The 118490-nt window shown below is 44.3% G+C and overlaps 2 protein-coding genes across 2 annotated transcripts; one reads left to right on the forward strand and one right to left on the reverse strand.

Moving 5' to 3' along the window:
- Positions 1–15809: 15809 nt before the first annotated feature.
- ERBB2 (erb-b2 receptor tyrosine kinase 2) lies at positions 15810–94974 on the forward strand. Its single transcript, XM_033918092.1, has 27 exons — positions 15810–15990; positions 53279–53430; positions 56928–57114; positions 62472–62612; positions 63885–63971; positions 64085–64200; positions 64429–64570; positions 65821–65937; positions 67959–68085; positions 72934–73007; positions 73591–73681; positions 75950–76152; positions 77389–77521; positions 79993–80083; positions 81373–81530; positions 81669–81716; positions 83276–83414; positions 84483–84605; positions 84695–84793; positions 85083–85268; positions 85714–85869; positions 86495–86570; positions 86683–86829; positions 87085–87182; positions 90025–90183; positions 90497–90776; positions 93509–94974. The coding sequence occupies exons 1-27, from the start codon at positions 15918–15920 to the stop codon at positions 93949–93951; spliced, it is 3846 nt and encodes a 1281-aa protein (XP_033773983.1). The 5' UTR covers positions 15810–15917; the 3' UTR covers positions 93952–94974.
- Positions 94975–99773: 4799 nt separating this feature from the next.
- On the reverse strand, positions 99774–105804 carry MIEN1 (migration and invasion enhancer 1). Its single transcript, XM_033917311.1, has 4 exons — positions 105656–105804; positions 104081–104178; positions 101106–101182; positions 99774–100729 (listed from the first exon to the last, which is right to left on the reverse strand). The coding sequence occupies exons 1-4, from the start codon at positions 105694–105696 to the stop codon at positions 100646–100648; spliced, it is 300 nt and encodes a 99-aa protein (XP_033773202.1). The 5' UTR covers positions 105697–105804; the 3' UTR covers positions 99774–100645.
- Between the last annotated feature and the right edge of the window lie 12686 nt (positions 105805–118490).

The following is a 118490-nucleotide window of genomic DNA, read 5'->3' on the forward strand; positions in this document are numbered from 1 at the left end:
TGCAAGAAAAAAGAAAGTGATGAGTCAAAGATGACCCCGAGGTTGCGAGCTGAGACAGGGCACATGAGACTAATGAACCACTGGTATAGAGAATGGGGGAAGGAGAGAGGCAGGTTTAGAAGGAAAGATAAGGAGTTCAGTCATGGCCATGTTTATTTTTAGATGGTGGCGAGACATCCAGATAGCAATGTAAGGCAGACTGTGGCTCAAGCCTAGATTCCCATAGAAATTTTAGGGGTAGAGAGGTTGATTTGTGAATCATCAGCACAGAGATGGTACTGGAACCCATGGGATGAAATTAGAGCACTGAGAAAAGAAGAGTTCCCAGGACAGATCCCTGAGGTATGAGCACGTCATAATACAGGTACGCCGAGTGATAGTGGATCCTCCAGATTTAACGCTAAAGGTGCAACAGGAAAGATAGGAAGAAAACCATGAAATAACAGAGCCCTGAAACCCAAGCAAAGACAGCATATCAATGAGTAGGTAGTGATCTACGGTATCAAATGCCACAGGTAGATCAAGGAGGATGAGGATGGAGTAGAATCCCTTGGATTTGGCCAGGAACAGGTCATTGGAGACTTTAGCAAGGGCAGTTTCCTTAGAGTGAAGGGGCAGAAGCCCGATTGAAGAGGGTCAAGGATAGCTCAAGCTGAAAGGAAATCAAGACAATGGCTATGGACAGCTCATTCTAATAGTTTGGATAAGAAGGGGAGAAGGGAGACAGGGCGATAATTGGAGGGGGGCATGTAGGGTCCAGTGATGTTTTTTTTTAGGAGCGGTGTAACTATGGCATGTTTGAAGGTGTCGGATACAGTCATGGTGGAGAGCGATAAGTTGAGGATAGAGGGGATGACAGTTGGGGAGATAGTGATCAGTAGATGGGTGGGAATGGGATCAGAGGAACAGGTAGTGACTTTGGAGGAGGAACGAAGATGTGCAGTTTCCTTTTCAGTAATTTCTAGGAAGGATGAAAGGGTGGCAGGGGATGACAGAGGGGCGCAGGGAAGGCTGAAGAAGGGAGAGGCAGAGGTGGGTTGGTTGAGAACTCAAGGTTAATTTTGTGGACCCTGTCATGGAGTACTCAACCATGGTCTGGGAAGAAAGCGAAGGAGGTGTCAGAGGTACCTTTAGTAAGAAGTTGAGTGTGGCAAAGAGACGGTGAGGGTTGGATCCGAAGGAATCATTCAAATGGGTATAATAGTCTTCTTTTGCAAGCCAGAGGGCAGCTTGGAAAGAGGTCAGCATGAATTTGAAGTTAAGAAGTCAGCATGAGCATGGGATTTCAGCCAATGGCATTCCGCAGGTATCTTCTTATAATTTTGTAGTTTTTATTTATAAACTGATATTTTTGTGCATTTAGGTGGACTAATGCAATCAAAATACTTTAGCCAAGAGTATAGAAGGATATTAACAAAACAAATCCTTGGATCTGATGCTGCCCCTTAGTTTCTCTGATTTGACCAGTGGATCATACAGATTCATGTCTTCCCCTTTATCTAAGTGTTCCCTTTCCCCTTTGTGTTGATAAGCACCAGTTTCAATACAAGCTTCAGCACAAGGAGGTTTTAGGTATTTAATATAACACATTCTGTTTTGTTTGGTTTTATTAAAGTGATAGTTTTTAAATATTTCACATAAACCATAAATGTCTGTCTATGGTTTTGGTTTACTAAATTGTACAGACAGAGGTTAAAGAAAAATCCTTAGTAAATCTTGTATCAAGATAGAGAATTATAGAGAGGAATCTGTATATGAGTACGAGTATATTTATGTTTTGGAAAGTAAGAAGATTGACTCATTTGAGCTTTGGTGCGGGAGAAGGATTTTAGGTTCGCCGTGGATTGCCAGAAGAACTATCAAATCGATTCTGGAAGAGATCAAACCAGCTATGTCACTCAAAATCCAAATGATGAAGTTACGATTACCTTATTGTACTCATACCGTCAGAAAAGAGAGATCACTGGAGAAGGACATCCTGTTTGGGAAGATCAAAGGAACCAGGCGGAGAGGGCAACCTGCCACCTTGAAAACACTGGAGAATCTTACCAGACTAGCACAAAATACAATTCATCAAGTTGCTAGGACTCGAACATGAGTCAATGGCACCTAACATACACAAGTGAAAAGAAGACATTCTTCTCTTTCTGTTACTACGAGTTAGCTCTAAAAACTCATTATTCAGTCTTTGGTGACTGACTGAAACTGATTGTTCACTGCTGGCTTTCCACTCCTTTCACAGACATGAAACCTTGCCACATGCAGAGAGTCTTATTGCCCAAGGGTAAAGACATTTGGGATCCTGAAAACTTACATTTGTAAGCATTTGTTAGCCTTCTAAATGAATCACTTCTACCCAACTTTTTTGGTTTTCTTATAATTCTGTTTTGGCAGGACAATCCAACACTTTCATTCCATTCCTCTGAGATCCTCTTCAGCTCCACGTATGTATAAAGTGCTTCTCACTCCAATCCTTGAGGAACACCTAGTCCTCTCAGGTTTTCAAGATATCCACAATAAGTATGCATGAATAAGATTTACATATAGTGGCATAGTAACGCGGATGAAAGGAGGGCGGTCCATCCCTGGCGCCATGTTGGTGGGGGCACTGGCACCCCTCCTCCTCTTCACCCCTACCTCTTCCCATTTCTCCTCTCCATGTGCGCGCACCCCCTTCCTTTCCCCCCCACCCCATACCTCTAGTTGAAGTTGTTTGCAGCGGTCAATAACATGCTCTTTGCAACCCCTTCAGCTCTCCCGCTGATGTCACTTCCAGGTGCTGCGCATAGGAAGTGACATCAGAGGGAGAGCTGATGGGATCACGAGGAGCAGTTGTTGACTGCTGCGAGCAACAACTTCTACTAGAGGTACGGGGGAAGGGAAGGGGCGTGCGTGGCAGGCAAGAGCGGAGAAGGAGCGGGGGAGGACGTACATGGCAGGAAGGAGCAGGAGGCGGAGAAGAGGTCGTGGGAGGGACGCCACCATTCCGGGCGCCTCTCACCCTCACTATGCCACTGTTTACATATCAAGAGACAGTGCATGCAAACCTACCTCATGCTTTTTTATTGTGGAAACCTGATGGGTTTCCTGATGAGGTGTGCCTCATGGACTGGGTTGAGAAGCACTGTATTAGAAGCATAAAAGGATCTGTCTCAGGGCTATGCAACCTCAGTCCTCGAGGGCCATAACCCAGTCAGGTTTTCACTTTTAAAAAGGATGGGATGACTTCCATATAAAGATAGATTAAAGCAACTAGGGCTCTTCAGCCTGCAGAAGAGATGCTCGGGGAAAAATGATAGAGGTCTATAAAATTACTGAGTGGAGTGGAACAAGTAGATGTGAATCACTTGTTTACTCTTTTCAAAAAGACTAGGACTAGGCAGCATGCAATGAAGCTACTAAGTGGTAGATTTCAAACAAACCAGAAAAAATATTTCTTCACACAATGTAAAATTAAACTCTGGAATTCATTGTCAGAGAATGTGGTGAAAGCAGTTAGCTTAGCAGGGTTTAAAAAAGGTTTGGATAATTTCCGAAAACAAAAGTCCATAAGCAATTATTAAGATGAACTTGGGAAAATCCACTGCTTATTCTTAGACTAAGCAGCATAAAATCTGTTTTACTCATTGAGATCTTGCCAAGTACTTGTGATCTGGATTGGCCACTGTTGGAAAAAGGATACTGAGCTTGATGGACCCTCGGTCTGTCCCAGTATGACAACTCTTATGTTATGTTCTTATGTTCAAGATTTCTCCAATGAATATGCATGAGATCCATTTGCATAAAATGAAAGCAGTGCATGCAAATAGATCTCATGCATATTCATAGAAGAAATCCTGAAAACCTGACTGGGTTGCAGCCCCTGAGGACCAAGGCTACCCACCCCTGGCCTATCTGCTCTATCAAATGTTACAAGTTTCCAAGTTTAATAAATTTTTACTACGTTCAAGAGGCTTCTGAGTGGTCTACAATTATAACTATATTATAACAAGAAAGAAGAGAAAAAGGAGCTCCATTTAGTGGTGTACCTGATGGGGCGGGAATCTGGGGTGGAGCACCCCCTCTTCCAGGAAAGCCTCCTCTCCCCCCCTGCAACTGTGCAAAACTTTGCTGCACAATTCATCTTCTGCCAACCTCACTACAGTCACGTTATCCTTCTCCTCAAATCACTTCACTGGCTCCCTATCAGCCTTCACCTACAGTTCAAACTCCTATTACTAACATACAAGAATGTTCATTCTGCAGCCCTTCAGTACTTCTCTTCTCTTGTCTCTCCTTATATGCCTCCCCAAGAACTCCATTCCTCAGATAAGTTACTTTTATCTGAAACCTTCTCCTCCACTGCAAATTCCAGACTTCATTCCTTTCACCTCGCTGTCCCCTTTGCCTGGAATAGACTACCTGAGGCCATGCATCTTGCCCCTTCCCTTGTTCAAAAATAGACTGAAAGCTCACATTTTCAAGACTACCTTCAACATTTAACCCTCTCTCTCTATTTACCAGCTTAGCCATCAGTTTAACCATCCCCCTACCCTAGCATTCTCCCAACCTGGCTAACCATCCCTACCCTACCTTACCACAGTTTAACCATCCCCCCTACCCTGGCATCATTTATCTGTCTTGATTGATTAGATTTTGAGCTCTTTTGAGCTTGGACTGTCTCCTTTGTGGCTATGTACAGTACTGCGTACATCTGGAAGCGCTCCAGAAATAATGGTAGTCGTAGTAGGGTGGAACAGTCACATGGCCACAGTCTGCCTAGGCACGGCTGTCAGATATGCCAATGCCCCGCCCCCAGAACTGGAGGTTGACATCAGAGGGGGCAGGGCTGGTATAGCCAACTGATGTGCATAGACAGACAGCAGTCCTAGCACCCCAGGTACCATCTTTGCAGGGGTACTACTCAGTAGCAGCACAGCAGCGATATAGCTCACAGGGATCCCCAAGCCCTGCCAGCTGAGGACTCCTGCCATCTCTTTTCTTCTCTCCCTCTACCCCCTCAGCAATGGAGGTTCTCTTAACTGAACTCCTCCCTCCCAATACATCTTAAATCCTTCTATATTAACAGTGAGACTCCTACATGCTGCTCACGCTGGCTCCAAGCCCTTCCTGTTCATGGGACAAAGAAGATACATCAAAGAGAAGGCTCTCCTCATCAGTCTTAAGCAGGTCTGGATTCTGTCCCTGCTCTGGTTCAGACAATCTCAGAGATACTGTGTATTTCTCTCTAGCTCTCAATAAAAAGGCATTTTCGTACATTTCCTGAAACTGCTTTTTGCTTCAGCCTCTTTGCCTCTGAAGGATTCCACCCTCTCTTCTACTTTATGGAAGCTTGGCAGATTCTTGAATGCTTCCTTCACCTTGCATTTTGAACTCCTTAAGCTTCTCTGTGAAGGACTGGTTTGCAGGTCCTGTGGCACCACACTCTCCCCTTTGATGTTCTCCCACTCCTATACTGTAATACCACCTTCCGTTTCCCCTGCTAGGTTGACATCTCTCAGAAGGAGCAGATCGATGGGGCATTGAAGGATGGCTGCTTCTGCTTCTAGCCTACATAGACTAACAGACTGAGCACAATCCATTCCCGCATAAATCTCCTGCTGTCACACAGTGACCTGATCAAAGATAGATGTCCAACAGTTCAAGATAGATGAGAGTGCTGGAACCTGAGGGCAAAGGTTAAAACTGACCAAAGGGAAACATACATTTAGGAAAAGACTTTTGACAGTTTGGGATACAAGTCTGTGACAATCTACCTCAGGAACCTAGTGAGGCAACTCCCATACAGAAAGAGTGAAATAGACTCAAACACATACTTTATTCATAGTAGATACAGAGCCATAATAAGCTGAAATAGAAAGGCTTGTCTATAATACTCAAAAAAGAAAGGTTGGACATGAAGAATATAGTGTACATCTTTACTCTATTGAGATGGGTTGAGATGAGGGACAAGCAGAGACAAGCTTACCTTAAACCACTATCCTCCGCTCTTTGGGAGAAACCGTATAGGACAGTGGTCCCAACCCTGTCCTGGAGGACCACCAGCCAGTCGGGTTTTCGGGATAGCCCTAATGAATATGCATGGGGCAGATCTGCATTCCTATCACCTTCATTACATGCAAATCTTTTTCATGCATATTCATTAGGGCTATCCTGCAAACCTGACTGGCTGGTGGTCCTCCAGGACAGGGTTGGGGACCACTGGTATAGGATACACATACATGCAATACCATACCCATATCACAGAAAAGCTAGGAAGAAAGGTTAACCCACTGCAAAGGCCCACCTTTCATTATTTTCTATATCAAAAATTGACAAATCTTGGCAGCTGACTGTTTTCTATTCAGGGTGGCTCTGGTTTGGCAGCTCATTTGGAAACTGAAAGAATAAATGATGGAAGGGAGAGAATCTCCCATGAAAATCATTTGTTTAATCCAATGGTAAAAAAAAAAGAAAAGCGTACAAATGTTATTCCTGTCCTGGGGGAATCTGATGCAACTGCAATACAGAATTTGCACAGTATTTCCTATCTGCATAAAATTCAACACAGGCAACCCAGTGATGTAGCCTCCTTCCCTCACTGCCGTGATCAAGAGAAGGTGCAGAGCTGTACATTGGTCTTCTTGATCCCAACTGTGTCTTTAAACCATACAGAAGAATGGAGGCCAGGGAGACTCAAAGGAATAGTTGACCCAGGACAGCAAAAGAGGAGGACATGGCCCAGTGTACAGCCATGCACCTCTTCCTCTTGCTGTGCCATTGGAAGGGAGGGGGGGGGGGTAAGTGACTAAAGAAAAGTATATGAGGTATGTGTGCCATGAGCAGAGAGGAGAGTGATGCTGGAGAACGAACCTTGTGATAAAAGGGATAGTGCGACTTCCCTATGGAGAAAAGATGGCTAAGAGGTGATACGATAAAGGTCTATAGAATACTGAGTGGAATGGAAAGAGTAGATATGAATTGCTTGTTTACTGTTCCCAAAAATGCTAGGACTAAGAGGCATGCAATAAAGCTACTAAGTAGTAAATTTAAAACAAACCAAAGAAAATATTTCTTCACACAATGTGTAATTAAAGTCTGGTATTTGTTGCAGGAGAATGTGGTAAATCAGTTAGCTTAGTAGGGTCTAAAAGAGAAGTTCATAGGCCTTTATTTGGATGGCTTGGGGAAATCCACTGCTAATTCCTAGAATAAGCAGCTTAAAATCTGTTTTACTACTTAGGATCTAGCTAGATACTTGGGACCTAGGTTGGACACTGTTGGAAACAGGATACTGGACTTGATGGACCTTTGGCCTGTCCCAGTATGGCAGTTCTTATGGATGGGTGTGCCATAAGATGGGCTAGAGAAGTGGTTCCCAACCCTGTCCTGGAGGACCACCAGGCAATTCGGGGTTTCAGGCTAGCCCTAATGAATTTGCATGAGAGAGATTTGCATATAATGGAAGTGGCAGGCATGCAAATGTGCTCCATGCATATTCATTAAGGCTATCCTGAAAACCCGATTGGCCTGGTGGTCCTCCAGGCAGGGTTGGGAACCACTGGGCTAGGGAAAGGTGGATGGTGTATGTGCCACAAGGGAGGGGGCTGGAAAAAGATGGATGAGGGGGTGTGCCATAGGGGTTGGAGAAAGGTAAATGAGATGTGTCAAGGGAAGGGGGACTGGAGAGAGGTGGGTTGGTGGTTAGCAGAGAGAAAGGTGATATGGCAGTAGTGCCTGGAGGAGAGAGACCTTGAGAATGGACAGAATTTAGTCTTGCTGGGAATTAGGGAGAAAGAACATAAGAACATAAGCATTGCCCCTGCCGGGTCAGACCAGGGGTCCATCGTGCCCAGCAGTCCGCTCCTGCGGCGGCCCTCCAGGTCCATGACCTGTAAGTGCTCCTTATCTAAGATGTTTATACCCTATTTATTTAATATCCTGTAAGTAACCCTCTATCTGTACCCTGCTATCCCCCTTCTCTTTCAGTAAATGATCCAGTCCCTTTTTGAACCCCAATAATGTACTCTGTCCTATCACCTCTCCTGGAAGTGCATTCCAGGTATCTACCACCCTCTGAGTGAAGAAGAACTTCCTAGAATTCGTTTTTAATCTGTCTCCTCTTAATTTTTCTGGATGACCTCTTGTTTTTGTTGTCCCCGCTAGTGTGAAGAATCTGTCCTTCTCCACCTTCTCTATGCCTTTCATGATTTTATAAGTCTCTATCATGTCCCCTCTAAGTCTCTGCTTTTCCAGGGTAAAGAGCCCCAGCTTGTCCAACCTTTCGGCAAATGAAAGGTTCTCCATTCCCTTTAGCATCCTTGTTGCTCTCCTCTGGACCTTCTCGAGTATCGCCATATCCTTCTTAAAGGTACAGCGACCAGTATTGGACGCATTACTCCAGGTGCAGGCGCACCATCGCTCGATACAGCGGCAGGATAACTTCCTTCATTCTGGTAGTGATACTCTTTTTGATAAATGCCCAACATTTCTTTGAGGCCGCTGTACATTGTGCCGCCGGCTTCACTGTTTTATCCACCAATACCCCCAGGTCTTTTTCTAGGTTGCCTTCCCCCAGTACCCTTCCTCTCATCGTACATGGGGTTTCCTTTCCCTATGTGCAAGACCTTACATTTCTCCACATTGAAGCTCATCTGCCATCTATTTGCCCACTCACTCAGTTTGTTCAGGTCTCTCTGCAGTTCTTTGCATTCCTCAACAGTTCTGACCCTGCTGGAGAGTTTTGTGTCATCTGCGAATTTGATAACTTCGCACTTCGTTCCCGTTTCCAGGTCATTGATGAATATATTGAACAGCAGTGGTCCCAGCACTGACCCCTGTGGGATACCACTCGTGACCCCTTTCCAGTCTGAGTAGTGTCCCTTTACTCCTACCCTCTGCTTCCTGTCTGCCAGCCAATTTTTGATCCATCTGTGTACATCCCCTTCCACCCCATGGCTCCACAGTTTCTTCAGTAGGCGCTCACGGAGTACCTTGTCGAAGGCTTTCTGGAAATCCACATATACGATGTCTATGGGGTCACCTTTGTCCAATTGTTCGCTTATCCTCTCAAAGAAGTGCAGTAGGTTCATTAGGCATGATCTTCCTTTACTGAAACCATGCTGGCTTTTTCTCATCAGGTCATTTTTTTCTATATGCTCATTGATACTTTCCTTGATCAGTGATTCGGCCATCTTCCCCGGAACTGAGGTCAAGCTCACCGGTCTGTAGTTCCCCGGGTCGTCTCTCATTCCTTTTTTGAAGATAGGTGTAACATTTGCTATCTTCCCTGTTCTCAAGGATAGGTTGCAAATATGCCGCAGTAACTCCGTTGTTTCGTCTCTGAGTTCTTTCAGTATTCTCGGGTGGATTCCATCTGGGCCCGGAGATTTGTCAGTTTTTAATCTATCTATCTGCCTGAGTACGTCTTCGAGGCTTACCCCCCTGCATGATAATTTTCCCTCTTGACCCCCTTTGAAGATTCTTTCCGGTTCCGGCACGTTGGATGTGTCTTCTTTTGTAAAGACCGACAAGAAGAACATGTTTAGTCTATCAGCCACCTCTTTTTCCTCCTTCACCACTCCCTTCCTGTCCCCCTCATCCAGAGATCCCACCTCCTCCCTTGCCGGCTGCTTTCCTTACACATATCGGAAGAATGGTTTAAAATTTTGTGCTTCCTTGGCTAGTCTCTCTTTGTATTCTTTCTTGGCTTTTCTGACCACTCGGTGACCTTCTTTTTCCTGTGCTCTTTCCAATTTTCTTCGGTTTTGTCCTTTTTCCACTTTCGAAATTATTTTTTCTTGTCTCCTATCACTTTCTTAACTTCCTTGGTTATCCATGCCGGGTCTTTTGTTTGATTCTTTTTGCATCCTTTCCTAAATCTGGATATATACAGGTTTTGCGCCTCATTTACTGTGTCTTTGAATAAGGACCAGGCTTGCTCCACAGTCTGAGCTTTCTTGGAGCTGTTTCTGAGCTTCTTTCTCACCATTTGTCTCATGGCATCATAGTTCCCTTTGGTAATCCTACTTCCACTTTGAACTGAATCATGTTGTGGTCACTGTTCCCTAACGGTCCCACTACTTCCACTCCCTTTACAGGTCCCTTCAGCCCATTGAGGATTAGATCCAGAATCGCTGACCCTCTTGTTTGTTCCTTGACAAGTTGTTCTATGAAGCAGTCCTGAATGGCCTCCAGGAACTCCATTTCCTTTGTACATTTTGAATTTCCAAGACACCAGTATATCCCGGTATAGTTGAAATCTCCCATAACTATGGTGTTAGTGTTCTTGTATTCCCGCCTCAGCTCGGTTACCATTTCTGTATCATCTGCTTCAGTTTGCCCAGGTGGACGGTAGTATAGTCCCATCTTTATCTCGGATCCATTTCTTCCTGGTATTTTAACCCACAATGATTCCAGTTGCTGTTGCGTCCATACTGGTCGAGTGAATAGTGTCCTTTATGTATAGTGCTATTCCTCCTCCTTTCTGATATGTCCTGTCTTTTCGGTAGAGTTTGTACCCTGAGAGTACTATATCCCATTTGTTTTCCTCGTTCCACCATGTTTCCGTGTTCACTTTAATGTCTAGGCTCTCATTTTTGGCCAAGACTTCTAATTCCCCCATTTTGTTCTTTAGGCTCCTCGCATTAGTGTACATGCAGTTCAAGTCCTGGTATTTGCCCTTCCTCGCTATTCTCCCTTGCATTTCATTCTTCTTACTGTCCCCTTCCTGACCTGCCAACTCCTGATTATTATCTCTTTTGTCTTCCCCTTGTGGTACGTTCCTATTTCCTTCTTGTGGTGTGCTCCTATTGTCCTCTCTTGTTCCTTCCCATTGTCCAGTTCCATTTTGACTCCCCCTTGTAGTACGTTCTTCATGTCCTCCTCTCGCTTCATCTGTCTCCCTTGTTTTTCCAGATCCTGTTGTTTGCCATATGTGTCTTCCCAGCATTTTTTTCTCCCCTCAGTACCTTCACTAGATACTGTGACCCGAACCGTCGATACTAGGCGCAGGACCCCGAAGTGACGTCAGAGAGAGCCGATAGCAATGAAGGCAGCGAGTTCATGTTACACCAGAGGATGTGGTAAGAGCGGATAGCGTAGCTGGCCTTAAGAAAGGTTTGGACAAGTTCCTGGAGGAAAAGTCCACAGTCTGTTATTGAGAAAGACACGGGGAAGCCACTGCTTGCCCTGGATCGGTAGCATGGTATATTGGGTTTTGGCCAGGTACTAGTGACCTGGATTGGCCACCATGAGAACGGGCTACTGGGCTTGATGGACCATTGGTCTGACCCAGTAAGGCTATTCTTATGTTCTTATGATGCTGCTCACGCAGGGAGAATTGAAGAGGTTTGAAGGAAGGGAAGGGAGCGCACGCATGTGATGGGGGGGGGAGGGGTCAGGAAGGAGGGTTTATACAGGGGGTGCTGAAAAGTTCTCAGCCCAGCCACGAAGAGAATGGTGTGGGTACGGTTCAATCAATGATCTGAAACAATGCCAAAAACCATAGAATTTTGTTTCTGCAAAGTGGCACGTAACTAACCCCTCTTTTTACAGAACCGTGCGAGAAATTTTTAGCACCAGCCGGCATGCTGAATGCTCTGTGCTGCTCCGATGGTCATAGAGTTTCTACGGCCAACCGGCGCTATAAGCCTCTTGCGCAGTTTTGTATAAAGGGGAGGGGGGAGTAAATAAGATATCACTCTTTTCAGCAAAATAATGCTCAGAATTTAGGAAATTGGTTGGTTGGGCTGAGAACTTTTCAGCACCCCCTCCTATGAATGTGCAGATGCTGTTTTTACGTTCTGTGCTTTGTTATATTTGTGGTTTCATGATTTAAATGTAATAAAGAATTTATGTCTGGTCAGTTGCTTTTAGTGTTCATCATTTTATATTATAATGTGCATTTATATGCTGTTTATTATTTTTATTTATTATTCACTGTAACACCCTATGATGTGCTGTTTGGGGATAATAGAACTGTAAAAATAACATAAAGAAAACAGTGAAAACAATTTAAGGATGTTTGGGAGCCATTAACAAAATTTTGTAAGGAACGATTAGCATTTTTTCCCTTTGAATATACACGTTGATCTATTTAGGGTTGAGGGCAATTGTTGGGTGTATAATGGGGGGTTGATATATATCATTGATATGAAATATAATTTGATAGAATATTAAGTGCTGTATAAAGTGTAAAATGTTTCTATATTATGTTGCACTTATTGTTAGTTTTAAACTGAATAAAGAATTTAAAAAAAAAGAAAATATCTATATTCAGATTTCAGTATAATATTGATATTTCTCAACATTAGTTTTCTGATCTGAAGAAGGGTTACCTTCCAAAGCTAATAATAAAAGTTAGTCCTTATTTCCTTTATGGGTTGTTGTTGTTCTGTAATTTTTCTATATACAGTGGAACCTTGGTTTACGAGCATAATTCATTCCAGAAGCATGCTCGTAAACCAAAATACTCATATATCAAAGCGAGTTTCCCCATAGGAAATAATGGAAACTCACTTGATACGTTCCCCCCGAGGCCAGCGGAGCTGCTCCCCCTCCCCACTCGCAAAGGCCCCCTCCCCGCACGAACCGGCACCCCTGCCCGAACAACTTGAAACTTACCCCCATCTGGCACAGGCACGCAGGCCACAGGACATGTCGCTGCCGCTTGAAGAAGTTCCTGCCTCTGCTGGGCCTTGAACATGCGTCTGCACATGCTCAAGGCCTTCTATTTTCCCTCTCGCCGAGATTCTCGGAGATCTCCGAGAATTTCGGTGAGAGGGAGAATTAGAAGGCCTTGAGCATGCGCAGATGCTCAAGGCCCAGCAAGAGGCAGGAATTTCTTCAAGTGGCACCGGCACGTCCTGTGGCCTGCGTGCCTGTGCCAGACGGGAGTAAGTTTCAAGTTGTTCAGGCGGGGGTGCCGGTTCGTGCGCGGGGGGGGGCCTTTGCGAGCGGGGGGGATCGATGCCAGTTCTCGGGGGGGGGGGGGGTGTTCACAAATTGAGTCAACACTCGGTTTGCAAGACAAGTTTTGTGAGAATGTTTTGCTCGTCTTGCAAAATACTCGCAAACCGAGGTTTGACTGTATTATCTAACACGGCCACCACACCATTTTACTGAAGATGTATTATCAAGACTATGAAAGTTAAAAACACAAAATCTGAAGAGACTCAGTGGCGTACCTAGGGTGGGCAGGGGGGGGGCAGTCCGCCCCGGGTGCACGCCCCAAGGGGGTGCACAGGAGAGAGCTGAACGGGGACGACGGGGGATCCCGCTGGGTTAAATACATCTCGAGCCACGAGGCTCGTCTGTTCCTACCTGCCCTGCCGCTCACACATAGCCAACCGGAAGTCTTCCCCAATGTCAGCGCTGACATCGGAGGGAGGGCTTAAGCAAAGCCTGCCCTCCGACGTCAGCGCTGACATCAGGGAAGACTTTCGGTCAGCTATGTGTGCACTGCAGGGCAGGCAGGAAATGGAAGACGAGCTCCATTTGGCTGAGAAAGTTGCACTGTGTTGCTCCCGAGCCAATACATCTATTAGTCCCCCTCCCTGCTCTGTTTTTTGCAGGTCATAGCTTAGTTCGGCAGAGATTGATGTCCATTGGTGGCAAAGCAGAGAATCCGAATGGTCAGGGAGTAGTACAGCAAGTACATCAGCGGGGTAAAGTGGCCAAGACTTTGTAGAATGCAGGAGGAGGAGATGTCTGCAGTGGGTCCATAGTTGTTAGTGCTCTTCATCATTGCCTGTGTTTCAGTACATTGGATATAAAACAGAAATCCAAAGATTCTTATCGCTGGGGTAAATGGAGTAGAAGATTGATTAATACTGTGGAACTTGGAGACAAGACTGGAATCTGGAGTTGTCTCCATTGGATGGGAGTGGCATGCCATCAATAATTAAAGATAAGATGTGCTTCGGAAGAGGGTGATGAATACAGATTTCCTCTTCTGGGTTGTAGTGATATATTATTCTTCACCGCAGTGGCATACCAAGGGGGAGGCGGTCCGCCCCGGGTGCAGCCTTAGGGGGGGTGCACAGCCGGCCAGGTCCGGAAAATGGTCCATCGCCAAGGCAAAGTGAGTCGATCGCGGAGCCCATCCCGGGCTCCGTGATAGACTCACTTTTCCTTGGTGATCGACCATTTTCCAGACCTGGCCGGCTGTGCACCCTCCCCTAAGGCTGCCGTCGGAGAGGAAGTTCGGGCCAGCCAATCGCTGCCTGGCTGGGTGGAAATTCCTCTCCGTCAGCCCGACGCTGGGAAGCAGAGAGAGCTTGGGGCAGCCGCGGTGGCGACTTTGGGGCCTGTTTCCTGATGGTGGCAGCAGCGGCTTGATGGAGGGCAGGGAAAAAGAAAGAAAGGGGGCATGAAGAGAGAAAAAAGAAAGGGAGGCAGGGAGAGAGGAAGAAAAAGTTGGAGGAGGGAATGAGGTTTGGGGGAGAGAATGAGTTTTGGAGGAGAGGAAGCAAATAGGCTGAAAGAAGGGAAGAAAGATTGGATGCACAGTCAGAAGAAGAAAGTGCAACCAGAGACTCATGAAATCACCAGACAAGGTAGGAAAAATGATTTTATTTTTAATTTAGTGATCAAAATGTGTCTGAATTTATATCTGCTGTCTATAGTTTGCACTATGACCCCCTTTTACTAAACCCCAATAGCGGTTTTTAGCACAGGGAGCCTATGAGTGTCCAGAGCAGCTGCAAAGGGAAAAAGCAAACACTCAGTATGCCAAGCAAAAAGGGAGGATCTCTTTGAAGATATCAGCATTCTCATTGGTGGAATTTCGTCAGTTTCCTCAACTTTCCAAAGCCATTCTTTCAAGTGAGAGGCAATACGGTTACTCACAATTCCAGAATTTAATGTGATAAGAAGGGAAAAAAATGATTGTTTAATTAATGTAATAATTGTATAGTTAATAGTGTGTTTTTATGATTTACCATTTGTATTGCATTATCAAAGTTTAAAAATCAATAAAGATTAAAAAAAGAAAACTGAGCTCAGCAGTGAATTCGCACACTTTGCCAGAACTCAGGACATCTTCCATTCATGACTCCCCCTTTCTCCAAACCTCAACATTAGAAGTGTCTCCAGCCCTCCTGAGGCCTTCTTGGGTGACAGCCAGGAGAATTAGACGTCACACCCTAATAAGGAACTACCACAAACCTTTGCACCCTGAATTTCACTGGAGATATTGCTATGAAAAGCCCTTGGGGTCAGTCAGGGACACTGCAGTTTGTCCAGTGCCTTGATGCATATGTACTATTAGTGCTACAAAGACAAGCACAGGGGGGAAGGGGTAAAACGCGGATCTAAAGCCGCCCCACTTTAGGTAACTGTCCAAGCTCAGACACTGATATACACTCACAAGCATTTCATTGATAAGTGATCATTTGGCAAGGCGATTATGGGCTCCTTTTATCAAGCCGCGCAAGCGGGGGTTAACGCGCGCGACTTTTCATCACGCGGTAACCCTTGCTTCTGGCCCAAAACGACGGTAGCGGCTACCGCGGCCGGCGGTTTAGCGCGCGCTATTACGCGCGCGTTAAACCGCTAGCGCGCCTTGATAAAAGGAGCCCTATAGGTTGAAGTTATGTATGGCATCACCTTAGTCTAACAGAGTGGAACAAGGATTTCTACTCTCCTCATTGACTTGTATTTTGCTGATTTTACTGACATAGGCTCCGAATGCCTTTTGCGGTGCACTATGCACTGCCCTTTCCTGCCATATGGCCTGAGCGTTGCAAGCTCAGGCAGCAGCCTCGCTTTTCCTGCCTTTCCTGCCTCGCCACTCCCAGGGGAGTGGACCGCTCCCGTGCCCGCCCAGCGCTGCCCCTTCGGCACCGCCTCGTCGGTTTCAGGAAGTTGCGACCGAAAAAGCGAAGCCGCTGCAGATCGCGACTCGGGAGGTTCGCCTGAGCCCCGCAGGATGGACCATGGCCTTCCCCCGCCGTCCGCTCTGGCTCTTGGGACTCCTCGCCCTGGTCGGGGGCTCCGGCAGCACAGAAGGTAGGTGGGGATCGGGGGCTGGGGAGACCTTGATGGCCAAGGGTGACTTTGGCAAACTTTCTGCAACTTTTCTCCCCCCCCCCCGGACAGAAAGGGGGAGTTGGGCGTAGCTGCGAAGCATCCTGATCCAGCGCCTTGTGTCCTGGGGCCTGATCGTGGGCCCCCAGGGCTGACCGGCTCCATGCTCCGATCAGACGGGCTTGGTCTACTCTGAGCTCCCGAAGCAGCCAGTCCCGGGTGACTTTTCCCAGCTTCTGGCACTCCACTTTCTCTGCACTGAGTGGGCCCGACCGCTGCAGGAATGTCTTCATGCATTGAGGCCATTTACACTGTCCTCGATTTTTTTTTTAGTGGGGGGGTGGGGGGGGTATAGTATGAAAATCTGGCGCTTGCAGCCAGCTCTACAGAATCTTACCACAGTGAGCATTTGGGGGGTTTGACACCGACTTTCTTCGCGTCTCTTATTTTGGTCTTTCCGTCAAATGGACTTGATTTAGGCCCCCTTTTATCAAGCCGCGTTAGGGTCGTTCTCTGTTTGTTTGTTGTTTTTTTTTATCGCTGGCTACTGCGGTAACAAATCCGGTATTGCCAGTTGAAAGTCAGAGGTTTGGGATTAGACGTGTGACATCGTTTATATCTGGTAGGGTTTAACTTAAATTTCTATGAACCTTTGAAAGATTACCAATTGCTAAATGTCACCAAGCCTTACGCATTGGTACCTACCTTGAAGAGCTTATCTAGCGCTCTCCATAGAATCTTGCTCAGTAAACGTTCGAATTCTTCTCTTGTTGAATCCCTTGGTTGTGTGGAGTTGTTTGAGAAACCTAAGCGTGACCCTTCTACAAGATTGGGGCTACAGGTACCCTTGTCACTAGCAATAGTACCCCACTCCACTGCTAGGGGGTTCCGAGTCAGCTTTTACCGTAGCCACTGGTGATAAGAAAACCTTAATGTGGCTTGATAAAAGAGGACCTTATTGAGGAAAGGGAAGGGGTAAAACGTGGACCTCGCGGATCTAAAACCGCACGTCCTTAAAAATCCGAGGTCCATGCATTGACAAGTCCGCCTTCGCGTTCCCTGCAGCTCAGCTCAGGCCCCCGGCTCCCTCGCGGACCTCACAGATCTGAACTGCACGTCACATCCTTAAAAATCCAAGGTCCGCGCCACTTTTAGTCTCTGGTTCTGACAGAGCTCTATGACAATTTAACTCTACAGATCCTAATGCTTTTCCCTCCCTATGTTAGGATCCGTCAGAGTTAAATTGTCATAGCCGGAGACTAAAAGTGGCACAGACCTCAAAACTGGCGCGGACCTCGGATTTTTAAGGATGTGACGGTGCAGTTCAGATCCGTGAGGTCTGCGAGGGAGCCGGGGGCCTGAGCTGAGCTGCAGGGAACGCGAAGGCGGACTTGTCAATGCACGGACCTCGGATTTTTAAGGACGTGCGGTTTTAGATCCGCGAGGTCCGCGTTTTACCCCTTCCCTTGAGGAAAGAGAAAGCATTTGATTTTTGGAATTTATAATAACTCAGAAACTCCAGAGGCTGAAGTGGGCACTATTCTTTTCAAGAGAGAACTCCATTAAGGCATATTGGGGCACCCGGACTCTGGTCTTCTTTCCTTAATCTATTATCAAGTAGTCAGTAGATAAATCAAGTCTCAAGTTTATTAAAATTTTTGATTAATCGCTTTGTCATTTTTCAAAGCGATGAACATACATATATATAAATAGAATTATTTAAAATTACAATCTTAAAAACAAAAATTAAAACATTAATTATACATAATAGTAAAAATAAATGTAAAAGAGACAAAAAACATGACATGACATGAATTTAGGGAAAAAAAGGGATAAGAACTACAAAATATAATTAAAAGGAGGTTGGGCAAAAACATAAGGTAGGAATTTATTTTCTTTAAATATTGAATCATTGTGTTCCAGATTAAAAGTTATTAATCAAAAGCGTCTTTGAAAAGGAACGTTTTTAAATTAATCTTAAATTTATCAATATCGTGCTCTTTTCTTAGGAAGATTGGCAAGGAGTTCCACATTTGTGGAGCAGTAACAGAAAAGATGAATTGTCTTCTAGTATTTATAATTTTAAGAGATGGAATTGTCAGTAAATGCTGTTCAGAAAAATTTGATCAGAAGGGCTGCATGGTCCAGGTTAGCTTGTTCTTCAGCGGTCAGCATTTGTGAGGATTTATTTGCCTGTAAACATTTTTCTGGGTTCTATAAAGAGCACAGGTAAATCAACGAGCCCAAAGGGGAGATGTCCTGCAACAAAGTGCAAAGTGTGACTGTTAATTTTTTGTGTGTGCATCAATTCTTATCTCCTTCTTTTATTAAGCTAGCTAAATGCCAATCTGCCCATTCTGTTCCTTTGGGTGGCTGGGCAATTAGCTTGCCCTGTTCAGCAGGGCAGCCTGATAAAAGGGAGAGGGGGGGGGGTTATATTCTTAGCGATGGCCCCGATGTAGAGGAACTCCCCTCCGAAGGAATTAAAACAAGAAAGGGACACCAAAAAGTTCAAGAAAGGAATAGAGATGCTACTCTTCACGGAACACACTATCAAATAAAGAAACATTTGATGGCAACATGGAAGAAACAGCAGGTTAGCCCCCACTTGGAATGCAAAAGGGTGAACCCACAAATAATACAAAGAAAGATGAGTATACGACAATCCAGAAACAATAGTATATGTATACAGGTGGAATACATAGGTAAGATTCACATATGGTGTTTAGCTCATGTATTGTAACACCTTTACGGAAGCTCATGCAAACCACTCAGAATTGACTCCCCCAGTCATTAATTGCTGTATAAAAGCTAACGGCAAATAATATATTGGCCCCCTAGAATTGCATGTGTACATCTGTGCTTGTGCTGGAACATTGCATAAATATTGGTATTGCAAAATTGTATTCACAGCTTAGTATTTAACACTCAACCCCAAAAGTCAACCCCATACAATGCTTTTCCCATGCATCCAGCCCCAAACCTCACAGACATTCAGCACTAGAGCTGTTCGTAGGCCCATATTTCCTACTTTGTGATCATTTAGATAAGCATCTCTTCTTACAAACCCTTGTAATGTTCACTCTTTGTGTTTCAAAATAGATACAAAAAAGTGAAAGTAATTTATCTTAAACCAGCTGTTAGACACCTTTGGAATGACTACCTGAATGAATTACAGCGGGTTATGGAAACCATTCACCGATGCAGCATTCAAAACATGATCATTTTGGGAGATTGCCTTAAAAAAAAGAAATGAGTCCTGAAGCTGCTTAGGGGTGAGAAGAAAAGCATTGTTCTGCATAAAGTATAAAACAAGGACATTTTTAAAAAATTATTTGTCCCAGTCCAAACCAGAATTAAAGATTTTAAGACCAATTAAGTCCCTTCTTCTGAGTTGGGTCCAAAATAGGACTGAAGAACACTTCCATCAACAGATCTCTCACATGTCCAACGCATAATTCCAAATGATAGCAAAGCTAAACAAGGTTGGAATATTCAAAGGTAAATGGTTTTTCTAAAATACCTCAGCCCCACCACTCCACCGCTATGTTAGCTTCAAAACAGCGGGAGATTTACGTGGCAACTCATCATAGGTATTAAATTTATCTAAATGCTGTGATAGTTTTACTAAATCATTATCATTTTTATAAACTGATATATTTTTATTGGTGTGTATACTTAGCTTTTAAGCACACAGCTGGACCTGGGAGTCAGACCCGACATGTTTCGCACAAACAGTGCTGTTTCAAGGGTCTCCCGAGGCCGCCGTTGTCATCCGACTCACAAGTGCAACTTCTGTGAAAAGCTAAGTATACACACCAATAAAAATATATCAGTTTATAAAAATGATAATGATTTAGTAAAACTATCACAGCATTTAGATAAATTTAATACCTATGATGAGTTGCCACGTAAATCTCCCGCTGTTTTGAAGCTAACATAGCGGTGGAGTGGTGGGGCTGAGGTATTTTAGAAAAACCATTTACCTTTGAATATTCCAACCTTGTTTAACTTTGCTATCATTTAAGAAGGGTTGGTGTTAGAACTAACAACTAACATACTGGTATTGCACCAACGCATAATTCCAGCATCATAATCCAATGAGGTTCCAGCAGCAAGGTTAGCAATAAAGATCTTAATTTCACAAACTCCATGGAATTCTTTAGAAGAACCATCAAATCCAAAGAGTCACTTTAAGGTGAATGTTTTCCAGGCGTAAACACTCACCCAGACTGAGATTGGCAATAATACCATCATTAAGAAGAGGATAATTAAAAGATGCCACCTGTACAGAAGAATTCATTATCTGAAAGATGTTTCATTGTTGGTCTAAAATGACATCAGATCTTTCTGCATCTAGACCACAGGTGTCAAAGTCCCTCCTCGAGGGCCGCAATCCAGTCAGAATTTCAGGATTTCCCCAGTGAATATGCATGAGATCTATTTGCATGCACTGCTTTCATTGTATGCTAATAGATCTCATGCATATTCATTGGGGAAATCCTAAAAACCCGACTGGATTGCGGCCCTCGAGGAGGGACTTTGATACCCCTGATCTAGACTCAGCTTACCAGCAGAGGGAATAAGGTGACCCCCCCAGGTCATAAGAACCTAAGAGTTGCCATATTGGGACAGACCAAAGGTCTGTTTCCTACAGTAGCCAACTCAGGTCACAAGTATTTGGTAAAATCCCAAAGAGTAAGACAGATTTTGTTCTGCTTATCCAAGTCCATCTTAATAATAGCTTATGGACTTTTGTTAATAGGAAATTATCCAAGTCCTTTTTAAGCCCTGCTAAGCAAACTGCTTTCACCACATTCTCTGGCAATGAATTCCATAATTTAATTACACATTGAGTGAAGAAATATTTTCTCTGGTTTGTTTTAAATTTATTATTTAGTAGTTTCATCACATGCCCCCTAGTCCTAGTATTTTTAGAAAGAGTAAACAAGTGATTCACACCTACCCGTTCCACTCAGTATTTTATAGACTGTTTATCATATCTCCCTTGAGCCGTCTCTTCTCCCGTTTATCATTTTGTCGCCCTTCTCTGTACCTTTTCTAATTCTGCTGTATCTTTTTTGAGATGCAGTGACCAGAATTGCACAAAGGTGAAAACTGAAACAAAGAGTTAATTTAATCTCTCTTTGCTATGGCCGTGTCTTCCCTGAGCATCCCTTTTACCTCTCAGTCATCTAGCAGTTCAGCTGATTCTTTTCCTAGCTTCTTGCTTTTGCAATATACCTAAAAATATTTTTACTATATGTTTTTGCCTACGACGTAGTCTTCTTTTCAAGGTCTCTCTTTGCTTTCCTTATTAGCGCCTTTCCATATGCTGTTTCCTATTATATTTAGTTGAATTCTTCTTCCACTTTCTGAAGGATTTTCTTTTAGCTCTAATAGCTTCCTTCACCTAACTTGTTAACTACCCTGGCAGCCATTTAGTCTTCCTTTGTCTTTTTTTTAATACATGGAATATATCTAGTCTGGGCTTCCAGGATGGTTTTTTGAATAACATTCATGCCTGATGTGAATTTTTGACCTTTGCAGCTGCTCCTCTAAATTTCTTTTTTACCATTCCCCTCATGTTATCATAGTCTTCTTTTTTTAAATGCTATTGTATTAGATTTCCAGAGTGTACTTATTCCGGAGATTACAATATTTATTCCACTCAAGCAGTCCTCCGATTCCCCTAAACTGGGGAAAAGGCCAACAGGATGTACCCTCCACAGCAGCAGCAAACCACACTACTTCTTAGACAGTGAGGCCCCCCGAACTCCTAGCCGGAATGATTCTAGGTTACAGAAGTGTGCTTCACATGTCATTCTAACCAGTATATAATCCAAGCTTTGCCCCAACCCCATGGACCTGCCCACAGCCAAACATCCCTCCATTACTGGATGGATACCGTGATTCTCAAAAGGCTCGACAATATGTGGAAGGTCCTCGGGCATGGAAGAGTAAGTCCTGAGTTTTTTCTTCCCCGCCTTAGTACCAGAAGAACTTTGATAATCACTGAGCTCCATCCAGCACAACCTCTTCTGGCACCATCTTGGTCCTCCAGCAGTTTTGGGCCACACTTCACCTGGTTTCTTCTCAGAGGCATGTCTGATATGGGTGACCCTACAACATAGCCCACTGAGTCATGATGAAATGTCCGACGCACTAACCCCAACTCAAGAAAGTTTGCAGGACGTTGCTTTATAAGAATGAAAAGATGAAAATTCTGTGTTATCATGCTTTAAATAGGTAAATTGCAAAATTTGACTATTCTGGTCACAAAAGCAAAGTTTTATGGAAATAACCAACATTTTCTATACTTTTTAGGCATGAGCAATTAGGAAATTACACTTACCGGTACTTCCCAGGAACAAAACTTGTTACATAGTGATATCAAAGAAAACAGACAGAGTCTGAAGTTGGATCTATTTAACTCACTGAGAAGACTGTGGCTGGAGTACTTGAGGAACTAAACTAAACTAAAACTTGAGTTTATAGACCGGGTCATCTCCCCCAAAAAACAGAGCTCGACTTGGTTAACAGTCATATAATTAAGAAATGATAATAGTGAAAATGATGAAGTAAAAAAAGGAGGGAAAAGAGAAATAGCCCAAGGTCATAGAGATGGCATGAGAAAAATTAAGAGGCATGGGGGTCATTACATTTTTTGAAAATAATTATGTTTTCAATGTTCTACAAAATAATTGAAAATAATTTAGATCTCTTATTGTAAGTGGAATTGAATTCCAAATCTTTGATAATTTAAATGTATATGAATGCGCCAATTTTCCTACAGATCTAATTCCCTTAAAAGAAGAGAAGGAAAATTTTAATCTTTTGAGTATTTGTGTGAAGCTGGATCTTTGGGTATTCCAAATTAACGGAAGTAAAGGTATAAAAATGCCAAACAAGATTTTAAAGACCATGCATGCACATTTAAATTGAATCCTGAAATAAATAGGGAGCTGCTACCTTGCCGGAAATAAAATTAACCCTCCCCCTCCATTTACAAATCCACAAAAGCAGTTTTTAGCGCCTGTTGGCGCACTGAATGCTCTGTGCTGCTCCCGACACTCATAGAGTTCCTATGAGCGTCGGGAGCGGCGCAGAGCATTCAGCACACCGGCCTGCGCTAAAAACTGCTTTCACGGTTTTGTATAAGGGGGAGTTAGTTATGAAGATTCAAAGAAAACGGTTCATAGACAAAATTGCGCGAGACAACGGCGCGCCGACAACTGAGCGCCGACAACTGAGCGCAAGGTTGACGGCGCGCCGAAGAAAAGCACTATTTTAAAGGGTTCCGACGGGGGGTGTTGGTGGGGAACCCCCCTATTTTACTTAACAGACGTCACGCTGGCTTTGTGGAGGGGTTTGGGGGGTTGTAACCCCCTCATTATACTTGAAACCGAACTTTTTTGCCTGTTTTTTAGGGAAAAAGTTCAGTTTTAAGTGTAATGTGGGGGGGTTACAACCCCCCAAACCCCCCACACAACGCCCCACACCCCCCATCGGAGCCCTTTAAAATAGTGCTTTTCTTCGGTGCGCCGTCAACCTTGCGCTCAGTTGTTGGCGCGCCGTTGTCTCGCGCGATTTAGTCCCGTCACCCAGAAAACATATCTAACTCCTTGAAGAGTACTCGCACATTTTACAAGAATATCTAAGCACAAATGTTGTACCTGTCTGCTACATCTGCTGTCTCAAAAGTAACAATTGCCTTCTCTTCTTCTGGGTGGACCTTGTTTCATCCGGATACAATTGAATTTTATAAGTCCTAAGAACATAACATAAGAACATAAGAAATGCCATCTCCGGATCAGACCTTCGGACACGCGGAGGCCCTGCCAGGTGTACACCTGTCGTAATTTATAGTCCACCATATCCTTACATGCCTCTCTTAAGGAGATATGCATCTAGTTTGCTCTTGAAGCCTAGGACGGTCGATTCCGCCATAATCTCATCTGGGAGGGCATTCCAGGTGTCAACAAAAACATCTTGGTACTTAACAAAATAATGTTAGCAACCATTCTCTGTCCAGAGTCCAATGTCATTTGAACTAGCCATGTGGCCTCCGTGTCCGATCTCTCTAGGAAATTAGTTGTCCAAACTGTTTACAGAAAGATCTTGCTGGTTAGAAACTGTTTTCTTTTTCCCTTGAGGTAGGTAATAAATTTTGGAAAGCGAAGGATAGGAGGATTCTGGAACTTTATTATTACTACTATTGCTATCCATTCAGTCATGTCCAAGCCTTGGATATTCTGTAGGCCAGTCCTTGCCATGCTTCCCTGTTTTCCATGGCTTCTTTCAATTGCTTGATATTCATTCCCGTGTCATTCTTGATGGTATCAGAACGCTTATTACTTCAGTTCAATACCTTTTAAAAATATCAATAGCAGGAACAGGAAAAGCTTTAGGAAAGTTTCAAGTTTATTAGGATTTTATATACCGCCTATCAAGGTTATCTAAGCGGTTTTTACAATCAGGTACTCAAGCATTTTCCCTCTCTGTCCCGGTGGGCTCACAATCTATCTAACGTACCTGGGGCTATGGAGGATTAAGTGACTTGCCCAGGGTCACAAGGAGCAGAGCGGGGTTTTGAACCCACAACCCCAGGGTGCTGAGGCTGTAGATCCAACCACTGCGCCACACACAGTTGATGAATCTGAGGTTCTGATGTCTGATTGCTTCCATGGGATGCCTTGGGGGGTGGCGGCAGGAGAAATTGGGCACTCCTCCTGCCACAGACATTCAGGGGGGCGGCCTACATTTCAGGCACTTATCGCGGACCTAGGGAGATGCCTAAGGCCACTTCCTGGTGAAGCCACGCTCACACCTAGCCTTGGGCAAGCTTAAGTGGCCCTATGTGTCTCCCTAGGCTTGCAGAAACACCTATAGTGTAGGCAACCAGCTTCGGAGTGCTTTTTTTGGGTTTTTTTTAAAAATTGTGCGTCCCATTTGGCTGGTTAGACGGTGGTAGTACTGCCACCTACAATCGGGACACCATTTATAGAATTTGGCCCTTAGTCTCCATTTTATTTTTTAAAGTTATCGAATCAGAGAGTATTGCATTAAAGTGGGGAGACAAAGTTTGTATTTGGGTTTCCAGAGAGACTTGCAAAATAGAAATAGCTTCCCAAATGGTCTCCAAATTAAAAACTGAAGGGCTTAACAGTTTACGGTTTATTAAAATTTGATATACCGCTGGCCGAGGCCACAGATTTACACAGTTAAAGTACCTGTAATCCCTTTTCCAGGAAAGACGAATCAGAAGTATGCATTTACGAACAGCTTGGTTTTCAGCATCTTCTTAAAGATACAATGATCTGTACATAATCTCAGTTGGCCAGTAAGCTTATTCCAATATGACATCCCAGCAATAGAAAACATTTGAAGAAGGTTTAGATAGGTTCCTAGAGGATAAAGGGATTGAGGGGTACAATAGGAGTTGAGCTAGGTTATAGGGATAGTCAGGGACCCACTGCACAGGTGATAGGCCTGAGGGGCTGCCGCGGGAGCCGACCGCTGGGCAGGATGGACCTCTGGTCTGACCCAGCGGAGGCAAATTCTTATGTTCTTATGAGTTGCCGTATACCTTAGATCTCATGCATATTCATTGGGGAAATCCTGAAAACCCAACTGGATGGCGGCCCTCAAGGAGGGACTTTGAGATCCCTGGTTGACGGACACGTTAGCATTTAGCACGCGCTAAAACGGCTATCTCGCCTTAGTAAAAGGACCTCCTTGTCAACTGTCAGTGCTACCAGTTTCATGCTCCCCTGGGAGTCACTGACTCCTTCCGTGTGTGAGCATAGTGCTTTTGGAAGTCACCGACTATTGTACTTGGTGAATTTAGGGCAGGGGCGTCCAATGTCGGTCCTCGAGGGCCGCAATCCAGTCGGGTTTTCAGGATTTCCCCAATGAATATGCATGAGATCTATTAGCATACAATGAAAGCAGTGCATGCAAATAGACCTCATGAATATTCATTGGGGAAATCCTGAAAATCCGACTGGACTGCGGCCCTCGAGGACCGACATTGGACACCCCTGATTTAGGGTTACCATATGACTCCAGAAAAAGGAGGATGGATTGAGACATCCGGACTTTACTTATACTGAATGCAATGGAAGTAAAACCTAGGCTCCTTTTTCTGGAGCCATATGGTAACCCTATAATTATTCCAAATCTGGCCTTGATTTCACATCCAATTTATGAGTGATAAACGCAGAGACTTTATACTTCAGCTGGGCTGCTAACATCTCAGCTGCCTAGAATTCTGCTTCCAGGCTGCATCGCAGAACACTTTCCAACAAAGGACTTTTTCCGCTTGCTGTAGCTCAGGGGGGTGGGTTGGTTGCCCTTAATTTAATACTATAAAGAGATCTTTGTGGTTTGTTTACAAGGATTTGTTCAGCACTTCTATCCAGGCAGCTTTTGCTGTTCCTCCAATCCAGACTGCTCAAAATATCTCTAGCCTCAAAAAGTTAAAAAAAAAAGTAAATATGGAGAGTTTAAGGAATTTTGCTGTATATTCAGAGCATACACAACTATTAAATGTTGTTATTGTATGACAGACATTAGCTGGGAGCTGAGGGGCTGAGACTCGGATCACAGCTGTTTCCATGCACTGAGTCCAGTCATGAAACGTAGCGTTTCTGCTGTGGTTTTCTGCTACTGTAAATTAAGGATGGGGCAGTCATCTTTTCAGATCATTTCACAGATGAGAGACTGCTTTAATGTTAGAACCACATCAATACCACTGCAATCAGATGAGCTCATTGTGCTTTGAGGTGATGTGAAGTAGGGGGCTGTGAAACATGACAGGTCCCTGAGGCCTAATCACAGCTCTGCCACTGACTCTGTGTTTTTGGCCTAGTCACTTAATCTCTCGGTGCCAGAGTTTACTCAGCTGTGATTGGATAATGATATTTTGGTTGCTGAATTGTAAAGTATTTTGAGATAGTTGTTATGAGCACTGTTGCACAGGCATTGTAGTTATGGGCAATCCACGGATACCCATCCTCTGGCTGCACTAAATGAAGCCTTCTGCATCAGCCTCAACCTTTCTAGGCTATACTGGCAGGCATCCTGTAGAGGGCACTGATGAGCAGGGGCTGAATTTAGACTTTGACCAGCTGGTGTTGATAGGCGTTATCAGTATTTCATTCTGCCTGTCCTTTTGTGATCTATGCACAAGAGAGAAGAAATTGAAATATTGGTATAGCATTGTTAATTCTAAGAGCATGCTTAGCTCTTTGAGCAACTCTTAAATTGCAGGGGATGCCACAGTACAGGAGTGAGGTAGGAGATCTCATGATGCACTACAGCATAGGAGTGAAGTGTGTTGATTATGCTGTGTGTAAGGGGTGCTATAGGACAGGAATGAGGTGCCTGGCAAAGCTGTGAGTGAGAGTCTCAGTACTGGAATAGTGAAAGTACTGTAGGGCAGGAAGGAGGTGCACTGGCAGAGCAGGAACAAGGTGTATTAATAGCAGGCTCAGTACTGGAATAATAAAGAGTGCTGTAGGGCAGGAATTAGATGCATTTCTGGCGGGGGGGTCTCAGTGCTGGAATAGTAAGGAGTGCTGCAGGGTAGGAATGAGGTGCATGTGGATGTCTCATAACACTCTGGCTCCATGCACACTTAAGTCTCATGGTCTGTACTGTTAAGGACACATTTACAAAAGAAGGCAGCATAAGACCCTAAATGTCAATCATGCTAGTAGGTGGCAACAGCTGGAGCTTTATTTTGGGCTCTGCTGCATTTCTATCACTGGTGCTACTCCCTTGTATTGAGATTCCAGATGTGGCTCGTGCAGTGGTGCATGGGCGCACATTACCAGTGAAAAGGCAGAGCTGCACATGATACACGTACTCAGGGGCAGATGCAGAAAAGCTTGCAGTACAACCGCAACTCTTTATCGGTAAATACTACAATGGCAATGCAAATTACTGTTCATTGATAAATCTTCTCACAGGCACACTTCAGATTAAACTTAATAATGAGGAAAAATAGAAAACTAAGATGAGTGCTGAAATGTGCATGCAAACTATGAAACTGATAAGTTATTGAGCATATTTAAAATACTATTACAAATACTTTAGAAAAAGATTTCACAGACTTATGAAGATTTGGCTAGATTATCCTCAGTAATGATGGTTGTTGTCATCTGAGGTTAGCCGCTGAAGTCCATTCATTTAAAATTAAGGATAGGCTGTGTAGTGAGAGGAGCTTTGCTCAGTGCTCAGGCATTGACAGGAGGGGTGACATTAAAAAAAACAACACAAAACTGCAGGCAAGCATTTCTCCTTTCCTAACCCTCAAATAACCCTGGCATCTAGTGGCACTCCTTCACCTGACTTGACCCCAGTGGCATAGTAAGAAGGGGGGGCGAGAAGAGTGATCCGCCCCAGGCGCCATATTGGTAGTGTTGCCAGCACCCCTCCACTCCGCCCCTGCCTCTTCCCACTCCTCCCCTCATCATGCACGCACCCCCTTTCCTTCCCCCATACCTCTAGTTGAAGTTGTTGCTTGTGGTGGTCAACCACATGCTCTTCGTGACCCCATTGGCTCTCCCGCTGATGTCACTCGGAGTGCTGCATATAGGAAGTGACTCCAGAGAGAGAGCTGATGGGTCACGAAGAGCACGTGGTTGACTGCTATGCAAAACAACTTTAACTAGAGGTACGGGGGAAGGAGTGGGGGGGGGGCAGAGATGAGTGGGGGACTGGTGCCATTGCTTGACCCCTCCCCCACCGAACAATCCTTGATGTCTAGGGCTGTTAACCCTTGATATCATTTTAACTGTTCCTTTTTATTTTCTTCGTTGTGTCTCAGTTATATCTTGGTCTGTTATTGTTTTGTCTGAAATTTTTATTAGTTTGTTTTTCTGTCCTACAGTACTTACTTTTTATTGTAAACTGCTTAGATTTTAACTGTGTTTTATATTAGTGATATATCAAATCAAATAAACTGAACTGAGCCCCTTCATCCCCTGATTAAAAAATAAAAATTTCCACCTTCACCCCCACTCCCACCCTCATCTGACCTGTCTTCAAAGCTGAGGAAAAAAGTCCCTGGTGTCCCTCACCCAAGGTCCCCAGTCCCCTTACATCGTAGTGAGGCAGGAGTGATGCCCACTCACTCCTGTCTCTGGTGCTGTCATTCTCAAAAATGGCAGCACTCTGCCTTATCTAGTGCATTCTGGGATGCACTGAGCAGGGTCACTCTGCCATATAAAGGATGCAACGGGTGGGGGCAGGGGGACACTATTTTAGAAATGATAGCCTTGAAGCAGGAATGAGTGGGCATTGCTCCTCTTTCATTCATGGTATGTGGGTGGGGGGAGGGTACGGCTTGGAAAGGGGCAGGGTGGGTGCCACTAGACACCAAGGACTTTTTGTTTTTTTGTAATTCTGATTAGGTAGGGAGCTGCTAGACACATGAGGGAAGGAGGAAGGGTGCCGCAGGGAGATTTTTTTTGTATCACAGAGGTATGGGGTATGTAGCGGGAACTGAACCGGGTGATTGCAGGGGATGAGACACTGCCAGAATGGAGCAGAAGGGAAAAATATGGGGCTGATGCTGATCAAGGCGATTCTGTGCTAGCCATGGGTCTGGATTTTACAATAGTAAAATCTGGTAACCCTATCTGGCATTGAGTTAGAGTGTTTTCTGGGGGGCGAGGCTCCAGAGTAGTGATCGTCACTTCTAGCTCTTGAGGACTTTCAATGGACTGTTTTCAGGCTATCCTTAATATATAATGCATAAGAGAGAGGTCTGCATAAAAAGTATGCAACTCTTTTATGCATATCATTAAGGGTATCCTAAAATCATGGCCCATTGATGGACCTCAAGGACTGATAGGCCGATGCTCAATATCTAACGCTGGTGCTAAAGACAATTAGCATCGGAATACCATCGGCGTTAGGGTGTGTAAAAATGCTCTAATAGTTTCAGTGCGGCCTGAATTTGGTGCTTCTCCTGAACCTTTTGAGCATAGGCCTGTGAGAGCAGAGGAGTAGCCACTGTAGTTAGAGTGCAAGGGGAGCCGCTGCTCCCCCAAACGGATTTCTAATAAAGTAGCGCCTATGCGATTCAGTCCTTTAGCTTCACACTGGCACCTATTTTTACAAGAGGTCTGCTCCCCTTGTCTTAAAAACTGCCTACACTTCTGACTGAGAGTGAGTTCCCAGGGTCCTGTTCTGCAGCTGTGGGGATGGGCCTTAGTTCATCACCTGGTGCAGGTAGTGGCCAATGTTCAATGCTCAACATCTGTTCTTTAGGTATTCATTTGGGTTTATTTTTTTTTTTTTTAAATTTGTTTTGATTTGTATATGTATATTCTGTTAACCCACCTAGATCTTTAGATATTGAGGGCTATAAGCAGTGGCAGAGCGAGGGTGAGAGGCGCCCCTCCCCTGCCTTCTTCACCCCCTCCCACCTCCATACACTCCTTCTCAGCCCCCCTCCTGCAGCGTGTGTGCCGCTTCCCTTCCCCCATACTTCTGTAACGTTCCTGGCGCGAGCAGCAACCTCCGAGCTGCTGTCGCACGGGTGTCAGCTCTTCCACCGAAGTCACTTTCTAGGCGCAGGTCTAGGAAACGACATCAGAGGAAGAGCCAATGCTGGTGCGACAGCAGCTTGGGGAGAGGGATTGCTGCTTGAACGTTACAGAGGTACGGGGAAGGGAAGCGGCGCACACACACGGCAGTGGGAGGGGGCAGGGAAGGAGCAGGGGGGCAGAGAGGAGGACGGGTGCCTGAATCTTTACCATGACGGCGCCTGGGTGGACCGCCCCCCCCCCTGTCCCCCCTTACTAAACCACTGGCTATAAGTAGTATAAATTAATTAAGGCTTGCGGTATATTCTACACTCATCTTCAAAATTGTTGCAAAAAATTGCCTTGGAATGTTTAAATATGCAGCTCGGCACTAAGGGCCTCTTCTATCAAACTGCACTAACAGTTTGTAGCACGGTGAGCCGCACTGAATGGCCTGCGCTGCTCCCGACGTTCATAGAGTTCCTATGAGCGTCAGGAGCAGCGCGGGCCATTCAGTGCGGCTCTCTGCGCTAAAAACTGCTAGCGCAGTTTGATAGAAGAGGCCCTAAATGTCAACTTTCCTCTCAGTGCCTGGGCGGTGATTGACTGAAAGCCCTTGACAGGAAAAACTGACACTTAAAAACCAAACCAAAACACATGCCAAGGCATCATACCCCTAATCTGTGCCTTGAAAACCCATTCTCCCATCCCCACCCCCCTCTTCTTACCCAGCCCCCCCTCTAGCTCTGACTAGACCACAAGAGGCAGCCTGGAGGGGACTAAACAAATTTTTATTAGTTTGTTTTCCTGTCCTACAGTACTTACTTTTTATTGTAAACCACTTAGATTTTAACTGTGTTTTATATTATCGGTATATCAAATAAACTGAACTGAACCCCTTCATCCAGCAGGTTAATCTTTAACTCCAACTTGTTTAGGAAAGTAAAAGTTACCTTTTGGACAACAAAGTTTAACTACAAAGACAGTTGAGATATGTAGTTTGGGTGGGGAGAGTTTGTGAACACATGGAACTATATAAGCAAGAATGAATCCATGTGCAAGAACCTGTGTGTATTTCCGTGGGAAAGTGATATAGCCATGCTGGGATTTGTGTGCACAGGTGTAAGTCATGTACCTAATTGGTCATGTTTAGACCCAGGGCTGGCCCAACTGTTAGCAAGCTAGGTAGCAGCTAGGTAGCCACACAAACTCAAAAATCATCAATGCCTACTTTCACTTACCGGAAGAATGATTAGCTTTCAAAGAGCCCATTTTCTAAAAGTTTTTTTGTAGGATTGTTCTTTGAATCATAGTGTTCAGATGATCATGATTCCTGGGGGAGGGGGGTTGCTAGGAAAACCACAGTCAATCGGGGGGTGGGGGGGGAAGCATCAGACTAAAGTTTGGGTGTGACGCCGGTATGGTATTGCGCGGCGTCGAAGAAGTAGGTGCCGACTGTGAAGATGCCGGTGTCGATGGTACGGGATCGGACATATCGGCACCGAAAAGTAATCGCTGTTGTATCTGGCGATTTTTCAAAGTACGTTTTTTCAACGTGGCACAGCGGGTGCAGGTGGAGGCCTGATGCTCAGGACCCAAACACTGTAGGTACCAGTTGTGCGGGTCCGTGAGAGATATAGGCCGAGCACACCGCTGGCACTTTTTAAAACCTGGCTGAGGGGGCATGAAAGTAAAAACGGCTTCCGCCAAATCGAAGGCCGAGGCCTCAATGGTGGCAGTAGGCCCCGCCAGGGAAAAACCAAATTGAAGAAAAAATTAAGGTTTTTTTTTTTTTTTTTTTAACAAAAAGAAAATAAAAGAAAAAAAGGCAATAGAGCCAAAAGGGTTTACGCGAGCGGGAAGGCGTAGAGAAATTTTTTTTTCAACGGCTGTTGAAAAACGCGTCTTCTTAGCTCCGCGGAAACTAAGAAACTGGAGACCGCGCGCCTCTGTCGGGCGGGAAGGCACTCGCGCGTGCGCGGTGCGGCCTACTAGAACTTTCCAAGTTCTTAGAGTGCAATCACTCTAAAATTGTCCGTACCGGGGCTCCGTCGGTGCCGTCACCCATCAGTCAAGAATATCTGCCTGCTGTCCCTGGATAACACCTGTTACGGTAAGTAACTGTGCTTTATCTATTCTAGAGCACCTAATACCCCTGCAGAGGCCCTGCTTGGACCAGCTATAAAAGAGTGTAACTGTCCAGGAAAGAGAGGATCAGTCTGTATATGAGAGGCCCAGCAAGACCCAGTAGGAAGATGATACATCCCACCCCTGGATAATGCTCTAGAACGGATCTGCACAATGTTGTTCCCATGATCCATCAAGGCCCGGTCTGCTGCGTCTTAGTTACAAGGTTTTATTTTTTAACACCCCCAGCCATTTATATAAACGTTGCCCTATCAGCTGGGTTTAGCACAGGGATTCTTTAGCTGATAAGGTCTATGCCTTTGGGTTATGCAAGTATTCAGGACTATAGAGGGTTGGTAAGAGGGAGTAGATGGGTCTCCTGCCATTGGTGGAAGAGGGAAGCTTAGGTGCAGTCCACACACAAATGGAGGGACTGTACGGTTTTGATTTTGGAAGTCACCACAGGAGGGCTTTTCATTACAGTTGCAGTTCAGACTGTGTTGCTCATGACCTTGACTGTCTTTGCTACTTGTTGTAAATTAATATTCTTATGTACCAACAGCCAAGCCTGTTCAAGGAACATGAGTAGACTACTGGATTTTTCAAAATCTCTACCTTTCTCACATTTTGTGGATATCTTGGTAAAGTTAGCAGTTCCCCCCAACTGTGGGTGAAAGGGCACACCTCTTTGACACTTAGGGGGAATTCTGTAAATGGAAATGGCTGGGAGGGTGTAGATGGGCTGGAGGAGGTTTTGATGGAGATTTCGGCAGCTGGAACCCAAGCACAGTACCGGGTAGAGCTTTGGATTCTTGCCCAGAAATAGCTAAGAAAATTTTTTTAAATTGAATCAGGTTGGGCAGACTGGATGGACCATTCGGGTCTTTATCTGCCATCATATACTATGTTACTATGTGTCTAAAAAGATAGGTGCCTATCTCTTGTCAGTCATACTTAAGCACAATTCTGTAATAGCTACCTAACTTAAAATGTAGGCAGTTAGGCACCTCTAATGTAGTCCTTTATTTATTTATTCAGTTTTCTATACTGTTCTCCCATAGTTTACATTAATTTATTTAATTACTCCAGCATTTTTCCCTGTCTGTCCTGGTGGGCTCACAATCTGTCTAATGTACCTGGGGGGGGGGGGGATTGATTGACTTGCTCAAGGTCACAGGGAGCAGCATGGGTTTGAACCCACAACCTCAGGGTGCTGAGGCTATGGTTTTAACCGCAGCATCACACTCTCCCCCCTTTAGAGAATTATTCCTGGTGGTATATAAGTCCTTCTCTGCCCCTAAGCATGCCTACATTGGAGTTAGGTGACTATATTTTTGTAGCATCACACTTAAGAAGATAGGTGTCCATCGCCCAATTTTTATTTTTTTTCAATTATGAGCTTGTTAAAAGTCACAATTGAAGCCAATTTACTAATTAAGGGCTTTTACTAAGGTGCGCTAGTGTTTTTAGTGCACGCAGGAAATTACCGCGCGCTACGCGGCTAGAACTAACACCAGATCAATGCTGGTGTTAAGGTCTAGCGCATGTGGCAACGTAGCGCACGCTATTCCACACGTTAAAGCCCTAAATGGGTTAGTGCACCTTAGTAAAAAGACCCCTAAGTCACGCACCTAATTTTAGGTGCATATTTATTTAGGAGCACATCTTTAGGTGCTTCTTATAGAATTTCCCCCTTAGAGGCTGAAGTTCTTTTTTTTTTTTTAATACATACCTGTGTAGCTAAATGCACAAAATAATTATATTTAATTAAATGTAAATATGGTTTCTGGAGTCCAGTAGCTTTGTTTACCCTTCATGGGAATGCAAACATGCCTAGAGGCTTCACATCTTCATAAAATTGACGAATCACAACATGAGATTTAGAGAAATGTGATGTCAACCTTTTCAGAGGGGAAGATAGAAATAAATTATTATTTACAACTGGAGTCTATTTCTAATTTCAAGCCATATCTGCTCAGAGCACACCAGTTGTAGTTCCTTCCTATTTCTCCTACTGTAAACCGCGTCGAGCTCTATGAACGTGGAGATGATGCGGTATACAAACCTAAGGATTAGATTAGATTAGTAGCATTTGGTGCCATTTCACTGGCTGTAGAGAAAAAATGGGCAATGATGTACAAGCAGTGTTCTGTCACTTATGTGTTGGTTCTAGCTTGAGCTTGATCTTCACCAGTCATATCCCCTGTGTAGTGAAGGAGACAGGAAAATGCAGAGATGGGCAAATTGACCTCAAAACAAAGTTCTTCTCACCCCTAAGGCTACAAGGTTGTAAGATCTTATTTTTGCGGGTAGTGGGAGGTTCTAGGATCTTGTATTATGGATTGATCTTCTTGGTTTAAGATGTCATTCAACAAAGCCTCTGAGCAGGACAGCTGGGAGTCTGGAAAGGCTGTTGACCTCTTGTCTTCTGATCTCGGCTAGCAAATCTGCCCTGTATTCTGCTGACTATTTTTCAGAGCCCTTCACAAAGAGAGATGGTTCAAGAATTAGAGCTGTGCAGCTGCTCAGGCTGTGAATGTGTGACAGGGCAAGATCTCAGATTCCTTCATCAAATCTTGTATCAGGTGGCCATTTCCTGAATGCCAGTGACTGGGCTAAATAGACAAGACTTGTCATCTCTTCTTTCAGTAACATCATCAGATGCCACAGAAACATGATTCTGTTTCTTCGTTCTTTAGGAATGTGTTATCTTCCTATACCTAGTGAGAATAAAACACATTTCTAAAGATTATATTTTCACTAGGTGACAAGTCTGTGTGGATCATGATAAACTATGGTGAACTCTAGCACAAATGGGAATACCCAAACATATAACTCAGCTGATAAAGAGCCTCTATGAAAATCAAGAAGCTGCAGTGAGAACTAAACATGGCAACATTGATTGGTTTCCAATAAAACGTGGCGTCTGGCAAGGATGCATCTTGTCAACTTACCTATTCAGCCTTTATTTTGAAGCTATCTTCAGAATAGCAAATTTTGAAGAGAGTTGGTTTCAAAGTTGGTGGCCGAAATATAAACAACCTGCGCTATGCAGATGACACAATGCTCATCACCAGCAGCAAAGAAGACCTGTGTCTGAGAGAAGTCAAAACATGGGATTAGAACTGAACACAAACGTGACAAAGATCATGAACACAGAAAATGATGAATATTTTGAGCTTGAAGGTGATAGAATAGAAGCTGTAAAGCAGGGGTGCCCAATCGACTTGTGTTGCCTTTATGTTCTGTTCTTCCTGTTTCCCCGACGCCAGGCCAGACATGTAAAAGCGCCGGGCCCACATCCTTCCCCCCCATCCCTCTCCCGACGTCAATTCTGACGTCGGAGAGGAAGTTTGTTGCCTGGCTGGCCCGGAACTTCCTCTCCGACATCAGAATTGACTTCGGGGGGGGGGGGGGGGAAAGGTTTGTGGACCCGGCGCTTGTACGCGCCAGGCATCGGGGAAGCAGGGAGGAATCGGTGGCGGTGGCTTGGGGGAGGCAGGGAGAGAGAAAAAAAGACAGACAAAGAAAGAAAGGGGGGGCCAGGGAGAGAGAAAGAGGGGCCAGGGAGAGAGGAAGAAAAAGTTGGACCCATGGAGGGACAGAGAGAGATGTTGGTTGGGGAATGGAATGAGGTCTGGAGGAGAGGAAGCATGCAGGAGACAGGAAGAAATATTGGATTTACCGTCAGAAGAAGGAAGTGCAACCAGAGACACATGAAATCACCAGAGAGCAAAGGTAGGAAAAATGATTTTATTTTAAATTTAGTGATCAAAATGTGTCCGCATTTATATCTGCTGTCTATATTTTGCACTGTGGCCCCCTTTTACTAAACAGCAATATCGGTTTATAGTGCAGGGAGCCTATGAGTGTCGGGAGGAGCGCAGGGCATCCAGCGCAGCTCCCTATGCTAAAAACCACTATCGCGGTTTAGTAAAAGGGGTGGGGGAATTTTTGTCTATTTTTGTATAGTTGTTACTGAGGTGACATTGCATATTTTAAAGTCATCTGCCTTGACCTCTTTGAAAAAAAACCCTGAATATAAATGATAATTAACATTTTCTCTTAGTACAGTGTGTTTTTAAAATTTTTTTATTGTTGATAGATTATTTTGACTTGGTCATTTTAAAAGTAGCTCGCAAGCCAAAAAAGTGTGGGCACCCCTGCTGTACAGGATTTAAATCTCTTGGGCTATTTCATAAAGAAAGAAGCAACTAACAGCGAAGAAATAACTCTACAGAATGGCACTTGGTTGCTCTTCAATGAAGGTTCTCGACAAAGTATTCAGAGGCAAGGAAATAACACACGAAGAAATAACTCTACAGAATGGCACTTGGTTGCTCTTCAATGAAGGTTCTCGACAAAGTATTCAGAGGCAAGGAAATAACACTCCAAATGAAGATCAGATTTGTTCATGCACTCGTTTTCTCAGTGGTCAATTATGAATGCAAAAGCTGGACACTACAGAAAACAAGACAGAAAGAAGATTGACTCATTTGAACTTTGGTTCTGGAGAAGAATTTTATGCGTGCTGTGGACCGCCAGAACTAACACATCGATTCTGGTAAAGATCAAACAGGCTATGTCACTTGAAGCCCAAATGGTGAAGTTACAACTGTCTTATTTTGGTCACACTGTCAGATCATTGGAGAAAGACATCATGTTTGGGAAGATCGAAGGAACCAGGCAAAGAGGGTGACTTGCAATCAGATGATTGGACACATTGAAAACAACCATGGGGATGACACTGGAGGACCTTACTGGACTAGCATAAAACCGATTTCTTTTTATATCTGTAATTCATTAAGTCGCTAGAACTCGAACACAAGCTCAACCCTGCTTTGTCATCCCATTTACCAAGTGCCTCCTTTCCCATAGGTCAGCATTTATCAGGCAGTCTGTGGCCATAGTCCCCTAAAGTAATGGGCCAGTGACATCTTTTTGGGAAGGCCCTCCCAGGTCATAACTTCAAATTTGGGTCAGCTCAAGACCAACAGTTTGGAAAGCTCTGCTCTAGGTTTTTCCCTATCCTTGCCAAAAGTTGAAGAGACACACGGTGCTAAGTTACTCAGTTTTAAGGAAGTCTTTTTGACCAGCCCTGGTTTTGAGTATGTTCTCAATGCCATGTGAGATTTGTAGTCAATGATTCTACCCATTGACATCAGTGCTGCTGGTCTCATAATGCACCAGGATGGGACTGCCAGAAATCTAAGACTGGCCTAAAATCTCTTTCTGGAACTGAGTAATTTGGCCGCTGTGATATTGGTGGGAAGCTGGGAACAGGGACAGTATATTCTCCCTTGAAAGCAGTATGTGTCACCCACTATTCCTGCTCTATTTTTCACTTCTGTTTCTGGTGTCATCCACCCAAAATACCTTTTTCCACAATCATTAAAGCTTTTCTTTTGGGAGTTGTAGAGCAAAATCAGGAGCAGGAGAGAATCCACATTAACACTGAAACGAGTTTTCCTAGCATTTGCCAAGGTCTCTGGAGGGCAGTTAGTCATCTCTTTACCTTCCAGAGATGAACCCACTTGAGAAGTTCAAGAGATGGAAAAACTTGTTCGTAATATGTACATTTTTTAGTGTATATATCCATTTACAATGTTCCTAACATTAGATTTTTTTGTTTTGTTTTAGCAAGTAAAATAAAGTTCAGATATAATTAATGTACTGAGCTTTTTTATTTGGGGGTGGGGGAGGATTCCCAGAGAGGAATTGGCAACCTTTTTTCATGGCCTTACAGGCCTGAGGCTTACTAGAATTGGTTACTAGGATACAGTGTAAAGTCATGCAGAGAATCAATCTGTCTGAGTGGAGCCAGCTCTCTTACTGGGCTTTTCACAGTACTGTAACCCTGAGAGTCATGCCAGTCATTTAACAGGCAAGTAGACATACTTTTAGAGGTTACTCGTGCAAAATAGGAAGGAAATTGAAAACGTCTTATTTCATTAATTTGAGTTTCTATAGGACTTGACTACATTCTAAGAGATAGGAAAGATAGGGAACCAAAGTGTTTTGCATCTACAAAGAAACAGATAAATATTAGCAGTTAAAGACCGCAGAGTTCCCCCCCACTTAACCTCACATTCTATGCTTGTCTCAAGCCTTTTTGAATTCTTTAGCCATTTTTTCTTTACTGCCTCAGTTGGGAGGGCTCTTCCATGCATTGAGCAGACAGGGGAAGCCAGGCTAAGCCACAGTAAGGTTCATCGAGCCCACCAACTTGGCTCTGACAGTGGCTGGTCCGGAACTCAAGTACCCAGCAGATTCCAAAACTCAGGGGGTAATTCATAAATCAAAGTTAATCCTAAGCTAAGTTTTAGCTTAGTTAAGTTTGTAGATTAGTTTCTTATTTGCAGTCACTGTATATCAATCTCTTGCCATTTGGTCTTACTATTACGTAGGTGTCCTTCCCTTTTTTTTTTTCTTAAACGTGCGTCCCGATTGGCGGAGAGACGGTGTTAGGATGCCTACCGCCGCCTACCATCATTTCTGTTTGCTCTTTTTAAAATTCCTATCACTGATGGGCTGCTCAGATGCCACTAGAGATCCTCGCTCACCCCAGGGAACGGATGGACATCTCTGAGATGATCCATTCAGGTTACTTAAAACCACCACAGTGCTGGCAATTGCCAACCCTAGGACCAAAGGATCCTGTTGCCCTCCATGGTGCACCTGTCCTCAGCTGGCTCTGACAAGCAGCAGATTGCAACACACCATGGACAAAGCTAGGGGGGACCAACTTGGAAAGGGGATTCAAACTTAGTACATGGAGCGGAGAGAGTAAAGGAGAAGTACTTGGAGGTCCTAGTTTTTCTGGGAGCTGGAACTCTCAATTTTGATTGTACAAGAGACAACAGATGTGAGTGAGTACGTGTGTGTGTGTGTTTTATGTGTTCCCAGAGTGAGCAATGCAAAGAGCAGGAAAACAAGACAGTCATAAAGAGCTCTTGCCTCGGTACAACAAGCTGGGCACACATTAACCCTGTCTGTGATTGCTTCAGCAGAGCAAATAAAGCATTAACCCCTTCCAAGACAGCTACTACTCCAGCACAGTGAACAGGACACACACTAACCTTGTCCTGAGAACCATCACTGCCGTGCAACAAACAGGGTACACCATAACCCCTTAAATGACATATGCTGCTGTATAGTGTCACGCTAGGGAATGAATAATCCTAAAAGTGCTGATGCATCCAAATTCCTGGAGGAATGCTTCCATTGGTCATGATACCCTTCTATCCTCCTATCTGCCAAAGAGGACCTCGTCAGAGCTGAGCAGTTTGAGAGGCTGCACTTCTGAAGACACTGTGACCCCCATACAATAGCTTTACAATCACCAATGGGTTGAAAGACACTATAGTGTCTCCCTTTTTGCAAGTAGGACTTTTAAGAGTTAACAGATGACTGTTGGGGACAGGTTACGCCAGCTTTCTTCCAGTTTATTTATTTTTGTAGTTAGTTAGTTATTTTTTAAAACTTATACCCTACTAATAAAAACTAAGCACCGTACAAAAGAAAACGTCTATAAAAATTAATTTACAGAAAATAAACTAGACAAAACATCCTAATATGAGGAAGTGATAGGCCAGAACTCTGTACAGGGTTTCAAGAAGGGTTTGGATAGGTTCCTGGAGGATAAAGGGATAGAGGGGTACAGATAGAACTTGAGGTAGGTTATAAAAGTGGTCAGAAACCACTTCACAGGTCGCAGACCTGACGGGCCGCCGCGGGAGCGGACCGCTGGGCGAGATGGACCTCGGTCTGACCCAGTGGAGGCAACTTCTTATGTTCTTATGACAACAATCTATACATAAAATGCAGTCAAACCTTTGATAGCGAGTATCGTGGTTTGTGAGTGTTTTGCAAGACGAGCAAAACATTTTATTAAATTTGAACTCGATAAACGAACATTGTCGTGCAGTACGAGCACATATCGCATGTCATGTCATCAGAACCCACAGTTGAAGCATATGTACATCTTACGCCGAGCGCGGCTGAACGTAATAGAAGTGCCACCCCCAATTTACCCCTAGCTCAGGCACTCACAGTATTTTGTATTAAAGTTTTGGGGTTGTGGAACGAATTGTCTGAGTTTCCATTATTTCCTATGGGGAAATTCGCTTTGATATACGAGTGCTTTGGATTACGAGCATGCTTCCAGAATGAATTATACTCACAAACCAAGGTTTTACTGTTAACAATTTTTTTTTTAAAAAACCATAAAACTACATTATCCCAGGACAAGCAGGCAGCATATTCTTTACTCATGGGTGACGTCACCGACGGAGCCCCGGTACGGACATTTCTTAAGTAGAAAGTTCTAGTTGTCCGCACCGCGCATGCGCGAGTGCCTTCCCGCCCGACGGAGGAGTGCGTGGTCTCCAGTTTCTTCGTTTCCGCGGAGCGAAGAAGAAGCATGTCCTTTCAACGGCCGTTGAAAACTCTCTTTTTGCCTTCCCGCTCGCGCTTTTTTGATCCTTTTTTGATCCTTTTTTTCTAATTTCCTTTCGATTTTAATTTCTCAAAAAAAAAAAAACAACAACCTCGTGTTTTTTTTTCCTTTGTTTTTTTCCAACCGGCCCCGGCGGGGCCTGTTGTAATCATACAAGCCTCCGGGTTTGATTTCGCGGAGGCCGTGTTTCCCTTCATGCCCCCCCAAACGGGCTTCAAGAAGTGCCAGCGGTGTGCACGCCCGATCTCTCTAACTGACCCACACAATTGGTGCCTCCTACTCATAAAATCCTGCAGAAAAAAAATGTGAACTTTTAATGCCTTTTTATACTATGGTACCTCTTCATACAAGACTGTGATAAAAATGTGTTTTGTTGCCCTTTTAAATCCGCAAAAGAGATGAGCACCTTGCCCAGTTTGCCTACAGTCAGCCCTGGTTTCGATGGAGCATAACCACGGCTGACTGAACCAGACCCCCAATTGGCTGGGACTATCTAATAATGCTAGGGTTCAACATAATATAAGGCCTACCATTACTGTACTGGGTCCTGCCCAGGGTCACAAAATCCACCAGTGGGACTCTCACAGCAGTGCTGCAATCACCAACCATCTTGTAAATTATAGATTAAAAAAAAATCCTAATGTATGGGTTATTGTGCTCATTTTACTGCCTTAACTGTTCAAAGTCAAAGCAGTTTACAACAATGCAAACTGAAAGAATGCCAGTAATAAAACAGTCAAAGGACTTTAACCCCAAACACCAGAGGAGAGAATTAACCATATGCACCTGGGACATACTGACCATACACTCCCGGGGAGAGTAAAATCCATACACTCTAAAGCAGTGGTTCCCAACCCTGTCCTGGAGGACCACCAGGCCAATTGGGTTTTCAGGCTAGCCCTCATGAATATGCATGGAGCAGATTTGCATGCCTCTCACTTCCATTATATGCAAATCTCTCTCATGCATATTCATGAGGGCTAGCCTGAAAACCCAGTTGGCCTGGTGGTCCTCCAGGACAGGGTTGGGAACCACTGCACTAAAGCAATGTTTCTGAAGTCAGTCCTGGAGTCACCCCTTGCCAGACAGGTTTTCAGGTTATCCACAATGAATAGGCACGAGATTGGTTTGCATACATTGCCTCCATTGTATGCAAATCTTTTCCTTGCGTATTCGTTGTGGATAACCTGAAAACCTGCCTGGCAAGGGGTGACTCCAGGACTGACTTGAGAAACACTGCTCTAAAGGAGAATACTAACCATACACACCACAGAAGAGTACTAACCATGTACTTCAGAGCAGAGGATTAACCGTGTGCATCAGAGAACAGTACTGAGAGTACCCACTTCAGAGTAGAGAATGACACGGGGACAAATTTTTCCCAGTCCCCGCAGGAACTCAATTTCCCCGTTCTGTACCCGTGAGTTTTGTTCCTGTCCCATTCCTGTAAGCTCTGCCTTAACCGCACAAGCCTCAAACACTTATGATTTTAAAGAAGCTACGTAAGCTAATGTATCATAACACCTTTGCAGAGGCTCATGTAGACTGCTCTGAATTGACTTCCCAGTCATTAGTAGCGGTATAGATCAGGAGTGTCAAAGTCCGTCCTGGAAGGCCGCAATCCAGTCGGGTTTACAGGATTTCCCCAATGAATATGCATGAGATCTATTTGCATGCACTGCTTTCATTGTATGCTAATAGATCTCATGCATATTCATTGGGGAAATCCTGGAAACCTGACTGGATTGCGGTCCTCCAGAAGGGACTTTGACACCCCTGGTATAGATGCTCACAATAAACAAAGTGAGGCTTGTGCAGATGAGGACTGAGCTTGCAGGAATGGGGCAGGGGCAGGAAAATAACTCACCGGGACGGGACGGGAAAATGAGTTCCCGCGGGGACAGGGAAAAATTTGTCCCCATGTCATTCTCTACTTGGGAGAACAGTATAAAAAATTGAATAAATAAACAGTGTGAAAAGTTTCAGTCTCTGATAACCAGAGCTGGTATTGTGACATCATAATGCTTCATTCTACCACTGCCTAAGAGCCAACCTCATCAGTGATGTCACAATGACTGGATTGTCCTATATTTGACTCACTTTTACTACATTTTGATTTCTAGAGTAGTGTAGTGTAGAGAATGACACGGGGACAAATTTGATTGAGCTGGAGAGTGGTCCTGGTTTGGATTTCTCGTTCCTGTTTGCTGCCAGGAAAAAGAATATAATGAAGTGTCAGTGATTATGAAGAAGTGGAGTCTGCTTCAGTCTTAAGCTCCTGATGACGTCTTAGGGTGAAACACAGAACTGCGTGGAGCTTACCTGTCTCCAATGCTCAGGCTGGACTGATGTGACAAGACTAGAGCAGATATTATGAACAATTGATTGAAGAGTAAAGCAAGTGAAAATTGGCACAGTAAGAAGACTGCGTATTTAAAATAGCACTTTATTGATAGAATGAACATTTCATGAATTTTAAGTGATTCTATGTATATATGTATTACACAAAATGATGATATTGAAAAAAAAAATTTAATATGTGATGGTGCAATATATAAGTATAATAAATGATTAAATATTTATGAAATTATGACTAGTTTGTAGGTATAGCTCTTTTTATGTTGAGTTTATACAAAGAATATGCATGAGATCTATTAGCATACAATGAAAGCAGTGCATGCAAATAGATCTCATGCATATTCATTGGGGAAATCCTGAAAACCCGACTGGATTGCGGCCCTCGAGGACCGACATTGGACACCCCTGGTTTAAAGTTTGGAATTGCTTTAAGATAGGGGTGTCAAAAGTCCCTCCTCAAGGGCCGCAATCCAGTCAGGTTTTCAGGATTTCCCCAATGAATGTACATGAGATCTATTAGCATACAATGAAAGCAGTGCATGCAAATAGATCTCATGCATATTCATTGGGGAAATCCTGAAAACCCGACTGGATTGCAGCCCTTGAGGAGTGACTTTGACACCCCTGCTTTAAGACAATACTCATTCAGAGGCACACATTTCTGTGGATCTGATTGCTGATTTCTATTTCCTTCAGGGCTTGTTCTCTCTATTCCTCTTCTCATTTCAACCTCAACAGTTATATATTTTTTTATGTATTTACCTTTATCTCCATGAAACCTACAGACAGAAAACAAAAAAAAAGGGGAAGAAAAGAAAGATACATTTTATTTTGATTAACCTAAATGGAAGTCCTGAGAGAAACGGGGGAGGGGTAACTCCACAAATGATTTACCAATAATATTTCTTCTATACTAATTGCCTGTCTATCTCCATCTTTTACTAAGGCACACTAGCTGATTTAGCGCACACTAAATGCTAACGCGGCCATCGAATATAATGGTTAGCATTTAGCGCGTGCTAATCATTAGCACGCCTTAGTTAAAGGACCCCTATATGCATTGCAATTAATGGACTTTAACTTTTAAAAAAGATGCTTTTCAATTCAAAATGAGCAAAGCTTGCTGCAATTATCAGGAAGTTCTCTCCACCTCACAGATTTCATCACTGCGTTCCTGCCCACTCATGTAATGTTTGGCAGCCTGGGAGGGTGACTGGGGTGGGGTGTGGAAGGGTTTACACAGCTGAAATCCCAGAGGAAAGCTGAATAGAGGGCGTCATGCCCTGCAGTGGGGAAAAGGGGAATGGGACGGGGCAGTGAGAGTGGGGCACAGGGAATGCGAAAGAACAGTATGGGGGTGGGGGTGGGAGTGAGGGGGCAGCAGAAGAATGAATAAGGAAGGAGAGAAAACTGGATAATCGTAGCTTGGCTGATGAGCGTTCCAAAACTTCCTTGCCCAACTGGAAAAAGCAGTTTGGTTACAAATTGAAGCACCACAAGTGATTCAGTACTAATATGCACACGCATGCAAGCACACGGATATGTAGAAAGAACACACTCGGAGCACGCATAGGAGTTTCCAAGTTTATTTTATATTTGATATACCGCAATGGCAGACCGTCTAGGCGGTTTACATCTCAAATTAATTCAAATTTAAAATGAATAAGAAATAGAGAAAAAGAACTATAATATCAATAATAAAGTAAGTAAAAAGCTAAAAACAATTTAAAATTGTGTGTGCCTAATTTTCAGATTGACCCCCTAATAGACCAGCACTGTCCGAAGCCATTAATTCGTCAACCACAAATGATTGGGGTGCTTGTGCAGTACTGGGGGTACTGAAGCCCCAGCAACAACTACAGAGCTGGCACCTACGCAGGGACACTCATAACCCATGGAACCCTATTTATTCAATTTTCTATACCGTTCTTCCAGGCAGGGCTGGATTTTCCTATAGGCTAACTAGGCTTCAGCCTAGGGCCTCAAGATCAAGAGGGCCCTACATTCAAATTGTTAGCAAAATTAAAATTACACTATTCTAAAAACAGTGAACACTAAAACACTGAACCTCGAAAATAAGGAGAAATTCTACGCTTCGGGATCGGAACCTGCAACGGCCGCAACGGGGCGCCGACTCGACTTCTCCCTTTCTTTTTCTTGCCCTGGGAGGGGGATCGGGGAGGGAAAGACGTCAGTCCGGAAACAGCTGGGCAAAGCCCAGCCCCGCAGGGAGAGAGGCAAAACGTGGATCCGTCAGGACAGGGCGGCCCAGGCTGGCATCGGGGGTGGGGGGGTGGGGTGGGGTGGAGGGTTTCAGTGGAAGGGGGATGGGAGGCAGTCAGGTTGGCATCGGAGGGGGGGTGGGGGGGTTAATGGAAGGCAGGCAGGCAGGATGGCATGGGGGGTGTTCAATGGAAGGGGGATGGGACTGGGAGGCAGGTGGGCATCGGAGGGGGGGGGGTGAGGTGAGGAAGGACGCACTGGGGGCACTATGGACATAGGAAGGGGCAATGTTGTGTGTTATGTTTGATTAGTTATTGTTACAAGTACTATATATGGTGCTGAGAATAAATGTCCAAATAAGTGTTCTCGACTTTTTTTTTTTATTATCCGTGTCACATTTTTTATAAAGGTTAGTACCAATAACAACATGTTTCATTTAACACAGTGGTTCCCAAACCTGTCCTGGGGGACCCCCAGCCAGTCAGGTTTTCAAGATATCCCTAATGAATATGCATGAGAGAGATTTGCATATAATGGAAGTGACAGGTATGCAAATCTCACTCATGCATATTCATTAGGGATATCTTGAAAACCTGACTGGCTGGGGGTCCCCCAGGACAGGTTTGGGAACCACTGATAGCACATTGATATATATCACAGTAATGATGTATTTTATTATCTCTCATGTAATTTACAAACTTAAAAATGGGAGGTGAAAGGGCCTCATAAGTGGAATAGCCTAGGGCCTCTTTTCATCTAAATCCGGCCCTGCTCCCATGAGAGCTCAAAATGGTTTACGTGAGTTTATTCAGGTATTCAAGCATTTTTCCTTGTCTGTCCTGGTGGGCTCACAATTTATCTAATGTATCTGGCCACTGCACCACTCTAGAAATCAAAATGTAGTAAAAGTGATCCAAGTGTAGGACAGTCCAGCCATTGTGACATCACTGATGAGGTTGGCTCTTAGGCATTGGTGGAATGAGGCATTATGATGTCACAATACCAGCTCTGCTTATCAAAGGCTGAAACTTTTCACATTATTTATTTATTCATTCAATTTTCTATACCATTCTCCCAGCAGAGCTCAGAATGGTTTACATGAGTTTATTCAGGTACTCAAGCATTTTTCCCTGTCTGTCCCAGTGGGCTTACAATCTATCTAATATACTTGGGGCAATGGGGGGATTAAGTGACTTACCCAGGGTCACAAGGAGCAGTGTGGGTTTGAACTCGCAACCCTAGGATGCTGAGGTAGCTTTAACCACTGCGCCACACTCTCCCCTCCAGACCAGTGCCCGGTTAACTCGATACATAAAGTCAGGGCAGCTTTTTTGATGTTCTAACTTTATGCACTTATTTAGCCGGTTATTGGGGTGTGAGGTGGGTGGTCCACTCCGGGCATGGTCTTCCTAAGGGCGCGGCACCCCTCCTCCTCCCTGCCCTCCCCTGCTCCTCTCCTTGCCGCGTGCGCCTTGCCTTCCCAAATACCTTTTTTACTTCCCCAGTGTGAGGTTGCTGCCCGCGTCAGCGCTCTCTCTTACGTCACTTCCGGTACCTGCGCCTATTAAGCGACATCAAAGGGCGAGCCGATACTGACGTGAGCATGCTGCTCACGCCGGAGAAGTTGCAAAGATATGGGGAAAGGGAAGGGGGCAGGCGCACGGCAGGGGGCGGGGGAGGTGCCACTCACCCTTACTATGCCACTACCTACCACTACTCTTCCAAAGTTGCGCTCTGCTGGGCACGGTGATCTTTTAATACCAACAAGAAAGTGGTTAAGGTTACAGACCAACAGATCAGGTGTATTTTCCTGTGCAGGTCCAGCAGAATGGAGCAGTCTTCCATTATCCAAGTTTATCCAAGTTTATTAAATATTTTGATTTTTCGCCTATTCAAAATTCAAGGCGATGTACAAGTAAATAAAAGTTTTTGGTAACGTACATACAATAATTAAATTAAAAAATAATAAACTTATGTATACAAATTACAATACATTTTAGAGGTAATTACTACAAACTATAATGAAACAGAAGGAAAATTATTTAATGGTTACAATCGCTATTAAAAACATTAAATTCAAGGGAAAAACATTAGGAAGGGGGAACAAGGCAGCAAGGAAATTTGACCAAATTTAAGCGATTGTTAAAAATGTCATTTATTTTGTCAAATGAAATATGGGGGGTGAGTTGTGTATATATTGAACTGCCTTTAAAGCCTATGGGGCTCATAATCAAAAGCTTTAAAACGTCCAACCAGTCTAAGTTAGCACTTGGACATCCTAATAACAGGGATGTCCAAATGCCGATAATCAAAAACAACTTTCTGGACATGCAGCAGTACTTCTAAGCTGCTGTGCGTCCAGAGAGCAAATGGGCACATTTGGAGATGTGTTAACCCTTTTTATCAGAAAGGATAGAGATATTATCTCTTTTAAAAAACTTTTAAAAACTTTTTTATTTAATGATGCCTTTAATGAATAATAATTTTCTTCTCCTTTTTTTTTTTTTTTTTTATTCCCCAATTTATGTTTTTTCCTAATATATGTTTTTTTCCTTCACCATTAGAAAAACTTGTAACTTTTCCCCCCTTTCCCCCATTTTCATGTTTGTTTTTAATGTATTATTTAATTATCTAACAAATATTTGTTTTGTTGTTTTTAATGTTTTACTAATATGATTGTATGTTCTCTTATAATCTGTTTTTAAATGTACATCGCTTAGAATGTTTTAAATAGGCGATTCATCAAAAATAAAGTGAACTTGAACTTGAACTTATGGGTGGGAATCGTTTGGGCTTCAACCTAGACGTAATCAAAGCTTTCCTAGAGGGAACTTAGATGCCGGAAGTTATACCTGTTTGAGCTGCATTAGAGAATGACACGGTGGCGGTAACCCGCCAAAACGGTGACCAAAAAAAATGGTCACCGCAAGTTCGGGGACAAGGCCATTCACTGCCCCATGGAGCAGTGAATGGTAGCACGGGGCGGTGAACAATCTTGAACGCGCGGTGACCGAGCGTTCCATCCGGCAGCCCACTCTCACCCGCCGTCCGTCCATGTATCTCCCTCCCTCCTTTTCCCTTACCTTTTCTTCTTAAAATGGCGATTTCTATAAGGCTATGAGCTGTATTACAGCCGGAGCCTTGAAGTCGCGTTGCGTTGCCTGCTGGTAAAAGTCTCCTCTGACGCAACTTCCTGTTTCCTGTTGCATTGGAGGAGACTTCTAGCAAGCAACACGACACGACTTCAAGGCTCCGGCTGTAATACAGCTCGTAGCCTTATAGAAATCGCCATTTTAAGAAGAAAAGGTAAGAGAAAAGGAGGGAAATGCACGGCTGGCCGGCGGGAGGGAGCTGCTGGACCACGTGAAGGGTGCTGGGGGTGGGGGGATGGAGAGGAGAAGACGCTGGGGACGGGGGCGGGGCGGTGAAAGAGACAGCGGGGCGGTGAAGGGGACGGCAGAGACGGGGACGGGGCGGTGAAAGGGACAGCGGGGACGGGGCGGTGACGGGCACAGAATTTTTCCCCGTGTCATTCTCTAAGCTGCATCTAAGTTCCACAAAGATACCCAAACTGACAAGAAGACCACTGGAGGATTTAAGGCATGACCCCCCCTTACTCTCCTAGTGGTCATGACCCTCTCCCACCACCCAAAGAGTGAAAAAAAAAGCAAAAACCCATAGGTTTCCCATCAGCTGATCACGGCAGAGGAATCCCCATCAGCTGAGCCATTCTTTTTGGGGGGAGGGGTCTGGGGATGTGGGAGGGGGGCCTAGGAATGTTGGGGGGATGGGGGCAGAGATGTCGGTGAAGGTCCAGGATATCAGGGGGATGTTGAAGATATCAGGAGGAGGAGTGTAGGGCTCCACAGCTTAGCTGATCCTGGCAGGGGCAATCCTCATCAGCTGAGCCGTCAGGAATCCCCAAACTGGCTCAGCTGATGGATTCCTTTGTCACAATCAGACAAGGTAGTTGGTGGGTACATCTACAAAACTCGCTTTTGTGCATTTTTCACGTGGATGTTTTTTATTTTTGAAAATGGGCAAAAAAGATGGCAGACATCTTAAGGACCAAAATTTATACTTAGCTCATTTTCAAAAATAAGATGTTTGGAAGCTTTGAAAATGGATATTTTTCCTACTGGGTTTGTGGACATCTTTCACAAAACATGCAATCTCAGACTTGGGCACATCACTGATTATGCCCCTCCAACGTGTATTGATTTGGTTTTAGTATTATGAATTTTTTGGTGCAGTATGTGTCTGTATTTTTGTGTTTTATTGTGCATGTATTTTATAATTCACTTTGTATAAAGCAGACTATAAATAAAAAAAACTATAAACTACTACTAATCATTTCTATAGTGCTATCAGATGCCTCTATATAGGCACAAGACAGCCCTGCTGTGGCAGAGCAGCATGCACGCCCACTGCTGTGTGGACACACACTGCCAGTCTGCCACCCTCTGATGCTAAAGCATGTGTCTGTCTGTCTTTGTGCCTATGTGTACAGATAGTCAGACAGACAAATGGATGGAGCCTCCCCGGTAGACACTATCACTTGAGCAAAACTTTGCATAACAATGGATATCAGGGAAAGCTTATATGGTGTTGAAAATATTAATTGCTTATTCATCAACAAACTGTATCTATCATTTAATTCAGCAAGCTGTCGAAAATGCAGGGGCTGAAACTATTGGACTGAGACTCCAGTAGAGATCATGGGGTATAAAAAAAATCAGGGGGGTGGGGACGGAGGTGCAAGTTAAGGTATGAAGTGTGTTCCTGTGGGCAGAGGCCCAGCTATACAGTATATCTAATTATCTGTAGCAGTGAAGCCATTCTTTCAGAGGTAATCAACTAGTATTGAGAAGCTGCATGTGTGCTGAGGAAAGTAATCCAGGAAACCCATAGGAAGCTGTGGAAAGCCACAGGGAGATGGATAGAGGTTTATATTTAACCATTGGCATTTCCTGAGGAAACTGACACTTCCTGAGTGTGGGTGCATGGGGCGGGAGCAGTCACTGCCTCAGTACTTTGTTAAGATGGCAACCCTTTTATAGTTGGGACCCCTCTGGCAGGAGCCTTAGAATTTATATGTCACACCAGCTCATTCAGAAGAGGATGATCCAGGCCTGGTTTGGCCCCATTGCATGCAGGGAGATGGAGTTCTGTTACTGTCTCAGAGCTCCTAGAACAATGACTGGTAGAACGGAGTGAAGTGGAGCTCTCAGGAGAGTGTGGCTCCAAGCTCCTGTGACGGCCTTGAGCTGCAACAAACTCTGAGGACCAGATTCTCTAGTCATCGTGCATTTAACAATGACGCTAAACCATCATTAAATGCATGTATTTTATCTCCCGATTCTCAAAACAGCTCAACATGGTCTTTTCCATGCTTTCTAACAGCCTCTGATTGTACTATACAAATGTAGTACAATGAGGTCATTAATATTAAAATGAGCTCTCCTTGTGATTCTCAAAAGGGAAAGCCCCTCCATTTACAAGGAATAGGGGCGACATTTACCGGCAGGATCTGAGCTGCCGTAGCTTTACTTTCATGGCAGAAGGGGTGCCATTGTGAAACTGATTAACCCAAAAGATAAGTTAACTTATTTGATAACTAAAAGTCTTGAGAAAAAAAATGAGAATTTGAGCAGAAGAATATTATATATAAAAAATATGAAAAAAAATTTAACAGGATCAGTGAAGAGGTGAGCAGAATTTTTTTAGAGTCGTGCACTCTTAATAACCATCTGAAGATCATGCAAACTGCAACAGTATGAAATGTTTTTGAGTTTCTCTTTGATTAATGTGGGCATATGGGGATGAGCATTACGGGACTGCTTTGAGGGGTGTTCAATAATTTATCTGAATATAAAGGAAAGTAGCAAGAATGTTGAAACAAGTCTGCATGTGTGACATGTCTCAAGATTACTCATGCACAGTTGCGGTTCAGTGCGTGTCTAACATTCCAAGAGACAGGATGTCAGGAGAGTCCTCATGCGAATCAAGTAAGAAACTGCTAGATTTGGAGCACCATTACAGTGATAAAACTTCTCACAAAAAAAGGAAAAAGCCAAAGGAGATCCATGTCTACAGTTTATTGTGAGTCTGCTCCATCATCCTACAAAGTAAAATTTTGGAGTAAGCAGTTTAAATGGGGTAGAGAGTCAATGGAAGATGATCCTTACAACTTCCACAGAAATATGCAAGAAAGTTAAAGATTTAAATTTTTCAGACAGACAAATTAATAGTTGAATAGCTATTCAGCTGAATAGCTGAAGAAATGGGCATCTTGGCAGGTACAGTTTGGAAAATAATTCATGAATAATGAATAGTTGGGCATGTCCAAGGCTAGTGCAAGATGGGGTCCATGAACGTTGACGCCATGTCAGAAGACCACGAGGCTTCAGTACTGTGAGGAGAATTTGGAGATGCTTCATGAAGACCAAATGAATTTTTTTCATCATTTGGTGACTGGAGATAAGACTTGGGTCTATCACAGAGATCCTGAGTCCAAAATGGAGTCAATGCAGTGGGAGCACAAGTCATCCCCCACTCTGAAAAAGTTCAAGACAGAAAAATCTTCAGGCCAATCATGGCAACTGTCTTCAGGGATGATGAAGGACTTTTGCTTCTAGAGTTCATGCCACACAAGACAACCATAACTGGGGAGAGTTACACCAACACAAAGATCGCTTTGCAGGAGTCAATCAAGGAGAAAAGATGAGGAAAACTCACAGGAGGCATGCTGCTGCTTCACAACAATGTGCCAGTGCACATGTCATGACAATCACGGGCTGCATCCGAGAATGTGAGTTTCAGCAGCTGAACCATCCATTCAGCCGTCTTGACCTGGCTCCCTCAGATTATTTCCTAATCCGAGTTTTGAAGAAATCTCTCTGTGGACAGCGGTTTTCAAGTGATGAAGACATCAAGGAAGCTGTGATGTCCTGGTTTGAAGATCAAACAGAAGAATACTTTTCAAAGGGGTTAAAAGTCATTGCGTCATTGCAGGAAAAGTGGATGGAGCTATCAGGGGACTATGTTGAAAATTAAAGCAACAATTTTTTGAAAACTCTTTTCTTTCCTATTAAGGTAGATAAATTAGTGAACGCCCTTTGCACATACAGAAAATGAAGGAAAACCAATACAAAAGAGTATGCTGTATACAAAGGGGAGGGCGTGCAGTGGGTAGGGCATGCTACAGCATACAGGAGGTAAGGGTGCACACAGAAATGGAGTGGGGAGGAGAAGGGTACCTGCTTCATAGGGACCCTGGTATATATGGTATCTGTGGCATATTTCTATATTTAGAAACAATTATAAACCACTTATAAGCAGGGCACAGGGAAACACTGATTTCATTTATATAATGCATTTTATTGTAAACCATTTAGATATATTTGATAGACGAAATATCAAGAAACCAATAAACTTGATAATACAATACATAGGGAAGGGAGGAGTGCATGTTGGAGGACTTTGCTGCATTTAAGGGGGAGGGGTGCATGCAACTCCCTGCTATGAGCACAATGTGAGATTAAATGCCTTATCTTCTCTCCAGTATGCACAGGGACGGATATGAAGTTACAGCGCCCCTTCAACCTGGATAATCATTATCTGACTCTGCGCAGTCTCTATCGGGACTGCCAGGTGGTGCAGGGCAACCTGGAGCTCACCTACCTCCGACAGCAGGATGATCTATCATTCCTACAGGTGAGAGAACTTAGGGAGGGCGAAGGGGCAAAGCTGACCTTTCTACAGGAGAGCAAGCCCGGGGAGAGAAAAGATGGCCGACCTGGCATAGAGGTATATCCATGGGGGGCCTGAGGGGGCCCATGCCCCGCCAATTTCCCCAGCGTAATGACAGTCTACATTAATTACTTTGGCTGCTGGGGATCCCGAAGTCCTGCCAGCAGAAAAGATCCACAAGCCGTAGCCTTCTCCAATTTTCATACAGCCCAGTACATGGTAAAAAGACTCTAATTTATCCTGAGTCTAGCTAAACGCTTTGACAGGGTCTCTCCACTACTGAAAGAAGTGCATTTGGGTACTGTATAAATTTCACCTGCAATTTAAATGGTTAATGTTAACTCACAAGGATTTCTTTTTTTTTAAATTAAGGACAACCACAATATTTGGTCAATTTCCTCATTCCCTGTTGCCCTCTAAGGTCATTAAGGGTCTCAGAATCAAAACCGCTTGGTCATTCCATCACTTTCTAGAACAAAACTGAACTCCATTTGAGGGTCTGCCTTTCTTAACTTGGCTTCTGCTTTATGGAACCCCCTTCCATCTCATCTCCGTTTGGAGACTAATAAAAAATAAAAAAAAGTAAGAAGGATTTAGGACCCCTTTTACAAAGCCGCGGTAAACACACCATAGCCCAGTGGTTCCCAACCCTGTCCTGGAGGACCACCAGGCCAATCGGGTTTTCAGGATAGCCCTAATGAATATGCATGGGGCAGATTTGCATGCCTGTCACTTCCATTATATGCAAAACTCTCTCATGCATATTCATTAGGGCTAGCCTGAAAACCCGATTGGCCTGGTGGTCCTCCGACAAGGTTGGGAACCACTGCCATAGCCCTTTTGGTTCCTATGGGTTTTGATGCCACAGCATTGCTACCACAGCTCTGTAAAAAGGGCCTTTAATGACATATTATTGTCAAGTCAATAAGTCTTTTGATTGCACCTCCATTCCCCTAGTTTTTGGAAGCTAATCTGTTTTATTTATTTTAATTTGTATAGATTGCATGTTTATTATGGAGGACCAGAAATTGTAAACCGTTTTGTTAAATATTTCTTGAGAGACAGCATATCAAGAGATTCATTTTCAAAGCATGTAGACTTACAAAGTTACATGTAAAAAAAAAAAAATAAGGCATCCAAAAAAACAGCATAAAGTGGCACTTGAACATCTTACTAGACAAGATGTCTAAGTAGTCATTTTCGAAACTGACTTTCAACCAGTGGCGCAGCAAGAGTAAGTGGTGCCCCTCCCCTGCCCTCTTCCCCGCCCTCCTCCGTTCCTTCTTGACACCCCCTCCTCCCTCCGCCGCTCACATACCTCCCTTCCCTCGCACCTTTTTAATTTTCCAGGCGAGAGCAAAAGCATGAACTTGCTGCCCGTGTTGTGTCAGCTATCCCTCTGACATCACTTCCTAGGTGCGGGGCCCGGAAGTGACGTCAGAGAGAGATGACACCGACGCAGGCAATAAGTTCGTAATGCTGCTCGCGCAGAGAAAATAAAAGAGGTATGAAGGAAGGGTCGGAGGGGGGGTGTTGGGAAGGAGGGGGAGTGGAGATGAGGACAGGTGCTTGCACCCTTTACAAAGACTGTGCCCGGGGTGGACTGCACCCCTTCTTACAACGCCAGTGTTTTCTAGACATCTTGTTAGGCTTTTTGTCTGCAGTGCATCCAAAGTTCCAGCAAGCAGGTGTCTGGAGTAGCCTGGTGGGCAGAGTAGTGAACCATAGAGAGGGGGACCCAGGCCCATACTTTTATGGTAGAAAGTGTGAGCCTACCAAAACCAACTAAAATCCTACTGTACTGCCATATAAGTGATACTTTCATACGTACGGGCTATTGGGGTGGTAGACAGGTGAATATAGTAGGTTTTGGTTGAGTTTAGGAGGGCTCACCATACATTACAAGGGGATTATGCTGTGATATATACTTGGCATCCTTTGGGTGAAGTTCACAGCAGTGCCTTCTAAAGTGCTCCATTGCTTTGCTGACATGTTTGTGTGGCCACTCCATTATAAATGACTTGTTTTGGACATGTTTCATCTGGACACCTTTTTTTTATTTAAATGGCCAAAAAATATAGATGTCTTGCTAGGGTAAGATGGTCTAGCTGGTCATTTTTGAAAATGGCTATTTCTTCCGCCCAATATTTGGACATCTTACAGAAAACATCCAAAGTCAGACTTAGACGTTTTATCGAAAATGCCCCTCTGTGTAACTTTGCAAGTCTTTGTGCTTTGAAAATGAGTACCTAAATGTCATAAATAAATAAAATGTCAGAATCTTATAGACAGCACATCCCATTTGTGATCTCGCTAGGTCACAAATGGAACATTCCACCTGTTAGATTTCAGTGTGCACACAGTGATGCCTGCGCTTCAGGGAAGGGATGTAGAGCAGTGAGGAGTGGCATGACAGACCTCACTGCACCATTGGTTAATGGCATATGTCGAGGGGGGGTGTGTGGAAATATCAATAATGTCCTATGGACTTCTCTTTTAGAAAATTATCCAAACCTTTTTTAAACCCTGCTAAGCTCACCACATTCTCCAGCAACGAATTCCAGAGTTTAATTTCACATTGTGTGAAAAAATATTTTCTCTGGTTTGTTTTAAATCTACTATACATCCCCCTCCTTATTCGCGGGGGTTAGGAGCAAAGCCGGCTCATGAATACAAAAAAAATTGGGAATAACTTTAGGGCCGACTCTGACCCACCCTCGCTTCCCAGACCTCTCCCCTGTACTTACTTTATAAAGCCTGGTGGTCTAGCGGTGAAGCAGGGCAGGAGTGATCTTCCTACGCTCCTGTTCTGTTCAGAGCCGGAACAAAAATGGCTACCGTGAGCTCCTGTGAGACCACAGGAGTTCACAGCAGCCATTTTTGTTCCCAGTTCTTCACTGCTAGACCACTAGGTTTTAAAAAGTAAGTAAGTGGAGAGGTCCAGGTGGCGGGGGGTGGATAACCCAGATGAAAACTGCGAATAACTGAAGTTGCAAGTTCCAAACTCGCGAATATGGAGGGGGATGTGGACTTAGTAGCTTCATCGCATGCCCCCTAGTTCTAGTATATCTGTTATGCTTTATGTAAATCCTGTTATGTTTTATTATGTATGTTAACTTGTAACCCATTTTGAGCTCTTCTGGGAGAACGGGATATAAATCAAAATAAATGCCTGTTGATTTCCCCCCATATGTTAACCCTGAGCCCTCCCAAATATTGTTTTCTGTGGATATCCCTTCCTAGAGTTGAGAGATGTGGGATGGGAACCTGTCCAACCTGCAAGTGAGAGAGCTGGGGAAAGGGGTAGACCTGTTCTTCCCGCAGAAGTCAGGAAATGCATTTTTAAAGATAGGTAATTAGTATAGAAGAGATACCTGGCCACCTGCAGATCTTTCTCTCATGCAGATGAGATTTCAGCAGAACACCAGAAGCCTCATTCATCCCTTCGTGCTTTCTTGCAGGACATTAAGGAAGTGCAAGGCTATGTCCTGATTGCTGAGAGTCTGGTGAGGTTCTTGCAGCTGGATAACCTGAGAATCATTCGGGGGACGCAGCTCTATCAGGACAAGTTTGCCCTTGCTGTCCTTTCCAATGCTGAAGCCAGCGGCACAGCTGGCCTTCAGGAGTTGCGCATGAGGAGTCTGACAGGTGAGGGAGAGGAGTCAAAGGATAAGGGGCAGGTGGCAAACAGGTGAGGAGTCAGAATCAGGGGAGGAAGCAAGTAAGTGGAGTTGTTCTGGTCAGAAGTGAGACGCCAATAATCTCCATTCTGTTTTATTTTTAATCAGCTGCTAACTATTAAACTGTCATGCCAATAAAGTAATCTAAATCTTAGACAAGAGAAGTGGGTAGAGGATGGCAGGAAGGAGGGGGAAAGTCAATGGGGTATGGGATGTGGAATAAAGAATCAGTGTTAGGTGGGAGCAGGTGAGAAGGAGTTGATAGACAAGAGGAAGTCAGTGGGAAATGGGAGCTAGGTGAGTGGGAGGAGTTAGTCAAGAGGGTCAGTAGAGGATAGGAGACATGAGTGGGAGGAATTAGACCAAAGGATGTGAGGTGGGGAGGGATACAGGTGAGTGGGAGATAGGAGACAGCTGAGCATTGGACCAGAGGGAGGCAGTGAGTGCGAAGAGTTAAACATAAGGAAGTCAAGGGGAATAGAAGACAGGTGAGTGGGAAGAACTAGAAGTTGCTTACCTGTAATGGTACTTCTCCATTGACAGTAATCTTTCGGCCCCACAACATGGTGATGTCACACGGACGATGCTGATCTCGGTCAATCTGTGCATGTGTCAACCTTCTCGCCCACTGTATATACTCTTACTACTGTATGTTAGAGAATGACACGGGGGAAAAAAAATCTGTCCCCGTCACTGCCCCGTCCCCGGCCCACCATCCCCTTCACCGCCCCGTCACCGTCACTGCCATCCCATTCACTTCCCCGTCACCGTCCTCGCAGCATCCATATAAACCTTAGTACTGCAATATTTAGCTTATTCCTTTCTTATAAATCAAAGTTTTGGCTGCTGAACTAGAGAAAGAGATTTTAAGCTGGCAGGGCTTTGTTTATAAATTTTTATCAACCCAACTAATATACTACTTTATCCTAAAGCAAAAAATAAATAGAATTTTTTTTTCTACCTTTGTTGTCTGGTTTCTGCTTTCCACATCTCATTCAATTCCTTCCATCCACTGTGTGTCTTCTCTCTGCGTCTTCCATTTGCTGTTACTGTGCCTCTCCCTTCAACCTCCCCCCCCAATTTGTCTAGCACCCATCTTCTTCCCTCCGCTCCCCCATAGTCTGGCATCTGTCTTCTTCCCTTCCAGCGTCTTCTCCCCACTCTGTCTTCCACATTTCCCTTCAGGGTCTGTTCCTCTCTACCCTCTTTCGATGTCTGTTCTATTCCTTTCTACCACCACCCTTCCCTCCCTCTTTCACCATCTGTTCCTTTCTACCACCCTTCAGCTCCTCTCGCGTGGCTTATCTATCTACCTCCCTCCCTCTTATTTTCGTGGCACGTTACAATGTAATTTGTGCAAGCCGCTGGAGCCTGCGAGCTCGGTCCCTGTCCCATCCCCATAAATCATCTCACTTCTGTGTTCCTATTTTCCCCATTTCTAATATCTCCCCTAAGTATCTGGCATTGCCCCCCCCTGTGTCCATATACCATCCCCATGGCATATCCCCTTTATGTCTCTGTTCCTATGCCCCATGCACATAATTTCCCCTCTTTCTGTTACCTTCCTGTGTCCAGATTTCCCCTATCTTCCTCTTCCATACCAGTGTGTCTCTTCTTTTCAACCCCATCTAGCTTCTCTCCCTCTTTCTTCCCCCTACCCCTGCTTCCAGCATCTGGCTCACCTTTCTTTCCTGCTGTGGGTTTCTTTCTTTCCCTTGGCCCAGAATCTTTTTCCCTTTCACTCCCTCCTTCCTAGTGTGAGCCTTATATGCCAAGTTTGCCGGCTTTCTTTTTCCCGAGCCGCACGCGTTCAAAAAGCCGCGCACGCGCGGCTGCGCGGGTTGATCATCTTCTCCTCTCATAGAAACATAGATACAGACGGCAGATAAGGGCCACGGCCCATCCAATCTACCCACCCCAATAACCCTCCCCTACCTTTCTCTGTGAAGAGATCCCACGTGACGATCCCATTTTGTCTTAAAATCAGGCACATTGTTGGCCTCAATTACCTGTAGTGGAAGACTATTCCAGCGATCAACCACCCTTTCGGTGAAGAAGTATTTCCTGGTGTCACCGTGCAGTTTCCCGCCCCTGATTTTCCACGGATGCCCTCTTGTTGCCATGGGACCTTTGAAAAAGAAGATATCCTCTTCCACCTCGATACGGCCCGTGAGATATTTGAACGTCTCAATCATGTCTCCCCTCTCTCTGCATTCCTCGAGTGAGTATAGCTGCAATTTATCCAGCCGTTCCTCATACGGGAGATCCTGCAACTTCCTGTTTCCTGTTTCCGGTTGCGTCAGAGGAGAAGATTGATCAACTCGTACAGCCGCCCGTGTGCGGCTTTTTGAACGCGTGCGGCTCGGGAAAAAGAAAGCCGGCAAACTCGGCATATAAGGTGAGGTGGAGGGAGGGAGCTGGCTAAACGCTGCGATCAGGCGGGTGGGTTGCTGCTGGACCGCACGATCCTTGATGCCTCACTGCGGAAACAAGACCATTCACCGCTCCACGGGGCGGTGAATGGCCTTGTCCCCGTCCCCACAGCGACTACTATTTTTCTTTCCCCGTTTTGACGGGTTACCCGCAGCTACTCGCGGCTAGCTGCGGGTAACAACCACTGTGTCATTCTCTAGTCCAGTACTTGGTAACTGAATTTTAATGCCAAGAAATGTAAGGTGATGCACCTTGGTAGTGGAAATCCATGCAGAACATACACCCTGAATGGTGAAAACCTAACAAGAACTGTATCAGAACGGGACTTGGGAGTAATCATCCGAGAAGATATGAAAGCTGCCAGTCAGGTGGAGAAAGCTTCAGCAAAGGCTAGACAAATGCTGGGTTGCATCAGAAGGAGCTTTATCAGCCGAAAGCCTGAAGTTATACTGCCGTTATACAGATCCATGGTAAGACCTTACCTGGAGTACTGTGTTCAGTTCTGGAGGCCACATTATCTGAAGGACATGAAGAGAATGGAGTCGATTCAGCGAATGGCCACTAGGATGGTCTCTGGACTTATGGATCTCCCATATGAAGAACGTCTGAGCAGGCTACGCCTGTATTCTCTCGAAGAGCGCAGAGAAAGGGGGGACATGATAGAAACATTCAAATACATCACAGGTCACATTGAGGTGGAGGAAGAAATCTTTTTTTTTTTTTACCGGTCCCACGGTGACAAGAGGGCTTCCGCTAAAGCTCAGAGGGGGAAGATTTTATGGGGACACCAGGAAATACTTCTTCACCGAAAGGGTAATTGATCGATGGAATGGTCTTCCACATCAGGTAATCAAGGCCAGTAACACGCTTGACTTCAAGGGACGATGGGACAGACAGGTGGGGTCATTCAAGAGGAATGCTTAATAGACAGATTCTCGGGGAGGGAGGGAGGGTTCTTGAGTGGGCAGACTTGTTGGGGCGTCGGCCCTTTTCTACCGTCATACTCTGTGTTTCTATGTTTCTAGTGAAAAATTATCAAGAAATAATCACAAGAATAATAAGAATTAGTTCTACTGTCTCTGACCCCGTCCGAGGGTACAGAATGTCCAAATTCAGCCGAGCTGGCACAATCACGAGCAAATCAAAAAGTTGTAAAGTACTTAGCTTCTCTGTAGAAGTCAGGAATGAAAATAACCAGCATGGAATGAACCCGTCCAACGGGGATCCGTTTCGAGGGGAAAAAAACCCTTCCTCAGGAACCAAGTGTGTAATCGAAATGAGTTCCCAAGTAACCAGCCAAAGAGTAGAAAGTCCGGATTGAAAATGGATGTACAGACATTAGAGAAGCAAGAGTCTTCAGAAGATGAAAGTAGATCCAAGTTTATTGTTATACCGCTTATCATAATTTTAAGCGGTGTACAGACCTAATAAAAGAATAGGGTCATACATATAATTGTAATTAATTGGACATACATAGATGCCTATAGTGAGCCTCAGGGGTGAATCTGGGGGAGTGTATAGAAGATCGAGATGATCTACAGGAACTCCGATGGTGGTGTCTAGCTGTGGACTTACCCAAAGAGTGTGGACGCCTATCTTGTCAGCGTTGAGGACTTGGGGAGTCCAAATCACAGTGTCTCTTCTTCAATGGTGTCAGAGAATGAGGAGGTGAGTTACCAATCTGCTGCTCTGTCGGTATTTGCAAAGCAGCATTATTTGAAACCTCTGACTTTCCCAGAGCTTGTAGAGCTCCAGGAGTGGCTTGGAGGACAGTCAACCTGACCTGGATGCTGATGCTGACATCAAGTTCTGTTTCAACGTTGGAGAATAAAGTTTCTTCCTTTCCTTGTGCTGGCTAACAAGAGAGTGTCGGGGAAAGCCAAATCCACTAGCAGGTTTCAAATGCTTGGATTTTTTTATGTACTTTAGAAGGCTTGGGGGTTGTAAGGTCAGCCGAAGAGTGCAAAGGTGATGACTGCTGATTTCAGGGGAAGTCCTTCAACTTGAGTTCTCTAATTTTAAGAGCTTTCTAGTTCATCTTAAGGAAGCTTGAGCAAGATTGAAACATATAATAGGAGCCCAAACAACAAATGTAGGATGAGTGAGGGTCGGTGAGTGAGATTTTACTAGTGCATTTATCACAGCACTTAAGTACCGGTTTATTTTCTGACATCCTGAAAATAATGGAGGCAAAGTCAAATTTGAGAAATTTTTGAATTGTGGCGGTTTGAGAGAAAAAAATGAATGCTGACGAAAGGGACTGATTCGACAGTTCTGAACGTGACCGCAGAAAATTTAAAACTGAGGAGGAGGGCGGAAAGATGTACAGTATTTACAGTACATACAGTGGGAGAGAAGGTTGACACATGCAGAAAAATCATTCTGGAGTTTTCTCAGCTTTAGATTGACCAAGATTGGCTTCATCCGTGTGACATCACCTTGTTGTGGAGCTGAATAGATCAGCTGTCAAGAGAGAACTAGGCAAGAGAAAGTCATGGGGGGATAGGAGACAGGTGAGAGAAGGAGCTAGACAAGGGAAAGTCAGTGGGAGATAGGAGTCAAGTGAGTGGGCGGAGCTAATCAAGAGGAAGTCAGGAGATAGGAGATATGAATGGGAGGAGCTAGACCAGAGGAAGTCAAGGAGGAAAGACAAGTGAGTGGGAGGAGCTAGACAAGTGGAAATCAGGGGGGGATAGGAGACAGGTGAATGGGAGGAACCAAACAAAAGAAGTTAGAGGTGGGTAGGAGACAGGTGAGTGGGAAGAGGAAAACAGATGAGCTAATATGACTTTTTAAGCAGAGGGACAGGAAATGGTGGCTTCAGGGATTGGTTCGTATATACCAGCAGTGCCTGTCATATACAGACCCTCTGACTGCTTTTCTTTCTCCCAGAAATTCTGAAGGGTGGGGTAATCATCACCGGGAATTCCCAACTGTGCTTCCAGGAAACGTTGAAGTGGGATGACATTGTCAGAGAATATGATAAAGTCCCCCAGGACTGGATTACTATCATGATTAATCGAAGAAGAGAGTGTAAGTATGCAGGGGCAGCATGAGAGGGAGGCGGGGAAATGTGGGGCCATGTGCAGAGACTCATTCTAAGGCCTTATTTACATAAGTCAGTAGTCATGTGCAAAAAAACAGTCACTCAATGGTAGGACCATCCCAGTAAGAATGAATGGGGTGGGGGTGGGGAGGGGGTACAAAGACACACAAGAATAGCCATATTGTGCCGGACCGATAGTCCATCTAGCCTAGTATCCCATTTCCAACAGTGTCCAATCCAGGTCACAAGTACCTGGCAGAAACCCAAATAGTAGCAACATTCCATGTTATCAATTCCAGGGCAAGAAGTGGCTTTCCCCCTCCCCCTCATCGGTCTCAATAGCAGACTATGACCTTGTCATAGATCTTGTCTAAACCTTTTTTAAACCCAGATTGGCTAATCGCTGTTAGCACATCCTCTAGCAATGAGTTCCAAAGCTTAACTATTCATTGAGTGAAAAAATATACTATGAATTCTTTTCCATTAGCGTATATACAGGGCTACAGTATGTCTTCAGTGAAGAACTTACAGTTCAAGTATGAACAGAGAAAGGATAAGTGATGCACTTGAAGTTGGATAGTGAGTAAGGATGGCTTCAAGTTTCCATCATGGCTATTTGTTGTTCAAGGTCAAAGTTAAATGTTAATGCCCTTGAGAGTCAGGGCGGTCACCCTGGAGTTTGGCGGGAGGGATGTGAAGGGGCAGAATACCATGTAGACACCCTTTTGAAGTTAGGCCGAGCCTTGGCCTAAAGCAAATGGGAGCAGCTGCTCTTTGGCCAGTGTGCTTGATGCCTTCAAAATGTTGCTGCCCTTGTTCCTTCTCTCATGCCTGGATATATCTGACTAGCTCTCTGCCCTCTTTTGCCTACAGATGTTCAGGCACTGTGGGCTGCCACTGCTGCTTAAGAGTCATACACAGAACCTGCAGGGGTACAGATGGGAGAAGGTAAAAGGTGTGACACATGAAGTGGTAGGGGTTCCAGGGATCTCAAAGTCCCTCCTTGAGGGCCACAATCCAGTTGGGTTTTCAGGATTTCCCCAATGAATATGCATTGAAAGCAGTGCATGCACATAGATCTCATGCATATTCATTGGGGAAATCCTGAAAACCCAACTGGATTGCGGCCCTCAAGGAGAGACTTTGAGACTCCTGGGTTAGGCCCTCTGCAGTGACGAGGAGGAACAAATGGCCTCTATCTGCCATGATTGCAATTGTTTCTATATTAATGCAGTCAAAATTGCTTGGTTCCTTTGCAGGTGGTAATTGCTCCAACAGCTGTAGTCTCTTGCCCTTGGGGTCACCTGAGGCATGCTGGGGACAAGGGGATCAATACTGCCAGATCTGTGAGTATCCCCTGCCTTAAATGCTGTAGGAGCACCATCGGGGGTGGGGGAGGAGTTTCTAGAGGATCTGACAACTGCACTGAGTTTTTCTTTCTCACCTTATCTATTGGCAGTGACCAGAAGGATCTGCTCCAGTGGATGCCTGCGCTGTAAGGGGCAGCATTCCTCCCACTGCTGCCATGAACAGTGTGCAGCTGGCTGTACTGGCCCAAAGAACTCTGACTGTTTGGTAAGGGACAGAGAATGCGCCGAAAGCTTCCAGCAGCTGATCTCTAGCAGAACTTCTGCTAGCCCGAGTTCTGCTCTTGCTTTTGGGTTTCAGATGAAAATGGCTTTATGCAGCAGGTTCTGGATTTGGTCAATTTTGTAAATAACCCATGTGCTTGTTTTTGTCAGTTTCTGAAGAGGAGCAGTGTGTCTGAAGATAGGCTTGACTGGTCTGTTTCCTTTGTTCTAGGCCTGTCTATACTTTAACCACAGTGGGGTGTGTGAGCAGCTTTGTCCTTCGCTTACAATCTATAATCCGGATACGTTTGAATCCACACCCAACAAAGAAGGACGTTACAGTTTCGGAGCCAGTTGTGTCCGTTCATGCCCATGTAAGAGACCCTGCCCACCTATTGAGCTTCCATTCTGATTTAAGAGCACAGCTGGAGGAGATGGAGGAAGAGGGAGAGGGAATGGGATGATTCAGCACAGCCCTTTCAGAGCAGGCCTATCAGCATGGAACAGTTCATCGCAGCTGTTTCATCTCTTAATATTAAGACACCCTCTCAAAGTCAACCTTTTACCATGAAAGTTTTCCCTCTGGACAACTTTCTGTTCCAGTATAAAGGGAAACCCCTACCCTGGCATCCTGTTTGTCTGTCATGATTGTTTAGATTCAAGCAGGGACTGTCTCCTTTGTGACTCTGTACAGCTCTGCATACGTCTGATAGCGCTCTAGAAATAATTAATAGTAGTAGTAGTAGACTCTAGGACAGTGCTTCTCAATCGCAACCAAATAGAATTGTGTACCTCCCCCACCCCCCCAGAAGTGCAGAGCGGATTAATGGTGCACCTACCCAAGTCATTAACCCAAACAATTTTGTGACCTTATTTGGGGTTATGATCCATGGACTGGGAAGCTTTGCTGTAGGAGGTGGTTGAGCATGAAGGAGAGGATCCTGGAGGTGGCCAAAACAGAAAAGAATAAGGGGAGGGGGTGATGTCAAGAGGAACCAGAAAGCAGTTCAGATATCAAGAGCAAAGCAGAGAACCCATAGATAGGACATCATCATTCACTAAAGGGCTTCAGATATCAAGATGGCATGAGGAACCAGAAAGCAGTTCAGATATCCAGAGTAAAGCGTAGAACCCATAGATAGGACACCATTATTCACAAGATGCAATTGGGCTAGGGTTACCATATGGCTCCAAAAAAAGGAGGACATATTGAGACATCTGGGTTTTACTTCCCTTGAAAGCGATGGAAGTAAAATCCGGATGTCTCAATCCATCTTCCTTTTTCTGGAGCCATATGGTAACCCTACACTGGGCTAAACCCAGCTCGGCTGACAGCAAGGAGGTGCCATCTGTCCAGAAGGGAAGGATGAGGAATGTTTCTGTTGGTAGAAGTGTGGCATTCAGGGTCAGACCCTCATCTCTGAACTGCTGGTGCTCATGTGAAGGGACAGCACTGAAAGGAGAATTACAGGCGCAGAAGGCAGGGGGTGCTCTTCTACACCAGACTGATGTTTGACACCCATACTGCTTTCTATGTAGATTTCTCTGTGCCAGAGCCTGAGAGAGGGAGAGCATAAGTTGCAACTTGGGCCTTTCTGCTACTTCCTATGTGTCTCTCCCTTAGATAATTACTTGGCTACGGAGGTGGGCTCCTGCACCCTGGTTTGTCCTCCAAACAGTCAGGAAGTGACTATGAATGGAGTGCAGAAGTGTGAAAAGTGTAACAAGCCCTGCCAGAGTGGTAAGTGATGGTGCAGGAAAGAGGGTGAAATGAGAAGCCATTGAGATACTGGCAGTTAATACATTAAGGCAGTGGTTCTCAACTCAGTCCTTGAGATGCACCTACCCCAGGGGTGTCAAATGTTGGTTCTCGAGGGCCGTAATCCAGTTGGGTTTCCAGGATTTCCCCAATGAATATGCATGAGATCTATTTGCATGCACTGCTTTCATTGTATGCTAATAGATCTCATGCATGTTCATTAAGGAAATCCTGAAAACCTGACTGGATTGTGGCCATCGAGGACTGACATTTGACACCCCTGACCTAGCCAGTCAGGTTTTCAGGATAGCCTCAATGAATATGCCTGAGATCTATTAGCATTCAATGAAAGCAGTGCATGCAAATAGATCTCATGCATATTCATTGGGGAAATCCTGAAAATCTGACTGGCTAGGTGTGTCCTGAGGATTGGGTTGAGAATCCCTGCACTGAGGGAGTGCCACTAGTAGGGCAATTACAGCAGAAAATTTCCAGTCAGTTGTAACAAACCCAGGATCATTTTCAGCACTGATATCAACTGTTGTATGTCACCAGTTGGTTGTATGCCCCTGACGCAGCCTTGTTGTCGAAATGCAGCCACTTCGGGCACTATCTCCTGGGAGCATTAATAGTTAAAAAACCCCACTTCATATGATCTTCTTCTTGTCTTATGTAACTAGTATATAGGAAACTGCACAAAAAACAGCACTTAGTAGTAATAAATCAATGTCTATCATTTTATAAAAATAAATAAGTGTTCCTAGTCTCCACCCCTCATTATCACCCTATAAATACCTTCACTTAAGGACATGAGGATCTGGGTTCCTACAGTCTCCCTTATAATGCCTCCCTCATTCAGTAAATTCCTTCTTCAAATCTAAAGTGATTATATCAGGAGTGTCAAGTCCCTCCTCAAGAGTCGCAATCCAGTCAGGTTTTCAGGATTTCCCCAATGAATATGCATGAGATCTATTAGCATACAATGAAAGCAGTGCATGCAAATAGATCTCATGCATATTCATTGGGGAAATCCTGAAAGCCCGACTGGATTGCGGCCCTCGAGGAGGGACTTTGACACCCCTGGATTATATTGTATAATCTGCCTTAGGTCTAGGGCAGGGGTAGGCAATTCTGGTCCTCGAGAGCCAGAGCCAGGTCAGGTTTTCAGGATAGCAACAATAAATATGCATGAGATAGATTTGCATATCAAGGAGGCAGTGCATGCAAATCCATCTCATACCTATTCATGATGGATATCCTGAAAACCTGACCTGGCTTTGGCTCTCGAGGACCGGAATTGCCTACCCCTGGTCTAGGATAACCATATGGCTCCAGAAAAAGGAGGAGGACTGACACATCTGGGTTTTGCTTCCATAGCTTTCAATGGAAGTAAAACCCAGATGTCTCAATCCATCCTCCTTTTTCTGGAGCCATATGGTAACCCTAGCCTTGATTGTTCCACCAAGATAGGGTTGCCAGATTTTCCATTTGAAAAATCCATACCCCTAGACCCGCCCTGTAATGCCCTAATCCCACCCCCCGCTGCCTGCTCTTGTCAGATAGGAAGGAAGTTTGCGCATGTGCGGATGCCACGCAATGTATTGTGCGCGCAACATCATCATGTGGCATCCGTGCATGTACGGACTTCCTCTCTGCTCATCGTAATTTGAGGAGGCTTTTCAAAATCTGTACAAAGTTCCGAGTTTTGAAAAGCTCCCCGGACCACCCGAACATATCCTCAAAAGGAGGACATATCTGGGGACATCCAGATGTCTGGTAACCCTACACCAAGATCTGGAGAGGGAGTGTCTAAATAAAAAGAATCAGTTGAGGTTGATAGTTTTTCTTCCATTCTTGTGTTTGGATGATCTGTTCTAGCAGGAGCCAACTCTGCCCACTGAGAGTCTGATGAGGTTCATGCTCAGCCTTTCTTAAAACAAAATAATGCTGAAATGCTGCTAGGTGCTTCACATTCACGATTTCCATTTTCCATTTCTTCTCAGTCTGTTATGGCCTAGGTGTGGACTTTCTGAAAGGGGTCAGGGCGATCAATTCTTCCAATATCCAGCACTTTGCTGGCTGTACCAAGATCTTCGGAAGCCTGGTGTTCCTGGCTGAGACGTTCCAGGGGTGAGTAAGAAATGACTGCAGGCTGCATTACCCAATAGTGTTTCATACTAAGAACGGTCCAGAAATGAAAACCAGCTTTGGAAGCTCTTGTACAAGGTTTAAGAACCAAGAGCAAATCTAGTTTCCCCAGGATTGATATGGATGAAAACCAGACTTGGATCTGAGGGCTCTCTTCTCCATACAGATGCTTAAGGTACTGGGAAAATGTCCTGAGAGGGTACACGTTCCTTTCCCCTCTACTTCTGGTACATGCTGTTTGTCTGATGACCTGTTACACACCTCGCTCTCACCATTTCCTTGTTAATGATTGATCAACCCTAAAGTCCCCTCTTTGAAACAGAAAGTCAATTTATGTAAATGAGGCTTGGGGAGGGGGGGGGGGGAGAGCAGTGGAGTGTCAAGGTCACATTTTCTAGATTCTCTGGTGAGACTTACATAACACAGTAACTAGTAAATGATGGCAGAATAAGACCATCATGCTCCATCCAGCCTGCTCAAAAAGGTAGCCAGAGCTGCACCTACCACAAGGCCCTTCTAAGCAAGCCTTGATTGGGATTTGTGTACCACCTTTTTGTAGATTTTACAACCACACTCAAAGCAGTTTACATACAGGCACTTCAAGCATTCCCCCTATCTGTCCCAATGGGCTCGCAATCTATCCAATGTACCTGGGGCAGTGGAGGATTAAGAGACTTGCCCAGAGTCACAAGGAGCAATGTGGGGGTTTGATCCCACAACCTCAGGGTGCTGTGGCTGTAGCTCTAACCACTACGCCACAGTCTCCTTCAAGAAATGTGTGAAGGACAGAAGTTGGATATTGTTTGTTTTTGTTCCACCCTCTTTTGTCCATCCAGCCAGGTGGCCAGAGTTCTATATCCCTAAGCCCTGATTAAAGTATGAAAGTTTTATTTTAATTTAACAGTTTTTATTATAGATTCAATGCACTACAAGGCTGAAGAACATTAAAAGGATGAACAGAAAAATAGAAACACAGCTTAAGAAGCCAACCTCTGCAAACGGAAATCCCCAGTGTTCACCTCCAGCCCCATAGCCCCAACCGAAAAGGGTAGTATAGTGCCCAAAATACAGTAGCTTCTGTCTTTGCCAGTAAAAATAATTTTAGTCCTGGAGAGTTTCTGTTTCAGTACAAAAGGAAGTGGGAAGGGACAATGAACACTCCACTGAAGAACACTTGATGTAAAACCAATCAGGATTCAGATCCAACCACAGCACAGAGTCACTGCTAGCAACCCTACTAGACACAGCCCGACAGCACCTTAGCAAAGGCAGAAGGATGCTGATAATTCAACTTGATCTCTCTGCTGCTTCGACCTGGTTGACCACTCTATACTACTACAAATACTTGAAACCATAGGGATCTCAGACAGGGTATACAACTAGTTCCAAGGATTTCTTAAATCAAGAACTTACAGAGTAAAATCAAACGATCTTAAATTTGAACCATGGTCCAACCCCTGTGGAGTTCCTAAAGAGTCACCACTGTCACCCACACTATTCAACCTCTTTATATCCTCCCTTGGGACCACTCTAGATAACCTAAATGTAACATCTTTCAGCTATGCAGACGATATTACCATACTCCTCCCCTTTGATTCTCCAGATCCCACCTTAACAGAAAAACTGAAAAAAACACTAGAAGCAGTGGAAAAACGGATGATAGATCACAAACTGAAACTAAACTCTGACAAAACAAAATTTATTTTGCTCGAAAAGGCCAAAACCCCTTCCATTTCAGAATTAGACATTAATGCCACCAAATACCCTATACAGTCCGAACTTAAACTCCTAGGAGTGCTGATAGATAGATGCTGCACAATGCAGGCCCAAATTAACCCAGAAAGCATTTTTAACCATGAGAAATCTACGAAAAATAAGAAAATTCTTCAACATAGAGCAATATAGGCTCATAGTCCAATCCCTAGTCCTGGGTCTAGTGGACTATTGCAATATCCTCTACCTACCATGCCCTGCATTCATGATAAAACAACTACAGACTCTACAGAACACAGCTCTCAGATTAATCTACTCTCTGAGTAAATATGACCACATCACCGCTGCCTACCTGGACTTACACTGGTTACCAATACAAGCACAAATTCAATTCAAACTATACTGTCTATTATTCAAAGCTATAAATGATACTGCTCCCATTTACCTAAACAACCGCCTAAATCAAAATCTTACTTCTGGGCAAAGAAGAACTCAAGCCCCATTTACTTACCCCCCTTTCAAAGGTACTTGGTACTTGGTACAGCGAAACTTGACCTCCCCATCTCCAACTTACTGACAAAGTATCAACCATGTATTCCACTACCTAACTTGCAAATCTTTTGGAAATATCCAGTTAGCTTCATTGTAATCCTAATACCTAAACTGTAATGTTCCTGGAAATGTCCAGTTAGCTTCTTTGTAATCCGCCTAGAACTGCAAGGTACGAGCGGAATAGAAGTCACTAATGTAATGTAATAAAAGGACACTGAAGATCACTGATGTAAAACCAACTTGTTTATTTCATAAAAGGACACAGCATTGTGTTTCGGCATCTGAGGAACGCCTGTATCAAGGGTCACTAAACATAAAAACATAACACAGCATATTAAAACACATCATATAAAAATTTTAAAAAAATTTCCTAAGCCATACAAGTAAATGAATACCAGAGGCCAATCAAGTAAATAAATAAATTCATATAATGAATGATACATATATCAAAGATATATATATATATATATATATATATATATATATATTTATATAAATAAATAAATATATATATATATATATATATATATAAAACAAACAAAACATATGATAATGTTTATGCAAATACCTAAAAATTGAACAAACCTGTGGTGTATATGTTCACAGATGACAGGTCTGGGATAAAACAAAGCTCGGTCCAACTAACATGCCAGAGTAACCATAGCTTTTCAGTGATTTTGGTTACTCTGGCATGTTAGTTGGGCCGAGCTTTCTTTTATCCCAGACCTGTCATCTGTGAACATATACACCACAGTGACCCCTGATGCAGGCGTTCCTCAGACGCCGAAACACAGTGCTGTGTCCTTTTATGAAATAAACAAGTTGGTTTTACATCAGTGATCTTCAGTGGATTGTTCATTGTTCGTTCCCACTTCCTTTTGTTCCAGTCTTCTGCCACTCTCTGGGTGAAGAAGAACTTTATTACATTTGTACGGAATCTATCCCCTTTCAACTTTAGAGAGCGCCCTCTTGTTCTCTTAACCTTGGAGAGGGTGAACAACCTGTCCTTATCTACTAAGTCTTTCCCCTTTAGTACCTTGAATGTTTCAATCATGTCCCCTCTATTCGAGGGAGAAGAGGCCCAGTTTCTGTAATCTTTCGCTGTACGGCAGCTCTTCCAACCCCTTGACCATCTTCGTCGCTCTTCTCTAGACCCTTTCGAGTAGTACCGTGTCCTTCTTCATGTACAGTGACCAGTGCTGTATACAGTACTCCAGGTGAGGGCGCACCATGGCCCGCTACAGCAGCATGATAACCTTCTCCGATCTGTTCGGATCCCCTTCTTTATCATTCCTAGCATTCTGTTTGCCCTTTTCGCCGCCGCCACATATTGCGCGGACGGCTTCCTCAACTTGTCGATCAGAACTCCCAAGTCTCTTTCCTGGGAGTTTCTCCAAGTACCGCCCCGGACATCCTGTATTCATGCATGAGATTTTTGTTACCAACATGCATCACTTTACACTTGTCCACGTTGAACCTCATCTGCCATGTCGATGCCCATTCCTCAAGCCTGATTATGTCACGTTACAGATCTTCGCAATCTCCCTGCGTCTTCACTACTCTGAATAACTTCGTATCGTCCGCAAATTTAATCACCTCGCTCGTCGTACCTATGTCCAGATCGTTTATAAAGATGTTGAAGAGCACGGGTCCAAGCACCGAGCCCTGCGGCACCCCACTGGGGACGCTCTTCCAGTCCAAGTATTGTCCATTTATTCCCACTCTCTATTTCCTATGCTCAAGCCAGTTTTTAATCCACGTGAGTATTTCACTCTCGATTCCATGGCTTGCAATTTTCCGAAGAAGTCATTCATGCGGAACCTTGTCGAACGCCTTCTGAAAATCCAGATATACAATGTCGACCGGGTCGCCCTTGTCTATCTGCCTGTTTACTCCCTCGAAGAAGTGCATCAAGTTTGTCAAACAAGATCTTCCTTTGCTGAAACCGTGTTGGCTGGTCCTCATTAGACTGTGTCCGTCAAGGTGTTCAATGATGCGATCCTTTATCAGCGCCTCTACCATCTTTCCCGGTACCGAGGTCAGACTCACCTGTCTGTAGTTTCCCGGGTCTCCCCTCAAATCTTTTTTGAAGATCGGTGTAACATTCGCCACTTTCCAGTCCTCCGGGATCTTTCTCGTTTTGATCAACAGATTGGCTATTAGTTGAAGCAGTTCAGCTATGGTCCCTTTTAGTTCCTTGATGCCATCCAGTCCAGGGGATTTATCGCTCTTAAGCCTATCAGTCTGCCTGCATACCTCTTTTAGACTGACCGTTAACCCTGTCAGTTTCCCGTTTTCACTTCCAGCATATAGCATATGAAGTAACAAATTAACTGAAAAGTGTTGAGTTTTAAGAAAGCTTGAGACAAGTAGAGAGGATCTCTGGGAATGGGGATAAAGGTAGAAATACTAAGGAAATGTCATGTGTTGTATGTCTCAGAGCAGCTAATGTAGGGGTTGATTTACGTCCGTAAGGATTTTTCTCCTCCTTTACGTGGGGTTGTGGTTTTTACCAGGACTTCTGCCCTACCTTCCCAGTAATAATTGTCTTGCATTATCCAACAGCGACCCTGAAACTGGCACTGTACCACTCATCCTAGAGGATCTCCAAGTCTTCAAGACACTGAAGGAGATAACAGGTACGTTCTTAAACACCACCCCACAGTAGTGGGAGCGATATTTCTCAATCTACTGAATCTGATTTTGATAACTTTAGAATGGTATGTCATTAAGATAAATTATATAGTTAGGAGGGGATGCCACTGAAGTACATGAGATGAATGATGGGATTAGGAGGAGGAGGCCTTCCTAGGAGGATGTTGCCCACATAGATGGCACAGTTGAAGTTGCTGCTCCTGGGTTTTGGCCAAGTACTAGGGACCTAGATTGGCCACTGTAAGAACGGGCTACTGGGCTTGATGACCATTGGTCTGACCCAGTAAGGCTATTCCTATGTTCTTAAGATACAACTCTGTTCTGTTATTTTATAGAACTTATTAACATGGGGGGGGGGAAGTCAGTAGCATGTTCAAAGTCCAATTGAAAGGTTGAATCTCTTTTCTTAGATTTAGCTTATCCATTTTTCAGTAGTAGCTCATATTGTTAGCACAAAGAACAAACATGCTAAATGTTAAATTAAATATATAAACAGACCCTTCTATCTCCATCAGGAGTGTCGTAGTAGCGCTCTTAACTTCACTGCTTGGCTCTGCTCTTTTCCAGGTTACTTATACATCGAATTCTGGCCAGAGAACTTGACAGACTTAAATGTGTTTGAGAACCTCCAGGTCATCCGGGGCAGAGTGCTTCACAAGTATGTACCTTCTCCAAGTCATCCACTGGGCACGAAAAAGGAGGGTCACTAAACACTATTCAGTTACCGTACACCCATAGGGGCCAACATATCCATATTTGAGAATGTGAGATCCAGGGCTTAATTTCTGGAGGAATGGCAGTTCCACCAGAACCTATTTCTTTTCAGACTCCAAAGCAGCAGAGGTATTCTGCTCCCTAATTCAGCCCCTCTTTTTTGCTGCTGCCCCATCCCCTCCCTTCCCCCAATTCCACAGTTGTACTTTCTTTTTTGTCTGTCACATACTGAACCCAGTCACATAAACACATTTCAACTCTTTCACACACAAATGGCCCCAAGTCTCTGGAATGTTTCATTTTAGGCTAATCATAGAACTCCACATCAGACCTAACAAGCTGACATAGTTCTAGTTTTGCCACCTCTACAGATTCCTTCTTGAAAACCTGTAACTGCAAGTCTAGGGTTACCATATGGCTCCAGAAAAAGGAGGACGGATTGAGACATCTTAGTTTTACTTCCATTGAAAGCAATAGAAGTATGGAGGACAGATTAAGACATGTAGATTTTATGTCCATTGAAAGCAATGGAAGTAAAACCCAGATGTCTCAATCCAGCCTTCTTTTTCTGGAGCCATATTATAACCCTATGCAAGTCTAAAGATGCAATGAGGCACAACCCAGACTGGTTCAACTTATCAGGGTTGACCTGGGTTCAGGGTTTCACCCTGTTTTTGTCCCATTGCATGCACCAAGATATATTCCAGTTTTTCTTAAGGAATTTAGAACTGCTGTACCACGCAAACCTAGGACTGGCTGAGTCTGTTTCTTTTGATATGTGATTTCCTTTTTCCACTCAAATCCATTATTTATAGTATTACAAGCGTTCCTTCATTAGTAGAGAGTTGCAGAGAGACAGAAATTTCACACATCCTCATTTGAATTTAATCCATACCTGCTAAGATCCATTCCATTCCCACTATCCCTGCAATTAATCTTTTGCATCTCTACCCGTACCTGCAAGAGTAGACCTTATTGCTTAACTTGCTCCCAGCTCTCCATTTCTTCCTCACCCCAAAAGCCTCCCATGCTTTTTTGGATGGTGTTCACATTCAACCAATGAGCCTCAGCCTCATCTGATGTTCTGATCGCCACTCTGGATATTCCAAGCCTCATTCTGCCACACTAATTGCCTCACTCTGTGCATTCCAAGCCTCATTCTGGCATCACCAGCGGTTTTGAGTCAAATCCTACAGCACCTTCTTCAATTCCAATGGAATGCTATGGGTTCTGCAGAATTCTTGCAATCCCCATTCCCATGCAGCTCTCTATTCAGAACCTCAAATTCAACCCAGTCCCTGGGGTATATGTAACCAGTCAGGTTTCGCACGGTCTGTGTCTGTATATGGCCTTTTGGGGGAGGATGGGCTGGGGAGGGCTTCAATGGCTGGGAGGGTGTAGATGGACTGGAGTGAGCTTTGACGGAGACTTCAATAGTTGGAACCTAATAACAGTACCAGGAAGAGCTTTGGATTCTTGCCCAGAAATAGCTAAGAAGAAGAAGAAAAAGAAAACCCCCCAACAAATTTTTAGATTGAATCAGGTTGGGAAGACTAGGTGGACCATTCGGGTCTTTATCTGCCGACATCTACTATGTTACAATGAAAATGCGTGAGATAAATTTGCATGCACTGCATGAAAACCTCACTGGCTGTGTATGCCCTGAGAACTAGGTTGAGAAGTACATAGCATCCAAGCTGCACCCATACACCCCTAACCGCCCCCTCCACTCCAGAGCAGAAAACTTAGCATTCCTGCAGGGAAATCCCTCCAGATGAGCACGGAGCATAAACGCTCTTACAGCTATTTCCTCCCTCAGCTATGGAACCAGTTACCCGCACAGATAAGGTCACTAGACTCACTAATGACCTTCCGTAGAGCAGTAAAGACCTTCCTCTTCTGCCAGTCGGACCATCAGTGACCAGCTTCCTCATTTTACTTCTCCAAGTACTCTTTGCCGTGACCAGTCTGGACTCGAATAAGATCTGTAATTGTGTAACTGTAACTTATTTGTTGTCATGACTAGTTTGTTCTCAAATCAATTGTGAATGTCAATTTGTAACCCATTCTGAGCTTCTGGGAGAACGGGATAGAAATCGAAATAAATAAATAAATTAGAATATCAGCATATGGAGTTGCATTTGGTAATTCATGACTCACTGCTTTGGGCCTTTCATGCAGGCTGGGTTTGAAATCAGCCATCTTTTTTCAGTGGTGTCTACTCCATGACCCTACACAACCTTCACATCACATCCCTTGGCCTCCGCTCCCTGGCAGAGATCAGCAGTGGTATGGTGTTAATTCACCAGAACTCCAACCTGTGCTTCATTGATACGGTGCCCTGGAAAGCAGAAATCTTCAAGAATCCACGCCAGGAGCTGCTGGCATCAGCCAACAAACCCATAGACACATGTGGTAAGGTACCAGCTGCAGTAAGGGCTGAAACTGGTCTTATTTTCCTCTTAGGTATTATAATTTTTAGACCTCAGCGGTGCAGCTATGTGACAAAACTTAAGCACACAGATCAAGTAGCACCAAGATCGTCATTGGTCTATTAGTCTTTTATATGGTTTTATTTTACTTTATAGCTTAGTGTTTAATAGTATTTAACTACTCATCTCTTTTTGAAACACACTCGATGGTATTCATGAAACCAGCATAACTTAGGGGAAATACCTTGATACAGCCCCTATGGGCGAAACATAGGTGCGTTAGGGCCTTAATGTGCGGAATAGCTAGCCGCTACCGCCTCCTTTGAAGCAGGCGGTAATTTTTCAGCTAGCGTGCGCTAAAAACACTACCGCACCTTAGTAAAAGGAGCCTATAAATATGTCAGATGAAGATTCCCTGCTATGCTTCAAAAAGAGATGAGTATTTAAATACTCTGCTACTAATTGATTTGGAGACCTTAGGGAAAGTATACCTATATATTTTTGCTTATTTTCCTCTGACATAATTGAGAAAAGAGTTAATCGCATGATGTTTCAGAATTGTACTGCTGACTGAATTTTAAATTATTGCATTTGGCAATAGTATCATTTTCAGTTTTACTAGAAACTTTTTGAAAACTATGATAAGACAAACAACTATTGACATTGTCAAGGAAGGAATGAGTGAGACTCCATCACAGGGTGTGAGGTCAGCATTGGGAGGACTATGTAAGAATCCATCAAAGGCCTAGATTCACTAAAGACAGCGACTCAATTGCTGTTGGCTGACTCTCTGGCCGATTTTCAAACAGCGATTGATTCACTATCAAATTTGCATGCAAATGATTTGCACGGAGGTCTACAGCAGTCGGGTTTTAGGATAGTAAAACCCGATGCAAAATAGCCAAGCAATTGTTAGTGAATCAATTGCTTGGCTATTTTGCATGGGGTTTTTACAAATTTGCATGGCCGGATTGGAAAATGGGCGATCAAGGGGAAAAACAGATGGTGGGTCGTTTTGTGAATCGGGTTGGTTAGCAGCGATCACAGGTTTAGCGACAATCGCTGACTTTAGTGAATCGGGGCCAAAGTGTATAAGGTCAGTGAAGGGAGGAATGAGTGCATGAGTCTTTCAGTGTCAGATCTGAGGATGAAGCAGGAATCTGTGGCATGTCTTCTTGGCCTGTGTCCCTAACAGCACTGGTTTTTCTACTTCCTACAGTGAGTGAGGGTCTGGTCTGCTTTTATTTGTGCGCTCATGGTCAGTGCTGGGGTCCTGGGCCCACCCAGTGTGTTAAATGTGACCGTTACCTGCGTGGACAGCAGTGTGTTGAGTCTTGCAACGTTCTGGAAGGGTAAGGTGCTAAGGGATGCTACCACAAATCTGCATGCGTTGTCCATGGAAGGGAGTTACAGCTGCACAGACCGCAAAATGCGGAGACAAGCCATGGTTGCAAATGTCCATTCTTTTAAAAATCCCATTTACATGAAAGTGCATTTCCATGGAGCACTAATGTCAATACTTTCTACATTTTATTTGTATGTATGGATAAGAACCCTCTAGCAAAAAACCAAATCCAAGGAGGAAAACAAGGTTCAACTGTCTGCAGTTAAAAACAATCCAGAACAAACAAAGCAAAAAACTGCAGACCTTGTACACGATGCAGGCAGGCTTTATTATGACAAGTAAATTTAGGTTAAAAACCTTTTACCAGGTGAGGGACCCAACACGGTCCGTGTTTCGGACTAACCTTCGTCAGGGGTCCAATTTTTGATAAAGCAGAAAATTATCAAAAGAAAAAAGCCTTGGGTAAATAGCCGATAGGTGACATGCTGACTCGGGCGGTTTTTTCAGCATGTCACCTATCGGCTATTTACCTGGTAAAAGGTTTTTAACCTAAATTTACTTGTCATAATAAAGCCTGCCTGCATCGTGTACAAGGTCTGCAGTTTTTTGCTTTGTTTGTTAAGAACCCTCTAGACCTTGGCTTCCAAAAGAGAGGGATCCTCCAAGCATAAGAGATTTCCAAGCAGAGATCAGCAAAAGGAGCACAGGGGCTTGTTGTGTATCTGAGAGTTATCATTCCTTGAAGCTCTAAGGATCTCTCTGGCTCAGAACACACAGGCTTTTTTTTTTTTTTTTAAATCCCATAGTTGGTTTTCTGTTCCTGTATTTTCCTAACTTAGGTGGAACTTAAGCTAGATTCACTAAGCCCACCAATCAAGTCCCGACCGTTTAGCGACCCCGTTGCGACCCGGAACTGATTCACTAACCTGCCTCCCGATCTGATTCCAATCCATGCATGCAAATGAGGGGGAATGGCATGCAAATATAGGCAGGGATTCACTAAAAAAAAAAAAAAAAGAGGAACACTGACTGGGCTGGCCGATTCCAAAACAAGTGACTGCTGAGGGCCAGTCACACACGTCCCTGCCGACTCTCCTGCCCCATTGCCACCCTTAATTCCCTGCCAACTTCCAGCCCTGCTCTCTGCCCCGACTCTCCTGCCCCAATCTTCCAGCTCTGCTCTCTGCCAGGATTCTCCACTCTTCCCTACAACGTGAGCCCGTGGTTTTAGCCCGCTTTAAACACGTGAGTTAAAACCACGGGTTCGCAAGTTTAAAGTAAAAAAAACAACAACCCAAAAACATGGATATCAGATGCATTCACAGACCATCTACAGGCAAAGCAGATGGTCTACGCATGCGTCTGGAGAGCGATCCATGTAGTCGGTGGGGGTGTTCTTCCGATCGCCCTCATTTGAATACAGGCCCATTGTGAATCAGTCAGCCTGCGTCGGATTGCTACACAACTGATGCTACACGTTAGGTGAAAGGTGAGATTATTTAGATTTAACCCTTAACTTTCAAGTAGTAGCTCAAGATGAGTGGTATTAAACTAAATTAAACTAAAACTTAGCTTTGTATACCGGGTCTTCAACCAAAATGGAGCTCGACTCGGTTAACAGCATATTCAGGGATGATAGGTACAGTGGCGTAGTAAGGGGGGTGATCAGCTGCCCCTTGTGCCATATTGCTAAGGGTGCGGCATCCCTCCTCGCCCCCCCCCCCACCCACACACACACACTTCCTTCCGATCGCCCCCATTTGAATTCAGGCCCATTGTGAATCAGTCGGCCTGCATCGGATTGGACATGGAGCGGAGTGAATCGGGCAGGTTAGTGAATCTAGGCCTAAGAAGGGATGTGGCACAATAAGTCTTCATTCACACTATCCAAGGATTTTTTCCCCCTATTAAATATCCCCCTCCCTCCTTTCACACAAATATACATATTTTTAAAAAACTTGGTCCTTTGCAGTATCCACTCTGGCTGAAGGACTGTAACATTATTCTCTTGGTACTTCACAGCCATTAGCCCCTGATCCACCATTCAGGTTTCATTCTATGCAATGGGCACACCTACCTACCTCCCCCCTCCATCCTCCAACATTGCACTCACTATATCCCCAGTCAACGCTGACCCAGGGAACTAGAAGCTCTAACCCAGTGTTTCTCAACTCGGTCCTGGAGAACCCCTTTGCCAGTCAGGTTTCAAGGATATCCACAACGAATATGCATAAAGTTGATTTGCATACATTGCTTCCATTATATGCAAATTTCTTTCATGCGTATTGATTGTGGATATCCTGAAAACCTTACTGGTGCTGCTGTAGCCCATGAATTGAGCCGGGAACTTTCTGCATGGAAATGCACAGCACCTACCTCTTTGCAGGAAGGAGATAGGGGGGGGGCATGCTTTCCTTGAGATGCCACTGGCAGGGGACATAATAGCTGATTGTTCTGTGTCTAATTTACTTCTTGTAGGGATGTGCGGGAGCATGTGAATGGAAGCAGATGCATAGCCTGTCATGCTGAATGCTTCCTCCAGAACAACACAGAGACTTGCTTGGGACCGGTGAGGATGAGGGGGGGGGGGTGCAGAATATGCATGAAAAGTATTCAGAGCCCTGGGTGTAACATGTTTTGCTACATAACTGATGCTACACGTTAGGTGAGATTACTGAGATTTAACCCTCAGCTTTCAAGTAGTAGCTCAAGATGAGTTGTATTCAACTAAACTATACCGGGTCTTCAACCAAAATGGAGCTCGACTCGGTTAACAGCATATTCGGGTATGCTAGGTGCAGTGGCTTAGTAAAGGGGGGAGGGTCAGCTGCCCCGGGTGCCATCTTGCTAAGGGCGCGGCATCCCTCCTCTCCGCCCCCCCCCCCTTCTCTCCCTTGCCTTCCCCCGTACCTTTATACTTCCCCGGCCGAGGTTACTGCCTGCGTCGGCATCGGCGCTCTCTCTGACGTCACTTCCGGGACCCGCACCTAGGAAGTGATGTCAAAGGGTGAGCCGACACTAACGTCGGCATGCTGCTCACGCTGGAGACGTTAAAAAGGTACGGGGGAATGGGAAGGGGGCGCATGCGGGGCGTGGAAGAGGGCAGGGGAGGGAGCCCCTGCCCCTGGTGCTGTTCACCCTCACTGCGCCATTGGCTAGGTCCTTTGAACCTCAGGCAGTGGAGAATTAAACTGGCCCAAGATCACAAAGAGCAGCAGCAGAATTTGACCCAGGCTTCCCTGGTTGCCAGCCAGATGCTCTAAACCAGTGTTCTTCAACCACCGGTCCATGGACCAGTGCCGGTCCACAGACATTTTCTGCCGGTCCACAGGGCCAGCACATGCATCAGGCACAAAACAGTGTTCTTCAACCGCCAGTCCAAGGTGCGATCTATGCGACGTTATCTTCGAGCCTGCTCCCTCTTCCTAACTGATTCAGTGCACAAAGCCACAGGGAGTGGCTCCTACGGGCATCCTGCGCCTGAACCGGAAGCCTTCTCTCTGACGTTCCAACGTCAGAGGGAAGGCTTCCAGATGAGGCACGGGACATGCAAGGTGCAATTAGTACTATTATGGGGGCGGGTCTGAGGTGGAGATTGGGTAGAGATGAGCAGGGTCTGGCCCACGACTTAACCCAGTGTTCTTCAACTGCCGGTCTACGGACCGATGCCGGTCCACAGAATAATTCTTTCATTTCTGCTGATCCATAGGTGTAAAAAGGTTGAAAAACACTGCTCTAAACTCCTTCATGGCTATAATTGGTATAGGGGCATTAGGGGGGGGGGAAGATATAACAGGCAATGCATGTACCTGGCATGCTGAAGGACTGCTCCTAACATTTATTCTGGTGCCGCCATAGGGTGCAGATGAGTGCAAGGCATGTACTCATTACAAGGATGGCTCTTTTTGCGTGGAGAAGTGCCCGAGCGGGGTGAAGGGGGATTCCTTTGTGCCCATTTGGAAGTATGCAGATGAGGACGGTGTCTGCCAGCTGTGCCCAACAAACTGCACACATTCGTAAGCAATAATGATTTTCTTAGCTTGGTGACCTCAGAATGACAGCATAACACTGCCATATATACTGCTCCTGAGAGGGGCTCGTAGTACATAGCCTATGAAATGTCTCATTCACATTAGGACTTTTCTCTATTGCAGGTGTACAGTTCAGAATGAAGATGGCTGTCCAATTGATCAAAAACCCAGGTATACACCCCCCTCCCCCCGACACATACACAAAAAGCTCTACCAATATACCCAGCTTCTGTCCTGCAACCACCCCCCTCCACTAACACATTTATTTATGTAATTATTTATATACCACTTATATCCTAAGTGGTTTACATTCAGGTACTTTTATCGTATTTTCCTATCTGTACTGGTGAGCTCAAACTCTTATCTAGTGTACCTGGGGCAATTAGGGGATTAAGTGATTTGCCCAGGGTCACAAGGAGCAGTGAGGGATTTGAACCCACAACCTCAGGTTGCTAAGGCCACACACTCCCATTTCAGCCCTCATCCCAACACATATATCCAGCTTCTGTCCTGCATCTCCACACCCCACTGACACATACCATGTTTCCCCAAAAATAAGTCTTAGTGCGTTTTTTGGACCCAAAATTAATATAAGACACTGTCTTATTTTCGGAGATGTCTTATTTTTTTCATGTACTCCTTCACCTCAATTCTTCCTCTTTCCTGTCTCACCTCCCGCCCCCAACATGTGCAGCATCTTTCCTCCCCTCTCACCCATCCCCTTGTGCCTTCCCCTCTGCAGCATCTTTCCATCCCTGCCTCCCATCCTCCTGTGCAGCAGAACCCCACCAACCCTCTCACCCATCCCCTTGTGCAGCATCTTTTCATCCCTCCCTCCCATCCCTCTGTGCAGCCTCCTGACCCTCCCACCGTGAGACTGACATACCTCCACTCCGAGGCCTCTAAAAACAGTAGCGGTGGCAGCGCTCTGAACGGGCTGCTTTGGGGCCTTCCCTCTGCCGCATCACTTCTGTCCTGCATCCCATCCCCCACTGACACATATACTCAACTTGTGTCTTGCAGCCCCCATCCCGATACTCATACCCAACTTCTGTCCTGCCTCCCTCACCTGATACATATACCCAACTTTTGTACTGCAACAATCCAATAGTGATAAGTTTGATTCTATGAACCACAATCCAGTTATAATAGACTCTGTAAACTACTGCTTGTGACCAAAGGAAGATTTGACTGCCTAAATGTTTAGGGGTCCACTTTTAAAATATGCACATCACTTGACCTAGCTGACTCAATTTTGGCCACCTAGATTTAACTCTTTTGTGCATGGCAGTTAGAGAAGCTAAACGACCCTTCCTCCACCACTACTTCCCACCAACCCCGGGAACACTTTTTGAACAGCTATCCACATAGCTCCAACCTGTTTTCACAGGGGCTAAATCTAGTATCCTAACTCTGAACGTTCAAGAGCTGGAGCCTTTGAAAACTGACCCAGTTTCCCTCCACTGACTGGAGTGAAGGAGCAGAAGCTGGTTAGGTATGCCTATCCCAATGACCTCCAGCATCCGTGACTGGCTGCTGAGGAGAAAGCAGAACTGCAGGCCTCACAGTTCAATGGGAAGGGCATTAAATGCCAATACATGTCCGTCTGTTTCCTCTCACCTTGGCCAATCTTTCACTGGAATGGATTCTTTGCTCCTGCCCAGGCGCAATGGTCTTATAGTTCAGTGATGGTTTTATTTTTCTGCTTCCTAATGCTTCTTTTTCTACAGTCAGGTAACATCTGCCATAGCAGGTGTTGTTGGTGCTCTCCTGCTGCTGGTTTTATGTTTTCTCCTGATCTTTTGCATCAATCGGAGGAAGCAGATGAAAAGGAAGCATACCTTACGGCGCCTCCTGCAGGAGCATGAGGTAATAACCATTCACTCTCCCTGCCTTTCAGAATGCAAGCCCCAAAATAGGACGAAGACACTCCTCTTGAGGATCAGGTTGACGGTAAAATAAACTCTGTCCCCTCATTGAAAAGCTATGCTGCATTGCTCCAGACATTCCCAGCAAACATACTGGTATCTCACCCAAGGATAAAAATGCCAAATCTAGGCTCTGACCCCCAGACCTACCATTTTGTGTTCAAGTTCCACATTTTAACTTGTAGTTCTTGCCTTTTGCCACTAAAGGGGAGCTTATGACATTGCCAGGAAGTGCATCACTAAAGTATGTCTTGAATGTGACTCAGTTATGTAAAGGTAGGGTTACCATATTTGAAGAAGTAGAATCCCGGATGCATGGCCCCGTCTTATTCTGCCTCCAACCCGCCCCACCCAGTTCTGCCTCCAGCCTCGCCTCCCAAAAGCCGCATCTCTTTTTTCTGACCTCTGGCCACATCTGGAGGGCCTCCAGCATGTGCAGATGCATGTAACATCATCCTCACATGATTATTGAAGGATCTCCTGATGCGGCCAGAGCTCATGGCTTTCCAAAACCCAGACAAACTGCCAGGTTTTGGAAAGTCCATCTAGGCTCTAAAAAGAAGACATGTCCGGGTTTTCCCAGACGTCTGGTAACCCTATGTAAGGGTACAAAGTTTACCACAGTCTGTCTTTTATAACAGGATGAATTCTTTAATAGTTGGATTATCATTATCTACTGAACCAGTGCATGCTGAGTTTTATAATCCTGTGGTGTACTAAAGGAAACACACTGGTACTCAGTGTGTGACTTGGCTGGACTGGAGCACATATACAAATATAATCGAAGTCAGTTAGTTATACTGTAAACCACTTAGATTATTACTGTAAATCACTTAGGAATCTGATAAGCAGGATAACAAATTTTAATAAAACTTGGAAACTTAAAGGCATGGTTCATTCCCTAAGCTGTAGTGATGGAGAGAGATTAGGTAGCAGGGAGGAATCCTATTGTGATTGTCTTTACTTGGATCATTTAAGAATCTGTCTTTTCCACCTTTACCATCTACAGCTGGTGGAGCCCTTAACCCCCAGTGGGGTCCTTCCCAATCAAGCACAGATGAAAATCCTGAAGGAGACAGAACTGAAAAAAGTGAAGGTTCTGGGCTCAGGGGCCTTTGGCACAGTGTACAAGGTAAGGTGCTCAAAGTGTTATCACTGCAGCACACCAGCCCTCAGGCACCACCTCTTTCTTACCCATCTGGGATATTGCTTTACTCTCAGGGCATCTGGATCCCGGATGGAGAAAATGTGAAAATCCAGGTAGCTATCAAAGTTCTGCGAGAGAACACATCTGCAAAAGCCAACAAGGAGATCCTTGATGTGAGTAGAGGTATCACATATCCACTGAGGGCTTCTTCCCACATCTTATCTGTCAGTTGTTAGATTCCCAAAGCCAGATTTATGGACTGGGCACACCCAACAATGCTCTTTATGTGATGTGATTCAGGGTTGTTTGCTTTAGCTGGCTCCAGGGAAGGCATCAGCATGTGCATCAATAATGTACATTGATAAATACATTTCATAGCGCCTTGCGGTGTTGCCACATCAAAGATGACACAAAGTGACATTGACAATCCATGTCCCTCACCCCAATGGTTTCTATATACAGGAAGCATATGTTATGGCAGGGGTGGTCAGCCCGTATGTCTGCCGGCTCCTAGGGATCTGCCTGACCTCCACGGTACAGCTGGTCACTCAGCTCATGACCTATGGCTGCTTGCTGGACTATGTCCGTGAAAACAAGGACCGCATTGGTTCCCAGGACCTGCTCAACTGGTGTGTGCAGATTGCCAAGGTAGGAAGAGGCACTCTGTGCTGAAAAGGTGGTGGACAAAACAGGCAGAGCAGTATGGGCAATCGGGAACAAGTAGCTACCAGAGGGAACAGTGTGATTGACAGCAGATATGAGGGATGGAAGGAGGATCACTTGCAGAGAGAAAAGTTGGAAGGCAGTCATGATGGGGACGGGAAATCTCAGTAATACTGAGAACAGGGCCGGAAGGTAGTAATGATGGCAGATGAGTAAAAAGGAGTTGATGAGACAAGTGGTGGGACTGGGAAGCAGCAATGGCAGGGGATTTGGGGAGGAGGGGGGTCTTGTTAGTGGCCAGAACAAGATTGGGAAGGGAAATAATCTTGGAAAGGCAAAAAGGGAGAGGAGAGTCTCGCAGCACAGAAAGCTATTGGCATCCTCTCAGGGTGACAAAAAAATATAATGCAGATTTTTGGGGATATTGTAGGGGATGAATTACCTGGAAGATGTCCGATTGGTTCATCGAGACTTGGCTGCCCGAAATGTCCTGGTAAAGAGCCCAAACCATGTGAAGATCACTGATTTTGGGCTGGCACGTCTCCTAGACATTGATGAAACAGAATACCATGCAGATGGAGGGAAGGTATGTGAACAGTGAGATATCAAGTGTGGTTTGTTTGTTTTTTTTGGGGGGGAGAGTACAATATACAGCAGTCCCTGATTTTTGGCCTTTAAAAATACGATCACATAAGCCCTTATTATCTAAAGCTCCATTGGTTGCCATTCGAGGCTAGAGTTTTGTTTAAATTTGGTTATATTTGTTTTAAAGTTTTATTTGGACTGACTCCAACTTACCTACCTCTCTTCCCACTTTGAATTTTATAATTCAAACAAGAATACACAAAGAACCTGCTGGTTTATATTCCCATCAGTAAAAGCATGTCACAGTAAGAGATTCTTGGGAAAAACTTTTGCATTTCAGGCTAGTGTAATGAAGTCATGTTGGAATGTTCTTATTCCCCAAGCTCAGTCTTGGGGAATATCTATTTTGAAAAATTCTTAAAACCTATTTGTTTGAGAAATATATGACTTAATTGCAATTTGAGAAACATTTGATGCTTATGAATGTAATTCACTGTTTGTCCAGCCTCTTCTTGTTGTAAACTGCCTTGAACTGATGGTTTGGCGGTATATAAGAATACATTATTATTATTATTACTACTGCTGTTGCCTGTTTTGTGTCAGCATCACCTCTTTTCCTCTCCCAGGTTCCCATTAAGTGGATGGCACTGGAGTCCATTCTGCATCGGAGATTCACACATCAGAGTGACGTGTGGAGTTACGGTGTGTGTCAGTTCTGGGGATGGTGTGTTGCCTAGCAGTGGATTCTGTTGTGTTTGGGGGAGATGCCTTGCTTGTAGCCCGATAGTGACACCTCCCTCATCTCTTCTCCCAGGTGTGACAGTCTGGGAGCTGATGACCTTTGGTGCAAAGCCGTATGATGGGATTCCTGCACGAGATATCCCTGAGCTTCTGGAAAAAGGAGAGCGGCTCCCTCAGCCCCCCATCTGTACTATTGATGTGTACATGATCATGGTGAAGTGTATGGGAAGATCTTTCTCTTTTCTGGGGAAGGGGGGAGTTGGAGATATCTGTCTGTTAATCATATAATTTCCTGTGCTATCACTATATACTCAGTGCAGTTAGAGGGCAGGGTGTGCCTAGTGGTTAAAACAATACACCGAGACCCATGGAAACCCAGCTTCAGTATCTGGTTCCATAATTTCACAGTGCAGCACTGACTATGTGCATTTCCTTGCATGGAGGGATGTAACACAGTCTCTCTCTGGTTGCGTAGGCTGGATGATTGACTCCGAGTGCCGACCCAAGTTTCGTGAACTGGTAACCGAATTCTCTCGCATGGCCAGGGACCCTCCACGTTATATCGTGATCCAGGTGAGACCTTTTCTGTTATTCTCCTCCAACTGAGTCCCAGCTGGAGGAGAAATCCAAGGGTAGCCAGTACTAGGCCTGTGTTGAAGTGATGCATGCCATAGAATGTTACACTAGACAGGATATATCATCCAGCTTCTCAAATGTGATGAGCTACATTCAAGTCAGTTTAGATTCAGGAAAAGGATGAAAGATGACTCCTAGCTGTTCCTTTAGAAATATGATGGCAGATAAAGGCCAAATGACCAGCCACTATCTCTCCTTCTCCCTAAGAGATCCTACTTGCCTGTCCCATGCTTTCTTGAATTCAGACGTCTTTGTTTGAACTACCTCTACCACGAAACTATTCCACGAGTCTACCACCCTTAAAAAAGTATTTCCTTAGATTACTCCTAAGCCTTTTAACTTCATCCTATGCCCTCTAATTCTGGGGTTTTCCTTCATTTGAAAAAGACTCACCTGTATATTAATGGCATGAAGATACAGGCAGTCTCTGGGTTAAAAACGGGTTCCATTTTTTAAACCGTTCTTAATTTGAATTTGTATGTAACTCGGATCCTGTACAGAACAGTCTGAAGCTGGAGGAGGGTCACGAATGGTGTTCCGCAGGGGTCGGTGCTTGAACCGCTGCTATTCAATGTATTTATAAATGATCTAGAAACAGGGACAAAATGCGAAGTAATAAAATTTGCAGACGACACCAAACTATTTAATGGGGCTAGGACTAAAGAGGACTGCGAAGATTTCCAAAGGGACCTGAACAAACTAGGGGAGTGGGCGACGAGATGGCAAATGAGAAATGTAAAGTCTTGCACATAGGAAACAGAAACCCGAGGTACGACTACACGATGGGAGGTCTGGTAATGGGTGAAAGTAGCCTAGAAAAGGACTTAGGGGTACTGGTAGACAAGACAATGAAACCGTCGGCCCAGTGCGCAGCGGCCTCTAAGAAGGCGAACAAAATGCTAGGTATCATCAAGAAAGGTATTACAACCAGAACGAAGGAAGTTATCTTGCCGTTGTATCGAGCGATGGTGCACCCGCATCTGGAGTACTGCGTCCAATACTGGTCGCCGTACCTTAAGAAGGACATGGCGATACTCGAGAGGGTTCAGAAAAGAGCGATGAGATTGATAAAAGGTATGGAAAACCTTTCCTATACTGAAAGATTGGAGAAACTGGGGCTCTTTTCCCTGGAAAAGCGGAGGCTTAGAGGGGACATGATAGAGACTTACAAGATCATGAAGGGCATAGAGAAAGTAGAGAGGGACATATTCTTCAAACCTTCGAAGACTACAAGAACGAGAGGGCATTCAGATAAATTAAAAGAGGACAGATTCAGAACCAATGCTAGGAAGTTCTTCTTCACCCAGAGGGTGGTGGACATCTGGAATGTGCTTCCAGAGGGTGTGATAGGACAGAGTAAGGTATTGGGTTTCAAGAAAGGATTAGATGTTTTCCTGAAGGAAAAGGGGATTGAAGGGTATAGATAGAGGATTAATATGCAGGTCCTGGACCTGATGGGCCACCGCGTGAGCAGGCTGCCTGGCATGATGGACCTCTGATCTGACCCAGTAGAGGCACTGTTTATTTTCTTATGTTCAGTCTATAAAAACATTAAAGAAACAGTCCTCAAAGTACTGTAGTTTAAATAGAAGGAAAAGATAGGTTTACACTTACTTTCATTCTTCATCCATCCCACTGTTCCCTCTCCACCACCACATCCAACATTTCTCCCTCTTCCCCATGTATCTATACCTCGTACCTGTCCCACCACCATGTCCAATATTTCTCCCTCCCTATGCCCAACAATTCTCCTCTTTCTTTATTTCCCCATGCGCACTATCTCTTTCCCTCTCACTCAGACAGCCATGCCCAACAATCTCCCTTTCTATTTCTTCCCCCACCTCGGCACTTGTTTCCCTCCCCCCATTCTTCCATCCTATGTCCCAAGTTCATGCTCCCTTCCTCCCCCTTTCCTTCCATCTTTTGTACAAAGTTTGTGCTCCTTCATTCCTTCTGTGTCCCAATGCGACCCTGCTTCTCCTTTCTTGTGCCAACGCAACCCTCTTCCTCCCTTCCTTGTCTCAATGCGCCCCTTGTTGTCCTTTCCTCCCTCTGTGCTGTGTCCCAAATTTGTGCTTCCCTCCCTTCCACGCGTATTTACCTCGTCTGGCCGGCTTCCTCCTCCCAGTCGCACTTGTCTTCACAAAGCTGCGGCCGCAGTTCCTACATGCAGCCCCCAGCTGGACCTGGAAGCCATCCCTCCAACATCAGAGGGAAAGTTTATGGATCAGCTGTGGGCAGCATGCAGGAGCTGCTGCTTGCGGCTTTGTAAAGAGAAGCGTGGCTGGAAAGAGGGAGCCAGCCAGACGAGGTAAACACCCATGGGAAGGAGAAAGGCACAAATTTGGGACACTGGACAGCGAGCGGGAAGAACGAGGGGTGGGTTGGGACATGGAAGGGAGGAAGAGGGGCTCATTGGCAGAGTTAGGGAGAAGCAGACCCCGGTTTGTAAGTACGAGTCCGACCTAAGTCAGACATTCTTAACCCAGGGACTGCCTGTATTTAAGTCTCAATCATATGCCCTCTCTCCTGTCTTTCTTCCAGAGTAGACACATTGAGATCTTTAAGTCTGTCCCCTTATGTTTTATGACAGAGACCACTGACCTGTTTATCACCCCCCCCTGTCCCACTCTTCTTTATAGGTCTTCAACTCGCTCAAATGTAAGCAAAGAATAGGATAGGGCCACCCCTCTGTGACACAGCTCCTGAAATTCCTTGAACTGAATCAGGGAACAAAATCCATGATTGACTGCAATCTGTGTTTCTGTTCTGTCCACAGAATGATGCCATGAGGGACCTGGTCAGCCCTGGCGACAGCACCTTTTTTCGCACCCTGCTGGAGGAGGGAGAGATGCAGGACCTGCTCGATGCAGAGGAGTATTTGGTTCCCCATCAGGGGGAGAACAGAGCCAACCGCAGCAGAATGTCATCCACTAGGGTGGGCAGCAATGCCTAGTCCCTCTTTCAACCTCCTGACTCTTCCATGCTCTCCTCTCTTGTTTTGTCCCTCTCCCCTGGTCCTGTGATGATCACTTTATGACAGCAGCTGTCAGAAATTATTGAACTATAGGGTTTGTGGGCATCTTGTTTGTCACAGATTGTCATGTACTGGTGGGTTGGAAGGAAACAGGCATATTTCTTAAAAATAAACTTCGTGGGAGAAGTCCAACCCATAAACGCTGCTGCTTTGTGTATGTTTATCATCTGGGGATATCCTAACATGTGCTCTCTTTTAATGCCTCCTCCTCCAGACCATCATGGAAACACAGGTGGGTACAGTGCTGCCTGAAGACTCTTCAGCGTACCCACACCTGGGACAGGCTCCATCCCAGCAGTCTGAAGAAGCCAATTCTGATGTGTTCATAGATGGCGAATACGTGGCAGATAAGTCCCTCCAGGGGGCCTCCACACCACAAGAAAACAGCACTCTGCAGCGGTACAGTGAAGACCCCACCAACTTCTTTAATGAGCAAAACAATGAGCTGGAGCCAGGCGGCTTTCTCTCCCATGGATCCTGCAGTCCCTGCCCAGGTATTGCACTTATGGAAGGAAGATATTATCTTGCGATTAAATTTGGTGTCAAGGGCTGCTCGGGCACAGCCACATTTTTATTGTTATGTGTGTAGGACTTGTTTGAAAATCATTACAAATTTGTTGTTTAGTTGTACAACCACGTAATATTTTTCTAAAAGTGGTATATCAAATTTAATAAATCTGATCTAAGTTTCAAATTTATTTGATATACCGCCCATCAGAACAGCCATCGGCATGGTTCACAGTCTAAGCAGGTACTCTTAAGTATTTTCCCTATATGTCTTGGCAGGCTCACAATCTAGCTTTGGTACAGGGTTAAGAGACTTGCCCAAGGTCATAAAAAGCAGAACTGGGCTTGAACCCCCAGCCTCAGGGTGCTGAGATGGCAGCTCTAACCACTAGGCCACTCCTACACTCCAATCCAAACAACTTAGAGATTAAGAACATAAGAAGTTGCCTCCGCTGGGTCAGACCAGAGGTCCATCGCGCCCAGCAGCCCGCTCCCACGGCGGCCCATCAGGTCCATGACCTGTAAAGTGATCCTTTGTCTGAAACCCTTCATTCCTCTTTTTCCTTCTATCTATTAACCTTTCATAGTCCTATCTCTATCCCTATCTGTATCCCTCAATCCCCAAATCCTTCAGGAATTTATCCTATCCCTCTTTGAAACCCCGTAATGTACTCTGTCCTATCACAACCTCCGGAAGCGTATTCCAGGTGTCTACCACCCTCTTGAGTGAAAAAGAATTTCCTAGCATTGGTTCTGAACCTGTCCCCTTTCAATTTCTCTGAGTGCCTCCTTGTTCTTGTGGTTCCCAATAGGCTGAAGAATCTGTCCCTCTCCACCTTCTCTATGCCTTTCATGATCTTGTATGTCTCTATCATGTTTTCTCTGAGTCTCCGCTTCTCCAGGGAGAAGAGCCCCAGCCTTTCTAACCTGTCTGCGTATGAAAGGTTTTCCATACCTTTTATCATTCTTGTCACTCTTCTCTGAACCCTCTCAAGTATCGCCATGTCCTTCTTTAGGTATGGTGACCAATACTGGACACAATACTTCAGATGCAGGCGCACCATCGCACGATACAGCGGCATGATGACTTCCTTCATTCTGGTTGTAATACCCTTTTTAATAATACCCAACATTCTTTTTGCTTTCTTTGAGGCTGCTGCATATTGTGCCGTTGACTTCATTGTTGTATCCACCAGCACACCCAAGTCTTTTTCAAGGTTACTTTCCCCTATACTAATCCCCCCATTTTGTAGCTGAACATCAAGTTCTTTTTCCCTATATGCATGACCTTGCATTTCTGTACATTGAAGTTCATCTGCCATTTATTTGCCCACTCCTCCAGTTTGTTCAGATCTTCACATTCCTCCACAATTCTAACCCTGCTACAGAGTTTAGTGTCATCCGCAAATTTTATAATTTCACACTTTGTCCCTGTTTCTAGGTCATTTACAAATACATTGAACAGCAGCGGTCCGAGTACCGACCCCTGCGGAACACCGCTCGTGACCCTCCTCCAGTCCGAGTAGTGTCCCTTCACTCCAACTCTTTGCTTCCTACCTGCCAACCAGTGTTTAACCTATCTTTGTACGTCCCCTTCCACCCCGTGGTTCCACAGCTTCCTGAGTAGCTGCTCATGGGGTACCTTGTCAAAGGCTTTTTGGAAGTCGAGATAAATGATGTCTATGGGTTCCCCTTTGTCCATCTGGCTGTTTATCCCTTCAAAGAAGTGCAGTAAGTTCGTTTGGCACGATCTTCCTTTGCAGAAGATGGCTCGCTTTCATTAGTCCATTTTTTTCTATGTGCTCACAGATGCTGTCTTTTATCAGTGCTTCTACCATCTTGTCCGGAACTGAAGTCAAGTTTACCGGCCTGTAGTTTCCCGGGTCACCTCTCGATCCCTTTTTAAAGATAGGTGTAACATTTGCTATTTTCCAGCCCTCCGGGATCTCCCCAGTTTTCAAGGATAGGTTGCAAACTCGTTGGGGTATTTCTGCTATTTTGTTTCTTAGTTCTTTTAATACCCTTGGGTGGATTCCGTCCGGGCCCGGTGATTTGTCGCTTTTCAGTCTATCTATTTGTTGGAGGACATCCTCATGACTTACTTCTACTGTCGACAGTTTTTCTTCTTGGTCTCAATTGAAGATCTCTTCGGGTTCTGGTACATTGGATGTGTCCTCGTTTGTGAAGACTGATGAGAAGAACTTGTTTAACCTATCAGCTACCTCTTTTTCCTCCTTTACCACTCCCTTTCTGCATGCTAAAAACATGAAAATGTATTTCCAACGGCTTCAAGCCGATTTGAAATGGCAGCAATGTTTCCACAGTGTTTTAAAACCTGCTTTCTCATTCTTAACACAGACAGCAGGAGCTCTTTAATGAACTACTGAATAGAGAATGACACGGGGACAAATTTTTCCCCATCCCTACGGGAACTCATTTTCCTGTCCGGTTCTTTTCCTGTCCCTGCCCCATTCCTTAAAGCTCCGTTATCTGCACAAGCCTCAAACACTTTAAAATCATGTATTCAAGGCTTGTGTGGTTAAGTAAGAGCTTACAGGAAGGGGGCATGGACAGGGATAGCGACCAAATTTGCGGGGACGGGAAAATTGAGTTCCTGCTGCGATAGGGACAAATTTGTCCCTGTGTCATTCTCTACTACTGAATGGTGAGCTTCAGGACAGAAGGCAGCTTCTGTTAATACATCTTGGTTTTCTTCTAGAATACGTGAACCAGCCTGAGGAAACTCTGTCACCAAACAAGTACCAAAGGCCCTCACTGTCTGACCTGGAGAGGCAAAAAGGACACCTGGGAATGAATGGCTTGATCAAGGAGCCCAAACTGCCATTCCAAGATGGCTTTGGGAGTGCACTGGACAATCCCGAATACCTAATCCCACAGAGCCTGCCTTTGTCCAGCCCCTCCATACAGGCCTTTGATAACCCTTATTACTGGAACCAAGATCTTGCCACCACTGACAGCTCAGACCATGCTGTTGTCACCAATGGCTTCACTACTCCCACTGCAGAGAATCCCGAGTACTTGGGTCTCTCAGAGACTCTCAGCCGACCCAACGATGGGGTACTGGGGCCCCAGTGTACGGAAGGCACTAGAAACTTGTTTAAAAGGGAACAAAAACTTGAAGCTAATGTTAGGCTTGGATGACTGACCTTTACAGTGGAAAACCACAAAAGGATCCAGAATAATGTAAGTGGCTCATCCCAAGTCTTTCAGCTGTACTCATGGTGCACCCACAACTGTATTCCCGTTTTAGAGGGAGTACACCCCTAATTTAGGCCAATTATAGGTCAAGTATTTGAATGCATCCTAGGGCCGACCACTGGTAGTCCAGAGGATCAGGGGACAAGGGGGGGTCCAGTCACTACAATATCCACAGAGCATTAGCGATCCATTCCTTTCACTGGAAAAATCAACACCAAGGTTTGAGGAGCAAGGAAGGAGTACCAGGAAGAGCAGACTCCAGCTCCCGGAAGTGGGCCGCTGACTCATGGGAACCAACAGGCACAAAGAAAATGATTCTGTTCCCAGAAGGGGCTGGAACAAAGGGGGGTCTTTGCATAGCGGCAAGTGCCTGGCGCTAGTGAAGAAGGAAGAATGAGAACCAACCAGCTTAACACAGTAGCAGTACAAACCTGTGGCTTGGCCACTTCCCTAGCACAACCATGTGCTATCAAAAGCAAGTTCCAGTTAGACAGCAAGAACTACAGAAAGGTGCAAGCATCCGCCTACCCTCATAAAGACAGTTTCTCCCAAGAAAGAGCACACGATGAGTCTCTAGAGGAGGGGCAGGACCCTCAAAAAAGTTGGTGTACATAAAGAGGTTTTGTTTTTCTGCACCTGTAATTGAAAACTGGGTACTACAGATTCTACCAGACTGTCAGAACATAAGGCAAGCTTAGCCTCCGTCTCCTTGTATCTGGGGCTCGGGGCTGGTGGCTGTGTAGCTCACATCTCCCTTGAAAAGAAAAGAAAGACCTAAACAGTCCTTTGCTTGGGAAGATCACCTTGTGTATTTTTGACATTCTACTTTTGTATACTGAGAGAGTAATATTTTGTTACTAAGTAAACTCACTCATTTTTTTGCTGCAGCTTTTCTAGAATGAACACACATTCCCTCAGGAATGACATTTGGTTTTCAGTTCTACAGTAAATTTATTACAAAACTGATCCTTCAGACCTTCTCCCTTTCTCTAACAGGTGTTATAGAGCTGCTGCAGAAAGCACACACAAATGTGGTGGTGGGGGGGGGGAGCAGGTGCTGCTTAATGAAAAACAGGGATTGGGATTTGTATACCGCCTTTGTGTAGTTATACAACCACACTCAATACAGGTATTTTCCCCATCTGTCCAGGTGGGCCACAGGCTATCTAATGCACCTGGGGCAGTGGAGGATTAAGTGACTTGCCCAGGGTCATAGGGAGCAGCACAGGGTTTGAACCCACAATCTCAGGTGTGCCAAGGCTGTAGCTCTAACCACTACACCATACTCTGCTCACACTGATCCCCATCAGCTGGGAGGTGCCTTACTGTCACAGGACACCCCCAAAGCCTACATTTTCAATTTTTTTTTTGCTAAAACAACCAGGCCTTTGTTAGTGATGTTTTGACAGCCTAATTGTCAAGGCAAAGTCTTAAGTGTGTTTTTAGTGGGAATCGGTCACACAAAAGCAAGAATGTCATTCATAATATAACATAAAAGTGAATTTATATACAGTGGTGCCTCACACAACGAACTTAATTTGTTCCAGGAGCAAGTTTGTTATGCGAAAAGTTCGTTATGTGAAACGCGTTTTCCCATAACAATACATGTTAAAAAAAATAATTCGTTCTGTAGCATAAAATATGCTAAGATGACATAAAAAAGATAAATTTATCTTGTTAGAGCTGGTGTTAGACACAACTGGGGACTGCAAAGTCCAGGCAGAGGCTTACGGCTCTCTTTGACCAGGGGGGACAGTTGCCCTAGTTGCACTACCCTAACCCTATTCCTGCTATGTGTGACTGTGGTACTCCCCAGTACCTTTTTAATCATCCCCCCTCAGTACCTTTTTAATTCCTCCCATCTTTCCCAGCCAGTGGCGTACAGGCCAGAAGCGCAGAGATCAGGAGCAATTCCTCTGCACGCCTGTGTGGGCCCATGCCGATCTCCGAATGGCTGCAGTTAGTTCTTGTGAGTCCCGCGAGAGCTGACTGCAGCCATTCAGAGATCAGCGCAGGCCCAGGCAGTAGCACAGAAGGCTTGCTCTTGATCTCTGCGCTTCTGGCTGGGAAATTTGCTAGACCACCAGTTACGAGTGAGCGGGTGAGATTAAAGTTGCAGCAGTGGTGGCTTTTTTAAAAAAATATGTGGCGGCGGGGGGAGGTTTAAAAATATGCGGTGGCGGCAGAGGCTTAAAAATATGAGCAGCGGCGGCAGGGGGGTTTAAAATATGTAGCGCCACTGCACAGGGAGCCAGGCGGAGAGAGGGCAGTTAAGGATGCAGCTCGGGCGACTTCGTTGTGTGAAACGAAGTTCGTTGTGGGAAGCAAGACCTGAAGTTCGTTGTGCGCAGCGTTCGCTGTGCGAGGCGTCCGTTATGCGAGGCACCACTGTACCTCAGTATCTTAGGAGCTCTATGCGGTTTACAAAAGAAAAATGAAACAGTGACAATAAAACAAATGACCTAGAAATTACAAAAAATTCTTTAAGAGGTAGGTTTTCAATAATTTCCTGAACTGCTGGTAAAGAGACAGAGCTAGCTAACAGATTTACAAACTGTTTATCACAAGAAGCTTCTTGAAAAGACAGAAGTTGTTGAAAATAGCTCTTGTATAAACGGCCATTTACACATTACAATTATGTCTTGGGCTTTGTGAATTAATGAAGAAAAAAAAAAAAATGATCCACAAGACTTTATAGCCTATACAGCCAAACTTAAATCTGACTCTGGCCTTGACTGGTAACCAATGTAGGCTTTGGTAAGGTGTGACATGATCAGATTTTTTTTCAGCTTTGAGAAGGGTGGGTGGCTACTAGCACAAGTGTAATAGCTGCCAGTCAAAGACCATGCAGGTGGTTAATGGGTCCTAGAGAAATTCATTCAAGAGCAAACCTGCAAAGCGTCTAACCCAGTGTATCGCAAACTTGTACCTTTTGAGATTTTAAGGATGCCGCGGCTCACAGGGCCGGAAGAGAGGCTCCAACGCCCGTGTCAACTGACTTCTGCCATCGCATTGCGTGGATCTGCCGGGACTCCCTGTCTTCCTCATATCCATGCCCCCAGACCAGCAGCAGCTCTGTGTTCTTATAACTTTGGCACACATCAGAAGTAGTTTAGCCTGGTTTCATCAGACAACCTTGGGGCCTTTGCTAGGCCAGCCCGCATCGCATCATCAAAGCAGGCTGGCCTAGCAAAGACCCCGAGGCTGCCTGATGAAACCAGGCTAAACTACTGCTAGTGGCAGCTGTGTGCCGAAGATAAAAGCACACAGTGAGCTGCTGCTAGCAGTGACAGAAGAGGTATTGCTGGACAGGGAAGGGAGAAGGGGGTACTGCTGAACTTGAGGAAGTAAGTGGTAATGCTAGACAGGGGAGGAACCAAACGTGGAACCTATTACCAACTCAGGTAAGAGAAGAAAAGAACCTCAAAAAATTTAAAAATCAAAACTAAAAAGTTTCTTGTATAGAGACGCCTTTAATTAATTTGCTTTCTTAGCTGAGTTAATATTTCCATTTGAAGTAGGCAAGTACAGATCTAATATTACTCCTATTTTTTTATCCTTGTTGTTTTTCCTAAATCAAATTGTAGTTCTTCCCCGATTTCCCTATGAAATGCACATCTGTCTATCCCTATATTGTATGTCTCCCTCTTAAAAAATAATTTTATTTTTTTTTGTTCATCGCTTGTAATCTTTGAAAAAAGCAATTTAATCAAATACGAAATAAACTTGAAACTTGAGGGAAGGGAGAAGGGGGTACTGCTGGACAAGAGGGAGGTAAAAGGAAGGGAGAAGAGGTGCTGCTGGACCTGGCAGAAAGGGAGGGAAAGGAAAGGTGCTACTCACTGGAGGGGGAGGGTGAGATGGTGCATGGGGGGAGTGCATGTTGGGTTGGCGGTTGGTAAGGAGGGATGCCACTTGAGGGAATAGGCAAGGACAGAAAGAGAAAGCGTTAGATTCATAGAGAGGGCGAGATGGATGGGGAGGGAAGGATAAATGTTACACTCTGGGGAAGGGGGAGAGAGTAAAAAGTTGGACTCGTGGATGGAGGGAGGAGAGATATGTTGAATGGAGGAGGGAAGGAGAACCAGAGGAGAAGCATGCAAGAGAAAGAGAGAAAAAAAATGTTGGATTGGTGGAAAGGAGGGAGAAATGTTGGACTGGGAGGGGGGCTGGAAAGGAAGGGAGATGGACTGCAGGGGGCAGAAAGGAAGGGTAAGAGAATTGTTACACTGGGGGGGAAGGGATATATCAGACCAGGGAATAGAAGGGAAGGAGGGGAGTCTGGTAGCGCTAGAGAAATAGTAGTAGTAGTAGTAGTAGTAGTAGTAGTAGAGATGCCAGATTACGGGAAGAGGAGGAGAGAGATGCCATCACACCACTGGGGGGGGAGGGAAGGAGGGAAAGAGAGAGATGTCAGACCATGGAAATAGGGAAGGAAGGAGAGTAGATTTTGAGAAGAAAGAAGAAAAATGGAAATATTGAATGTTAATGCCAAAGATGAATGCAAGGCAGAAAGTGAAGACGGAGAGAAAAACAGTCAATGGATAAGAAGGCCCTGGAAACATAGTTAAAAGCACAGAAAAATAAAGTCACTAGACAACAAAGATAGGGAAAATGATTTTCTATATAGCGATTGAAATGTGTCAGTTTGAGAATTTATATCTGCTGTGTGTATATGAGAAATGAATGGAAAAAAATTACATTACAATCAGTAAAGAGGGTGGAGTTTGGAAGGTCTGTGGTTGGGGGTACTCAGTTGATATTTGTTAGACTTCCCTGCTGGCACACCTACTGGCATTTCAGGGCCTGTCTGGAGGGCCTCTGCGCATGATGATATCACACACGTGTGATGTCATCACAGCGACATCCACACACTTCTGGGTGCCTCAAGCCGTGGCCACTACCTTTAGTGTGCCCCGGCTCGAAAATGTTTGAGAGACACTGGTCTATCCCATACAGGCTACAGTGTGAGAAGAGTTTGGAGGACCCACATATGAAATGGGAAAACTGCTACAAAAGGTTGGTACAAAACTCTCCCTGACTTTACTCAACCTATAGTCTAGGCCAGTGTATTGCAGATTCCAGGTGTGCCACGAGAGGTGCCGGCTGCTTACAGGACATACCTCTCATGGCAAGAGGCACATCCTATAGGTAGTCAGTAGAGAATGACACGGTGACAAAATTCATCACCGTTCCCATCCCTGCGGATAACTGCGGGAAACCATCTTCATGTCATTCTTTAAAGAGAGAGGGAAGAATCAGAGTATGAATGGCCACAACCACTGACCCACAAGCTTTGCTTTGAAGAATGCTGGTGTAGAAGGACTGAGGTTGAAATAGACACTAGAAAATGACATGGGATTATTTCCCACGGTTATCCTTGGGGACGGGAACGGTGATGAATTTTGTCACCATGTCATTCTCTAGTAGTCAGCCGGCACCAGTGCTTCTCCTGCTATCTGCACCTCTCCAGAACCTCACCACCGGCGGCAATAGGAGTCTCAGGGCCGCGGATGTCTACGTGATGATGTCACATATGCGCATGATGTCAACATGCACAAACTTCCAGATGCCCTCCAGCCGCAGCCCCATGTTTAGTGTGCCATGGCACACTGTTCTAGGCACATCACGTAGGATGTGCCCCATTCTATACCTTGCCCAAGTTCCTCCAAACTTCCTTAAGTGACACCTGTGGCTGGAGACCCGACATGTGTCAGACCCCAGACCAGGAGGGCAGCTGCCAATAACCAAGGAACAAACCCAGATACAGAACTGCAAAAAAAACTTTATTTTGGGCGACATCTCCATACACAATGCCAAAGATCAGAGTCAGAAGGAAAGTCCTAAGGGTGATAACATTTTGATTCCAGAGGTGCCACACCCTTTATGCACTGCGATTCAAGCACCTAACCCAAGAAAGTAGCCTCAACATTCCTAGAGCTCTGCCAACCTATACGCACTGGCCCCCATTCATTCACCTGCAGCAGCAGTCAGTTGCCTCGCTGACTAAATCATGATTCACATTTAAATTAGAAATGTATCTTATGTTTAGTAAAAGTGTGGCTGGGTACAAGGGGAAGAGGATGAGGCTGGAGAAAAAGTAACTCAAAGTGGAGCTCCCCTGCAGTACAGAGTAACCTCCATGCTGAAAAGTAAGACTACACCATCGTGAGCTTATTAGTACCCAGAGAAAAACGCTACTTCTGTGGCCAAGTGACTTCCTGTTAATTATTCAAACTATTTGCATGCAAGGTTTAACACTTGGACAGAATTCAACAGCATATTTTCCTTAGCTAACAAATCCTCAACCAAGCTAATTTTCCAAATGTTCCATGACGAGTGAAAGCAGAGCAAGAGAAGTGCCTCGGTAAAAGGATCAGTCACATTTCTCCAAGGGGAGAGCAGAGATGGCTCAGTTTTTCACACTTGCCCTGCTGTTGTGTAGTCCTTCATGTGTCGCCCTGTCTGGCTTTAAGGCTATTTTTATACCAAAGTTAGAAAATCAGCACTACTCAGGTTTCACAAGCTATGGAAAACACTTCTGCTCCCACAGACAGGCACAACGGGAGAAGGATACTAACTGTGGCATAGAAATAGCTTTAATACAAGAGCAGGACTAAATAGAAGCCCGGGCTGGCTACAGGATGGCACAGGGAGCACGGGAGTCTGTAATTTTCTCCAGCGGCTGTCCATCGATGGCTTTTCCGATAGCCAACATAACCTGTAGGAAGATAAAACAGCCTTATCAGTCACTTCACACTGAGCTGCAAGGAAATTTTGCTTCAGTGTGTCTTTTCTGTGGCCTATCTGATCATGTCAAATTTCATCTACAATCATGACAACCTCTAGAACCACTTGTAGGCAGAAGGGATGCAAAGTCTGCTTGCCTGCACACTGAAACAGCAAGGACTGAATTAAAATAGAAAAACATGCAGCGGCATTCTGAAATGTATAATAGTTTTTCTCCAATGCCTAAACCCCCCCAGTCTCCCCCCCAACTGACCTGCTCTCATTCTGTGGTAATCCCCTACCAGACAGTATGAAATTAGGCTCCTGCTGCTACTCACATTGCCCAAGAAGGGATGAAACATACTTACATCTTTCTCTAAAGGGAATCCACCAACTTCTAGTTTGGAGAATACTAGCTGCCCGTTGATTTCAATTTCAAAGGCCCCTAAAAAAAAGGATGCAGATCATAATAAGCTGCAGTCTCTACAGATTTTCAGGTATATTTCTATGCTCCAAGCAGAACGTTATAGTTTAGGATGTTTTGCTTCATCTCACACAGTGACTTTACTTTAATATATCCATTGAGATTGGTCTGCAATTATAGAATACATTAGTGCTGTCAGCAGGATTAAAAGGAAGGGGAAGGCTCGTTTAAAAATTACTCTAAGAACAGTTGTTTTCAAGCAGTATTTTCCTGTTTGCAAGGCCATACACTTGTTAGCAGTACCATGGGCAAAATCATAGAAGGCTTGCTGCTAGTCCCAAAAAGCAGTTTCCTCTAAGCTGAGCAGGAGTCCTCCAACTGCATTACTATCAGTAAGGAGTTCAATATTCTGATTTTAATAACTATGGGCAGATAGGTGCTCGAGCAATGTTCTCCAACTGCCAGTCTGCAAAAATTAGCGTCCCCCTGCATGCACTCGTCTATCTACCTTCCAGCTTGGCTGCTCCTTATCTTCAGCATCTGCTGCACTTATTTGCTGAGACAGCGCACAGTGGCTCTTGCACTCTGCATGTGGCTGACCCGGAACTAGAACCGGGTCAGCAGCATGCAAAAGCCGATGTGCGCTGTCCCAGCAAACAACTGCAGCTAGCGCTGCCGGAAGATGGACACATGCTTGCAGGGGATACTGATCCAGCTTCGGCAGAGGGGGGCATGCCCAGGTGGACAACCCTGAACAAGGGATAACATGGGACAAAGGGAGAAAGGGGGGGGGAGCGCGTTGGAACATGGGAGAGGCATGAACTCGAAATACAGAAGGAAGGAAGGAGGCATGAATTTGGAACACAAGGGAGGGGATAGAAAGGGAGAATTGTGGGGGATGAGTATGTAAGTGAGAGGGAAAGATGGGGAAAGTAAGAAAGGAAAATTGTTGGGCAGAGAGAAAGGAGTGAGGTCGAGATACATGGGGAAGAGAAGGATGAGGGAAAAATGTTGGATATTGATGGTGGAGAGGGAACAGAGAGACAGATTGAAGGGGATGCAAGGGGAAGGAATGTTGGACATAGTGATGGAGGGAGAGGTGTGACATGGTGCTGGAGAGGAGCGACAGAAGGGGAAATGTTGGGCATGGGGCTGGTGGGCAATCGTGAAAAATGTTGCACATGATCTGGGGGATGAGAGAGGGAAAAATGTTGGATATGGCAGGAGAGGGAATGGGAGATATGCACCATGGATCTCTCTTTCTCCACTCCCTGTACACGGGATGGAGATGGGGACCGAGTTCACAGGGACAGGATAGCAAAACGGGCAGAAAAAGGGTTTTTTTTTAGTTCAGTCTTAGTAGTTTGCTGGTCCACAAAATAATTCTTTTATTTCCACTGGTCCAAAGGTTGAAGTTTGAAGAACACTGCCCTAAAGTCCTGCTGGACTTGCCTGGCTTTCACTATTGAAAATGTGAAAGTGAAAAAGCAGCCCCCACTGGAAGTACTGTAGGTGGAGGACTCTGCTCAGGGTTCTGTCTTAGGACCTCTTCTCGCTACACCTCTTTCCTCGGTGCCCTGATCTCCTCCCATGGCTTCCAGTATCACCTATATGCTGACGACGCCCAGATCTACCTCTCTACATCTGAGATTTCGCCTAAAGTCCAAGAAAAACTCTGCCTTTTTGGCTGACATTGCTGCCTGGATTTGCTATTGTCATCTGAAACTAAATATGTCCAAGACTGAGCTGCTCTTCTTTCCTCCTATAACCTCTGCTCCTCCTTTCTCCATCTCAGTAAATAATACTGAGATTGTTCTAGTCTCCTCTGCTCACAATCTTGGAGTCATCTTCAATTCTGACCTAATTTTCTGCGCACATCCAACAAGCTGCTAAAACATGTCGCTTCTCTCTCTTCAATATCACCAAAATTCGCCTCTTCCTCTCTGAGCACACTACCCGGACCCTTGTCCACGCTCTCGTAACCTAATGCTTAAGATTACTGCAATCTACTTCTAACTGTCTCCCGCAGTGTCACCTTTCGCCCTTGCAATCTGTGCAAAACTCTGCTGCACGACTCATCTACCAACCTCGCTACGCTCATGTCACCCCTTTCCTTAAGTCACTTTACTGGCCATTGCATACAGTTCAAGCTCCTATTGCTGACCTACAATTGTGCTCATTCTGCTGCCCCTCAATATCTCTCCTTATACACCTCCCAGAGAACTCTGTTCCTCAGATAAGCCACTCTTAGCTTTACCCTTCTCCTCCACTGCCAATTCCAGATTTCGTTCCTTTCAATCTAGCTGGAATAAATTACCTGAGTTTGTCTATTAAGCCCCTTCCCTTGTTTAAAAGCAGACTGAAAACCCACCTTTTTGATATAGCCTTCAATCCTTAACCCTACTCTGCCCTCCAACCCAGGAAGCTGATTAACCATTCCCCTTAACTATATCCATGCCATCCTGTCTTGGCTGTTTAGATTGTAAGTTCTTATGAGCAGGGACTGTCTTGTTCTTTGTGACTCTGTACAGCTATGCGTACGTCTGGTAGTGCTATAGAAATAATAGTAGTATCACAAACTGTGTGTTGCGAGGCACCAGCTGATTGCCTACAGGCTGTGCCTCTCGCACATGCGTCGATGTCCGTGCACTTCCGAATGCCCTTGAGCCACGGCCACCATGTTTAGTGTACCATGGTTTTGCAAAGTTTGCGAGACACTGGCTTAAGAGGGAACAGTGCCAAACAGCCTTTGCATAAAGGCAGAAAAAAGGTTGAATACTTAAAAAAAAAAAAAGACATTTTGACCTAAGAATTCTTAGCTCCTCTCCACAGAAAAGTGAAGCCCAATAAAAGGCTGCCTTTCCATATGCTTATGCTATCTGCAGTACAATTCTGATTTACAAGTGCCTGAAGACTCACCTGTTGGTCCAGGTCGGGAACCTACGGAAATATTGGGGTGATGTTCTTTGATGACACTAACCAGTTCCTGATAGTGAGCCTCAAAGCCACAGTGTTCACTGAAGGACAGAGAAAAGGCCAATGAGAAACACACAGCCGCCTTACTGGCAAGTCCACTACATTGTAAGGTCCTGGGGAGGGGGCTAATCCAGTAATACCATAGCTTTAGGGGCTCTGCCACAAAATTTCCAAGACCTTCTTATAGCTCCCAATTTTATACTCAGAATCTTAGAACAGATAAGGACTGACCTGTTTTATGTTTAGTGCAATGCTACAGCCCCCGCCAATATCAGGCTTTCCCATATTTTGTAACAGACTTCAATACAGCAAATGAATTCTGGGATTAACTATACAAGATATCCCATCAAAACAGGTCGTCCAGACATCACATGGCATTCTCTGCATCCAATAAATCACAAACATACAACACCAAATCTAAAGTGTTTGATTCCAGATGACCTGCTATCATCCTAAAATGTCCCCATCACCTTCTCTCTGCAAATTCCCCACAATGTCTCTACACAAAGGGTATTGAAATCACTAAATTAATAGCCTTAATAAAGATTCTGCTGAGTAATGGCAATAGTCAATATATTAAAAATATCAATACCACACTCCTATATCTTTCTGTTCTTAATATCACTTATTGCAATAAGTGATATTAAGAATAGTAAGATTTAGGAGAGTGTGGTATTGATATTTTTTATATATCTACACAAAGAGTGGCATGGGTGTGGTCACATCTGTTTTTGCCACAAGTCAGTGGTATTGAACTTCTAATCTTCCCCTTACCATATAAAATAAATTTACGAGACCAGGGGTGGCAGGGATTTAACTGCCCTCAGTCAAATGGTCAACTTAAGTTTAACACAATAGGGGCAGGTATAGGGTGCGGGGATGGGGGGAGGGGGTGTAAGGGACAGAAGTGCAGCTAGGTGCTGGTGGGGGAGGAAAGGTATTGTGTGAGTGAGGGGTGAAGAAAAGCAGATCCTGGGTGCGCTAGAGAGGATCTTAGATGCTGCGTATGGGAGGAAAGCAGATTTCAGATATCCGGGTGGGGTGGGAAGCAGGACAGATCTCAGGTACAGGGTGGAGGAGGAGGGAGACAGCACATCTCAGGTACTAGAAGATGGGAAGGGCACGATAACAGATCTCAGGTGCCTTGTACGTTGGGGAGAGTAGATCTCGGGTGCTGTTAAGTATGAGATGGAGATATAGGATCTTAGATCAGGGGGTGTCAAAGTCCCTCCTCGAGGGCCGCAATCCACTCGGGTTTTCAGGATTTCCCCAATGAATATGCATGAGGTCTGTTTGCATGCACTGCTTTCATGGTATGCTAATAGATCTCACGCAAATTCATTGGGGAAATCCTGAAAACCCGACTGGATTGCGGCCCTCGAGGAGGGACTGTGACACCCCTGTCTTAGATGCTGGGAGGGGAGCAGATCGGAAGTACTAGGTGGCGTCTCAAGTGCTGACGGCAGCGCTCCCTAACTCGATACACTCAGGGCCAGGGCGGAGGTTTCCATCTCTCACCAGTACTCTACCACGATCTCGACGCAATTGCCCGCATCCATCTCTGCGCAGTCAGCTGACTAAATCACGTGTGTAGAAGGCAGGGCCACCTGGCGTTCCATTTATATAATCCAACAGTCCACTTCCGGCCCGGAGCGTCATTTCCTTCTACGGGGTCTTTCACTTCCGCCCCGCAGAGTAATAGAGGGGCGAAAAATAATCTTAGACGTCTCGGAATAGGGACCCAAACGAGAGCGGAATTTGGAACAGATTTATTTCTCCTCCTTTTAATCTCTTTCCCATTTTTTTTTTGAAGGGAGCTTTAAAGAAGGACGAGTGGCGGAGTAGCCCAATGAATCGAGTAATATAGCCTGAGTCCCCAAGAAATGGATTTCGATTTCCACTGCAGCCCCTAATGATTCTTGGCAAGCCACTTGCTTAACCTTCCATTGTCCAGAGAGGCCAAATTACCCAGTTCCTGGCAAGAGATTTAGCAACAGTCCTGGTTTTGAATATCCCAAAGCAGTGTGGGATCTGAAGCACCTGAACCTGCCCATTGAAATCAATGCATGCCACAAGTCCCATAATGCAACAGGATGGAGATGGTCAGAAATCCAAGACTGGCCCAGAATCTCTAGCCTGGAACTGGGTAACTTGGTATCTATGCATTATGCCAGGTACAAAATAAGTATATGATGTACAGAATATCATATGCAAACAAACTTTGTAACCTTCTCTGCCTCCCAAGTGTCAGGTGTGCTGGGAGATGGGTCATTCATTGCGGACATGAATTGATAGAGAGAGATGGAGATGATCAGCCTCCATGATAGTCCAGGATAAGTAACAGAAATGGCTGGAGGCACAAATATAAATACAATAATAATCGGAGAAGGGAGCTGAAACTCTTGGCGAACTGGGCACAGATGCCTTGGCCTCAAAATTCCAGTATAAAACTGAAAATGTGGAGTAGCCTGACCAAGGAAGCTTTATTTCTGGGAATTATTTCATACACCAATATTCATATGCATAGGAAATAGATTATGAGACGATAATTAGAGAAAAAATTAAAAAAAAAGGATTTTATGACCTAAAAAAGAAAGCATTAGAATCCATCTTTAGAGAGTGACCAAAACTGAATCTGCTGCTGAAATTTACTGCTCGGTTTCAGCTGAAGCCGAAACTGAAATTGGTTCAAAAGAATAGCTGGCCCAGAATGACAAAGGAGGTTGACCCAATGTGCAACCATGTACTACTTATTTCTCTTGTAGTGCAATTGGGAAAGGTGGGGAAGGCTGGAGATGGTGTCCTGTGGAGGAAGCTGGAGAAAGCTGTAGAGTGGGGGAGGGTTATGTTGAATGGCAGAATAGGTGAACAGAGATGGATAGGGGGCCTCGGAGGTATTCTCCCTGTTCACCCTGGAGAAGGGGTAGAGAATGGTTGGGGCTGAACTTACCAGGGGAAGGGATATAAGCTAAGAGAGAGATGGAACATGAGGAGGGAAACAGTCAGTGTTATTCTTCAAAAGTAATTACTGTAATTACAATTCCTAGTTACTTCTCAGCTTAAAGTTATTACTTACAGTAATCAAATTACTCATTTATGAAAGTAATTGATTACTGATTACAGTTACCTGCTTGGAATAAATAATTGCTATTCCTTTACCAACAGCACAGCTAAGAATATTAATGGTAAAAGCCTTGTGACAGTGGCATAGTAAGGAGGGCATGGGGGGCAGTCCGCCCTGGGCACAGTCTTCCTAAAGACATGGCACCCCTCCTCTCTGCCCCCTCCCCTGCTCCTCTCCTTTCCATGTGCACATGCCCTGTTCTTTTTAACATTTTTGTAAGTGATATTGCTGAAGGGCTGTCAGGTAAGATTTGCCTCTTTGCGGATAATACCAAAATCTGCAATACAGTAGACACCCCGGATGGTGTGAATAACATGAAGAAAGACCTAACAAAGCTTGACGAATGGTCTGAAATTTGGCAGCTAAAATTTTATGCTAAGAAATGCAAGGTCATGCAATTGGGCTGCGAAAACCTGTGGGAACGGTAAGATTTAGGGGGTGAATAACTTATGTGCACGACAGAAGAGTATGACTTGGATGTGATTGTTTGTGATGATCTTAAGGTGGCCAAACAGGTTGAAAAGGTGACGGCAAAAGCTAGAAGGATTCTAGGTTGCATAGGGAGAGGGTATGGCCAGTAGGAAAAAGGAGGTATAGATGATCCTGTAAAAGACTTTGGTGAGACTTCATTTAGAATGTTGTGTATAATTCTGGAGGCTACACCTTCAAAAAGATATAAAAAGGATGGAATCGGTCCAGAGGAAGGCTACTAAAATGGTGTGTGGCCTTCATCATAAGGTGTATGGGGACAGACATAAATATCTCAATCTGTATACTTTGGAGGAAATGTGGGAGAGGGGAGATATGATAGAGATGTTTAGAGTTCAAAGGTTTTTATTAGTTTTCCAAAAACACAATACAAAGGAAAACAAAACAGAAATGTAATTACAAGGTACATGGTCCAGGTACACAGTACAAATAACGTTGAAGTCATGAGTCAAGCAAGCAGCTATGAAAGCATATAAAAATATTATATACTACCCAATAATAATAGTACAATACAAGCAGGTCATTGTTTCACAAGAAATATATATACATAATAAACTGAACCAATTCAAATTTATAAATTCGCACAGTAATGATGTATAGGAGACCAAACATATTTATATTTGCAAAGGGCATTCCTTTTTTCAGCTATCACCTGTTCATATTTACCATGAAGGCACACAGTGTTCCACCAAGCATGGTATTTGACAGTATCTAGATTTTTCCAACAAAAGAGAACATTTTGAATTGCTAAAGACATCATAACAGTCAGAAGGTGACCTTTGTGTTTATCTATAGGTAAGGTCAGGCCATGTGACATTAGAATCAGAATTCTGATATTAATTGGTTCAGAAATATCTAATATAGTGCATATAGTATCCCATACCTTATTCCAGTAAATAACAAGGTGTTTACAGTTGAATACCAAATGCTCCAAAGAGCCATCCATACTGTCGCAAGACCAACATTTAGGTGAAGAGGAGGGGTCTATTCTGTGAGATAACATGGGAGTCCAGACAGCACGATGCAGCAGGAAGAAAATAGACTGTAGTACCGAAGCGGATCTGATGGATTTATGTATGGTTAGCCATATAGTATTCCAGTCTATGGCGTCAGAAGGTAAGTTCAACACATGCTGCCATTTTATTTCAGAGGACAGAGGAACATTAGCAGAGGCTGGCAAGGGTGGACACTGGACATGTATGCCAGGGTTTTCCAGGCCAACATTACTGGTGCCAACCTTTGATATGAATTGCACCTCCGTGAGCAATTTGTGGTGCCTAACACCACTTCTGGCGTTAGCCATGCCTAAGGAGGCTTAAGTTCCTCATTGGTCTGGTTTTTTTCTTTTATCAAGTACTTTTCAAAAATATTATTACAGTATGGGGCTCATAATCAAAACTTAAACATGTCTAAAAACCCACTCAAGTCAGCACTTGGACGACCTAAAAAATAGGTCATCCAAGTGCTGATAAACCCAGTGTCGCGGGACTTTTTAGGCCTCTGAATTCTGCTGTGCGCCCAGAGCTAAAATGGATGTATCTGGAGGAGTGGTTAAGGCAGTATGTGGGCAAGATGGGGGGGTCAACCTAGACTTAGTCATCCTGCAGCGATAATTGATAATCCTGGATGAAACTTAAATGTTGTGAGTTAGACAATGTAAAAACAGGTATAAGTGCCAAAAAGGTATCCAAAGTGACCCAGATAACCACTGCAGAGACAAAGTAAAGACCTCTGCACACTCCCCCAGTGTTCACTGACCCCCTCATACCCCCACAAAGATCAGAATTTAAAAGTGCATACCTGTCGCCAGAACAGCACCTGGTATAGGAAAGCTTGGGGGGCTAGTGAACCATAGAGAGGAGGACCCAGGCCCATAAGCCACTCTAACCACTGCATTTTGGTAGAACATGTGCACCCACACTTCAAACCCTACTCTACTGCCATATAGGTGCCACCTGCAGGCATAAGAGCTATTAGGGTTGTAGACAGGTGGGTACAGTGGGCTATGAGAGGCTCACCATAAGAGAGTTCTGGTGAGATGTTTATGTGGTACCCTTTTTTTTTAAAATTCTTTATTCATTTTCAAACTTACAATAAGTGTAATAATATGTCCAAACAAATTAACAATAAATATATCACTTAATTTACATCAATGGTACAAATGATAAGTTCTTATCTCCCACCCTTCCAATCCTTTCCTATCATATAATCAATACTTTATACAATATATAACAATAAATTACCCCCCTCCCCATTGAACTTGTAAATTTAAGGGAAAAAAAAATGTCAACTAATCAATGTCAAAGTACAATACTTTGTTAATGGCTCCCACACATCCTGAAATTTCCTGAAACATCCTTGCTGTATTGCAATAAATCTCTCCATTTTATAAACATGACATAAAGAATTCCACCAGAAATTATAATTTAATCTACTCCAATTTTTCCAATTATACGTAATTTGTTGAATGGCAATCCCAGTCATTATAAGTAATAATTTGTTATTATTTGTAGAAATCTGACTTTTTGCTCTCATTGCCATACCAAGCAGCACAGTATCATATAATAATGCCACTGGGTAGTCTAATAAACAATTAATTTGGTCCCAAATTGATTTCCAAAAATTCATAATAAATGGACAATATAATAATAAATGATCTAAAGTCCCTGCTTCGAGATGACAGTGCCAACATTTATTAGACTTAGAGCTATCCAATTTTTGTAACCGAACAGGGGTCCATAATGCTCTATGTAACAGAAAAAACCAAGTTTGTCTCATAGATGCCGACACTGTACATCTCATCCTCCAAGACCAAATTCGTGGCCATTGAGATGCAGTAATTTGATTCTTAATCTCAATGCTCCAAATATCTCTCAGACCAGTGTTTGGTTTCTTTTTAATAAATCCAGTCAGCAAGTTATACCACTGGGTGGCCTGGTGACCCAAGAAGTCTGCCTGAAAGCATGTATATTGATTATTAAGGTTTTTCCAGTCAGGGAACTCCGCCTGAATAGCATGCATCAGTTGCAACCATCTAAAACTTTCTGATTTATTAAGGCCATATTTATGTTGCAACTGTGAAAATTCAAGCATTTTACCACTAGATATAACATCATCTAATAAATGTATTCCTGCTATCATCCAATGCTTCCAGGCGAGCCTTTCTTCGCCAATTTGAATCTTGGAGTTCAGCCATATAGATTGATTTGTAGATTTGTGAATTGGAATAGTTGTTAAATTACGTACATAACGCAATGTTTTCCATGTATCAGCTAATATTCTGTTATCTTTACTGTAACTAGGCATTTTGATATTTAGCACATGGCAAAGGCGTAATGGAGACATGAGTTGCCAATCTAGCCACAACCAATCTGGCAATACCCTTTTTGTGAAGTTCACTGCAGCGCCTGTAAGGTGCTCCACTGCTCTGTTGCCGTGTCTGGGTAGCCAGCTTCATTAACATTTATTTAGCTACACTCGAGTAACATCCCTCCTATACAAACACAAATATCAACCTTAGCCAGCTCCTAAGTATTCCAGTGCTCAATTTAATGAGAAGTGTGTGAAATAAGTACGAGAATCTCAGCAAGACCTTCATCAGTACCATAGCTGAATTGCCTAACCAAGTTAATTTGCTCCTCCACCACCACTGGAGATCGCCCCTAACTGCTTTGATTAAGGGTGTATAATATTTATTTATTTATTTAGATTTTTATCCCGTCCTCCCAGTAGCTCCAAACAACTGTCCCGGATCACTAGTCATCCTAACTCCTAAATACTTGAATTGCCTTTTTACCAATTAAATGGGAAATTTTCTTTTGCCCTTTGTACTACCTCCTCTCCTAGATTTATATTAAGGGCTACAGTTTTATCCAAGTTAATTTTAAAACCTGACACTCTTCCATAGATTCTTAGCTCTTGTATAGCTATAGAAAGGGATGTATAGTATATGAGCATGTACAAGCTCAGGAATGGAATTCTTCCCTACAGACAATTTATAACAGACTAGTTGTGCTCATCCTCTAAGAAGAGAAGCCTGGTATAATGGTGACTTATCTTTACAAATTACTAAATTGCATGCTAAACTTGACTCTCTGTACTGTATATCTACTGTTACTGTACACATGTAAATTCATAATCTCTTTGTCTATGCATTATGTATGTCAACCTTGTTACCCATTCTGAGCTTGTTGGAGAGGACGGGATATAACTAACCAAAGAAAGAAAGAAGCCATGGAAAACAGGGAAGCATGTCGAGGATTAGCCTACAGAGTATACAAGGGTTGGACATGACTAGGGTTACTAGACGTCCGGATTTCCCTGGACATGTCCTCCTTCTGGATGGCTTTTCAAAACCCGGCACTTTTTCTGGAGCCAAATGGTAACTCTATCTCAAACTCACCTGGTATAACCACTGATCAAAGAACCAAGTTTAAACAAATTTCTAAATTTAGAATGGCTCTCCTCCAGTCTAAGATGTTTAGGTACTTTATTCCATAATGGGGGACATGGGAGGGGGGGGGGGAAATACCTTTCAATGAACCAGTTTCCATCTTTTAGGAGGGGGAACTCTTCTTTAACATCGATTGCTGATTGTAATGTCCATTTTAGGCCATATATTTTCACACCAAATTATTTTGTAAGTAATAGTTATAAGTTTAAATGTAACAAGAAATGATACTGGCAGCCAATGAAGATTTTCCAATATTGAGGCACATTGTAGTAGTTGGAACTACAATCTCAGCACCCTGGGGTTGTGGGTTCAAATCCTGCACTGCTCCTTGTGACCCTGGACAAATCACTCAGTCCTCCATAGCCCCAGGTATGTTAGATAGATTGTGAGCCCACCAGGACAGATAGGGAAAATGCTTGAGTACCTAATTGTAAAACAACTTAGATAACCTTGATAGGCAGTATATAAACACCTAATAAACTTGAAACACTTACAGGTCTCTTTTGGCAGCAGTGTTATCTGTCCAACAACTTAGATGAAACCCTAGGGACACAAAATTACAATAATCTGGGCAATAATAACCATCTGAACTACTGTTCTCAGATCTAAAACAGAAAATAAAAATCATATTTGCCTTATTATTTTCAATTTCCATAAAGATGTGATCATCCATAAACAACTCAGTCAATAATAACTCTTAAACTTTGGATGGAAGTAGATAAGGGAACTCGAGCATTACTTAAGCATAAGACTTATCAATGGTTTCTTAATTTTAACCCATTTTTGTTCAATGTTCCTTAGAACTCTAGAGACATGGGTTAAATCCTTCAACAAAAAATTCTCATCATTTTTGGATCAATCTTGAGAAAACGTAAACCCCCCCCCCCTCACCACTTTTTTTCTAAGCTGCAGTTGAGATTTCTACCACAGACTGGAGCTCTCTGATGCTCATAGAATTCCTATGGACGTCGGAGCATTTAGGACTCCAGGCCACAGTAGAAACCTTTATTGTGGCTTATTAAAAGAGGATCTTAATTTCTTCCAGTTTCTAAGCCTTTTATCTCCTGAGGGGAGATATGATAGACAATTATAGAATCCTGAGTCGACTAGAATAGGTAAATGTGAATTGACTGTTTACTTTTTCAGAAAGTACAAAGACCAGGGGACACACAGCATGAACTTACATAGTAATATGTTTAAAGCAAATTAGAGAAAATATTTTTCCACTCAATGAATAGTTAAGCTCTGGAACTCATTGCTGGAGGTGGTGGTTAAAAAACAGTTAATGTAGTTGAGTAAAAAAAAAAAATTATGGACAAATTCCTGGAAGAAAAATCCATAAACCATTATTGAGGTAAACATGGGGAAAGCCATTGCTTATCCCTGGGGGTAAGATGGAATTTTGGTACTTTTTGGGATTCTGCCAGGTATATGTGACCTGGATTGGCTGCTGTTAGAAATAGGATTCTGGGCTAGATGGACCTTTGGTCTAATTAAGTAAGGCGATTCTTATGTTCTAAAACAGGGGTGTCAAAGTCCCTCCTCGAGGGCCGCAATCCAGTCGGGTTTTCAGGATTTCCCCCATGAATATGCATGAGCTCTATTTGCATGCACTGCTTTCATTGTATACTAATAAATCTCATGCATATTCATTGGGGAAATCCTGAAAACCCGACTGGATTGCGGCCCTCGAGGAGGGACTTTGACACCCCTGTTCTAAAACATTCATTCAAAGCTAGATAAGCATCCTTCAGCTCCAGCTCATTTTGAGTTGGATGGATCCTAATATACTAAACTTGAGCATCCACAAAACAAGTTATGTGTGTCAGGAAAGTGCTAGGGAGTGATATACCAGTTGCACTCAAATTTGTAGGTACAAATGTAATGGTTGTAACAGAGGTGAAGTACCTGGGAGTTCTTGTGGACTTGGATTTAACTTTTAGGGGCCCTGGTTCAGAATGTATATTTTAAATTGCGAATGATAAGTCATCTCAGGCCATAATTATCTGGTAGTACTTTTTTAAGACTGTTCTGCAAACAGTCGTTTTATCTAGCTTGGGTTACTATAATCTGGTTCTTTGGGGTTTGTCTGCTTCAGACTTATGTCCACTGCAAGTTGCGCAGAACTCGATCGTTATGACGGAATTTCGGCTGGGGAGACGTGAGCATGTGCCAGAATGTTGTGCCATGTTGAATTGGCTTAAACTGAACTACAGGATTCGTTACAAACTGCTGTCAACGGTCTACCTTTGTGTGCACCATTTAGCGCCGAAGTACTTGGTGGATAACATTCTGCCACGTATTCCGCCCCGTCGGTTGCGTTCTGTAGACCGTACAGATTTACCCATTCCCATGGTTAACCCTTTCAGGACCATAAGGATCGTAGGCCAATTTTTGTGGTTTTGACGACATTTTTATGGTAAAAAGGGCTTGCAGATGCCAAAAAATTGATTTTTTTTTGTGAAATATCATTATTTTTTTTTTTTTTTTAAATCAAACTTCTGGCTTATGGACAGTGTGGCAAGTGAATCTTCTCGTCAATCTGGCAACGATGCTAATGAATGAATGTCGGAACCAGTTGGTTTACATAAAGGCAGTATCCTATGGAATCCGTACATATCAAATTTAGAACTGTAGACTATCCCAATCAAAATTTATAGGATTTTAAAGTTATGGGACAAATATGTCCCTTGGTCCTGAAAGGGTTAAGCAGTTAAGGCTGAAGATGTCTAGGGACAGTTTATTTTCATGTGTAAGCCCCAGGGAATGGAACGAGCTCCCATTGTATATATGCCAGCATAAGGATTTACAGAATTTTAAAAGATTATTAAAAAGACACCTTTTTTTGTAACATGAAGTATGGGACCTGAATTTTGAACTGTATGATGAGTCGCTGGTCGCTTAATTATTCTATTATTTGTAACTGCTTTTGTATGTGTACTGTTATGATCATGATTGTGTCTGTACCTTCGATGGCTGGGATGGTTAAGATGGGCCGGAGTGAGCTTTGATGGAGACTCCAGTAGATAGAATCTAAGCATACTATCGGGCAGGGCTCTGGGTTTCAGACCCAGAAATATCTAAGAAAAATGGCCATTTAAATTAAATTAATTTATGGAGCATGTATGGTTGGGCAGACTGGATGGACCATTCAGGTCTTTATCCGCCGTCATTTACTATGAGGGGCATAATCGAAAGGAACGTCTAATTCCGTTTTCGTCTAAGTCGCAAGTCGTCCAAAGTAAAAAACAGCCTAGGACACATTTTCGAAAAATATGTCCAAAATTTTTTTTTCCTTCGAAACTCATCTAATTATACATCCTGCCGATCTGATCGTCCAAGTCGCTAAATCGTCCATCTTTATACCACATTTTCGTCCAACTTTTCATCCAAGTTAAAAACGACTAGAACAAGCCCTGTTGGACATGGGAGGGGTCTGCAAAATGATGGACTGAACACCCAGACATGGCACCTAAATAGTGGGGTACCTTACAGGTCACTGCTGTGAACTTCACAATAAGGGTGCCATGTCTTCTCCTCACTACAGCTCCCTTATAGGTCATGGTGAGCCCCCCAAACCACCTCCAAAATCCCCTAGACCCACTTATCTATCACCCTAATAGCCCTTATGGCTGCAGGAGCCACTTATATGCCAGTAAAAAAGGGGTTTGGGGGTGTATAGGGGAGTGCACATGTTTAAGTATGAATGCAGTGATTACAGGGGCTTATGGGCATGGGTCTTCCTCTCCATGAGTCCCTAACCCACCCCCAAGATGGCTTAAGCCGCCTCTGTGCTGGGCGACTAGGTTTCCTATGCCAGGCTGCCAGGTGATGATGGTCTGGAGGCTGAATTTTAAAGGTGTGATTACAATTTTTATGGGGCTGGGGGGGGGGTCGGTGATCACTGGGGTAGTATGTGTGGGGGGGTCTGTTTTATGTGTTTGCAGTGCTTATCTGGTGATTTTAGGTGGGTTTTTGTGAGTTAGACCATGTTTTAAATGGTCTAAGTCACAATGTCCAAGTTCCATCAATCCCGGGCTGTATAACATTCGGTTATACATGCTGTATGACTAAGTCTAAGCCAGCCCACTTCCCGCCCAACTCCCGCCCTCGACACTCCTCCTAAAACGCCCCATTTAGCTTTGGTCATTCAGCGGCACTTTGAAGGCCTAGGTCGTTTAGAAATACGTCCAAAACCCGTTTTTATTATCGGCACTTGGACGTATTTGGACAATGTTCGTCCAAGTGCCTACTTAGGTCGATTTTTGGATGTTTTTCTCTTTCGATTATGAGCTCCCTATGCTACTATGTTACCTGTTGTGACCCGCTTTGTGTAAGGCTTGATACAAGTAAATAACCTATAAACTGTTTATAACTTTAAGTAAAACTAGGACTTCATAGGCATACATGTGGTGAGTTGATTTCATTTCTTCTAATACACCCCCACGAGATCCCAGCATTGAATAGTATTGGTAACAAAGGAGATCCCTGAGGTGTGCACATCAGAACTGCCAAACTTCTGAAAGGACTGAACCCTGTTTCACGTTATTTAAAAAAAATTCTCTAAACCATTCGAGCCATGTCTCAGCAAGACCAGTTTCTTCCAGATACTTTAACACTCAATGGTCTGGTATATCAAAGCTGACAAATGATCTAAATGCCTCACTGTCACATCCGCCACATCTCTGTACTATCCTGACTGGGAATAATGGAGCATGTAAGTTGCTTAGCCACTACTGACTCCACACATTTTGCCAAAAAAAAAAAAAAAGGTAGATATGCCACAAGATGGTAATTACAACATAGTTTCACAACAGCCTTTGATTTCTTTACAACCAGCCAAATTAAAACTGTTTCAGGACCTTTGGATAACAAGCTAGTCTCAAAGTATATTTGATAAAGTTAACCAGTCTTCCCTCCTAATAACTGAGGCGGACAGAGGTGGTTCACAATGTCCCTTGCTGAGTTTATTAAATAATTTCTGCTGGAGGTTCAGATGTTCGGGGTCTGCACTTGATCAGACCCCAGGTTGGGAAATCATATTCATCCCTTTATCCCTCTTTCTTGGAATTCCTCAAACCCTAATACCACCAGATCCTCCCAGAAATTAAAACTATCCTTCCCCTCGCTAAAAGGCATTTCCCACACAGGAAAGCTAGGGACCTCTCTCCACTTCAAAATCACTGAACTCTGGAACAACCTTACCTCCCCTCTTCGGAACTTGAGCTCTCTCCAAGTTTTCCGCAAACATCTGAAAACCTGGCTTTCCTCAAAAAATGTAAGTCTCCCTCCAACTTAGGAATCAAGGAAACTTTTATATCTTGGCATCCCAAGTCCTCTAAATTTTCTTCACACTTCTACCTCTAACCCTCTGTTGTAGTTCCTTCCTATTTCTCCTACTGTAAACCGTGTCGAGCTCTACGAACGTGGAGATGATGCGGTATACAAACCTAAGGATTAGATTAGATATTCAGGAGGGGGACAGAGGAAAGATGAATTGATTTATATGAAGAGAAGATTGGAGGAAGCCTGAAAGAGAAACAGGGCAACCCAGGCCAGAATCTAATGGCAGATTAGCACCATCTAGCTCTGCCCAGTTTATGTTCTGGTTTAACACTATAGATCTTCTTCCCATACTCTCTAGCTGCATTGTGAAAAGCTGGTAAGAACACATGAAAAGCCAAAGGCTGCTGGCAGCAAAGACATTGTCTTGAAAATTATAGATCAAGTTTTGGGGATAAATTCTTTATCCTTTTTTCAGTGTTTGATAAAGATGATATGAACTTTACATGTAAGATTAAGGAGATAAGCTGTTATTTTTCCCCCTCATTAATGTTTTTGAACTTTATACATAAGATTCAACGAAAAGGTTAATTTGGAAATGGGCTTTTTTATGTCAATGAGGGTACACCCCTGTAATATGTAAGAAGATATAAGACTCCAGACTAGTTTCTGAGGCTTTTCCTCCCATTTTACCAAGTTTTTCTTTTTTTGCAGCTCATTTTACACACTTGAAGTGGATTTTCTATGGTCTAGATGCTGTGGTATGCCATGTTTTGGGGAGGTAAGCAATGGTATTCCCAAGTCTACCTAGTTGATAATTTTTTTAATGGACCTTTCCAAACCCCTTTTAAAACTCTGTTAGTCACCTTGACCACATCCAACAGCAAGATTCCACAGCTTAATTATGTGCGATTTATTTTCAGTCTACTGGTTGTTAGTTTTATAGAACGTTCTCTCATTGTAGCGATGCTTGAAAAGTTAAGCAACGTAACTGTTCCGTCCCA

The sequence above is a fragment of the Geotrypetes seraphini genome, chromosome 13 (assembly GCF_902459505.1).
Source record: "Geotrypetes seraphini chromosome 13, aGeoSer1.1, whole genome shotgun sequence".
NCBI classification, from domain to species: domain Eukaryota; kingdom Metazoa; phylum Chordata; class Amphibia; order Gymnophiona; family Dermophiidae; genus Geotrypetes; species Geotrypetes seraphini.

Coding starts and splice junctions, on each gene's coding strand:
- MIEN1 (XM_033917311.1), bottom strand. CDS start 105,696: ATGGATGCGGGCAATTGCGTCGAGATCGTGGTAGAGTACTG. Junction 101,183..104,080: donor TTCCCGACCTGGACCAACAG/GTGAGTCTTCAG, acceptor CCTTTTTTTTAG/GGGCCTTTGAAATTGAAATC. Junction 100,730..101,105: donor GATTCCCTTTAGAGAAAGAT/GTAAGTATGTTT, acceptor ATCTTCCTACAG/GTTATGTTGGCTATCGGAAA.
- ERBB2 (XM_033918092.1), top strand. CDS start 15,918: ATGGCCTTCCCCCGCCGTCCGCTCTGGCTCTTGGGACTCCTCGCCCTG. Junction 64,201..64,428: donor CAAAGAACTCTGACTGTTTG/GTAAGGGACAGA, acceptor CCTTTGTTCTAG/GCCTGTCTATACTTTAACCA. Junction 86,830..87,084: donor GTACATGATCATGGTGAAGT/GTATGGGAAGAT, acceptor CTGGTTGCGTAG/GCTGGATGATTGACTCCGAG.